Source organism: Plecotus auritus (assembly GCF_963455305.1).
Source record: "Plecotus auritus genome assembly, chromosome: 1".
NCBI lineage: Eukaryota > Metazoa > Chordata > Mammalia > Chiroptera > Vespertilionidae > Plecotus > Plecotus auritus.
The window spans coordinates 133,513,421-133,657,599 of record NC_137770.1 but is presented as its reverse complement, the minus strand read 5'-3'; positions in this window follow the sequence as shown (position 1 = coordinate 133,657,599).

Sequence of the window (144,179 nt, the reverse complement as noted above, 5' to 3'; positions counted from 1 at the left end):
TACCCCTCTTTCTTATCCCAATCTTTAAGATCAGTTAAATATTGAGTATGAAAAAAAAAGAGGTATATTAATTTCCTTGCTAGTCTGTTTAAATATGGACATAGTGTAGAGAAATATTTCAGTTGTTACTGGATTAAAAAGTGATGTGAAATAAAAACTAATTTCTAAAAAATGGACAGAAGACCTAAATAGACACTTCTCTAAAGAGGATATAAAAAAGGCCAAGAGACATGAAAAAATCCTCAACATTAGTAATTATCACAGAAATGCAAATTAAAATGACAATGAGGTACCACCTCACACCTGCCACATGGCTACCATTAGTAAATGAACAAACAACAAGTGCTGGCAAGGATGTGAGAAAAAGGAACCCTAGTGCACTGCTGGTGGGAATGCAGACTGGTGCAGCCACTGCAGAAAATAGTGTGACATTTCCTTAAAAAATTAGAAATGGAGATGCCAGTTGACCCAGTGTTCTCACTTCTAGGAATATGTCCCAAGAAGCCTGAAACACTAACCAGAAAGAATACATGCATCACTATATTCATCACAGCACAATGAACATTAGCTAAGATCTGGAAACAGCCGAAGTGCCCATCAGTACTAGTATATGAGTAGATAAAAAACTGTGGTACATTTATAAAATGGAATACTATGCCACTGTAAAAAGGAAGGATCTCTCACTCTTTGAGACAGCATGGAGGGACCTGGAGAGTGTTATGTTAAGTGAAATAAGGCAGTCAGAGAAAAACAAGTATCATATGATCTCATTTATATGTAGAATCTAATGAAAAAAATACACTGAAGAACAAAACAGATCCAGAGACAATGAAACATACAACAGACTGATATAAAAAAAGGCAGGGGGAATGGGAGGAGACTAAACAAAGAACTTATATGCATATATGCATAGCCCATGGACACACAATAGTGAGGGGGAAGTCTGTGGATGGGCAGGAGTAGGATGGAGGGGGTTAAGGGGTGAAAAAGGGGACATTTGTAATACTTTGAGCAATAGAGTGTTTTTTAAAAAAAGCTTTTGACAAGTTATAATAATAAAAATAAAGTTTGGGAAACAAAACAAAAAAATAGTCTCAAAGATTGACTATTTCTACCTTGACTTTTTCCAGCTTTGACTTCTACCATGGAGTCATCTTTAATTTTCCATTTATATGGCAAATCTTGTCTTTTAAACTGCAAATTTTTTAAAGCTGTTTTTCTTGTTCTACTCATAGAGCTAGAATATTTTAGAAACATATTCTCCTCATTTTCTTGTATATTATTTACTTCAAGACTATATTTCCACTTAGGCCTTAATTTCCCATATTTTTCAGAGAAAAAGATATAGGCCTCTATAGAAGAACTCTCATTTTCCTTTATCCATTCGTTTAAAATGCCCACTGTACTTGAATGCACTGAAACCCACAACCTGACTCTGAGGGTTATTTCCATTGTGACTCACATAACCAGGAATGCATTTCACAATGAGATAAATAAGAATATGATTTTGTCCATATGTAGTGGGAGAACCGGTATATGACAAGGCTATTAGTGGAATTTTTACCATATTTCATAAGGGAACACAGAGATGTCCATATCTTGTCCTGTCCACAACAAAACTTTATGTACGTTGGCATACTCACTGCCAATTCAAATCCTAATCTAGCTTGTCATCTAATACCACAGGGAATAAAGAGAACAGTGCATTGTTTAGAGGAGCAAATATGTATATACTAGTAGATTCTGCCAAGAGAGGCACCATGAGAGAACTTGAAGAAAAAATGTGAAACATTTGGTCGTATTGATTTTCTACCAAAAACCACAATAGAAGCACCCTAACCAATTATTTTCTTAAGAGATCTTTACTCACAAGAAAGAAGAACTACAGGAAAACAAAATTCTTCAATGACAGATACACCAGTGCTAAATGTTGAACTGAGCCAAACAACTTGGGTCCACTTTCTATGTGAGACTATACACTCCCCAATAGCCAGACCATTGATGAACAACTCTTAAGTGGGTAGATAAAGAAGATGAGGGGAATCAAAAGGAAGAAAGAATAAAGAACCTCTTAGATGAGAAACAACTGAGACATAAATATGTGAACTTTTAACATGCACACTGACCCCTCCACATGTTCAAGGGTCTATAATATTAGGATTTCTTCCTCCATTCAGGAGAGTTAGGTGGGCAGTGGAGAGAAATAAACAGATCTCTTCTTTTTGCAGTAAATGGTTTAGTTGTAATGACCTTCCTGGGGAAGTTTAGTTTAAAAAGAGGACTTGTAAAGAATAAAATGGCATTTCAAGTGACTTTAAAAATGAGAGGAGGAGCCAGGAGAGATGGTAGTTCTCAGCATAGAGCATGCACTGAAATGATCAGATGCTATCCCACCACTGAAAGGTTGGAAACTTCTGATCTGCTGGTCAGTTCAAGGTGCATACATTGTTTTTAAACTTGTATAGCTTGCATTTTGAGTTTTCAATGTAGTAATTATCATCAATTACAAAATTACTGTTTTTCAAAAGATCATACTTTAATAACAAAAGTGTACAATCTAGGTTAATTTGGAGGTATCTAAACAAGACAACTGTGAGAAGTCTTTGATTATGTAAATACTAGAGGTCCGGTGCACAAAATTCGTACACTTGCTGGGGGCCCTCAGCCTGGCCTGCGCCCTCTTGCAGTCTGGGAACCCTGATGGGATGTCCGACTGACGGCTTAGGCCCACTAAGCCGTCAGTCGGACATTCTTAGCATTGCCATGGAAGCAGGAGAGGCTCCCACCACTGTCGCTGTGTTTGCCAGCCGTGAGCCTGGCTTCTGGCTGAGCGGCACTCCCCCTGTGGGAACACACTGACCACCAGGGGGCAGCTCCTGCATTGAGTGTCTGCCCCCTGGTGGTCAGTGAGTACATAGTGACCTGTCATTCCACCATTCAGTCATTTGCATATTAGCCTTTATTATATAGGACTTAGAAACATTATGTTAGTGATAGTTTCTAGGGAATACCTAAAAATGAAATAAAGTGAGACCAATATTTCTCATAATACTGTATTATTTTTGCTAAGAAGAGCAAGTGGTTTAAATTAGTAAACATCAATAATATAAAAAAAGTTATTTAAAAAGTTTCCATTTAGTCACATTTCCTTTTTTAAAATAGCAGTAACTGTTCAAGATGTACAAGAACCTTTCCATAATGGATATTCCAGAAAACTGATTATTTAGTCAGATGTCATTTACACACTTAGGTTTCCTTTTTGAGCATTTTTCTGTGGGATATCCTGAATAGCCTAATCAGGCCTCATGTGGATAGATGGAGTATTATTATTTACCTACCCAGCAGTGAACACAATTTTTAAACTCTGAGATGCATAAATTCAGGTATAAATATGAATACTCACATATTATATTCAGAGGCAAAATTATTTTGTTAATGAACTTTTTCAAGTCAGAAAAAAAAAGCATGCTCAGTCCCCTAAGGGTCCGTTATTCATCTTCAACTATCCTAATGGTTTAGTCTTCAGATAGCATTTTTATGCTATGAAACTACCTGAACAGATTAAATAGTAATAGTCTAAATCTAGATATATTTTTGGTTACTTTGAATTAGAATAACTATTTTGAAATTAAATAATATGACCTGGAAAATATTAAGATTTTATCACTTTTGTTGGCAGTATCAAGCAACATTATCACCTTTCTTTGTACCAAAGATGTAGGGAAAAATAATTTGCAAGCTTTACGTGATAACAAACTGTTTGATTCTTTTCAGCACAATTGAAACGAGAGGTTTGAAATAACTCTAGACTCTCATCTCTGGCTCTTCCCAACCTTTAAAATGGCAAAACTAACTTATGTGGCAAAAGTGAACGCATCTCTTGTATCCTTCCGCTGGAAGCATTATAATTACCAGCTCTTAGGTAAGAAAGGGAGAGTTCAGACTTCTAGTACGTGTATGAAAAATACCATATTGAATTTTAATGTCTACAATTTTTCATCTTCCAGAAAGATTTCAGCCGCATTGATTCTGAGTAAGCATCACATTGACAGCTGTGGCTCCAAGTTAGCTTGTTGAAACCAGTCCAAGAAGCATCTTAAATTATTAGCCACCCTTTTTCTAGCCATACTGCTAAATGATTATGTAATCTAACAGAATTTGCCTACTATTATATTTTTCCCTTTGCATGTAGTAAATGACTATAATATTTTAACCAGGACAGAATGAGATGATAACTATCAAAAGACTTTTAACAGTGCCCTGCACGTGAGGATGATCCCTCAATGAATATCATTTCCTCTTCATTTCACACACAGGGTAGAGACCTACAGAATTTATTTTCTTTTGGCTGATAGATATGCTCTTTTTGAATGCCATCAGAAGCCATTAGTCTTTCCATACATAGATAATAAGTATATCATTAGTGTATCACCTAGACTGCACAGACACAATCCTGCCTTGTATTATCTGTGGTATCTTTATATTTCCAGAGATAAACTTAACAGTGCAAACTGCTAAAAGTAAAACTTCTTCCTATAAAAAAACTATTTAGAACAGAGATTTTTGAATTCTTGTACAGAAATCCAGCAAATCAGTGACAACCAAAGCTAAATATAATTAGATTCATTGCAAAAAAATAATAGTAAGCAAGAGGCATGGATATATACCAATCAGAATCTTGATAATAGAAATAGGAACTTAAATTTTGACTAAGTCTATCCTATGAGAAGACTTTAAAAATATGAGAGGGGAGGTATAACCATTCTTCACATTCTAAAAAGAAATCCCACATCATGGGTGTGTTTAGTGAAGCAGTTAACATTTAAGTGCCCTGAAGTTGGTAACAAAACCAAGGGCAAAGAAATAGGGAATCATTTGGCAATTGATTTGCAGAAGGAAAACAAGAAGAAACTTAGCATCAGCAAACACATTTTGTGTACAAAGAACGTTAGCAACTGGAATGGAGTTAGGGTAGGGTAACTGTCTTTATGAAACGAAGTTTAGCAAAGAGGATGGCCCAAGGATAGATAGAATACTAATAGCGTCTAATTAGGATCTCAGGTCTTAAAAGAAAGTACAAATTTTTCAAATTGTTTTAAAGCTATACCTGATTACTATCAAAGAGTACTTGATGATGAATCTGTACTTTTTGTGTTAAATGGATGTCAGTTGGTTCAAGTTATGGATAAAATAAAATGCAATGCAAAAATATCTTAAAGAACCTGGTATGTTCTTAGTAATTCTCCATAAACACATTGAATTTTTCTTTTGGGGGCAAGAATGTCCCTTATAATTTCATTTATTTAATATTTGTGCAGCTAATGAATATCCAAAAGACTCAATTAGAAATTTCTATTATCCATTTTACAAAATGAAATATATATTTATATAGAATTTATAATATGTATGTACATTTCAAAATAATAATAAAGAGATCACCAATGTAACAAATAATGTTTTGAAAAATAAAATTCAAAAACAGGATAACCTAATCTAAATATCAGAATTGTCACAACCATTTAAAAAATCCGAGGATACTAAGAACCCAAAATAAACAAAACTTCAGAAAATGTGGAGACGTCCCACATACAGAGTAACTCTGTACTAAGCCATCAGATTTTTCTTGAACGTGGACAGCAAATAAGTGAGTCATCAACTGAGTCAAGCAGGGTCCCTCTCAAACTCCCCAAAACCTGCAGGATGGGCCTTGAAAGGATAGGGAATAGAAAAGAACTGAACATGATATTTCAAAGTACAGAAAATGGAGGGTACAAATGAGGAGCATAGTAAACCCCCTACCATTCCCAAACTTAGTAACCAGTCTTTGAAGCAGGAAGAGACGGTCCAAGTTCCAGAAGCTACTGGTTCAGCTATGAAACTGGTCACTGGAATCAAAGAAGTGCTCCAACCCCAGGATCTATTCCATGGAAAATATAGATTCCATGCTCAAAATACAGGCTGTCCCCCAAAAATGTATTCACACTTCGAATGATTACAAAGTCAGTGTTCATTAACATATAATTCATTTCATAAATTTGAAAGAATCTATATAAATGAATAAACTTTTTGGTTAATGCCTGTTCTCAAACTGATGACCATTCTAGTCCAGGCACTGCTGATAATGCAAAGCGATGGAATCACTGGTTTTGTGCTGTGCTGTAAACGTTATCTTTTATGCATCTCCATAAAAAAAGTTTAGTGGCACTTTAGGATAAATTTTCTTTGTTCAAAGCTTAGTATGGCTTCGCCCATTATTTCAAGTTAGTTAAACCTGAAAATGAGTGAATATTGAGTTATTAGCTATTAAAATGTGTATAAACAATTTTTGGGGGAACAACCTATATTTGAATCCTGTGGTAAGCTAAATAAAACTAAAACACAAATTTATATTTAATTCATCACAGATCCTATATATTCAGCTCCCCCAATAGCAGCCTTACAGGAAAAATGCATACTATTTTTGTGGAGTTAAATATTATTCCCAACATCTCTACTGCTATTTTTATACAAAATGTCCCTCTTATAATCAAAGATTACAAGACACCTAAAATAAGGCAAGAAAATGTACACCACAGTTCAGAGAAGGGTTAATAGAGTGATACTTAGAAGTAATCCAAATTATCTGACAGGTATTTTACAACAATAGTAAAATGTAAAAAAAAAAAGCCATTAGAAAAATGGTCAAGGCTAATAAAATGAAAAGGTAGGTCACATACTTGAAATATGTACCTTTCAAAAATATAGCTTCAGATTATAGAAAGTACCACTATAAATCCATATGAAAAAATAATTGTCATGCATCTTTTATATATACTAGTACAGTTGACTGTTAAACAACGTGGGTTTGATTTGCACTGGTCTACTAATATGTGGATTTTTAAAATAAATATTGTATTTTCTCTTGTTTATAATTTTCTTAACATTTTCTTTTCTCTAGCTTACCTTATTGTAAAAATACAGTACATAATACATAATATGTGTTAATCGATTGTTTATGTTATTGGTCAGTGTTTCAGTCAAAAGTAGGTTATTAGTAGCTATTTGGGGGGAGTCAAAAGTTATATGTGGATTTTTTACTGCATGGGGATTGGTGCCCTCAAACCCTGTGCTATTCAAGGGTAAACTGTATATCCCCCAAAAGGATATCAACAATGCTGCCAATTAAGTACATATTAAAAGCAAAATGAGATATAGTTACAAACTAACAAAAAAGGCTAAAATTTTAAAAATAGCAATGCCAAGTTTTAGCAAGGATGTAGAATACCTAGACATTTCATATGTTTTTAGTGGGAATATAAGCTTGACATCCATTTTGAAAACTGCTTGATAGTTTCTAATCTTGAACCGGCAGTTGAACATCCCTCTCACAATCCGGGACCACTGGCTCCTAACTGCTCACCTGCCTGGTTGCCCCTAACTGCCCGCCCCCCCCCCCCCCCAGCTGGCCTGGTTGCCCCCAACTGCACCCCCTGCTGGCCTGGTCACCCCCAACTGCCCCTCCTGCCAGGCTGGTTGCCCATCACAGCCCCCCCTGCTGGCCTGGTTGTCCCCAACTGCCCGCCTTGCCAGCCTGGTCGCCCCTCACTGCCCCCCTCTGCTGGCATGGTCACCCCTCACTGCCCCCCTCCGCCGACCTGGTCGCCCCATGCAGCCTGCTGTTCAGTCGTTTGGTCATCCCTCACTAACCCCCCTGCTGGCCTTGTTGCCCACGCAGCTGCTGTTTGGTCATTACTGTGAGGGTGTCATGACCAATTTGCACATTACCCTTTTATTAGTATAGATACTAGAGGCCTGGTGCACAGATTCGTGCACAGGTGAGGTCCCACAGTCTGGCCTGCACCCTCTCACAATCCAGGACCCCTCAAGGGATTTTGGAGAGCTGGTTTTGAGGTTTTGGTCCAATCCCTGCCGGCCAAGCCAAGGCACCCCACCGTGCACGAATCTGTGCACCAGGCCTCTAGTATGCATATAAGATCTGTGGTTAATCTCTTCTCATCCTTCCCCTTCCCCCTTTCCTTCTGAGATTCATCAGTCTGTTCCATGGTTCCATGCCTGTGGTTCCCACTCCTGAGTTGAGCATCTTCCCCCCTGGTGGTCAGTGCGCATCATAGCTACCAGTTAGCTGGTCGACTCTTCGGACGGTCGCTTAGGCTTTTATACATATAGATAAGAAGAGGCCAAACTAATCTGTAATGATTGATCTGAGAAAGTACAGAGTCCTTGGGTTACGTCAGACTCGACATACATCATTTCGTGGTTACATCACCATCTCCCATTTATTTATAAAAAAAAAAAGTTCCGTCATTTTGACATATGTACATATGTGCTTTATGTTTTTTTATTATTTATTTACCACAAGTAAAGGTCAGGAATTGTTATCTTTCTTTAAATTTTTTTTTTACTGTTTCACTTCATTACTGCTGTGTATGTGCTCCATGTGAGTGACATAGGTGCTTATATAAGTGGGTTCCAACCTATGGCGAAAATCGAGTTATGTCGCGCCGTAGGAATGAATCTCTGACGTAACCCGAGACCTACTGCAGTTGCTAATCAGAGTAGACGTAGGAAATTGGTAGGCAAGGGAGCCAAAGTAAATTTCTGCAGTGATTAAAATATTCTATACTTTGATTGTTGTGATGATTACATTGGGTATATATGACAGTAAAAGCATATTGAACACTTAAAATCTGTGCAGCTTATTTTCTGTTATTACTTTAGTAACAATAAATTTTCTACACAAGTTAGGAAGTTATTCTTCCATAGTTTATAGTAATAATTTTTTATAACTTTCTCCTCAAATTTAAATTTTTGATATCCCTGGAATTGATCCAATTTCATTTTTTAAAGTATGGATAACTACTTGTCCAAATATCATTTATCAAAAAGCCAATCTTACCTATCATACAGAGGCACTCTTTCGTGTATGGCATTATGAGTATATTTCTGGGTTTTTTATTATGTACCACCGTTTTAATGATCTATTCTTGCATCATTTTCTACTTTTTTAATTATTAAATCTCTATAAAGGTTCTTGAAAACTTATAAAACTCTCAAAAGATGATTAGTCATTTTCCTCTAAACACCTTCTTCTCCCAACCATGCAATAGCTATTTCTATATCATGCTTAGAGAAATAAGTTAGACAGAAAAAGTGGAACAAAAAAAACAAACAAACCTTTATGACTTCACAGAGATGTGGGATATAAAACTGAAAGCAAAAAATGAACAAACAAAAAATGAACAAACTCATAGATACAGTACAGTGGTTACCAGAGGGAAGGGGAGTAGGAGTATAAAAGGATAAGAGAGGATAAAAGGGGGTTAAGTATATGGTAATGGGAGATTTGACTTGGGTGGTAAACATAATGCAATATACAGATGATGTATCATAGAACTATACACTTGAAACCTATGTAATTTTATTAACCAATCACCACTATGCTATCTAATAAAAGGGTATTATGCAAATTAACCATAGCTCTGCTACACCCACAAGCCACACCCACCAGCCAATCGGGAGTGAGTATGCAAATTAACCCAACCCAGATGGCTGTGGCCACGGAGCGAACAGGAGGTTTGGGTTTCCCTGGCAATGGAGGAAGCCAAGTCTCCTGCACACCCTGGCTGGCCCAGGTGTCCGCTCAAGGCTACAAAGTTTCAATTATAGAAGATAAATAAATACCAGATACCAGGGCCTCCGTTTGGGTTGCCAGGGGGCGTGGCTGGCCTGCAAACCACCACAGGCCCCTCTCCCAGGCCGCCCCATGCCCCAAGGGAACCCCCACCCTGATCAAGGACACCCTTCAGGGCAAACCAGCCGGCCCCCACCAGTGCAGCAGGCCTCTATCCTATCTAATAAAAGAGTAATATGCAGATTGACCATCACTCCAACACACAAGATGGCTGCCCCCATGTGGTCAAAGATCCTGCCCCCATGTGGACACAAGATGGCCGCCACAAGATGGCCAGCAGGGGAGGGCAGTTAGGGGTGACCAGGCCAGCAGAGGAGGGAAATTAGGGGTGACTGGGCCTGCAGGGAAGGGCAGTTGTGGGGGGACCCAGGCCTGCAGGGAGGGCAATTAGGGGTGACCAGGTCTGCAGGGGAGGGAAGTTAGGGGCAATCAGGCTGGCAGGGGAGTGGTTAGGGGCAATCAGGAAGGCAGGCAAGCAAGCAGTTGGGAGCCAGAAGTCCTGGATTGTGAGAGAGATGTTCGACTGCCCGTTTTATGCCCGATCCAGTTGGACATCCCTCGAGGGGTCCCAGATTGGAGAGGGTGCAGGCTGGCTGAGGGACACCCCCCCCCCCCGCATGCAATAATTTCATGCACCGGGCCTCTAGTACTTTTAATAAAAAACTAGCTATTTCTAATCATTTATTATACACTAGATGCCCGGTGCATGAAATTCATGCATGGGGAGAGGGCCCCTCAGCCTGGCCTGCACCCTCTCCAATCCGGGACCCCTCAGGGGATGTCTGACTGCCTCTGGCAACCCAGGACCTCTGGCTCCTAACTGCTTGCCTGCCTGCCTACCTGATCACCCCTAACCACTTCTGCCTGACTGATTGCCCCTAACCACCTCTGCCTGCCTGCCTGATCACCCCTAACTGCTCCCCTGATGGCCTGGTCACCCCTAATCGCCTCTGCCTCACCCCACACCCAGGACCCAGGATTCCCTCCTCTGGCCGGTAACAGGCACCCAGGACCTGGGCTTCCCTCCCTCTGGCTGGCCACAGGCACCCAGGACCCAGGCTGGCTTCACCTGAGCCAGCCGCAGCCGAAGAGGACCGTTGGCAGCTGGCTTTGCCTGGGCTGCAGCCGCAGGCGCTTGGGACTGTGGGGTGGGCAGCTTGTCCCTCTTCCAGGCTGCAGGTGCAGATGCAGCTGCTGGCGCCCGGGACTGCGGGGCAGGTGGTTTGTCCCTCTCTCGGGCTGCACTGGCTGGTCCCCATTCCTCTCTTCCCAGTGTTGAGTGTCTGAGCCATTATGATGTTATGGCATGATGGTGTGAGGGCATGACAACCATTTGCATATTAGCTCTTTATTATATAGGATTCCTCAAAGACCTTGCCCTGGTCATTTCCCCCATTACACTCAGCAGAATACCTTGAGTTCTACTTAATAACGAATATAATAGCTTCCAGGCCTTCCACATCTAAACTTATCAGCATCATCAATCATTCTTAGAGCCTTCATTCCAATTTCAGTACAGGAGATTTTATTCCTCTGGGTAGCAATAACAGCAAGTGTTGTCTAAATCCCAATTCCTCCCATTTTCTCAGCCATTTTATACCATCAATTTCACTCTCCTTTATATTATTTTCTATTGAATATATTTGCCTCACTTTTTGGTAATAAGATTAGTGTGGTTTTTTTTTCCTATTTTTAAAAGCACTATATTTTAAGATTAAAAAAATTGGAATATAATTTTAAAACAGTTTGGCATTTTCTGTATGTGAGTATAACATCTTATGAAGTTCACAATGTACTGTAAATAATATTGTGAATACACTTATCAGTATAGATCACAAACTTACCTCATGTTATCAAATATTCTTTTAATACATTAATACTTCTATAGAGAATACACCATATGGATATACCATATTATTCTCCTTGTTTTATAACATCTCAAAAATATTTTATTGGAAAATAGAGAACAAGAAAGGTAGAGGGATAGAGAGATAGAAACATTGATGAGAGAAACATTGTTGATCAGTGGCCTCCCACAAGCCCCCCACTGGGGATTGAGTCTGCAACCCTGGTATATGCCCTGACCTGGAATCTAACCTATGACCTCTTGGTTCCTGGGTTGATGCTCAACTGCTGAGCCACACTGGCCGGGCTGTAATATTTTGAAAATAATATGAGTGCTTGTGTTTTGGGTTTAAAAAGACTCTTCTTCCCACTTTACAGAGTTAAGTATATTGTGAATATATATGCATGCATGGTGATATAATCTCCTTCTTATGATCCAAAATAGGTAAGTATATTGACCTCTGTTGAACATTTTATGTTTTTATTTAAATTGTCTCTCTTGATGATTTGTCATGTAGATGTAAAAATAGCTAATGTTACCTAATGTCTGTATATTTCCAAACTATACTATACTTTATTAACTACTCTCCTGATTTTATATCCCATCGTCTACCATGACCATTCTTTACTTTACTCATTCTATTCATACTCTTCTGTTAAACTTTTAGGAAATTATAATTTTGATTTCTAATCTCAATGGATGTACATTTTCTGAAGTACCAATCACTGATTACTACAAATCTCTGTAGACAGTTCAATCAACTTTTTATATTTAAATCTTAAGTATCTGATTACTCATGAGAAGTTGTCTAATCTAATAAGAATATAAGAACCAACATTTCTAAACAAAGATGAATCAGTTTTCTCTAAACCTAAATATAATATTTCCTTTTTTACTCAAGTCTGTTCTTTTTATGGATATTATTCATGATTTGCTAAATGTTACTCTTATTGATCTATTTACCTAAACCAGAAATGAGAGTCATCCTTAAATCTATCTCTTATAGCAAATCAGGAACAAAGTACATCAAATTTTACTTCCTTAGTGCTGTTAAAACCTATCTCATCTGATATTTCTTCACCCTTATTGTCTTATTATCCTTCTCACTTATCTCTGAATGTAATAATTAAATGAGCATTTTAATTGGTCTCTCTGAATCCAGGAAGTATCCCTCACTAATATTTCTTTTTTAAGGTTTTGATTTTAATTATTATTTTATTGCATTTTTCAAGATAAACTCTTAAATATATTACATGCAATAAACATTAATATTTCAAGAATAAGAGGATTTTAAGTATAATAATATTGCTAAAACTGTACTAACATAGTATGATATCACAAAAGTTGTAGGAAATATTTAAAAATCTGCAAAAAAACAGGATTACTTCTATTATATTCTAAAATACTTTTTTTCCCCTGGCTCTATTTTTGTTCATCAGTTTACGGTGTTCATTATATTCCACAAATAAGTGAGATCATATGATATTTGGCTTTCTCCCACTGGCTTATTTCACTTAGCATGATGCTCTCCAGGTCCATCCATGCTGTTGCAAATGGTAAGAATTCCTTCTTTTGTACATCAGCTTATTATTCCATTGTGTAGATGTGCCACAGTTTTTTAATTCATTCATCTGCAGATGGGCACTTAGGCTGTTTCCAAAACTTAGCTATGGTGAATTGTGCTGCTATGAACATAGGGGTGCATATATCCTTTCTGATTGGTGTTTCTAGCTTCTTGGGATATATTCCTAGAAGTGGGATTACTGGGTCAAATGGGAGTTCCATTTTTAATTTTTTGAGGAAACTCCATACTGTTCTCCACAGTGGCTGCACCAGTCTGCATTCCCACCAGCAGTGCAAGAGGGTTCCTTTTTCTCTGCATCCTCACCAGCAGTTGTCATTTATTGATTTGTTGATGATAGCCATTCTGACAGGTGTGAGATGGTACCGCATTGTGGTTTTGATTTGCATCTCTCAGATGATTAGTGACTTTGAGTATGTTTTCACATATCTCTTGGCCTTCTTTATGTCCTATTTCAAAAAGTGTCTATTTAGGTCCTTTGCCCATTTTTTTATTAGATTGTTTATCTTCCTTTTGTTAAGTTGTTTGAGATCCCTATAAATTTTGGAGATTAAACCCTTATCGTTGATATCATTGGCAAATATGTTCTCGCATATAGTGGGCTTTCTTGTTGTATTGTTGATGGTTTCCTTTGCTGTGCAGAAGCTTTTTATTTTGATGTAGTCCCATTTGTTTTTTTTTTGTTTTTTTTTTAAAATATATTTTATTGATTTTTTTTACAGAGAGGAAGGAAGAGGGATAGATAGTCAGAAACATCGATGAGAGAGAAACATCGATCAGCTGCCTCCTGCACACCTCCTACTGGGGATGTGCCCGCAACCAGGTTACATGCCCTTGACCGGAATCGAACCTGGGACCTTTCAGTCCGCAGGCCGACGCTCTATCCACTGAGCCAAACCAGTTTTGGCCTCATTTGTTTATTTTCTCTTTAGTTTCATTGCCCTAAGAACTGTATTGGTAAAGATATTGTTATGACATGTGTCTGCTATTTTGCTACCTATGGCTTCTTTTAAAATTTTTATGGTTTCCTGTCTTACTTTTAAGTCCTTTATCCATTTTGAGTTTATTTTTGTGTGTGGTGTAAGTTGGTGGTCTAGTTCCTTTTTTTTTTGCATGTATCTGTCCAATTTTCCCAACACCATTTATTGAAGAGAGTATCTTGACTCCATTGTATGCTCTTGCCTCCTTTGTCAAATATTAATTGAGCATAATGGCTGGTCGATTTCTGGGTTCTCTGTTCTGTTCCATTGGTCTATATGTCTATTCTTGTGCAAATACAAGACAGCTTTGAGAACAGTGGCTTTGTAATATAGCTTGATATCTGGTATTGTGACCCCTCCCACTTTGTTCTTCTATCTCAGGATTGCTGCAGTTATTCGGGGTCTTGTTTTATTCATTTGAATTTTTGGAGAGTTTGTTCTAGGTCTGTGAAATACTCCGTTGGTATCTTAATGGGGATTGCATTGAATCTATAGAGTGCTTTGGACATTTTAATGATGTTGTTTCTACCAATCCATGAACATGGTATATTCTTCCATTTGTTTATGTCTTCCTCTATCTCTTTTTTCAATGTCCTGTAATTTTATGAGTATAGGTCTTTTACCTCCTCAGTTAAGATTATTCCTAGGTATCTTAATTTCTTTTGTGCAATGGTAAATGGGATTTATTTTTTTTAGTTTCTTTTTATGTGGGTTCATTATTGGTGTATAAAAAAGCCATAGATTTCTTGGTGCTAATTTTGTATCCTGCTACATTGCCAAATTCACTTAATAAGTCTAGTAGTTTTTTTATGGACTCTTTGGGGTTTTCTATGTACAATATAATGTCATCTACAAATAATGACAGTTTTACTTCTTCTTTTCCAATTTGGATGCCTTTTGTTTCTTCTTCTTGTCTGATCACTATGACTAGCACTTCCAGTACTATGTCGTACAGGAGCGGTGGAAGTGGGCATCCCTGTCTTGTTCCTGTTCTTTTGGGAAATGGTTTTAGCTTTGCCCATTGAATATGATGTTGGCTGTAGTTCTGTCATATATAGCCTTTATCATGTTGAGATATGCTCCCTCTATTCCAACTTTGCTGAGAGTTTTTATCAAAAATGGGTGTTGGATTTTGTCAAATGCTTTTTCTTAATCTATTGATTTGATCATGTGATTTTTGTCTTTCAATTTGTTTATGTGATGTATCACATTTATTCATTTGTGAATATTCTACCAGCTTTGCATCGCTGGAACAAATCTCACTTGATCATGGTGTATGATCTTTTTAATATATTGCTGGCTGCTATTTGCTAATATTTTGTTGAGGATTTTAGTATCTATGTTCATCAGGGATATTGGCCTATAATTCTCTTTCTTTGTAATGTTTTTATCTGGTTTTGGAATTAGGATAATGCTGTCCTCATAAAAAGAGTTTGGAAGTATTCCTTCCTCTTGGATTTTCTGAAATAGTTTGAGTTATAGGTGTTAGTTCTTCTTTGAATATTTAGAAAAACTCCCCTGTGAAGCCATCCAGACCTGGGTTTTTGTTTGGTGGGAGTTTTTTTTTAATTTTTTAAAATTTTTTATTACTGCTTTTATTTCATCAGTTGTTATTGGCCTATTCAGATTTTTTTATTCTTCCTGATGAAGTTTTTGGAGATTGTATTTTTTTTAGGAATTTGTCTATTTCATCCATATTGTTCAGCTTGTTGGCATATAGTTGTTCATAGTATTTTCTTACAATCCTTTGTATTTCTGTGGTGTCTGTGATTACTTCTCCACTTTCATTTCTGATTTCATTTATTTGGGTCCTCTCTCTGAGTTTCATGATGATTCTGGCTAATAGTTTATCAATTTTGTTTATCCTTTCAAAGAACCAGCTCTTAATTTCATTGATTTTTTATATATTTTTTTAGTCTGTATGTTATCTATTTATGCTCTAATCTTTATTATTTCCTTCCTTCTACTTACTCTGGGTTTTTCTTGTTGTTCTCTTTCTAGTTCTTTAAGTTGTAGGGTTAAATAGTTTATTGCTGATTTTTCTTGTTGTTTTTTTTTTTAATATATTTTATTGATTTTTTTATAGAGAGGAAGAGAGAGGGATAGAAAGTTAGAAACATCGATGAGAGAGACATCGATCAGCTGCCTCCTGCACGCCCCCCACTGGGGATGTGCCCGCAACCCAGGTACATGCCCTTGACCGGAATCGAACCTGGGACCCTTCAGTCCGCAGGCCGACGCTCTATCCATTGAGCCAAACCGGTCAGGGCTGTTTGTGTTTTTTTTGATGTATGCCTGTAGTGCAATGAACTTCCCTCTCAGGACTGCCTTTGCTGTGTCCCAGAAATTTTGGGTTGTTATGTGTTCATTTTCAATTTTTTTCCAGGAAGTTTTTAATTTTTTTCTTGATCTTGTAGGTAACCCATTCATTGTTTAATAACATGCTATTTATCCTCCATGTGTTTGAATGTTTTTACTGTAGTTGATTTCTAATTTCATTCCACTGTGATTTGAGAAGATGCTTGATATGATTTCAATCTTCTTGAACTTGTAGAGATTTGTTTTGTGTCCTAACATGTGGTCTATCTTTGTGAATGATCCAAGTGCACTTGAAAAGAATGTATATTCTGCTACTTTGGGGTAAAATGTTCTCTTAATGTCTATTAAATCCATCTGAATCAGTGTGTCCTTTAGAGTCTCTGTTTCCTTGTTATGTTTTTGTCTGGAAGATCTAGTGAAGTCAGAGGGGTATTAAAGTCCCCTACTATAAACTGTATTGTTGTCACTCTCTCTGTTAAAGTCCTCTAGAAGTTTTTTTTTGTTTGTTTTGTTTTTTTTTATATATATATATATATATATTTAGGTGCACCTGTATTGGGTGTATATATGTTTACCAGGGTTATAGCCTCTTGTTTGATTGATCCCTTTAGTATTATGTAGTAACCTTTGTTATCTCTTGTGATGGCCATCATTTTAAAGTCTGTTTTGTCAGATATGAGTATTGCTACTCCAGCTTTTTTTTTTTTTCTTTTCCATTTGCATTCCTTCACTTTCCATTTCCATCCCTTCACTTTCATCATGTGTGTGTCTTTTGTTTTGAGGTGGGTCTCGTAGACAGCATATAGTGGAATCATGTTTTTGTATACATTCAGCTACCCTACACCTTTTTGATTGGAGCATTTAATCCATTTACATTTAGGGTTATTATTGAGAGGTACTTATTTATAGCCATTTTAATTCTGTATTGCTAGGTTTCTCTTTCTGTTTCTTCTTCTCAGCAATCCTTTACAGCCATCCCTTTACCTTTAGCATTTCTTGTAATGCTGGCTTGGTGGTGATGCATTACTTTAGCATTTTTTTTTTTTTTTTTTGTCTGGGAAGCTCTTTATTTCATGGTCTATTTTGAATGATAACCTTGCTGGACATAATAATCTTGGTCTCAGATCATTGCTTTACATTACCTTGAGTAGTTCATGCCATCCCTTCTGGTCTGTAGAGTTTCTTATGAGAAATCAGGTGTCAGCCTTATGGGAACTCCTTTGTAGGTAACAGTTTTCTTTTCTCTGCTGCCTTTAAAATTCTCTCTTTGTCTTTAATTTTTGGCATTTTAATTTTGATGTGTCTGGGCATGGGTCTGTTTGGGTTCTTCTTGTTTGGGGTTCTCTGTGCCTCCTGAACTTGTATGACTTTTTCCTTTACCAGGTTAGGGAAGTTTTCTGCCATTATTTCTTCAAACACCTTCTCTAGATCTTTCTCCCTTTCTGCCTCTTCTGGCACACCTGCTATTCTAATATTGTTACGTTTCATATTGTCCCACAGCTCCCTTAAGCTGTCCTCCTTTTTAAAATTATTTTTTTCTTTTTTGTTCTCTGATTGAGTGATATTTTCAGCTGTCTTCTAATTCACTGATATGATCCTTAGTTTCCCCTAATCTTCTATGTATTCCTTCCAATGTGTTCTTAATTTGTGTTATGTCATTCTTTATCTCAGATTGTTCTTTTATCATAGTTACTATATCTTTTTCATGCTGTTGAGCATTTTTACCATCATTACTCTGAACTCTGATTAAGATAAATTTCTTATCTCTGTTTCATTTATCTCTTCTTCTGGAGAATTCTGTAGGTTTTTCATTTGGGGCTTGTTTCTTTGTTTCCTCATTTTGGTTGTCTGTTTGGGTTTGTGACTATGTTTTAGGTAGATCCTCTATACCTCTCAATCTCTAGTGCAGGATAGTATTAAAGGATGTTTCTGACTAATTGGATCAGGCAAAGACTCAAAGCCTCCAGAGATTGCCTCTGTCTACAGACTAATAGGATTCTGATTTGAATTGCCCAGGAAATTGTCCTTTGATATAGCAAGAGTTTTTTCAACAGGGTTGGGCAGTTGCTTCTGCCTGGTAGCTAATTGTTACTTTTAAGCTCTTAAGTGTCCTCAGGACAAGGTGTTTTCCAATAGGGTTTGTGGACTGTCTTCCCCCCAGACAAGGCAAATGTCTATATGGGAAAGATATCCTCAGCTGTGTGAGGGAATGACTCAGCCCAGGAAACTTGGGGTTTCTGCCTTCTGAGCTCTATCTCCTAAATCCCCAGTCCTGGTGTCTGGTCTCACAGCTCCAGTCCACTTCACCCTCCCTCTGCAAGAGCACAAGGTGGGTGGCTCCACAGAGAATTTTTGTGTGTTGGCCCTTTAAGAGGATGTCTGAACTTTCAGCTGCAACTCCCTGGCAGATAGCACCCCACTGCTTTTCACAGCTAGATATTATGTGGGTATCCTTCTCAGTTTGGTACTTTCTGCTGGGGAACCCAGCTAGGGGATTAGATCCCAGAATTCTCAGTAGCACCCCCCACAGCTGAGATATCTTTCCAGGACTTTAGTTCCTGTCTGTGGGTGCCTGGCAAGCCCTTTCATATCTCCACCCCTCCTCTATGCAGTCTCCACCTTCAGTCATCGGGTATCAGGGTTCTATCCTGTGAGTTTTCTGTTGATTATTCAGGAAGAACTTTCCATATTTCATTTGTAATTCCAGCTTGTTCCTGGGAGCATGTCCATGCAGCATCCACCTACTCTGCCACCATTTTTAATCTCTTCCCTCACTAATATTTCAAGTGTACACTGCTATATTTCTAGAGTGATCTTTCTAAAATGTTAGTTCTGTTACTCCTTTGCAAAAAAATAATTTCTAAGAATTATTTTGCTTCAAGATAAAGCTGACTTCTTTAACTTCACATGAATAAAATTGCCTTTGGTGGCAGTCAGAATTGTAAAGATATTCCCCCAAGATCATCTTCTGGCTATTCAATCAAACAGTAATCTACGCACTGCTGTTAAGGGACTTGGTTACCATTTTACCTTAAAATAAGGATATTATAATGGTGGGCTCATATGAGCTTTAAAAGGAGAGGGGGGCAGAAAGAGATACATATAAGGAGTCAGTGATAGAGATGGGGTTGAAGGTGATATCAGAGAGATTCAAAGCTTGGGAAAAACAACACCCTCCATTGCTGAAGGAATACAGGAAGTTTATAGTAATAAAGCATGACAGACAGCAAACAAATAAATGGGAACTTCAGTTTTACAGCCAAGAAAAACTGGATTCTGCCAACCAGAATAAGTTTAGAAGCAGATTTTTCCTAGAACCACTTGCTAAGAGCCCAAAATGCTAACACCTTGGTGTTGATTTAGTAAAACTCACAGCAGAGAAAGCAGTTGAACCAACCCAAACTTCTGATTTATAGAACTGAGATAATAGTGAATTTGTGTTGTTTACACTGCTATATTTGTAATATTTTTTTACTCAGAAATAGATCATTAATACACTTCATAATCTGACTCCACTCTCTCAAACTTTATCCCTGAAGCCCTTTTCTCAACTTACTTTGAGATATTCTGAAATATGTTCCCATATTACCCAGGCCTTTCCTGTCCCAATGTGCATATATCCATGATAGATATTTTCTAGCCTTTCTATTTTATCTGCCTAGTTTCCACTTACTCTTCACAACCATAGATACCATCTTTTATAAAAACCACCTAAATTAGCAAATTTCTATTAAGTGCTCCACTTATATTCTTCCATCAAAACATTTAAGGTATCTGCCAATAATTATCAACTTGTCTTACTATCTTTGAATGTAAGCTCTTTGAAGACAAAGACTGCCATTTCTTTGAATTGTCTAGCACAAAACTCAATGCAGCATTTATGCACTTTAAATATTTATTAAGTGTATGCCATAAGGATGGTTTATCAGTTTGTAAAAAATTCTTAGGAATGATTTATTAACTATCAAGTATATAAGTTGAAAGGCCAGTATTCTTTCTATAAAATTATTTTGTCAGTCATGATTAACCTAAATTTTTGTCCTGGCAATTTTTCTTTTTCTTTTTCCCCCCAGATAGCTCATTTTAAATGAATTGTCTCTAGTTGGCAATGATAATCATTTTTTTTTATTTAATCAAAAGACATATTATTTACCTGAAACTATGACCTTTTTTAAAAGGCAAATCTTGTCACTTTGTCCTTTTTCATGCTCTTGTTCCTGGTAGATAGATTCTTATGTCTATTATTTTTATTATAGAGATATGATTAATTGCACTACCCTTTAAGGAACAATATTCAAAAATTGTGATCTACCTTAATTTTTCTTCACATTCTTAACTTGGTCCTCCCCAAATATGAGAAATGTTTATAATTGAAGTGAGCCTGAAACCCACTGACCTCTTGCTTTCTGACCTTTCATTTTATTAACTAGCTCTTTCCTTCCTAAAAAAAAAAAAAAAAAAAAAAAACAACACCCTGTCTTGTTATTTTCTTTATTATTATCAATGGTACTAGCTTCCTTATACTGCTGGGAAACCTTGTATTTTCCTAATTTTTCTATTAGTAACAGTTGATGCACTAGAAGTTCCTTTACCAAAGAGTAGAGAGTAGTAAAATCTCATGCTGGCCTTAGGGGAAAGCCACAGTCACACATTTTCGTGTCAGTTTAACTTGCACAAAGATATTTGGCCTACAGGCCACTTAAAGGCTAAAAGATAGCACGGGCTTAACTTTGCAAACCCTATGCCATATAGAGCAAGGCCAAACGGATACCTTATGCTCATTCTGTGAAGATATATCATACGAATCCCTATGTTTAAACTAGCATTCTGGACTCCTTTGTCTCTTTTCATTTGGTTCAAAACCAAGAATTAGCAATTTAAAATCACATACCAGACAATAAAGCTAAGGGAAACTTAACTTAAAGACCATGTCACTATCCAAGAGATAATAATTTTATATAAAAGTAGAGGCCCGGTGCACAAAATTCATGCAGGGGGTGTGTGTGTCCTCAGCTCAGCCTGCACCCTCTCCAATCTGGGATCCCTCTCACAATCCAGGACTGCTGGCTCCCAACCGCTCACCTGCCTGCCTGCCTGCCTGATTGCCCCTAACCGCTTCTGCCTGCCAGCCTGATCACCTCCTAACCACTCCCCTGCCAGCCTGATAGATGCCTAACTGCTCCTTTGCTGGCCCGATTGCCTCTAACTGCCCTCCTCTGCAGGCCTGGTCACCCACAACTGCCCTCCCCTGCCAGCCATCTTGTGGCGGCCATCTTGTGTCCACATGGGGGCAGCCATCTTTGACCACATGGGGGTGGCCATCTTGTGTGTTGGTCAATTTGCATATTACCTCTTTATTATATAGGATAATTTTGTCATAGTCTATAGTATCTTTCCTGATGTTTAACCTCAGACATGCACATTTGCCCATACTACTGAAGGATAAAATAGTGTGTAGGATCTCTATGCTAGTCATATGTTTATGCTAAACATCCACATATAGTCATGCTCAGCTTAAGGATGTGGATACCTTCTAAGAAATGGATCATTAGGTGATTTTTGCCATTGTGTGAGCATCATAGAGTGCACTTACACAAGCCTAGATGATATGTGTACTATACACCTAGGCTATATAGTAATGCCTATTGCTCTATAGGGGAAGAAAAATAATTTTCTTTCTACTTTCTGGATTCTTGGCTGAGCATACCTATTTTAAAGAAAAGATTAATAGGGGAAAAACAAATTAAAGTTTAGTAATATGTATACCTTCTGTATACATGGGAAGACCCAGGAAAACTAAGTAATCATCAAAATTGGCAAGAGCCACCACCTTAAATACTATCTTCAGCTGAACACAAAATAAGATGTTGGTGGGAGGGAGTTAGTTGTGGAAGGTTGTTAGGACAAGCACAGCAAACTAGAGTAAGGTTGTTATGTAGATTTAAATTCCTGTGTTCTGCATTGTAAGAGTTTCTAGGGATGAGGCCATCCCCTTCTTCCTGGTATAGCTAGGGAAATATACTTTTAAGTGGACATTTTCCTTACAAATGTAAGTCTTTTACAAAGTCTACTTGATTTTCAGAACTACCCCCATGTCTGCTGTTTCTTAAAATTAACCAGCCTAAAATATTTCTTATGCCAAATAGACACACTTTAGGAAGACAGATTCTGTTTCCCTACAGCTCTGATGTTACAAACCTGTACAGCATTTAAAACAACAGTATGTGTGTAATGCATCGTGTTGTGACATTATAATGGCAATGAAGTTACTGGGTGACAGAAATTATTCAGCTCCATTTTATTTTTTTTTAATTTGACTTTTTAAATTTTTTTATTGTTGAAAGTATTACATATGCCCCTTTTTCTCCACATTGACCTATTCTAGTTGACCCCGCCCCATATCCCAGGCTATACCACCCAATTGTCTGTGTCTATGGGTTATAAATACATGCATACAAGTTCATTGATTGATCTCTTCCGACCCACACACACTACCCCGTCTTCCCTCTGAGGTTCAACAATCTGTTCCATGCTTCTATGCCTCTGGGTCTATTTTGTTCATCAGTTTATTTTGTTCATTAGAATCCACATATGAGTGAGATCATGGAATATTAATCTTTCTCTGACAGGCTTATTTTATTTAGCATAATACTCTTCAGGAGCATCCATGCTGTTGTAAATAGTAAGAGTGCTTTCTTTTTTACAAATGCACAGTACTCCCTTGTGTAAATGTACCACAGCTTTTTCATATATTCATCTGCTGATGGGCACTTGGGCTGTTTCCAAATCTTAGCTATTGTAAATTGTGCTGCTATAAACATAAGGGCGCATATATTCTTTCTAATTGGTGTTTCTTATTTCTTATACTCCCAGAAGTGAGGTCACTGAGTCAAATGGGAGTTCCAGTTTTAATTTTTTGAGGAAACTCCATACTGTTTACCACGGTGGCTGCAATAGTCTGCATTCCCACCAGCAGTGCACAAGGGTTCACTTTTATCCACATCCATGCCAAAACTTATCATTGGTTGATTTGTTGATGATAGCCATTCTGACCGTTGTGAGATGGTACCGCATTGTAGTTTTGATTTGCATCTCTCAGATAATTAGTGACTATGAGCATGTTTTCATATGTCTCTTGGCTTTCTGTATGTCCATTTTCAAAAAGTGTCTATTTAGGTCCTTTGCCCATTTTTTTCATTGGATTGTTTATTTTCCTTTTGTTAAGTTGTATGAGTTTCCTGTAAAATTTGGAGGATAACCCTTATCGGATATAACACTGGCAAATATGTTCTCCCATGCAGTGGGCTCTCTTGTTGTTTGTTGGTGGTTTCTTTTGCTGTGCAGAAGCTTTTTATTTTGATGTAGTCCCATTTGTTTATTTTTTCCTTAGTTTCAATTGTCCTAGGAGCTATATCGTTAAAGATATCGATATGGCATAAGTCTGTTATTTTGCTGCCGATGGATTCCAATAAGATTTTTATGGCTTCCGTATTACATTTAAGTATTTTATCCATTTTGAGTTTTTACATTTTCTTAATTTTTATTGTTTAAAGTATTACATATAGTATTACATATGCCTCCTTTCCCCCCCCATTGACCTCCACCCATCCACCCCTACCCTCCAGCACATGCCCTCACCCCCCTACTGTCTGTGTCTATTGGTTATGCTTATAAGTATGCATACAAGTCCTTTGGTTGGTCTCTTACTCTCCCCCTACTTTCCCATTGAAGTTTGACCGTCTGTTTGATGCTTCTCTGTCTCTATTTTTGTTCATAAGTTTATGTTGATCATTATATCCCACATATGAGTGAGATCATGTGATATTCATCTTTCTCTGACTGGCTAATTTTGCTTAGTATAATGCGCTCCAGTTCCATCCATGCTGTTGCAAATGGTAAGAATTCCTTCTTTTTTTTACAGCAGCGTAGTATTCCATTGTGTAGATTTACCACAGTTTTCTAATCCACTCATCTGCTGATGAGCACTTAGGCTGTTTCCAAATCTTAGCTATGGTGAATTGTGCTGCTATGAACATAGGGGTGCATATATCCTTTCTGATTTGTGTTTCTGGTTTCTTGGGATATATTTCTGCAAGTTGAATTAATGGGTCAAATGGCAGTTCCATTTTTAATTTTTTGAGGAAACTCCATACTGTTCTCCACAGTGGCTGCACCAGTCTGCATTCCCACCAGCAGTGAAGGAGGGTTCCTTTTCCTCTGCATCCTCGCCAGCACTTGTCGTTTGTTGATTTGTTGATGATAGTACCTCATTGTTGTTTTGATTAGTGACTTTGAGGATGTTTTCATATGTCTCTTGGGCTTCTGTGTGTCCTCTTTTGAAAAGTGTCTATTTAGGTCCTTTGCCCATTTTTTTATTGGATTGTTTATCTTCGTTTTGTTAAGTTGTATGAGTTCCCTATAAATTTTGGAGATTAAACCCTTTTTGGAGATAATATTGGCAAATATGTTCTCCCATACAGTGGGCTTTCTTGTTGTGTTGTTGATGGTTTCTTTTGCTGTGCAGAAACTTTTTATTTTGATGTAGTCCCATTTGTTTATTTTCTTTTTAGTTTCCATTGTCCTAGGAGCTGTATTGGTAAAGATGTTGCTATGACATATGTCTGCTATTTTGCTACATATGGCTTCTTTCAAAATTTTTATGGTTCCCTGTCTTATGTTTAAGTCCTTTATCCACTTTGAGTTTATTTTTGTCTATGATGTAAGTTGGTGGCCTAGTTTTATTTTTTGCATTTATCTGACCAAATTTCCCCAACACTATTTATTGAAGACAGTATGTTTACTCCATTGTATGCTCTTGTCTCCTTTGTCAAATATTAATTGAGCATAATGGCTTGGGTCAATTTCTGGGTTCTCTGTTTTTATCCATTGGTCTATATGTCTGTTCTTATGCCATTATCAGACAGTTTTGAGAACAGTGGCTTTGTAATATTGCTTGATATCTGGTATTGTGATCCCTCCGACTTTGCCTTTTTTTCCCAAGATTGCTGCAGATATTCAGGGTCTTTTTTATTCCATATAACTTTTTGGAAAGTTTTTTACATCTTTGAAATATGCCGTTGGTATTTTAATGGGGATTGCATGGAATCTATAGATTGCTTTCAGTAGAATGGACGTTTTAATGATGTTGATTCTACCAATCCATGAACATGGTATATTCTTCCGCTTGTTTATATCTTCCTCTTTCTCCTTTTTCAATGTCCTGTAGTTTTATGAGTACAGGTCTTTTACCTCATTAGTTAAGTTTATTGCTAGGTATCTTGAGTTTTTTTTTGGTACAATGGTAAATGGGATTTTTTTTTTTAAAGTTTCTCTTTCTGTGAGTTCAAAAAGCCATAGATTTCTGGGTGTTAATTTGTATCCTGCTACATTGCCAAATTTATTTATTAAATCTAGTAGTAGTTTTTTGGTGGAATCTTTAGGGCTTTCTATGTACAATATCATGTTATCTGCAAATAATGACAGTTTTACTTCTTTTCCAATTTGGATGCCTTTTATTTCTTCTTCTTGTCTGATCGCTATGACTAGGACTTGTGGTACTATGTTGAACAGGAGTGGTGAGAGTGGGCATCCTTGTCTTGTTCCTGTTCTTAGGAGAAATGGTCTCAGTTTTGGCACACTGAGTAGGACATTGGATGTAAATCTGTCATTATATGGCCTTTATAATGTTGAGGTATGATCCCTCTATTCCCATTTTGCTGAGAGTTTTTATCAAGAAAGGGTGTTGGATTTTGTTGAATGCTTTTTCTGCATCAATTGATATGATCATGTGATTTTTATCTTGCCATCAGTTCATGTGATGTATCACATTTATTGATTTGTGAATATTGTACCAGCCTTGCATACCCAGATTAAATCCCACTTGGTCATCATGTATTATCATTTTAATGTATTGCCAGATCTGACTTGCTAATACTTTGTTGAAGATTTTAATATCTATGTTCATCAGGGATATTGGCCTGTAATTCTCTTTCTTTGTAGAGTCTTTATCTGGTTTTGAGATTAGGGTAATGCTGGCCTCATAGATAGAGCTTGGAAGGGTTCCTTTTTATTAAAATGGCAAACATTAAAGATAAAGAAAGTATGTTAAAGGCTGCAAGAGAGACACAGACAATGTAGCTCCCATTAGACTGTCAGCTGACTTCTCAATAGAAAATTTCATGCCAGAAGAAAATGTAATGAAATATACAAGGTAATGAAAACCAAGGGACTGGACCCAAGACTCTCTACCTAGCAAGGCTATCACTCAAAGTTGAAGGTGAAATAAAGAGCTTCACATGCAAAAAAGGCTAAAAGAATTTATTGCCACCAAACCAGCAGTGCAAGAAATGCTAAAAGGACTGTTGTAATAAGATGAAATAGAGAGAAAGAGAACAACACATGCATAAAGAATAAGAATGGCAATAAATAATTGCAATTTATATTGATAATAACCTTAAATGTAAAATGGCTTAAATGCTCCAATCAAAAGAGATAGGGTAGCTGAATGGATAAGAAAATATGACCCATACATATGCTGCCTACAAAAGACCCACCCTCACAGAATGAAAGTGAAGCAATGGAAATTTTTTTCCAGGCAAATGACAATGAAAAAAAATAAAATAAAAAAAAGCTGGGTAGCAATCTGACAAAACAGACTCATATCTGACAAAACAGACTTCAAAGTGAAGGTCATACCAAGAGACAATGAAGGTCACTTCATAATACTAAAAGGATTGATAAAACAGGAGGATGTAACTGTAGTGAACATATATATGGTCAACACAGGAGCATGCAAATATATAAAAATACTTCTGGAGGATTTCAAAGGAGAGATCAACAGCAATACAATCATAGTAAGTTACTTTAACACCCCACTGACATCACTGAATATATCTTCTAGACAAAAAAAAAAAATCAAAAAGGAAACAATGATCATGAATGACATCCTAGATCAGAAATAATTAATTGACATTTTCAGAACATTTCACCCCAAAGCTACAAAATTCTTCTCAAGTGCACATGGGACATTTTCAAAGAAAGACCACATGTCAGGACACAAATTAGGTCTCTACAAGTTCAAGAAGACTGAAATCATATCAAGCCTCATCTTGGTTCTCAATGACATGAAATTAGAAAAAAAACTACAATAAAAACATTCAAACAAATGGAGGCTAAATAGCATGCTATTAAACAATGAATGAATTACCAAAGAGATCAAAGAAGAAATAAAAAATATCCTGGAAACAAATGAAAGTGAACACACAATAATTCAAAATATATGGGACATAGTGAAAGCAGTCCTGAGAGGGAAATTCATAGCACTACAGGCCTACCTCAGAAAACAAGAAAAACTTTTAATAAATTATCTAGTCTTACAACTTAAAGAATTAGAAAGAGAACAACAAGAAAAGCCCAGAGTAAATAGAATGAAGGAAATAATAAAGATGAGATCAGAAATAAATGACATAGTAGCAACTAAAAAACAAACAAACAAACAAAACAAAAGATCAATAAAACCAATAGCTGGTTCTTTGAAAAGATTTAAAAAAAAAAGATGACTATTTAGCCAGCCTCATCTAGAAATAAAGAGAGAGAATCCAAATAAACAAAATCAGAAATGAAAGAGGTGAAGTAACTGACCCCACAGAAATACAAGGGATTGTAAAGAAAAATACTATGAATGACTATATTCCAACAAACTGGGTCACCTGAACGATATGGACATATTCCTAGAAAAATGCAATCTTCCAAAACTCAATCAGGAAGAATAAGAAATTCTGAATAGGCCACTAAGTACTTGATAAAATTGAAGCAGTAATAAAAAAAACTTCAAGCAAACAAATGCCCTGGACCAGAAGGCTTCTCAGCTCCATTTAATTTTATGGTACCTCCATCACACACACATATATAAACAGTATATGGTCCATTGTTGAGTGAAACATTGTTATGAGGCACAAAACTGTATATTAATATGGCTAAGTAATCTTGTGTGTTCTGTTTTTAATGTTAGACAGTTCTAAAAGCAAAACTATCCTCTATTGTTTATAAATAACTATTGCCTCTTCTTACAAAGGAAATAATATCAGACTTCAAAGTGAAGGTCATACCAAGAGACAATGAAGGTCACTTCATAATATCATAAGGATTGATAAAACAGGAGGATATAACTATAGTGAACATATATACAGTCAACAGAGGAACATCCAAATATATAAAAATGATGACATACTTCTCTATTTAAAATATATTTATATATTTTCTTTTTTTAAAAAAAAATAAATAAAATAAAAAATATATATTTATATTTTTGAATGAGGAAGGGTGAAGTTTTTCAAATTAATCTGATTAAAATGATAACAAAATTTATAGTAAAATTTCATTATAATGAAATGCTCATGTTTTTAGTTACTACTTTTACCCATCATAGTCTTTGAAGTACTCAATTCACTTTGCAGAATGTTATTTTGATATGGAGAAACAGTGAGGTTGAATGCCAGATGTTTAATTAGCACCTCATCATCTAGTGCACTTCAAATGCTATGATGTTCTCAGAGGAAAGAATTTTCTGTTGGTATTTCATTTAAAATACACAGTGAATTCTTCTAAATGATTTAATGACTCTACATTGCAAGTCAGTGAATACATAAAATTAACAGGAAAAAATATGCTTATTTCCAAGTTGATTTTATGAATCATGACAGGTCAAGAAAACAGCTTGTGATATTATAGGTTAAATAAACACAATGTAATAGGACCACATTCACATACTTGTCTAACAAAATGATTATTTTATGTGGTTTTTATTTGATGTAGATGATGAAAATGTAATTTATTTGTCAATACAAAGCAAATGCACAAACATTTTTCAATTAAACTCTTCTATACTGCCATTATCCTTAACTTTTCAATTTGTCAACTATGGCAGTTTGCACAATAAATCCTCAGTTCCCTAATGTCTGAAATCCGCATAATACTAGAAATTTATCTCCCAGGGTATTGCTGGCAGTGTGTGTGTGTGTTGGGGGGGGAGGGAGGGCAGATGAATTGATATCAATACTGTAAAATGTTTAGCCTAGAATTAGGCATATTGAAAGTGACTAATACATGTAATGGGTTGGAGAGGAGGGAACTTTCTCTACCCTTCATGGTCCTTTTGGTGGGTCTAATAATTAAGTACATGAGAGAGATTAACAAGAGAAAATTTAAAAGTACATAGCCCCACCTACATGACAAGTTCATGTACAGAAAGTCAAATATATATGGCATTCCGAGCTAAGAATGAGGTAAGCCACCTTAGGGCTTCAGAGGATAGGAATGTCATTGCAGGATAATAAGAAGAGCAGATGTTCAATAACTAGTAGTTTGAACTGCCATTTAAATAGGTCAAAAAAGTTATCTCTGATAATCTCTTATTATGGGCAAAGCCTTTCATTGAAATTATTCTAGTAGTTGTCAGGGTAGGGAGTTGGGGGGCAGAAGTTTCTTTTGTGCTTATGGGTTTTGATTGCCTTTATCTCAAAATAATCCACATACCACAGAGACATATCTTGGGCTGATTCATTCTGAACCCCTACACATGATTTTAAATTACCATCCCTACTTATAGTTCAATTACATTGGTAAATTTTGATTTTATTTCATGATTTTAAAAAATATTTTTAAATAATAGTACAGGCAACTTGAAAGCTTACTCCATCCTCCCTTCTACAGTTGGCAGTGATAATGGATGCTTTTGTAAGAGAGCACAGTGAAATAAATTTTTAATTAATTTTTTTCTCCTATACTTAAAACTACTTTTTTTTAAAAGAGATGATTAAAAGCTCCTTAAATGTCTATGTTAGAATTACATGCAATTAAGTCTTAAAAAAACAGATTGTTACTTTCTTTTAGTTTTACCGTTAGTTAAGATGTTGATATTTAGTACAGGAATATTTTTGTGGCACTTTGCTTATTTCCATAGATTATTTAGCCACAACAAGAACCAAAACAAACAAATAAAAACACATTATGATTCTTGGATGTTTTAAATTTATTTAAATATCTAGTTTAATTTAAATGGGTGTAAAGCAAATAAGTACCAAAAATCATAGGCAAGTGTTAGATATACTGCCCTATCTAATGTCCATGTAAAAACAGGAGCTAAGAGGAACAACGTTATACAATACAAAAATTTTAAATAAAAGAATAGCCTAGAGAACAGCAAAATATCTGAATAAAAAGTGAACCAGTTAAGAGCATTGTCATTTTGCCCATTAAACCAATAAACTCCATATTTCATTCATTTTTTCTTATGTTTAAAATTCATAGTGTTTAATATTTTTTCTAATTTATGGTGGAAGATAAAGGGAGATAAAACACTGTTGGGCACCTAGAATGTGTCACGCACTATATCAGCATTACATGTTTTTTAAATAATTTATTTCTGTGTCAGTGTTACCCAAAGTAACAAGTGAAAAGTGTCTAGGAAGAAGCCGAGATACAAATTCATGACTCTCTGATGCCAAAGCTTGATACCTCCTTTCAGTAAAACACTTTTTTTTCTCCAGTTTAAGTTCAATACTCAAAAAGAGATTAAAAATCTACTTATTAGCTATTACAAAATTTTGAATCTTCTGTTATACATACTGATGTTTCTCGTTTTGTTTAGCCATTCTACTACTGTATGGTCATATGGTGAGGTTGGTAAAAATGTGTGTGGGGGTGAGGAGGGAATAGAGGATGCAGTCTTGAATAACAGGCTTAGTAAATGACTGCAGACAGATATCTAATGGGCAAAATTGGAACAGACAAGAAAGGTAAGTGGTTGAATTTAGAAATAATTAGCTATTAATCTTCACCATTCTTCTTTGATCAGATAATGTAAACAGCAACGTAATGTTTTTGTACTCATTTAACAATCTAATCTTTGTAATTTTCATGTGGAGATTCAGTATTTTTGCTTACAGAGTGAGTAAAAGTAGGTTTACAGCTGTAATACAAATAACTAATACAATAGTTAATGAATAATAATACAAACATAAACTCTGTTTCTAGTATTCACAACTATAAACCTACTTTTGCCATTGCTTGTCTTTCTAGTTTACTGCAATACGTTTTGTACCTTTTGTCTATGTATATCAATTTTTGTAGATTTATATGCGGTTGTAAGGAACAATACAGAGGTCCTATGTACAATTACCAAGTTCCCCACTATGTAATAACTTGCAACAATATTACACCTCGGGTTATTGATAGTGATACAGTCAAGATACTAAAACAGTTCCCATCACTGCAAGGATTCCTGGTGTTTCCCCTTTTAATTAAAAAAAAAAAGTATCCTAAGATTATTAAATGCCTACTCACCATGTTAAATATGGAGTAAGCTTTCAAATTGCCTATTATTTTAAAATATTTTTTAAACTCTTAGAAACAAAATCCTTTTACCTAAAATAATGAATCTTTGAAATTTTTAATTTTAGGCACTTTGACAGACCATTGTTTATAGAGTTGACAATGGGAATTTGATTAATATGTATGTGGATTAGCTTTCCTTTTTGTTTTTGTTTTGTTTATTATTTAGATCTTTTTTTCATAATAGCTGTTTTTGTAGTTATAAAGTTATTCCAGAAAAAGGAAATAGTATATTTGAGAACAACAGTATGTTTTAAATTATTATTTAAATGAAAAAATGCTATAAATAATTAGAGGCACATTAATGATTACTAAATTTGGCAAAAATTTTTATTCTATTACCAACATTTTTTAAAGTTTGTGAAATGGGTTTAATTGACCAAAAACGTGTTTTAAGGTAAACTATTTTTGGAAAAAGATCATATTTGAGTGAGGATAATTTACATTGGGGAAATATATCATTTGAATAATGGTGAATATTAAAGAACAAGTCAACATTTGATCAATAAAATTTGAGTGGACTTGATGCTATACCTATATACCTGATCAACTGTGCAAGCATTTGCCTAATGGTGAAAAGGGCTCTTTTAGGCCATTTAGAGGAGGTCACCTGCCAAGTTTGCAATTCTCCTCCGGTGCTTCTCTCTCTTTCCCGCTCTCTCTCTCTCAGCGATTTTTGTAGTAATAATCAGAGAAAAATGTAAACCATATAACTGGCACATGTCACCTCTCTCTTGGTATTCCCATTTTTCTAAGTCTTTAATGAAATGGTGTTACTTTCACACATAGGGATGTTGGTAGGTACCTCACCAGCATCTGCATCTCAATTATAATCATTATATTGATGTAAATAAAATATGAAACAATTTACTTTTGTCACATATACCAGAGATTCCATGTAGACCAAGAATGTTAAACCCAAAGGCTAACATAGGCCAAATAAACAAGGTTTAAGATTATGTGGGCTGCAAAATTGTGTTGGCAAAATTAAGTTGTAGAAGAGAATATTGCTTTTTAAAAGTCTGGGAACAATAAATAACATTTCTTCCTTTTCACAGTTGTTTGGCAAGAATTGCATGACCATATATAATTACTCCAAGGAAGAATATTAAATATAGTCTAGCCATGTCCTTTATTACACAACTATTACTAGAGAACAAGAGAATTAATTGTGAAGAATAGTTTCAGTGTCCGGTGCATAGTTTGTGTCATTTCTCCAATATCACATAGCTAGAATATGTCCAATTATAGATATGAATTCTATGCCACCTATGGTCTAAGAGGTCATGCCTACCCTAAATAGATCCCACAAAACTGAACTTTACAAACAGCCTGATGTCATTTCCATCTTGTGCTTAGTTCTCTTCCACAAATATACCTCCCGCAAAGCCATTATTGCTGCTGGTATGGGTACCCCTAAGCTTAAGCAGTAAGGGTGTAGGTGGAGTTTACCCATATGGGCCGGGATGACTACACACATGTATGTGATATCCCTATGGGACAAGGCATTGATGCAGTCTGGGCTGGGGTTAGAAACTGGCTCTTTGTTCACTGCTTCCATGAAAAGGGTCAATCCAATAGATAAATAAATGTAGCTAATAAACTTTAATGAAGTATCAGGTAAATTTATGAATGTATAGGAACAGGATCTATTTTACTTAACAGTTTTCTGGATTTATGTATCTGGACATATAACATGGGAATTTATTTTTGTAGTCTTACCCAAGGCCCTGCAAAGGTTAGGGCTAAGCCTGTCCCTATATTTTTCCAGAATAGAAGAAACTTCATTTATTTTGTTAGAAGAACATTTCTTGTATCTCTATCCCTCTATTAAATTATTTATTTCTCCAAATATATTTCCTTTTTGCTATCCATCACCATATTCTTCCGTCATTCCTTCAGATTTCTACCATTCCCTCAGATACCTGCCACTGATGCTGTAGCAAACATAGCTTTAAGATAAGCCTCCAACCCACCTTTGCCTCATCATCTTTCCTAAGCATAGTCCTACCACTAAGTTCTTATTATATAGAAATTCTGGAACTGCTACTGGTGTGAAGAAGACTTCTTTATTCTCTATATTTTTAAAAAAGTGTGTACTGTACTATAGCTCATATTTCAGGTATTACTCTTTGACTTCTAATTACCTGCATAGTTATTTAACCTACCCTCTTTAACATAAGCTATTTTAGGTTTTAGACTATATCACACGTATTTACGCTCCACATATACTCAATTTTTCCTATTTCTATTCCATAGTGCACACACACACTATCAGACTCTAGTGTTTATAGAATATTTCAATAAACAATCATGAATATCAGACTCTAGTGTTTATAGAATATTTCAATAAACAATCATGAATGAATGAATGTATAAATTATTTCAATGACCTTTATTATCCAAAAAATATTGTATTTCATGTTATTTTATCTTTTAGATATAAAACTTAAAGAATAAGCTCTATGTTTTTAATAAGTTCAATGGGAATAAATGAAATCTAAAAACTCTGCTTTGAATTTTTAGAAATGTTTCATATGTGTATTTGCTATCTTCTTCCTAGCACATAACAGAACCCTACATTAAATTTAACTATGGGTTTAACATGTAGTTTGCCTCTTGATGAGTCAATTAGTGTAATTGATTGTCTTGAAACAAAAGTATCTCTATTGCACCCCCCCAAATTATCAGTTGTCAAATTATTCCATGGTTAATTAAAATATTATTGGTATAAATTTTGAAGTTTATGAAGCAATTCATGAATATCTTGAAAAGGTTTTGTTTTTTAATCCTCACCCAAAGCTATGTTTATTGATTTTATTTTAGAAGGAGAGGAAGGGAAAGAGAAGAGAGAAACATCGATGTGAGAGAGAAACACCATTGGTTGCCTTCTGACCAGGGATTGAACCCACAACCAGGCCTGCACCCTGAAGGGGAATTGACTCTACAACCTTTTTGGTGCACAGAATGATGCTCCAACCAACTGAGCCACCCTATCAGGGAAACAGTTGTTTTGTTGTGTGTGTGTGTGTGTGTGTGTGTATGTGTGTGTGTGTGTGATTAATAGCATTTTTTATTGGTGAGTCACAGACATTATGATGTTTTTCAGAAATGTGAGTGTAAGACAGATTTTCTGTAAGCTCAAAGGGAAGAGTTGGACTTGTTTTCTTCCACTAAATTTGTTAGAAAGAAGACTTATGCATTTTGATTTTGTATTTGCAAGTCATTCTATAGTAAATCATGTTTTTTGTTTTAATAGGATATGTGTTATCTATATTCATCAAAAAATGCTTCAAAAATGCACAGAAACTGGGAAAATGTATCAATTATTTTACATTTACAATTAATCTCCAGTTTTTGTGTGTCTTGAAATTCTGTTGTGGGATAGTGAGATAGAAGCCTCTGGTTCTTTTCTCTGACTGGCAACAGATCGCTTTTTCTATTGCAAAATACTCTTATGGATTGCAAGGAGACCATTTTATAACCTATAGTTTTATGAATACTTTTACCAGGATAAAATTTATGAAACCCCATTGATGAGCATTTAGTCAGGAAATAACATTTAGTTTAGGTGACAGTGTTTTACTTGGTTGTGTATAAAACTTTATTATAATTTAAAACAACTGCTTTCATTTGCTTAGTATTAAAATGTTTGTGAACATGTAGGTGAGTTGATACTGCTACTTGCTTCACTTCTATCTATTAAGATAAAACATATCTTTAAATTATGTATTTATTCAATAGCTACTTTAGAAGCTCCTATAGCCAAGATGTTATGAATGATGTTTGGTATGACAAACATAAGAATATTGAATAGATCTAAAGAAAAGTGGCAGAGTTAGACATGTTACTGGAGAGGTTTCCCAACTGAGATCAGAAATGCTATTCTCTCTACATGGGAAAATTGACAAAGAGAAGAGGAAATAAATAAAGCCACCTAAGAAAGCTGACACAAATGGGATACCACATCACACAGAAAAAATCAATAAGGATTCATTTATACCAAATTATAGGAAGTGGTGTACTTTATGTGCTTTTGGAAGATGTCAAGTACAGCAAATCTCCAGTGTTACCTAGGAAACTGGCAGTGGAGTGATAGAAGCTTTGCTGAGATGGATTCTAGGGGTTTTTCAGTGCACTTTTTCTCCATGTGAGAGGAAAGAGACTGAATAATATCCAAATAAAGATGTGTCCAGAGGAGGCCTAGAAGGGGGGGGGGGAGGGCTAAATAAAATAACTTTATAGAATCACATACTTTAAGAAGGGACAATAAAAATCAAATTACATTTATCTTATAAGCTAAATATCAGGAGTATGACTTCCAAAAGAAAACATAGTTATTTAATGACATAAGTGGCCTAGTCCTAGTAGAAAGTCTGAGTCAAGAAAATTACCTTGTTACTCTAGGGAAAGTAACTTATCCTCTCTGATCCTTATTATAAAATAAAACTTAAAAATTAGATGAGAAAGTTTAAAATGCCCTCCAATTCCTAAAACATGGATTCTTTGGAGACAGAGATAAAATTGAAATTAACATTCCGGGAGTCCTCTTCAGTAAATTTCATTAAATCCCTATAAAAGTAAAATATAACCAAGTTTCATTATCGATATCAAACAACTCTAATATACTTTTTATCTCTGTAGGATTTATGGGAAAAGGTAATTATTTTTCTATGTTCACATATGAATTAATGAATCTTAATTTTTAGTGAGTGAAGTTTAGGATACAAACTAAAAATAAGCTAAAATACAAAGGACAAGTTTAAATTCATACATTCAGAAGAGATGTACCCATGATTTAAACAACAAAAACAAAATGAGTGTGGAAGGAGTCCTGGGGGGAAAAAAGAGAAGCAGGAAATATTTCAGAGTTAGAGAAGAATTATAGAATATGGCAATGGAGAGTCTGTTTGCTGATGTTCTAAGGTGGAAATGTACCTTTCACTTATCCTACCTTCTTTAGAAGCCTCAGATCGTCTGTTCTGCCTGCAACTCTAGGTTGAGGATTTTTAAATGAATGGATAATGCAGTCTGTACCAAATTATTTTAACACAGCATAATGATTAGACAAGAAAAAGTCCTTGGAACTTGAAACAATCACCTCTACTCTGACCAGCAGCTTACACAATAGTTTTGCAATTGAGTTGCGTCATAGGTGGTTACCAGCTAAGTTAATGAAATGTTTTGGTTAGAGAATTTAAATGTGAGTAGTGAAGAAAGAGTTAATTAAATCATTATGAAGTCAGAAGAAGGAGCAGATGGAGAACAGACTTAAGGATGGAAGATTTACCCACTCTTCCTTAGCACCAAGCATGTCTTACAATATAATCTCACATTCTGAAATCCTCACATCAAGAGGGTGGCTGTTCACAATCAAAGCCCTGAACTCTTGGTGAATGTTCAGAATGTCAAGGTTTCACCTAGGGCAGTGGTCGGCAAACTGCGACTCGCGAGCCTCAGTTTACCGCTCTGTTGACTAATGAGTTTGCCAACCACTGACCTAGGGTCTCATATTAAAAACAAACAAACAAACAAACAAACAAACAAACAACAACAACAAAAAGATAACATTTCTTATATTCCAAAGGAGGTTAAAAGAAAACCATGAATTGGAAAATATATGAAATAGTGAAATTCAACAGCAGAATTTATCAGTAAACATACCGAAGTGAGTCAAAACATATGGGTGAGAAAGAAGAAATAGTAAGAAGCTATAAAGAAGCCAGGATGGAGTATTCTCAAAAATAATCTTAACATATGACCTTTCTCTCCTGTATAGACATTCTTCTCCACCTCATTGTGGTTTCTGCAAGGTCTGTGCCACCCAGTCTTATCTAATGGTTTTTGACTGGGTTGTTTGAGAAAGAGTAAGGAGAACTTAAGACACTCTTGTAAAAACTTTGGTATTTTCCTTCCTCTGGAACTTTCCTTCACTAGTTTTCTTACAGAGACTCTCTTCTATCTTCTCTTTCATTATTCTAAATCCCATAGCATTCTTCAACACCAAACACCAATGGCAGGGTCAGAAGGAGTCCCATTTTCTACTTGAAATTCTTTATATTTGTCTTATTTAATTATATACAATTTGACAAGTATATTAGAAGTTACAATACTTCTGTAATCTAAATATTTTTACCTATTACAGTTGATTAGATTTTATTTGTATATATGTGATATATTCAATAATTATTAAATTTTTTATTTACACTCTTTTATCTCCATGGACAGAATATACATATCTCCATACATACTGACACCCCTTAAATTTGGGCTTAACCATATGATTTAATTTGGACAATTTCATGTTAGTAGGTTTTATGCAAATAGATGCTCAAAATCTGTTTCTGAAGTCAATATTCCCTCTTAGGTCCTGCCATTGTAGAGAACAGTTTACTCTATGTAGTTATTGCCTCTCTGAGGTGGGACCCAGAATTAAAACTTAGAGTAGATCAGAACACAAGCTGCAAACAAAAAATAAGCCAGAGCCAACTTGCAGCTGACACACAGAATCATTTTTAAAAATCTAGTTGTTCGATGTCACTGAAATTTGGTGATTGTTTATTAAGCAATCATTAATAGTTTGCAGTCCATTTGCTAAGTAAATAAAGAGCCTTGATATAATGAATTCTATAGAGAAAAATAAACTAGTGATAAGAGATTGCAATGAGGATGGTAAGGTAGAATTAAAATTTTAAGTAAGAAAATCAGTAAGGACTTCATAAAGATGGGAATATTGGAAGTTGCTGGGGAAATGAGCCAAGTACATATTTGTGGAGACATAATTCCAAGCTAGAAGATAAGTAAGTTCAGCAGTCCTGGAGCTAGAATGTGCTAACCATATCTAAGGAATAGCAAATAGGTAAGTAGGGTAGGAAGACAGACTCTAAACATTCTAGATTCTCTATCAATTACATTGGAAATCAATGGAGGATTTTAAAAGTGTATTCAAGAAATGAAATATGGAATTTATTTTTGAAATGGTATTCTGCTTTGTTGAAAATTGACTACAGGATGGAAGGCTAGAGTAACCAGACTATTTAAATAATTCAGAATACAGTTAAGAATATATTAAATATTATGCTAAGTGAAATAAGTCAGTCAGAAAAAGCTAAAAAAATCATATGATTTCACTTAGATGTGGGCTATAAAACTGAAACTCATGGACATAAATGGCAGAGTGCTGTTTGCCCAGAGGGAATGAGGTGATTGGGTGAAGGGGGTCCTAATATATGGTGATGGGGGAAGATTTGACTTGGGTGGTGGGCACACAGTGCAATATACAGATCTTGTAACATAGAAACCCACACCTGAAACCTGTATGGACATATTAACCAATGTCACCCCCAATTTTTTTTAAAGAAGAGATTAAACCAGTGCAGTAGTGGTATTCCAAATAAAAAATCTTCAGTTTGGGGGCATTTTTGAAGATACATTTGAAAATATTGGCTGATTAATTTTGATTATAGAATCCTATCTAATAAAGAGGGGATATGCTAATTGACCCTCACACCATTGCAAAGATGGTGGTGCCCACAGCCAATAAAGAGGGAATATGCTAATTGACTGCCCTGTCCTCAAAGATGGCAGTGCCCAAAGCCACAAGATGGCGGCACCTAGTCCCCTCAGCCCCGCCCAAGGCAGCAGGCGCATGGCCAGGCCAGGCCTGCCCCAGGCGGGCCCAGCCCCTCCATACACCTGCTTCCAGAGTCCCTCAGTCCCCTCAACCCCCCAGCTGCCCAGGGCCGGCCCGAGGTTCAGACAAGCCTCAGATGGCGGCTGCCCAGCTGCCCAGGGCCACCCAAGGCTTAGGTAACCAGGGTTGGCCAAGGTTTGCAGCAGAGGTGTGATGGGGCATCACCTTCCCCTGATCGCCAGGTCACCTCCCACCCCTGAGGGCCCCCAGACTGTGAGAGGGGGAAGGCTGGGCTGAGGGACCCCCCCCCACCAGTGCATGAATTTTCATGCACTGGGCCTCTAGTATCTATAATAATAAAAGTGTAATATGCTAATTAGACCAGACATCCTTCTGGATGACCTTCTGGATGAAGTCAGGGCTGTGAGGGAAGCCTGGGTCCCGGGTGCCTGCCAGCGGCCAGAGGGAAGCCCTGGTCCCGGGTGCCAGAGGGAAGCTGATGCCTGCAACCGGGGGAAGGAAGGCCTACTCTTGCACTAATTTCATGCATTGGGCCTCTAGTTAATTATTATATTTCAAGGATTGGTAATAATTTCAAGTTGGCCAGAAAAATACTGTAAAGTGAAGTTTGCTCTTACCAAGATAAGAAAGACAGTGTAGGGAGCAGTTACAATAGAAGTCACACTAAGAACATTTAACCAAGCATGCGTTGAAGGGATAAGTACATGAAAGGATATTGAGTGGAGAATTTTCCTGATACCTTTCAAAATAGCACTACAGTCCACATCATAAACAATTTAGACTGGAACTTTCTAATTTTTAAAAGTTGAATATTAAATAGAGCCGCACACTATCTTCTGGGGCTTACAAAATTGGACCCAGCCTCCCTTTCCCCTCACTCTCCTATTCCATTCCACCCCCCCACTAGGTTATATGATAAAAAATAAAAACTAGGGAGGGGGAAATCAGTGCTAGTTAGAAAATTGTTTTACTTCCCTTGCCTGTTTGGGAAAGAAGTATGATGTTTTTTTCTCACAAGCGGAGTAAGAACTTATATGTAGAGAGCCATCCCTAGAGACTGGGGTTTCTGCAAGGTAGGAAGCTGGTATTTCATTTTCCTACTGGCAGCCTGCTGAGCCACTGAATTCCAGAATTCCTCTTATATTTTTGGACAACTTGACACATTTTCCTGGGTCTGGCTTCCAGTGCAGCAAGATGACTCTGCGCCATCTGTGCCTGGGAAGAAGATGCTAAGGAGCACTCGGTGGTTCACTTGGCTCCCTGTTTAAACATGAAGGTTAGGGAATGATCTTGGGATGGCTCAAAGGTCTGCTCCACTAGTTATGGTGATGCCTCACCCAGAGGTGGTTCGTAATAGAACACTGCTGGAGCCACATTGAGATGGAGCTGCTCTTTTGTGAAGAGCGCCTCACAGAAAGAAGGAACTGAAGTAAAGCTAGAAATGTTTCCCAGAAACTCATGAACATTGGGGTCTGAGGCCACTAGTAGGAGACATAAAAAAGCAAACCAAAGTGAAGACCCAGAGATTCTTTCTTACCAAAGCAACATGAACAGATTATAAATGAAGTTACCTGCCTCTTCCATTGCTCTTCTCAGCCTCAATCCCAGAATCAGACCATGATATCTATTCACCTCCTGATGGGGAGCTGGGCTGCTTCCAACTCCCCATCAGGAGTTTGGCTATTGAAAATAATGCTGCAAGGAACATAGGGGTGCACATATTCTTTCAAATTAGTGTTTCTGGTTTCTTTGGATATATTCCTGGAAGTTGAATCACTGGTCATAAAGCAATTACATTTTTTTAGGTAACTTCATACTACTTTCCACAGTGGCTGCAATGGTCACTCCAATAAATTTAATAATTATGCCTAAATAAAGAAAAATAATTGGACCCTGATATCCTCTCTCTCCCTATAAGGTGGTAGGGTGGGAAGGGAGAATTGAAAGAGTGGTCCATGCCCTCTTCTCCACTCCAGATACTATAAAAACTAACCTGAGTAGAGCTGCGGAAGTGGGTTGCATATGATTAAATCAGCTATAAGATTGGTTTGTAAACAGAACTATTTTTAATATTGAATATGAGAGTCATCAATAACTTAATGATCACAGTTGTAAGTAATGATTGGGAAAAAAATGATACTAGGGATTTAACACCTTACTTAGGTCTGACATCAGCCAACTTGAATAATAACATTTTTTTCTTTGTAATTTTCCTCTTTCTTTGATGTAGTAGAATAAATATCAAGTCATGGCCCAGCCCTTTCAAAGTATACCTGTTGGAGTGACACCTTGAGTGCTTTTCTAAAATGTCAATGTAATATTTACATTTGCTAGTAGTGAAAATGCCCTCCACTCTGAATTTATACAAATTCTGGTTAACTCAGGGGGAAAATAGTTCATTTTTGGTTGAAAGAAAATATTTCAGATATTCCACTTAAATGGGAATGAGGAATCTATACATAAAGAAAAATGGTTTACTTCAGAGTTGTTAAAAGTATGTCAGGTGATTCTCCATACATCTATAATATTTAATTTAAGGAAGAAAGTATGCATAGATTTTAGATAATTTTTCTTTGTTGAAGCATACCCCATGGTGTCAGCTTAATATTAACTCTCAGTTAGATACAATTATTTTCCTGCCTTTTATAACCCCAACTGTTTTTCCTCTCTTCTCTCATCTCTTTTTTTTCTACATCCTTACATCTTTCGTTTGTTCTTCTTAGAATCCTTTTCAGAAAACTTTAATCATTAGATGCCATATTTCATGCTGAATTATTAGTAATGACCTAAGATGATGGAAAACAGCAATCTGTATACTGCAATCTAACAGAAATCTGAAAATGTAAAGGAAAGATGTAAAATAAAAACAAAAATTTCAAAGTTTAGGCCTTGCCTAGTTTAATCATTCCTTTATTACTGCTTGATTTGTTCTATAATAATCACAGGATTTTATAATCAATACTAGGGGCCCAGTGCACAAATTTGTGGACCTTGAAATGAACTGTGGGCTGTGAGGCTGTGGTGGGCACAGGGGTGGGTCTTGGCCCATACTCTGCACCCCCGCCTGGCCCCTCCCGCCACGGCCCCTGGTCCCCTGTCTGCCGGTAGCCCAGCTCCTGCCACCGCCACTCCCACGTGCTGATGGCGCCTGCCCTGCTCACACCTGCTGACAGGGCAGAATGATTGGGACTGGTGTCAACAGCAGGTGTGAGCAGAGAGTGGTGGCTGTACTCCAATCACCCCTCAGGAGCAGGGGGACGTGAAGAAGCCCTGAGGGGTGATCAGGGCCAGCAGCCGCTGCTCATACCCGCTGACGGCGCCAAGCGATGGGGACCAGTGTCAGGCGCCGGCAGTGGGTGTGAGCACCAGGCAGGACCGCAGTGTGGGAGCAAAGAATTTTCAGTAACCACCAGAGGCTCACCCTGATGACAGCGACTGGCGTCCCGCCTTGATCTGGCACCCCCTCTCACCTGCTCCACCATCTCGCTGCAGCCGATGCCCGCCATGTTACACACACACACCCTGGTGGTCAGCGCACAACATAGCGACTGGTTGTTCGGTTGTTCTGCCATTCAGTCTATTTGCATATTAGCCTTTTATTATATAGGATTACCTCTCAACTTTTAATATGCTAAAAAGACTTCATTTTTCATTTTTCATACACAGCACACTAGTTGCTTATCTCTTTTATCTTCTATTTCCTTGCTTGACTTTATTTAAAAAATTTTTCCCTTAAATATTTATAAAAAACTGGTATAAATACTTTGATCAACCACTGTTCAATACATCTAGCAACAGAGTTTTCAAAATGCGTTATGCTGCAAAATGATACTGAAGAGCAAAGCATTAACTCTGTGAGAGTGCCTGAGGATACATGTGCAAACATGCTCAATTCATTTGGAAATATCCAGAAGAATCCAGATGCCCAGATAATCGTTTTGTGGTTAAAGGCAACTGGCTGGATGTTTCAAAAATTCTGAACAGCAATTGAGATTGCACTTCAAATAGCCCAGAAAGAAAAAAAAAAGGAAATCAATAAAAACTTATACAAACATAATTTGTTGGGTGTAGTTAAATAATTTTTCTCCCAGCTCAGTTTCAGTGATTGCATTGTAATAGTAGTTTTATTCCAGAACTAAAAATGACCTTTCCCAAGGTATATCTTTTCATGCCAGGTTTTCAATTGACAGAGATTATTGCCAACACTGGCTGAAAAGAATCATTATATAGCAATGATGTTTTCACTCTCTGCTTTGCCTGGTTCTGTTTAGTAATAGCTACTAAATTTGTGCAACATACCACATTGGCCAAACTGATCATGAGCCATTCCTAATTATGCCCAAGAGATTTTTGTTGTTTTGGGCCACCGCCTTCCACTGGTGGTTTTTAAAATTAGTGAACATTCTTCATTCATCAATTTACTCATTCAACTAATATTAGTTGAGCTCCTATGGGTTGTGAAGCACTGGGGCAACATAATAGTTGTGTTCTAATTGAAACAGTCATTACACAATAATTTGACAAAGAAAGTTTAACATAAAGAATTGTTAACATTAACAGGGTATTGGAGAAATAATGAATTGACTAGTCAGAAATAAAGAGAAATCTGAAGACTACAGGAACAGCACATGTAACGAGCATTCACTACACTAGGGCTTAGAAGTGCCCAAGGAACAGCCCCCATTCCAGATGCCATCTAGACAGTGATGGTGAAGACACAAACATGACTCACTGAAAGGCAGGAAGCCACTGTGGTGCCACATCCGTGGAAATTCATGCAAGTTCACATTCTAGGTGGCTACAGAAAGCAGCTCAGGGAGAATCTATCCTACCAGAGGCACAGAGGCACTCTGAGAGGGTGGCTGGTGGAAGCTAATATGTGGTGGATGCTGCTGGGTGACATGTACTACAGGAGTCAGGCATTGTCCAAATCTCAGGAGCCTGGCAATGGAAATCTCACATACAGCAGGAACCTTGCACTGGTTTCTAGCTATCTCATGTTTCATGATTTTCTAAAGCAGTGTATGCCATACATTATTTTACAGCAATCCTGTGTTTGGGTATGGGCTTATAAAGGAAATTGTCATTTAAAACACTGGGCAATTATAAATCCTCAAAACAAAGTTCCATTTTTCTTTTTCATGAGTTGCAAAGCCAAATAGTGAATGGGTAAAAATATGAGTGAAGTTCTTGGGTATGAGCCTTAAATATGAAACATACGACCATCGATTTTTATTTGGATGGTTTCAAAAACTGCTTCTAAGGTTCTCAGTATATTCAGGTACTATATGCATACCAAAATGTCCACCCTGACCTCTTTCATTAACTAGTGGGATGGCCCACTGTACTATAGCTACAGGATTTGGCAACATAGAATTATACTCTCCACTCTCTGGTACATTGTATTTTAGAATCAAGAATCTTGATGTTGTTTTTATTTCCTAATATATAGGAGATTTTTCCATTCAAATTCTTTTTTAATTAATGTATTAATTTTTAAATCTTTATTATTGAAAGTATTACATATGTCTCCCTTTTCCCCTGCATTGACCCTTCTAGCCTGCCCCTGCCACCTGCCCAAGGCCTTCACCACACTATTGTCTATATCCATGGGTTATGCATATACGCCCGGATGAATAGAAAATCCCATCCTTCCATAAGGGGACCTAGTACGTGATGGGAGCTTCCTCTGTTTTTATATGGCAGAGACTTCTGACTGCATGCCAGAGTATGCCAGATTTACTGGCCAAGTTCCCCATAACATGGGACTGTGACAATAAACGCTTGTAGCTCTATATTAGCCTCTTATTACTGCTGTAACAAATCGCCACAGATTCGGTTGCTAAAATGAACAATTGTATTACCTTACAGTTTAGAAATAAAAAGGCTGAGATGTGACTACAATCAAACTGTTGGCAGAGCTGCATTGACTCAGTTGTTGAAGAGTGTGTTGATTCCCACATGTAAGTGAATTTTCCAGTTTTCCTTCTGTTATTGATGTCTAGTTGCATTCAGAAAATAAATTTGGTATTATTTCAATCCTCTTAAATTTTTTAAGACTTGTTTTGTAACCTAACATGTAATCAGTCTATCACAGGATGATCCATATGCACTTGAGAAGAATGTGGTTACTGAGTAGAGTGTTGTGCCTTTGTCTGTTAGTCGCATTTGTATTATAGTGTTGTTCAAGTCCACTGTTTCCTTATTAATTTTCTATCCAGATATACTATCTTCTGTTGAAAGTAGAGTAATAGGCTCCTACTATTTTGTTATTATTATCTATTTATTCCTTCAGATCTGTAAATGCTTGTTTTATATATTTAGGTGTTTGGATGTTGGACTTGTATATATTTATGATTTGTTACATTCCTGATGAATTGGCCCTTTAAATGATCTTCTTTATCTTTTGTAGCAATTTTTGGATTAAAGTTTATTTTGTTTAATATAAGTATAGTCACCCCTGCTCTCTTTTGGTTACCATTTCATGAAATATTAACCAGAATTTCTGTTTTGTTCTTTTTAATTATTTCTCTTTCTTCATTGATATTCTTATTTTGCTCATGGGTCATTTTCCTGATTTTATTTAGCTTTCTAGCTGTATTCTTTTGTAAATCACCAAGCTTTTTAAAGATAATTATTTTGAATTCTTTTTCAGTAATTCATAAATCTCCATTTCTTAGGGTAGATATGTAGATGTTTATTTTGTTCTTTTGATCATGTAGTATTTCTTGAATTTTCATGTTCTTTGTAGCTTTGCGCTGGTGTCTGCACATTTGAAGAAACAGTCATCTCTCCTTCTCTCCTAATATTTATGGGGAAACTAATTGTTCCTAGTTGTCCACTCTTTTTTTATTTTGGCAGGGGCGGGGGTGGGGGAAGAGGTGGGGTCAGGTCTTTTTTTCTTTTTTAAGGATCTCATAACCTCTTACTTCCTCTGGTGTTTATGACTTCTATCAGTGTGAGGTAAAACAGAAACCAGCTAACCAGGCAGTGCACTGCAAGACCTGTATGACAGAGACATGTTCCACTCATCCCTCCCTCAGCACTGCACCTTCTAGGAGTCTCACAGACATGCCAGCCACAGGGAGCTGAGAGCCCATTTTCTTTGTTTCTAACAAACCAGGTACCAGGCTATGCCGGGTCTTCAGTACTCAGTGTGAGGCAAGACAGAAGCGGTTATCTTTGGAAATGCACTGAAAGGTCAGGGACTTTTGGCATTCATCTAATTTATCTCTCCCCAAGGGGAAGGTGCAGGCTGAGAAGATCTCTACAGGCTATATTACTTTGGGATGGGGCTGATTTGGAAAAAGTGAAATTGCTCTTCTTATTCTTCACAGTGCAGCTGTTCTTAGTACTCTTATGGGTACTAGACTTTCTTAAATGAGTATAATGATCTCATTGAGTTATTGAGGTATTTTAATCCTTATATTGTTGTCAAATTGGTGTCAGAATCAGGGAACAAGATATGAGACTTCTTTTTACACCATATAGATGATATCACTCCTTCCTATTTTCTATACCCTTTTTATAAATTGAATTATTTGTTTTTTTATTGTTGAGTTGTAAGATTTCTTTATATATCCTGGATATAAGCCCACTGTTGGATCTATATTTGTAAATTTATTTTATGGATTGACTTTTTGCTTTCTTATAGTTAACTAGAGGCCCAATGCATGAAATTCATGCAAGGTAGGCCTTCCTTCCCCCAGCTGCTGGCATAAGCTTCCCTCTGGCACCTAGGACTTGGGGTTTCCCTCCAACCTCCGGCAGGCACCTGGAACCTGGGTTTCCCTCACAGCCCTGGCTTTGTCCAGAAGGTCATCTGGAAGAACGACCAGTCTAATTAGCATATTTCTCTTTTATTATTATAGCTTTGCAGCACATTTTAAATTTCAATGTAGTAAAATTCACATATTTTGTCTTTTATCTCTTATATGTTTGTTTTTATATATGAAAAATAATTTCCTAAGCCAAGGTAATAAAGATTTATTACTACATTATCTTCTAAAACATTAATAGTTTTAGCTGTTATTATTAGGTCCATAGATTCATTTTGAGATATTTTTAATACTAGAGGCCCAGTGCACAAAATTTGTGCACAGAGAGGGGAGGGTCCCCTCAGCCCAGCCTGCACTCTTTCCAATACAGGACCCCTCAGGGGATGTCCAACTGCCAGTTTAGGCCTGATCCTGGGCCTAAACCAGACATCCCTCTCACAATCCTGGACCGCTGGCTCCTAACTGCTCACCTGCCTGCCTGCCTGATCACCCCTAACTGCTCTCCCTGCCAGCCTGATCACCCTTAACCACCTCTGTCTACCAACCTGATCGCCCCCAACTGCCCCCCCTGTTGACCTGGTTGCCCCCAACTGCCCCCCCGCTAGCCTGGTCGCCCCACACAGCCTGTTCGGTTGTCCATTCAGTTGCGACAGTCGCTTAGGCTTTTATATAGATAGACTAGAGGCCTGGTGCATGAAAATTCATGCACTGGAGGAGGGGTCCCTCAGCCTGGCCTGCCCCCTCTCACAGTCCCGGAGCCCTCAGGGGTGGGAGAGGCTACCTGGCGATCAGGGGAAGGTGATGTCCCATCACACCTCTGCTGCTGCCACTGCCAGCAGCGCAAGCCTCAGTCAGCCCTGGTTATCTGAGCTTCGGGTGGCCCTAGGCGGCTGGGCAGCTGCCATCTGAGGCTTGCCTGTGCCTCAGGCCAGCCCTGACGGGCTCGGGGGCTGATGGGACTGGGGAACTCCAGAGGCAGGTGCACAGAATGGGCAGGCCTGGCCTTGCCACGTGCCTGCTGCCCTGGCAGGGCTGAGGGGACTGGGTGCCGCCACCTTTGAGGACGGGGCAGTCAATTAGCATATTACCTTCTTATTGGCTGTGGGTGCTTCCATCTTTGTGGGCGTGGCAGTCAATTAGCATATTTCCTTCTTATTGGCTGTGGGTGCTGCCATCTTTGCAACGGCATGAAGGTCAATTAGTATATTCCCTCTTTATTGGATAGGATGGTATGAGGTAGGGATCCAAATTCATCCATTTGATAAATAGACTGTTTTCTGCTGAATGAAATTATCTTGACACTTTTTTTGAAAACTAATTGATCAGTGTAAGAGTTAATGTCTCTACTATCAATTGTATTCCATTTGTTTATTTGTTTTTCTTAATCCTCACCAGAGGATAATTTTCTATTGCTTTTTAGGAAGGAAGGGGGAGAGACAGAGAGAGAAACACCTATGTGAGACACATCAATTGGTTGCCTCCCACACATGCGCCCAAACCTGGTCTGGGGAGCGAGCCTGCAACCAGGGTATTTGCACTTGACCACAATTGAACCCAAGATCCTTCAGTCCATAGGGCTGATGCTCTATCCACTGAGCCAAACCAGCCAGGGCACTATACTGTTTTTATTATTATAGCTTTATAGTAAGTTTTGAAATTCACAGCCTTCCAACTTTGTTCTTTGTTTTCATGATTACTTTGATGATTGGGCATTTTCATTGTCATTTAAATTTTGGAATCAGTTCTTAAATTTCTATAAAAAGTTAGATGGATCTTTATACAGAGAATGTATTAAATTAGTAAATCAATTTGAGGAATATTGGCATCTTAATAATATTGTTTTCTAGTCTAGGAGCATGAGATATCTTCTGTTTAGATAGATGTTTATTTTCAACAAAGTCTTATATTTTTACATATAGATCTTACACTTCTAGTGTAGCAAATGATTTTTGCACATTGATCTTGAATCCTGCATTCTTGCTGAATTTATTTATTAGTGTTAGTAGATTTTTAATGGATATCCTGGGATATTATATATTCAAGATCATGTGAATAACCATAATTTGCTTCTACTTTTCAACATAAATTTTTAAATATTTATTTTTCTTACATAATATTCCTTGCTAAAATCTCTAGTATAATCTTGAATAGAAGTGGTCAGAGTAGATATCCTTATCTGTTCTTACTATTGATTGAGGGGAAACATTTTCATTTTTCACCACTAAATATGATGTTTTTGTTGAGGATGATCTTTCTCAGTTGAGGAAATTACCTTTTATTCCTAGTGTGTTAAAAAATTTTTTATCCTGAATGGGTGTTGTATATTATATGAGAGGTTTCTATTGAAAGCAGCATGCTTTTTGTCCCTTTATTCTATTCTAAGATATATTTATTGACTTTAGAATCTTAAACAAACCTTGCTATTTTGGATAATACCTAATTAGTCTTGATGTATAATTCTTTTCAATGTTACTAGTTTGGGGTTGCATGTATATTGTTGGAAAATGTTATGACTATATTCATAAGGAATATTATCTTATAGTCTCTTTTCCTGTAATGTCTTTCTCTGGCTCTAGTGTAAAGGTGGTGAGTTTGGAAGTGTTCTTGCCTCATCTATTTTTTGGAAGAGTTTGTGAAAAGTTAGTATTAATTCTTCTGTAAGAACTTTGTAAAATTCACTATAGGTGCCCAGTAATTTTACCTCTATGTTATGTTTTTTTAGAAACTTATCAGTTTGATTATGAGTAGATGTTAAATTTTATTAAATTCTTTTGTTTTTGCAATCTCACCCGAAGATATTTTTCCCATTGATTTTTTTTAGTGAGTGGAAGGGAGGGGGAGAGAGAGAGAAAGTGATGCAGAGAAACATCTATGTGAGAGATACACATTGTTTGCCTCTGTTTCACATCTCCTGCATGTGCCCCAACTGGGTCCAGGGATTAAACCTGAAACCAAGGAATGCATCCTTGACCTGGAATGGAATTCACAACTCTTCTGTGAGCAGGCCAATATTTCAACCACTAAACCTCACTGGCTAGTGCAAATTTCATTAAATAATTTGTTTCTTTTTATTTTCTTCTTCTTCAAGTACAAGTTGCTGGCATTGAACAAGGACTAGTTTGTTTAGCTTTTCAATTTTTCATTACTTTACATTTTTATTAGTTGATATAATCCCAAAAATGTCTTGATGTAATCATTTGTTTTTTCTTCTGTATTTCATAACATGTGGTGTATTCATTAAGGGAAATTTTTTGAAAGTTAGAAATCATACAATCATGGTAAAATATTATTTTACACAATATATTGTTATTTTATATATGAATAAAATCAATATGGTAGTATTATATTAAGAATGTTTGCATTTACATTCATGAAGTGGTCAGTATTTTTCTTATTTGTTTGGTCAGTTTTAGGAATCAGGGTTATACAGTTATTATACAAAAAAATATCCGCTGTTTTTCTGAAAGGCTTTTTTTTTGGAGGGAGGGAGGTATCTATATAATTTCTTTCTCAAATGTTGAACAAAATTCATCAGCAACATAATCTCATAAGTAGTTTTTATTATGAAAATATTTTATTATGATTTTAATTTATTTCATATATATGGTACTATTTGAATTTTATATTTTTGTTTATTGTCTTATGGAGAATTATTAATCCTAATATATAAAAACCCTGGGTCATAACGGCCAGTAACCACCGAGGCTCAAACAACTGGAAGTCAGTCTTGAAGTCAGCACGCTGAGTTGCTGTGGCAACCCAGCCTACTGCTTCCACTGCAGGCGTGGTGCCCCAGCACTGATTGCTGAGGGGGGCTGTGAATCAGGGCCAGAGAGAGGCCTGAAGAGAGAAGCAGGGACTGATCCATTGCCTCTGTGGCAGCTGTTGATCTGCACTTGCCTCTCTCTTTCTCTCTAGTCTGGCCAGCAGTTGTTCCTCCATTTCTCTCCAGGCCTACACCTTTCTGATCAGGCCCCATTGATAGGCTCAGAGATGCTGACTGGCAAAGGAACCAACCAATCAAAACCAAATGTGGGTGCTATGAAGAACCAATGGTTGCCTAGGAGGTGGAGCTTCTGATACTGACTTGCATAGACACCGACCAATCAAAACCAAATCTGGGTGCTATGGGGAGCCAATTGCTGCCTAGGAGGCGGAGCTTTTGATGCTTACTGGCATATAATCTGACCAATCAGAACCAAATTGACCAGCAGAGGAGGGCAGTTGGGGTGTGATCAGGCCTGCAGGGGAGGGCAGTTAGGGGCAATCAGGCAGTCAGGCAGAGGCAGTTAGGGGCAACCAGGCTGGCAGGGCAGGGCAGTTAGGGGTGATCAGGTTGGCAGGCAGAGGCAGTTAGGGGCAATCAGGCAAGCAGGTAGGTGAGCAGTTAGGAGCCAGCAGTCCTAGATTGCAAAAGGAATGTCCGACTGCCAATTTAGGCCCAATCCCTGGGATCCGGCCTAAACTGGCAGTCGGACATCCCCCAAGGGGTCCCCAATTGGAGAGGGTGCAGGCTGGGCTGAGGGAACCCCCACTCCATGCACAAATTTCATGCACCTGGCCTCTAGATTTATATAATTTAATAAACTTATTGGTATACATTTTATTATAATATGCTTTTATATTCTTTTTATTACATAGAATCTGTACAGACTTTATTTATGATATTGGAAATGTTTTGACTATCTTTTTTTTTTTAAATTGAGCAGTCATTCAAGAGATTTATTATAGTTAAAAATAAAATGTTTACTTTATTGAATATTTATAATTAACTATTTCTTATTTTACTGATTTCTGCCCTTATATTATTTTTATCATCTAATTACATTCAGTTATATTTACTCTGCTATTTTTGGCTTTGTAGAAATTTTAGGTTATTAATTTTTTAAGTTTCTTCTTTTTAATATCAGAATTTAAAGTTTTATCCCCTTTATTTATTTTCATTTTTTAAGCTTTATTTTTGAAAGTATTATATGTGTCCTTTTTTTTACCATTGACATCTCCAAGCCCTCCAGTCCAGGCCTTCACCCCCCTATTGTCTGTGTCTGTTGGCTATGCTGATAGGTATATAAGTCCTTTGGTTGATCTCTACTCTCCTATCCCCTGCCCACCATTCCCTACCTTCCCTCTGAGCTGTGACACTCTATTTCAGGGGTCCTCAAACTTTTTAAACAGGGGGCCAGTTCACTGTCCCTCAGACCGTTGGAGAGCCGGACTATAGTTTAAAAAAAAAAACTATGAACAAATTCCTATGCACACTGCGGGTCCGGGATTAGTTGGCTGCTAAGCAGGACAGGCAACGGCACCTGGCGGGCCAGATAAATGTCCTCGGTGGGCCGCGTGTGGCCTGCGGGCTGTAGTTTGAGGACTCCTGGTCTATTTGATGCTTCTCTGTCTCTGGATCTATATTTGTTTATCAGTTTATGTTGTTCATTATATTCCACAAATGAGTAAGATCATGTAATACTTATCTTTCTCTGATTGACTTGTTTCGCTTATCATAATGCTCTCCAGGTCTATCCATGCAGTTGCAAATGGTAAGAATTCCTTCTTTTTTACCGCATCATAGTATTCCATTGTAGATGTACCCCAGTTTTTTAATTCACTCATCTGCTGATGGATGCTTACGCTGTTTCCAAATATTACCTGTTGTAAATAGATATGCTGTTATGAAAATAGGGGTGAATATATCCTTTCTGATTGGTGTTTCTAATTTCTTGGGATATATTCCTAGAAGTGGGATTACTGTGTCAAATGGAAGTTCTATTTTTAACTTTTTGAGGAAACTCCATACTGCTTTCCACAGAGGCTGAACCATTCTGCATTCCCACCAGCAGTGCACAAGGGTTCCTTTTTCTCTGCATCCTCACCAGCACTTCCCGTTTGTTGATTTGTTGATGATAACCATTCTGACAGGTGTGAGATGGTTCCTCATTGTCATTTTGATTTGCATCTCTAGGATGATTAGTGACTTTGAGCATTTTTTCAAATGCCTCCTGACCTCCTCTATGTCTACTTTGGAGAAGTGTCTATTTAGGTCCTTTGCCCATTTTTTGATTGAATTGTTTGTCTTCCTTTTGTCAAGTTTTATGAGTTCCCTATACATTTTGGAGATTAGACCCTTATAGAATGTAACATTGACAAATATTCTCCCATGCAGTGGGCTGTCTTGTTATTTTGTTGATGGTTTCCTTTGCTGTGCAGAAACTTTTTATTTTGATGTAGTCCCATTGGTTTTTTTCTCCTTAGTTTCTATTATCCCAGGAGATGTATCAATAAAAATATTGCTATGAGTTATGTCTGATATTTTGCTGTCTATGGATTCTTCTAAGATTTTTATGGCTTCCAGTCTTCCATTTAAGTGTTTTTATCCATTTTGAGTTTATTTTTGTGTATGGTGTATGTCTGTGGTCTAGTTTCATCTTTTTTGCATGTATCTGTCCAATTTTCCCAACACCAGTTATTGAAAAAACTGTCTTGACTCCATTGTAGGCTCTTGCCACCACGGTCAAATATTAATTGAGCATAGTCATTTGGGTTGATTTCTGGCTTCTCTGTTCTGTTCTATTATGTTTGTTCTTCTTCCAGTAACAGTCTGTTTTGACACGAGTGGCTTCGTAATATAACTTACTATCTGGTATTTTGATCCCTCCAACTTTGTGCTTCTTTCTCAGGATTGCTGTGGCTATTCAGGGTCTTCTTTTATTCCATGTAAATTTTTGGAGAGTTTGTTCTAGGTCTGTGAAGTATGCTGTTGGTATTTAAATTGGAATTGCATTGAATTCATAGAATGCTTTGGGTAGTACGGACATTTTAATGATGTTGATTGATGAAAAAAAGTATATTATTCCACTTTTTTATATCTTTCTCTATTCCTTTTTTCAACATCCTGTAGTTTTCTGAGTAGAGATCTTTTACCTCTTTAGTTAAGTTTATTCCTAGGTCTCTTAATTTATTTTATTTTATTTTTTTGCAGTGGTAAATGGAATTTTATTTATTTAATTTATTTTTTAGTTTCTTTCTGGAGTTCATTATCCTATCCAATAAAGAGGTAATATGCAAATTCACCATCATTCCAACACACAAGATGGACACCCCCATGTGGACACAAGATGACTGTCACAAGATGACCAGCAGGGGAGGGCAGTTGTGGGTGATCAGGCCAGCAGGGGAGGGCAGTTGGGGGGGAACCAGGCCGCAGGGAGGGCAGTTGGGGCAACCAGGCTTGCAGGGAAGGGCAGTTGGGGGTGACCAGGCCAACAGGGGAGGGCAGTTGGGGCAACCAGGCTTGCAGGGAAGGGCAGTTGGGGGTGACCAGGCCAACAGGGGAGGGCAGTTAGGGGTGACCAGGCCAACAATGGAGGGCAGTTAGGGGTGACCAGGCCAACAGGGGAGGGCAGTTTGGACAAACAGGCCTGCAGGGGAGGGCAGTTGGGGCAACCAGTCTTGCAAGGGAGGGCCATTGGGGGTGACCAGGCCTGCAGGGGAGGGCAGTTGGGGGTGACCAGGCCTGCAAGGGAGGGCTGTTGGGGACGACCAGGCCAACAGGGGAGGGCAGTTAGGGGTGACCAGGCTTGCAGGGGAGGGCAGTTGGGGCAACCAGGCTTGCAAGGGAGGGCTGTTGGGGACGACCGGGCCCACAGGGGAGGGCAGTTAGGGGTGACCAGGCTTGCAGGGGAGGGTAGTTGGGGCAACCAGGCCTGCAGGGGAGCAGTTGGGTGGAAACCAGGCCTGCAGGGGAGGGTAGTTAGAGGCAATCAGGCCAGCAGGGGAGCAGTTAGGCATCAATTAGGCTGGCAGAGAAGTGTTTAGGGGGTGATCAGGCTGGCAGGCAGAAGTGGTTAAGGGCAATCAGGCAGGCAGGCAGGCAGGTGAGCAGTTGGGAGCCAGCAGTCCTGGATTGGGATCAGGCCTAAACGAGCAGTCAGACATCCCTAGAGGGGTCCTAGATTGTAGAGGATGCAGGCTGGGTTGAGGGATACCAAACCCCCCCACCCAGTGCATGAATATTGTGCACTGGGCCTCTGGTTGGTGTATAAAAATGTTATTGATTTCTGGGTGTTAATTTTGTATCCTGTTATGTTGCCAAATTCATTTATTAAATCTAGTGGTTTTTTGATGGTGTCTTTAGGGTTTTCTAGGTACAATATTATGTCATCTGTAAATAATGACAGTTTTACTTTTACAGTTTTGATGCCTTTTATTTCTTCTTCTTTCTGATTGCTGTGGCTAGAACTTGCAGTATTATGTCAAACAGGAGTGGTGAAAGTGGGCATCCCTGTCTTTTTTCTGTTTTAGAAGAAATTGTTTTAGTTTTTGCCAATTGGGTTTTATGTTGGCTATAGGTTTGTCATGTAAGGCTTTTATTTGTTGAGCTTTGATTATTCTATTCCCATCTTGCTGAGAGTGTTTATCAAAAAATATCTTGGATTTTGTCAAATATTTTTCTGAATCAATTGATATGACAATGTGATTTTTGTCTTGCAATCTGTTAATGTGCAGTATCACATTTATTTATTTGTGGATATTGTACCAACCTTGCATCCCCGGAATAAATCCCACTTGGTCATGGTGTATGATCTTTTTAATATATTGCTTAATATGATTTGCTAATATTTTGTTGAGGATTTTAGCATCTATGTTAAGTAGGGATATTGGCCTGTAATTCTCTTTCTTTGTAGAGTTTTTATCTGGGTTTGAAATTTGGGTAATGCTGGATTCATAGAAAGAGCTGGAAAGTGTTTCTTCTCATTGAATTTTTTGCAATAGTCTGAGGATGATAGGTGTTAGTTCTTTACAATTTTTTTTTTTTAATTCCCCTCTCATGCTGTCCAGACCAGGGCTTTTGTTTGCTGGAAGTTTTTTTTTTTTTTTTTTTTTTTTTTTTTTTTTTTTTTTTTTTTTTTTTATCCTTGCTTCAGTTTCATCAGTCATTATCAGTCTAGTCAAGTTTTCTGATTCTTCCTGATTAATTTTTGAAAGATTGTATTTTTCTAGGAATATGTCCATTTTGTCCAGTTTGTTAGAATAGAATTGTTCATAGTATTTTTTAATGATCCTTTCTATTTCTGTGGTGTCCGTTGTTACTTTGCCTCTTTTTTTTATGATAGATTGATTTTTTTTTATTGTTTAAGGTATTAAAAATAGTAGTACATATGTCTCTTCCACCTCCCCCATTGAACTCCCCCCGGCCTCTCCTACCCCCTGGCTCTTGCCCTCACCCACCCCCCCCCAGTGTCTTGCGTCTTTGGTTGTGCTTATATGCATGCATACAAGTCCTTCGGTTGCTCTCTTACCCCCCCCACAGCCCTCCCCTACCTTTCTGTTGTAGTTTGACCATCTGTTCGATGCTTCTTTGCCCCTGTCTATGTTTGTTCAACAGTTTATAATGTTCTTTATTATCCATAAATGAGTGAGATCATGTGGTATTTATCTTTCACTGACTGGCCTATTTCACTTAGCATACTTCACCTCTTTCATTTCCTATTTTGTTTATTTGAATCCTCCCTCTTTGCTTCTTGGTGAACCTGGCTTGAGGTTCATCAATCTTGTCTATCCTTTCAAAGAACCAGCTCTTGATTGTATTGATCATTTGTATTTTTTTTTGTCTCTATTTCATTTATTTCTGCTCTGATCTTTATTATTTCCTTCCTTCTACTTAGCCTGGGATTTTCTTGTTACTCTTTTTCTGGTTCTTTGTGTTGTAGGGTTAGCTATTTTATTACACATTTTTCTTATTTTTTTTATGTAGGCCTATAGTGCTATGAAATTCCCTGTCAGGATTGCTTTCACTGTGTCCCATAGATTTTAGATTGTTGTGTTTTCATTTTTATTTGTTATCCAGACATTTGAGTAACCTTATAACCATTACTCTGAATTCTTTCTCTGATAAATTGCTTGCCTCCATTTCATTTAGTTCCTTTTCTGGTGACTCCTCCTTTCCTTTGGGGATTGTTTCTTTGTCTCCCCATATTTGCTGTCCCTTTGTATTTGTTTCTATGTAATGTGTGTTGTTGTCTCTTTGTGGCCCTGGACAACCTAATTGAGGTCTGAGAGGTTCAAGCCCCAAGTGGTCTAGTGGACAGGTATTTCTGAGCCCAAAGGCTGGGTCTGCTTGGATTCTTACTCCTTTATTTTCTCTGCTCTTTGTTGTACTCACTTCCCCCATAGGTCTGGTCCCTCAGGTGTCCACTGCAAATTCTCGGGTTCAGTGGGGGCACATGCACAGTTCCTCTGGTGTGTGACTCCCTGTGAGTTCCCAGAGCCTTCTGGCATGCAATTCACTGTGAGGTCCTGGTACCCACAGAAGGGTGGCACATGAGGTCCCTCTGGTGTGCACTCACTGTGCATTGTCTGGGGGCTGGGTGGGGTTGCATGCTAGGTCCTTCTGGTGTGCATTCACTACAGGGTGACAGGGTGGCACGTGAGGTGCCTCGCGAGTTGTGACTGGGAATGGCTCACTGTGCAGGTTTAGGGTGGTGTCTGAGGCCTATCTAAGTGCAGGTGTGGCTGCACTCCAAGCCGCCACTGCCTTCCCACTTCAGGTTGGCATGGTCTCTGTGCCAGAGCTACTGGCCTGGTCTGGGAGTGCCTGTGGAGGTAGCAGGGGCTCCCTGTCCAGGAGAGTCTGATCCACCAGTCCCCGAGACTCCTGCAAGACTTAACTGTCCCTTACTCACCTCCACACACACCACACACATCGAAACACACCCCTCTCACTCCTTTTCTCACTCACATGCTCTCCCTCATTGCCACCCTGCTGGCTGCAGGTTGGGATCTCCCGCTTTATCCCTTTTATGAGCAGCTTACTAATTCTGAAGTTTCCTTGATATTCTTGTTGTCCCAGGAATTGTTCAGAAATGTTTTTTTGTTTTGTTTGTTTCCAAAGATTTGTGTACATAAATTATCTTATATTTTACTTGTACAAAATGTCCCCAAAGAAATGTTTCATTTTATTGTACATATATATTTAATTTAAATAGTATATATTATTACTCTTCCTTTTTAATTTTTAAATATTTGTAAAATAATATCTCTAAGCATCATATAAAACAAAATATCTAATTACAAATGCTATAAAGCTGACATTTTAGTTACTCCGAGTGAAACACTGTAATGAATGGAAGTAACTTTCTACTTGCTCATATCAAAGCCTCCTGATTGTTCTTTAAATGTGATGAACTTTTCATGTAGGCATGTTGGTGGCCAGTAAATGAATTAAAGTTTATCTCTAAATTCATAAATTTTAGTGACTGTTCCATTAAATCAAATAAAGAAGCTTTTGAGAGAGTAAACAATACCTGAATGTGGATAAAATAGAATAGAATGTTCCTTTAAACTTAAAAATTAAAATATTTATCATCAGATAACTTTTTCTTTAGAATATTTCAGATAGGATATAATAGTTGTAGCCCCCTTTATGTTTGCAAAATCTGTGTGTCTCCCTAGGAGAGTTGTTGTGTTGTTATTAGTACTACCAAGGGAAAGAGATTTAATGCTGGTAAATAAATTGGCAATCTGAATCACTGAGTTAATTTTACAAAGTTACATTAAATGGACAAGCTATATAATAATACATAGTCTGTCTCTGTAACTAATGGTCTCCTTTACAAAACTGCAGATGATAAATAAATACACTTAAACACCATCAGTGATAAATTATTATGTTTATAAAATTAAACTCTAATATACATAATAAATAATGCAGTTTCCAAAAACACTCAATTTTTACCTTGTCTTACAGGCTCTATCACCACACATGAATAGGTTTAACACATTAGCCAACTGTTTTATTTAGCCCCTTTCTTTCCCTTCTCCTCCTCCTTTTTCTTCTTCCTCCTCTGCCTTTTCCTCTTCCTCTTCCTCTTCCTCTTCCTCCACCTGCTAGCCATTTGTATAAGTTATCTTTTTGCTGTAGCAATGCTGCATAGCAAGCAACATGGGAAATGAATGGCTTAGACACAACCAATTTTATGCTCCTGGGTATCACGATCAGCTGCTTCTCTACTTGACTCTTCTGGCCCTACTGGGTTCAATAAGTTTTGCCTCCAATATGTGATTTGGCTATAATAATGTCTGGATCCAAGCTTAAAGAGCATATCCTATCTGAGATATAAAATGTTCATATCTGTAGACAGGGACACAAGAGAGAATAAACCAATGCAAGCAAGTACAGACAAAGCCTCTGTTTGGATATGTTCTTGTGCCATATCCCTTATCATTTTTTAGGTCAAAGTGAGTCATGTAGCCAAATTCTATATACCCACAGAGGGGAAATAAAATACTTCTATATAGAAGGGACTAAGGAAGATTAATATTTTCTCAATCATAACACAATATACTGTATTATTAAGTATAGCTCTATAGTTGGCTACATTTTTCTTGTGATAAATGTCTGCAATGTTCAGACATGACAGGTGTAAGGATCATGATATTCATTAAAAATTAAGGAAATGTTGTATTTCAGAAACATTTGTTTATGTTTTTCCTAAACTTAAGCTCTTTTGATTTCAGAATTTTAATGAGATTTTAGACAGATCTTTATAACTTCTTTCCATTGCTTTAGTTTGTGTCAAAGAATATTAAACAAGTTGTTAGAGATTTCAACACATACCGTGATTTGGTGTACTAATTAGCATTACAGAATCAGAAGTGCTGAAGTCCCATTGAAGTGTTATTTATAGAGAATCTAAATTTCTTCAGAGTAAACTTGTTTTCTATTAACTGTCTTTTGCAGGAAAAAATTGCTATAGCTATATTTAATGAGAAGCATAAATCACACCCAATGGACCATAATTCAGATTACTATCAATTTATGATGCTAAGATATGGACTTAGGACTCTATTTTTCTATGACTAGTTTAGTTTGCATTAAAATATTTATATATGTGGAAAAAAGCTTTAATTTTTAAAGACAGTAGCAATGGGAGATTATATGTCTTTTTGTTCTATGTGGTTCATAAATGTTAAAGTAATAAATACTATGATTATAAATAGGAAATAAAATATACACATAGGCAAGCGTGGTAACCTAGAAAATCTGACTAAACAAAAATATCAATTTTAGGGATGAAGAAGATGAGGAGAGAAAATTTAAAAATTGCATATCAATGTTTTAGTAATAATATCAGTCCCCTATTTGCAGTGACTTGTGACACTGTGTCTTTGGGTCATATTCTGAAGGCTAGACCAAGCTGGCTCTTAGATTGTTAGATCATTGATGTGTGCAATCTTGAAAGCTAAACTGTGGATGTTTTCAGTTTAATGGAAATAAGTGCTTTTCAAAACATAACTAATATTAGAACACCTTTAGACATTTCAATAGTTTACAATAGTCTCCTGAGTTTAGAACCTTTCTATCACCAGAATAATTAGAGGTATGATCAGCTACTTCAACACTTCACCCAAAAGCTAAGGTGTATAATGAAAGGCATCTCCTACTTCTTTCTCCTCACTTTTCCACACATGACCATATGATTAGTTAATTTCCTATAGATAGTTACTTAGATGTGTTTGTAACTTTTTAAAACTCAATAATTGGTACACAGCTAACTATCTTACAAATGCATTTCAGCATTGATTGAGAGTGTGGCAGGCACTATCGAGGGAATGCAGAAAGCCAGATATATTATTTTCTATCATCTCTTATATTTAGAATGATTTATTTGTAAACATGTAGAATTAATATAAAATCTGTGAGTAGCTTCTCAGAAAGATAACTTACTCTCGGATAGAAGTGTGTGAAAAGACAGTGCATTGTAGCTGTCCCTTTCTCCTTCTTCCTTTCTGGAATGTAGACTTGATACCTGGAGATGAATTTGACATATTGAAGCCATAATGATACAAGTATAGGGAGAAAAGCAAGAGATCCTTAGGACATCAGGAAAGAATGATAGAGTCTGAGAACTAGTTACTTTGTCAAACTACTTTACTAACATCAAACCTTTTCCATGTCCAATTATATGTGGAAAACATAAGATTTTATATTTTTAAGGCCTGATTTATCAAGTTTTCATTTCTTTGGTGTCAAAAGCACTCTTACCTAGTGTAGAATATTTATATAAAATAAAATCTGTTAAAAGAGAATTTCCTGGTTAGTTTACACACATTTTTTGTTATTATTATTAACTAGAGGCCCGGTGCCTGAAATTTGTGCATGGGGCGTGTGTCCCTCAGCCCAGCCTGAGCCCTCTCCAATCTGGGACCTCTCGAGGGATGTCCGACTGCCTGTTTAGACCCCATCCTAAGGAATCGGGTCTAAATGGGCAGTTGGACATCTCTCTCACAATACAGGACTGCTGGCTCCCAACCATACGCTTGCCTGATTGCCCCTAACCGCTTCTGTCTGCCAGCCTGATCACCACCTAACCACTCCCCTGCCAACCTGATTGATGCCTAATAGCTCCCCTGCAGGCCCGGTCACCCCCAACTTCCCTCCTCTGCCATCCTGGTCACCCCTAACTGTCCTCCCCTGTAGGCCTGGTCCCCGCCAACTGCCCTCCCATGCCAGCCTCGTCCCCCACAACTGCCTGACCTGCAGGCCTTGTCCCCCCCAACTGCCCTCCCCTGATGGCCCGGTCACCCCTAATTTCCCTCCTCTGCCAGCTTGGTTGCCCCTAACTGCTCTCCCCTGCTAGCCTGGTCCCACCCAACTGCACTCCCCTGCAGGCCTGTTTGCTCCCAAATGCCCTCCCCTGCAGGCCTACCCCCCCAATTGTCCTCCCCTGCAGGCCTGTTCCCTCCACCTGCCCTCCCCTGCAGGCCTGATCACCCCAACTGCCTACTCTTTCAGGACTGGTCCCTCCCAATTGCCCTCCACTGCTGGCCTGATCGCCCACAACTGCCCTCCCTGCCATCTTGTGTCCACATGGGGGCAGCCATCTTTGACCACATGGGGGCAGTCATCTTGTGTGTTGGAGTGATGGTCAATTTGCATATTACTCTTTTATTAAATAGGATCCTTGCCTGATGATATTTTTTTCCATTGATTTTTTTTTTTTTTTTTTTTTTAAGAGAGAGAGTAGAAGGGAAGGATGGAGAAAGAGAGAGAGAAACATTGATGTGAAAGGGACACATTGATTGGTTGCCTCCAACATGTGCCCTGCAGGGCCGGGATCGGACCTGCAACCGAGGTACATGCCCTTAACTGGGAATTGAACCCATCACCCTTAGGTGGACAAACCAACACTCAAACCACTTAGCTGCACTGGCTATGGCTACATATTTAATTATAAACATTAATATCAAATTTTCCTTTAAATAGCTATACAAATTTACACCCCATCAACACCAAATGGGAATTCCTATTTTCCTATGTATCTACAACATTAAATGTTATTAGCTTGTATATTCATGAAGATTTATTAAATGCTTAATAAATGTACCCATCACTGAGCCATTTGTCAGGATAAAAAAATTAACAAAAATAATATGGTTTCTGTGTGGTATGCTTCCAGTTAGGCTTTTATAACAATTTACTGTTTTTTCTTCATGAATCTTGGTATTTAATATTTTGTATTGCTTCTGAGATTGAGATCAAGGGACAGGATAAGAAGTTCAGAGACTACATTTTAGAAGCAATCTGCTTGGAAAAGGAATCTTGTTCTGCCATCAATAGCTATGTGGTGATGGCCCACGTAACTTCCCTGAGCCTCAACTTCCTCACCTATAATTTCAGGATAATAAGAATAGCTATTTTAAGACCTTTGGGTTATATAAAACACCTAGAACAGGGTCTGTCTACTGTCACCTAGTATTATGAGATTTTCAATATATTTTAAAATATATTTATATATAGTAATTGTATATATAAATGTTATATACATTTTGTTATATAATAATTTGTATGTGATTGCCTTATTGAAATTTGTACTGTTTGCAGTAGTTTATTGACTCTCTAATTTTTTTCTCTGTCTCTAACATTTTTAAAGATTTAATCATATAATCAGAAAATTACGTTTTCTATTTCTTTCCAATATTTTCAAGAACACAATATATGGATTATGTCAGAATACTTTCTAATTGAAATACTACAAGGATTTTAATATTTCTTGTTATTAATCCCAATGTTAAAGGCACCATAAAATATTGTACTTCTTTGTAAAACTGTTGTTATCATCTAACAAGCTCATCTTTGATGACATTTTTCATAAATTGTCAATTTTAAAATATAAATTTTTCTGTTTTCTAACTACTATAAAATATTTTCAGAAAATTTTCTTCCCCAGTATATATAGTTCATCCATCTTTTCCATCTTGGCATCTGCATCAGTTTCTCTCTCTCTCTCTCCCTTTCTCTCTTTTGATTTTGCATAGTTTCCATACAATTAAAAAACTTAACTATTATATTAAATTAATTCATTATTCATCATAATGCTGTTTACAAGAGCCAAGATTTGGAAGCAACCCAAGTGCCCATCAGTAGATGAGGGGATATAAAAGCTGTGGTACATTTACACAGTGAAATACTACTCTGTCATATAAAAAGAAGGAAATCTTACCCGTTACAACAGCATGGATGGACCTGGAGATTATTAAGCTAAGTAAAATAAACCAGTCAGAGAAAGACAAGTACCATGTGATCTCACTTATTTGTGGACTAGAATGAACAAAATAAAATAACAAATAAAATTGAAACAGAGGCATGGATACATGGATCATACTGACAGCTGTCAGAGGGGAGGGTTAAGGGGGCACTGGATGAAAGAAGATGAAGGGATTAGCCAAAGAACATTAGGCATAACCTGTAGACACAGACAACAGTGCTGTGATGGCAATAAGGCAGAGGGGCAGGGGAGGGGTGGAGGCCAGCAAAGGTGTGGAAGGTGACAACATCTGTAATGTGTCAATAAGAAAAATAAAGAAAAAAAGAAACAATAAAATAAAGGAAAATTATACCATTCTTCTCAACCATAACAACAAAAAATTCCTTTTAACTATCATCTTCAACTACCTTCTTCTATACCCAACCAAATACCCATTTCTCTCTATTAGGTTTTTAAAAGATGATCAGCAGCAACAATATTGATTAGGATTTTATTTATATTCTAAAAAGTTGAAATTGTCTCTTGAAGGCATATAAATTTAGCTAAAAAATAACCCATGTTTCATCTTGCTACTAAGTATAAAATAAAATCATTCTCAAACACAAGAAGAATTTTAATTTTAATGTATCTATTTACAAATTTGAATTGAAACTGTACCTAAAGACAATTCCAGGAATTAAGAAAAGCAGATATGAGCAATAAATTCCTGGAAAGATGCCATATTTATAAAAATGTGCATCCTGGAAAAGTAATGGCTGATTATAAAACTCATAGAAATAAATGGCAAACCTGCCACATGTCAAAGAAAAAGTGTTCTGAATTACAGTATAAAATATATTTCTGATGGAAAAAATGGTGGCAGAGTAGGAGGATGCTGCACGGACATGTCCCAGGAGCAAGCTGGAATTACAACTGAAATATGGAAAGGCTTCCTGAATAATCAATGGAAAACTCACAGGAGAGAAGCCTTATACCCAAGGACCGAAGGTGGAGACCACACAGAGACTGATAGGAGGGGCAGAGGTGTGAAAGGGCTGGCTGGGACCCACTGATGGCAACTGAAGTCCCGGAGAGCTATCTTAGCTGTGTGTGTGTGGCTGGGGGGCGACTGTCCAATTCTTGTGTTCCTGTGTGAATTGGAGACACTTTATCTTGGAAACTGAAGACAGCAAAGGTGTTCGAACAAGCCTTCGGCTTCCATATTCCATACGATGCTGTGTGCAGCGAACAGTGCTTTCAGAGATCATTTGAGAGGATCCCTGATTAAGATCTGCAGTAATTTGATGCACTGTTGCCCTTCTATGTCTTGTACCAGTCTTGCCACTCTCCGTTCTGCCCTAACATTGACTAGTCACTGACGGCCACATTTCGCAAGTTCAGATTCAGATTTAAGGCTGACAGTCCAGTCTTTAAACACTTTAACAACAGCTGCTCTTGAACATTTAATGAATTCAGCTGTTTTGCTGATACTTACTCCATGGCTCCGAGTGCCAACAATCATCCCACGTTCAAAGGCTGTTAAATCGCGTTGTTTACCCATATCTTCAGAAAAAATCACTTCTACTATCGTGGCAAACAACCTGCTTCTCTATTTATAATGGTCTGGCCCTCTAGCAAATTCAGTGTGAAATTATAGCTAATTTGCCTACAAACGTCAGGTGGTCATAATAATCTGGCCACTCAGTATGTGTGTGTGTGTGTGAGTGTGTGTGTGTGTGTGTGTATACTAGAGGCCCAGCGCACGAAATTCGTGCGTGGCTATCGTCCCTAGGCCTGGCCTGTAATCAGGAACATCTTCCCCAGCTGGCTACAGCTGGCCCTGCCCCCCTGCCACCACCCACCCCCAGTTCCATGTTCATCATCAGGTAATCAGTGCCTGACAGCTGTGGAAGAGACAGAGAGGTTGGCTGTTTCCACCTGCTTGCCAACCCCGCCCCCGCCCCCACCATAGGTGGCCATCCATTAGGCATGGGGAAAGGGACCAAGAGGTGGTCAGTGCACCTCATAGTGACTGGTCCAGAGGTCGTTCTGGTCGCTCTGCTGTTAGGGTCAATTTGCATATTACCCTTTTATTATATAGGAGATATATATATATATTTATGTAAAAGCTTAAGCAACCGTTACCACTGAATGACCAGTTGACTGGTCACTATGATGCACACTGACCACCAGGAGGCAGATGCTCAACTCAGGAGCTGCCCCCTGGTGGTCAGTATGCTCCCACAGCAGGAGCGCAGCTCAGTCAGAAGCCAGGCTAATGGCTGATGAGAGCACCTGTGGCAGCAGGAGCCTCTCCCACACCCATGGCAGTGCTACTGAGCAGTAGCAGCAGCAGGCGAAGCAGGGCCGGGATGAGCCGCAGCGGAGCTCTGCCCGGTCCCAGCTGGGGCTCCTTCCCGACCACTTGCCACTTCGGCACTGCTATATCCCCCCGAGGGGTCCTGAATTGTGAGAGGGCGCAGGCCAGGTTGAGGGACCCAGGCAGTGCATGAATCCATGCACTGGGCCTCTAGTTATTACAATAATTGCCAAAGTCAAAAAAATAAAGAGATTAGACTTATGAGCATAACAATATAAATATATAAAATGTTAATATATATGCACTCCTTGTTCATTTAGTGCCTATATGTCCCTTGCCCCAAAATGAGAAATTACTCAGAATTGTCCAGGTTCCTTTAAAATCAAGACATTGGTTCTAAGTATGCTTATTATCAGAAGGACATTTTTGCTTCTAACACTTTTCAGTGGCAGAGTTAAGAAATAGAATACATATATACATAACAGCTATATTTCAATTAAAACTTTCCAAAGAAAATCACTGTGTGTCCTTAACAGCAAATTAGGTAAACTGGAAGAAGAGTGTTACCAACAATGAAAGCAATTGGGATGTCATTAAAGGAGCGATTTTAAACAGTGTGCCACAGGAATTTTTAGAACATGCAAAACCTGACTATTTAACCAGGGGCACTGACCTCTTTTCCCTTAGGTTGTCAAATTTTAAAAAATGACAACAGCCAACACAACAATAGCCAGCTAGTGTGAATGCCCTTTCTTGAAACATAAATATGCAGGTCATATAATAGAGTTGCATGTTATTGATCACGTCGCATAATAAGGTTGCATCTGATTGCTTAATTCTTGGTACCAGAAATCCTTACATACAAGTATAGGTACCTGATTTTGTAAAGAGTTACTTTGAAGTAAAAAGGGTAGGTAATTACTATTATTAATTTTTATATAAATCAATCAAAATTATACCTTATTTTTGTCCAATCAAAAAAAGTATATTTTAAAAAGTATAGCTTTTGGTGTGCCACAGAATTTTACTAATTAGTTTATGTGTGACTAGAGATGAAAAAGGTTGAAAATCGCTGAACTAAGATGTAGCATATAGCAAATGTGTGTTTCCAAAGAAAACAAGGAGGTAGTGGTGAGTGGGCAGATGTACAGGGGCCTATGGTTAGAGATGAGGCCAGAGAGGGCTATTTCAGGAGGTCGCAATATATAGGGATTTAAGAAAAAGACATTTCTGATTATAAACTTTTTCAGAGTTTAGAAACATATCAATGTCAATTCCAAAGTCAGCATACATAAGCCTGATTTAACTTTCAATTATAGATGTAGTGACTCAAACTTCTGTGACTGACGACAGACCAGAGTATAAAGAATACTCAGAAAACTAAAATTACGTGATGTGTGGAAGAGTTTGTTAAAATTTTGTACTTAGAAAAGCTCTGTGCCTATCTTATTGGAGGGAGTTCTAATTTGAAGGCATACATCATTATTTTTTTTAAGTAAAGGCATTTAATATACTCTAAGCCTTGTGTTGTATATAGCTGTGAGGTTGCAACATTGTGCTCCACATGGACTGCAGAAGATGTGGCTGTTAGAGGAATTCAACACCTTTGGTTCCAGGGAAATTTCCAGTAGTAACCATTTCCAAGCAGTAATTGGGTGTAAGTATGTTGCTCAAAAGGAGTATGTACCAAAAGTTTCTAAAATAAATCATACTAAAGGAATGTTCTAACTCTTCTTTCATGCATTATTTTAAAAATATAGATAAAACCATCTTGATTTAGTTAACAGAATTAATTTCTTTTAAAATATTATTGCTTAGGATCAAGATTCAAATACTTTTTTTTTAAATTATAGAAAGTTGGAAGGATATTTGGGATATTCTAGTCTGGCTATTCCACATTGCATATTGGGCTGAGAGGGATTAAATAATATTCCCAAGGTAACATTAATTGCACAAAAGTTCAAACTAAAACCATATTTCTATAGTTTATGCTCCCTCGTTTAAGTGGCAGTTCTAAAAGATATTTAGTCTAAGCAGAGTATATCCCTCTGAAAGTGATCCTTCAGTATTTATCCAGAATTGATAGTTGGGTGGCAAAAGAGTAGCTGCCATAAAAACGAAAGGACTCAGTGTGAATTCACAGAGCAGTGTATTACCATAAAGTTCACAAAGTGAAAACAATACAAAGGATCAGAATTCATGTAGAGGGCAGAGACAGTGGCTTGTCTGTTAAAGTGGTATTCTCAGATATTTTAAAGACATATTTGAATCATTTTTTGGGCAAAAAAATGAATTATTTTTCAATGAGCTATTTGTAACTGGGACAATAGAATTATTTTTTCATAATACAACAATAAAATATTTTAAGGTAAATGATTGTCAAATGAAATATTGTTAGGAATCACCAGAAAGTTAAAAGACAGAGTTCAGGGATCCCACACCCAAAGACTGTGTAGAAATGACTTTCTTGCCACCTTCTAAATTCTTCTAGTTGTACTAATACAATCAAATTAACAAGAGAAACATTAACATGAGAAACTGTCCAGAATTTACTATGGATGTTCATGGTGGGGTGTATGAGACCCAAGGAGGCACTGGGCCGTTAAGGTCTATCTTGAGCTAAGGAGAAGGGGAGCAGGGGTTGTGATTGGGACTTAAAAAGGCAGGAAAGCAATTCACATGGAGATGGAAAAGCAAATACTGGTAAGTAAGCATTTGCTGGACCATCTTTAACAATGGGACACAGAAAGGACTCTGAACACATAGGCCTTGTTGGTTCCTCCCTATCACACCTATCTTATATTAAACTATACATATCTATGGTGATATCTCCCTTTCCAGATCAAGTCGTCTACGTAAATTCCTACAGGCAGTTAGGGGGAAGGTCAAAGTTTTTCCTGAGTCTACTGTTTCTTAAAAACAATCAGATTAAAATCAATATCCCAAAATGTTACAATTGGGGTTACTGGCTGGGACCATGGTTCTAATCATTGATGTAAAAAATATTTTAAAAATATATATATATATTTTATTGATTTTTTACAGAGAGGAAGGGAGAGGGTAGAAACAACGATGAGAGAGAAACGTTGATCAACTGCCTCCTGTACACCCCCTACTGGGGATGTGCCCGCAGCCAAGGTGCATGCCCTTGACCGGAATCAAACCTGGGACCCTTCAGTCTGCAGGCTGACGCTCTATCCACTGAGCCAAACCAGTTAGGGCAATGCAGAAAAGATTTTAAGGTCAACAAAAATGAAAGTAAAGCAAAGTGGGATTTATTGAAGATACACTACAAATGAGGAGCAGGCCAGTCCAGAGAGACAATGGCCCTGAACTTCTGGGTTATATGATTTAAATGAGGGACTTTCTGGGTAGGTGATTGACAGAAAAGGGTTATCTACCCTATCTAATAAAAGAGTAATATTCAAATTAACCATCACTCGGCTACACTCACAAGCCACGCCCACCAGCCAATCAGGAGCGAGTATACAAATTAACCCAACCAAGATGGCTGCAGCCACAGAGTGAGCAGGAGGCTTGGGTTTCCCCAGCAATGGAGGAAGCCAAGCTTTCCGCACACCCTGGCCAGCTCAGGCCTCTGTTCAAGTCTACAAAGTTTCAATTATAGAAGATAAATAAATCCCAACAAAAGTGGCTGCAGCCACGGAGCTGGAGAGAGCAGGAGGCTTGAGTTTCCCCTGGCAATGGAGAAAGCCAAGCTTCCACAGCCCTGGCCTGCCTTGGCCTCCGCTCAAGGCTACAAAGTTTCAATTGTAGAAGATAAATAAATCCCAGATACCAGGGCCTTTGCTTGGGTCACTGGGGGGTGTGGCCAGCCTGCAAACCACCACAGGCCCCTCGCCCAGGCCACTCCATGCCCCAAGGGAACCCTCACCCTGATCCTGGACACCCTTCAGGGCAAACCAGCCGGGCTCTATCATATCTAATAAAAGAGTGATATGCAAATTGACCATCACTCCAACACACAAGATGGCTGCCCCCATGTGGACACAAGATTGCCACCACAAGATGGCCAGCAGGGGAGGGCAGTTGGGAGGGACCAAGCCTGCAAGGGAGGGCAGTTGTGGGCAATTAGGCCAGCAGGGGAGGGCAGTTAGGGGTGACCAGGCCTGCAGGGGAGGGCAGTTAGGGGCAAGCAGGCTGTCAGGGGAGTAGTTAGGCATCAATCAGGCTGGCAGGGGAGTGGTTAGGGGGTGATCAGGCTGGCAGGCAGAAGCAGTTAGGGGCAATCAGGAAGGCAGGCAGGCGAGCAGTTGGGAGCCAGCCGTCCTGGATTGTGAGAGGGATGTCCGACTGCTCGTTTAGGCCCGATCCTATCATGATCAGGCCTAAACAGGCAGCCGGACATCCCTCGAGGCATCCCAGATTGGAGAGAGTGCAGGCTGGGCTGAGTGACACCCCCCCCCCGCCCCCTGTGCACAAATTTCGTGCACTGGGCCTTCTAGTATATATATAAAAAGCCAGTGACCGGAACGCCATAACAACCAGAACGACTGCTCACTATGACACCCACTGTGGCCAACAAACTGGCCCCATCGGGAGGTAGGGAAGGCTAGCCAACCTCCCGAGGCCCCTCCCCATAGCTGGCCCCATCCCCAATCAGCCCCCACCCCCCAATCAGCCCACAGCCCCTCCCCCCAGCCAGCTCCACCCCTGGTCACCCAGCCCCCCACACCAATTGGGGCTGGGGATGGCCAGCCAACCTCCTGTGGCCTCTCCCCCCAGCCAGCCTGGCCCTGATAGGCCCTGATTGGGGCTGGGCCAGCCGGACCCCTCTCATGCACAAATTCGTGCACTGGGCCTCTAGTGTAACTATATTTCTTCTGTGCATGCCCTTACCCATAACGCATACAGAAAAACCCACAGGGGTAGGGAGGAGGATAGTGTCAAAACCTCACCAAAATGCAAATTTTATTATAATTAGTCCAGGACCCTAGTTAGGTTTCATTGAGGTGATGTAGTTTTATTCTGAGCTTGTGCTAAGAACCTGCGGGCACCTGCCCACTGGTGGTCTGCTGGCAATGTTGGTCCAACCCCTGTTCCGAACCCCAAGGCAGGCCCCACCTCAGCTGCTCATGTCTAACTTCCTAACAACAAAAAAGGCATATTTTGGGGTGGCAAACCTGCTTCTTTTCAACTATGTTAGGCTTCTGGTGGAGCACAAATCTTAGCATTTAATACATGTGACTAAGGTGATTCTGATGCATTGGTCCCAGACCACCTTAGGGGAAAACTATGCTAAGGCCTCTAGAACATCTTTAGGAGCATTTTATTACCTTTGCTCCAAACTGTTAATTACATTTATTAGCCCTTGAAAAATGGTTATATCTATGTCTTTGTCTATGTCTATGTCTATGGCTATATCTATATATCTATATCTATACCTATATATCTATATCTATATCTATATCTATCTAATCTATGTCTATGTCTATATCTACCTTTCTATCATCTATCTACATAAATATATACCTACTGGTTTGACTTTCATCAGTGTATTATTTTTTTCTGTCAGTCAAAACACATTGCTTAGAAGGACCATATTTTTATCCTTGAAATATGTGTTATAAACTGAATATGCAGTTTACAAAAAATTAAACAGAAAGTTGATAATCAGAACATCAGTTAAAGAAATTGATGTTATGTAGATTTGGCTTTGATTATAGATTCAAAAACAGATTCATTTCAAAATTACTGAAAAAATATCTTGCTAACTAGTTGTGCTATGTTAGTTTCAGCTAAACTGTTTATCAAATTATGTATCTTAGAATGTGTTTGGTGTGTTTTTTCCAAAGCAGTGTGTCTCTCTAAAAGATTTAACAATAGAATCTCCTGTGACTGTGCATTAATAAAATGCAAATTCTGACTCTGTAGGTTTGAATTGTGCCATAAGAATCTGTAATGCTGCCCTAACCAGTTTGGCTCAGTGGATAGAGCGTCGGCCTGTGGAGTGAAGGGTCCCAGGTTTGAGTCCAGTCAAGGGCATGTACCTTGGTTGTGGGCACATCCCCAGTAGGGGGTGTGCAGGAGGCAGCTGATCGATGTTTCTCTCTCATCGATGTTTCTAACTCTCTATCCCTCTCCCTTCCTCTCTGTAAAAAATCAATTAAAAAAAAATCTGTAATGCCAATACTACTGGTCTGTGAACCACATTTTGAACAACAATGATTTAGAGGATATTTCTTTCACCAAGATGTGACAGGTCTATAGTGTGAATTTATCATATTATTCTAATAGTAGTGTTCCAGTAAAGTTTTGTTCAATCTACCTATGGAGTTCATTAAGGGTATATGTTGGAGATTTCTTTTGTCAGTTCCTAAAAAGTGAAAAATAAAATGTTTTTCACTGTCTCAGGTAATTTTTTCTTAATTATCCACTTGTACATGGAATGCCTATGCAATTGTACTATCTGCAAGCTAATGGATGTAAGATAAGAATCACTTGACTCCTAGCTTGTACGGGCAAAGGTTGAACTTGCCAGGCTTAACCCAACAAATCCTTGGTGAGAAATAAGGCAAGATCAAAATATTTTTATAAAACCAAATGCCTCATTAGGTATAGGTAAATAACAATATCCATGCTTCCAATTGAAAAGACAAAAGAAAATACTATTGGGGATTGTTGTTTTTTTTTCAGGAAATCTTGAAATAAGCTATCACAAACCATTCACATGTTTAAAATAGTCTTTATTTAGACCAGGTCTTGAGAATTTAATAGGTAGCACAATTTTGAGGCAGTTAGAATATTATGCTATTTTCCTAATTGAACATCTTGCCTCTATCTTGATTATTCTGCCTCCTGCTATTCCCCGAGAACTAAAACACAAAGTGAGGCCTATCTTCTGTTCAGTTATGCTCACTGCCATGTGATAAATCTCAGCAGAGATAAACCACATTATTATCCACCTTTAAGGATAAAAACATGCTGCTGAAATCTATATCTTACCTTTTGTGGGTTCCTAGCACATGGAGCTTGGCTCCACAATTTCAACCTCACTGAAAATTAAGAAGTAGCTGCCATGTTTTTCAATTAGAAGTCTACATCCTTTTGTTCATTCTGAAAACAATCAGAATGATAATGATATTTGTACTGTGTAGGTGGTTTTCAGGTAACTTCCCATCATGGACTGTCATGAGAAATATATTGATTCTTCCCTAAATAAAGTTGGTAAGCATATAAATGTTCTGTTGTGTGTAGTAATGTACTTCAGAAGAATGAAGAAAATACAGGATTCCTGATCTATAAACAACATAAATGTATGAAAATCATAATGATAAAAGCATTAGAGAAAATATTGATAGAACACTCTCATATTGTAAATGAACAGAAACCAGTGTATCTCTCCAGTTTCATTATTCTCTTCAGGAAAATGAGGCCGTTTGTACCTGCCTTCTTATTTCTCCTGGAATGCTATAAGGATGTCATTTGACAATATATGTAAAGTAGATCAATAAACTGAAAAATTAGACAACTATTTTTTATTTCTTACACAACATTATGTTATACGGTTTGAAAAACAGGTCCAGAAAGTAGTCTTTATGCTTCTTAATCCTCTCTCTTAGTCTACCAAGATATCTCAATCAATCCTAGACTTGAACACAAAAACAAAGAACAAACCTATAATCGGTTCTGTTTTTCTACAGAAGCTTAGAATAAATGAGTAAAGAAGTCACATAGAATAAAAGATGCAACTGTATATAAGCAAAAGTTGAAAAGAAAAATGTTGTTTAAAACTACTTGAAAAGATTTTATAGATAATTATCTTGTCATACCTATGAATTTGTCAAAACTCTGTGAAGGGAACTATTTTCCGGGGGGAAATAAGTGTCATCCACTAAAGGCTACAATACACAGGCAAATTAGTTAAAATATTATAATAGTTATCATTTTATGAGAAAAGTTTCCTTGACACTGGGAAATGTTTAGATTTCATATCATCAATACAGTGTAACATATTAAATATTTTCTATGTTTTAAAATTTATTTCTTCCACTTCTCAAAATATACTATTATCAATGCCATAGTTTGCTAGTAATTTTTAGGGAAAATATTTTTACTTGCTATTTTACCTACATTAAATTATGTTAACTCCTTACGAGTTTACCATTTTTTTCTAACACTTTTCAATTATTTCCTACACTGTTCTGGTGTCTATATAAGTTAAAATAGTAGGGATAATATGAATGTAATTCTAGAGAGATCATAAAATTTACTGAGATTAAAGGTTTCAGTATCCTTTAAAATATGCTAAAATTTATTAGAAAAACAGAAAACCCTTGTTTCTTAAATTTTAGTCCATTAATCTCTATTAGACCTATTTAAGCTGCCATTTAGGTAGAACGGGCACCTATTCTCTCCCCTAGTCTCACTGCAACAGTTCCCTTTGAACAGCATTCTTGACTCTCTTTTTAACAAGTGTTGTCACAGTGAGTCTTTATACACTAAGAAAATTCTGAAAATTCCTTCCCAGCATTCCTCCAAATAACTTAATTCTTCACAAGAAAGAGTGCTTTTTGGAAAATATAAAGCAAAGTTTAAAATATGGTGAGAAAGATTATTAATAAAATTTGAAAGGTATGCAAGAGAGAAAAAAGACAAGTACAATGTCTTATTTCTTTCTCAGGTCTTTCTCTTAGTCTAGTTCTGACACATGAAGCCAAGGCAATGTTTTCTTTAAAATCTCTTAGAATTCTGTCAGAATGTATTACATTTTGGGAGAATGGTAAATCAGATTTTCAAGTGGAGAAACTGACTAGTTTTCTCAGACGTCACTAGTATAGCCTACACCTGAGAAAAACAAACAATATCTTACATTTGGAGTTCAGAGAACAGCACGTGGGGAGACCAGAGCCTAATGGAAAGCACAATTTCAGCAAAACTGTCACAGCCATCCTCTCCCTTCTATTCAGGAGAGCTATAGTTGAAATATAGGGACAAAGGTGGTATTTTGAAAGAGGGCAGATCATGAGATAAGTTATTCTTAAGGAACAGATATTGACTAGTTCTCTACCATTGTGGCATGTAGTAGTTATTGGAGAGTTGCTTGTCTGTAAGGCAGGACCAATTAGTTATTTTCCACATAGGATATCTGCTTGACCATTGGTCTTAATAACTTGCACATGTGACACCAAATTGGCATGGGTTCAGGGGAGCAATAGAAGGATTGAAAATAAATGCTGCAGCCAGGCTATGATTAGGTAAGGAAAACCCTTCAATGAATGTTTCCCAAGAGGTGCAGAAAATAGATATTACCATTGCCTAAAAGGACAGGCCCAAAATCTGTTTTAGAGGACACATAACACATTTACTTGGCAATTACATGTCTTATGGGGCTGCCAAAGTGTTTTTCAGAGTTTCAGGCAAATTAGGAATGTGCCAATAGGCCTTCTTTCCAGATGTCAAATTGAAGATGTTGACTCTTCTCAGTGTTCATTGATGTACTGATGTGGGAGGCAGGTGTTTGAGCCTGAATCAGCAAGGCCTGCTGTGGCTGTAAGACTAAAGCAATGACTTCGATCAGTTATCATTACTGAAATGAAGAATGGAATAAGCAGCAACATAATGTCTCTTCATTTTGTTTAATTTGTATTATAACTAACCAAAAAGATGATGGTCTTCAGAGACACACTCAATTACTCATGCAAAGAAATATCTTTTATTTAATACTTCACCCTTCTTAGCTTTTTTCACCAAGGAAATAAGTTGGTGGGCAAGAGAAGTGAGTGTAAAAGAGCTTCACATGCCCTTGACCCTTCCTTCTCTAAGACTACAGGAGACATACATCCGGCCAATACTAGTGAGAAATGAGCTTTGAATCTAATATGAAATTTTGCTTTATATTGAATTAAATTACATTTTGAAAGCCAGAACAAGAGAATTTAACAAACAAAGTCAACTGAAAATTTGAAAATGTCTACTGAGATATCATTAAGGAAGTTAATGATGCAGGTGGAACAGTGCAGGTGGAAGTAAACTGAAAGGCATAGAAATAATAAATCAATCAATCCTATATAATAAAGAGGTAATATGCAAATTGACCATCACTCCAACTCACAAGATGCCTGCTACCATGTGGTCAAAGATGGCCGCCCCCATGTGGACACAAGATGGCCAGCAGAGGAGGGCAGTTCTGGGAGATCAGGCCATCAGGGGATGGAAATTGGGAGGGACCAGGCCCACAAGGGAGGGCAGTTGGGGGTGATCAGGCCTGCAGGGGAGGGCAGTTGGGGATGACCAGGCCTGCAGGGGAGGGCAGTTGGGGGCAACCAGGCCAGCAGGGGAGAGCAGTTAGGGGTAACCAGGCCTGCAGGCGAGGGAAATTTGGGGGGACCAGGCCTGCAGGGTAAGAGAAGTTGGGAGGGACAAGGCCTGCAGGGGAGGGCAGTTAGGTGCAATTGGTCTGGCAGGGGAGGGCAGTTTGGGGCGACCAGGATCACAAGGGAGGGAAGTTAAGGGTGACTGGGCCAACAAGGGAAGGAAGTTGGGGTGACCAGGCCTGCAGGGGAGGGCAGTTAGGGACAATCAGGCTGGCAGGGGAGTAGTTAGGCATCTATCAGGCTGGCAGAGGAGTGGTTAGGGGGTGATCAGGCTGGCAGGCAGAAGTGGTTAGGGGCAATCAGGCAAGCAGGTAGGCAAGCAGTTGGGAGCCAGCAGTCCTGGATTGTGAGAGGGATGTCCCAGATTGGAGAGGGTGCAGGTTTGGCTGAGGGATACCCCCCACCCCCTGTGTATGAATTTCATGCACCGGGCCTCTAGTTAATAAATTAAATTGTTAATGTTTGTGCTTTAAAGAGCTAAATGAAATTAAGCTATTCACTCTGCCCTAATTTTTATTAACTATCTCTTGGATTTGCTCTTTAACTTCTTTAAGTGAGAACATATAGCCCTCTGTAGAAGCAACATACTAAAGAATGTAAATGAGTTGCATATGTGACATACCTCTAAATATTATTTTCTTCATATATATATATATATATATATATATATATATATATATATATATATATCATAGCAGGGGAATGGGAGGAGTGTGACATTGCTTCTGTCCTAAAGGGGCTTACAATATTGCTAATATTAAAGAGAAACTACAAATACAAAGGTGTGCAGGTTATCAATGTATTGCTGCTGAGCTCCAATTCACCAATTCACCTTTCTTTAAATTAAAAATATTATCTAACCAGGCATGTTAATCACCTTTTAAAACAATTTGAATGTAAGAACAAGCAATTATGGATATTGTTTTGCAAGAATATTGCATCAACCCAAATCATTTAAATTCAATTTAATGTAATTTATTTTATAGAGTAAATGGATAAGTTAACTGTACTTATTTATTGCACCAATTTTTAATTATTGTGTTTATAATGTCCATCAATGATAAATCAGTAAGCATCAGTGAGCTTCTATAACATACCAGGCATCAGATTATATATTACATGCCATACAGAGTGAAGAACAATATCCACTTCCTTTAAAAATGTCATGAGCTAAGATTTAAATAGTTTATCTTTAAGATTCTTTATTTGATTGAAGTAAACCAAATGCATTTATATTCCCTATTAAATATGAAATGTAATTTCTTATCCTATTTAGTAAATTTTCTGTTGATTACTTTTTATCTAATTAGATTACTTTGGCAACAAGAATAAAAATTACAATTTTCATATGCCTTAGCATGAGTAGTCTGCTGGTGAATTTTTAAAAAATCTACATAAATAAATAATAAATATTAAATTAAAAAAGAAAAGTTATAGCAAAAGCATAGTGGCTTAGCAGTCTTAATTTAGTTGTTTGTTTCTCAGACTCAATATAGACAAAAAATTAAATTATATGAAAAAATCACTGAAAATGCTCCTAATGATTAATTTTAAACTGCACATTTTTGTACTGTTTTCATATTATTTCTAGGGTCATCATATATTTATATGTGTGTGTGTGTATATATATATATATATATATATATATATATATATATAATTATTTTGAGCTAAGCACAAATCCATTTTGATCACCTTTTATTTCTGTTTCATTTCTACTTTAAAATTCTCATTGGTACTCCACTTTTACATCATTCCAAGGATTAGGTGACTATTTATTAAATTTACTAAACCCTTGCTATAAGATAAAAGGTGAAATTGTTTTAGCTTTGCATTGTGTGTTAAACATAAATATAAAACATGCAAATGATCATTATGATGACAAAATGCTTGGCTTCTACATCAATCTCATATTTTAATGGATATGAGAATTTAGTAGATGTGGTAGACATATGTATTTTCAACTGGCACTAAAGAAAAAAATACAAAAAAGTTATAGTTAGTTGAAATTGCTTCGCAGAAATATTCACTTATATGATCCAAAGATAGAATGTGTAATATTATGCTGTCTAGAATTTGGAAACAAACGTACTTAAATAGGCATTTATGTGCAATATTTCAGATAATACTGCAGATGAACCCTTTATTAATGATAATCTGTTTAGAATAAAGTGCAGACAGATTCTTGCCTAATTGAACCCTGCTCTTCATTTCTGTATTTGGTTACAAATGTAAAACACAACGTCACTAGCATACCCAAGAAAGCAATTGAAAAGAATAGAAGCACTTATGAAAATTACCTGGAAAAAAACATTTTATTGTGTTGGTTTTTTTTACAACTGGACACTTAAAGTGCACATTATAAATAAGGAAATAAAAGCAATATTAGTCAATTTTGATATTTTTCCTATGTGCTAAAGGGCCAGGATGGAGCAAGTTCATTTAATAATTTTTTAAAATGAATTAATAACTTAAAAAAACTTCAAGTTCTTATGTTCATATAACAGATAACATGATTTTGGGGGTCATATAGTCTTTATATAAAAGTAGTGTTTGCATAGTATGTATTTCAGGGTACCATTTGTTCTTATACCCCCACCCTGGGAAGGCAAGGTGTTTTCCTGCCATTATAATTAATGTGATCTACACAGGCTTATTTGAAATTCTGGTAAGCTAATATCACTCATTTTTAACACATTATAAGCCTCAAATATATCTTCTTGAAGCTACTTGGTAGTTTGCATAATAAAGCTCTCATTTAACCAGCTATAGACAGCACTTTAAAATAAAATAGCTTTACTAGAGGCCCGATGCACAAAATTCGTGCAAGAGTAGGCCTTCCTTCCCCCAGCTGCTAGCACCAGCTTCCCTCTGGCACCCGGGACCCAGGCTTCCCTAGCAGCCCTGGCTTCATCTGTAAGGTCATCCAGAAGAACATCTGGTCTAATTAGCATATTATACTTTTATTATTATAGATTATTATTATAGATTGTTGAAAGTACTATATATGTCCCCCATTTTCCCCATTGACCCCCTTCTAGCTTGCCCCCCCTCCCCACCCCGGGCTTTCACCACCCTATTGTCTGTGCCCATAGATTATGCATATATGTATACAAGTTGCCATCCACCCTCCCCCACCTTCACTCTGAGATTCTATAGTCTGTTCCATGCTTCTATGTCTCTGGATCCATTTTGTTTTTTAGTTATTTTATTCATTTGACTCTACGTATGAGTGATATCATGTGACTGGGAATCAAATCCACAACCTTTCAGTGTACAGGAGGCTGCTCCTAAGCATCTAGGCCCCTTCTTTTGCCTCTGAAACTTGTTTTCTGACTCTTTTTTTTTTTATAAACTCACTTCTTCTACTCCTGTGAATTTTTAAATTTTTATAGTTTGAATTTCATCTCTGAATTCTTTCTTAGCCAGAACTCAAGTACCAAGTTTGCTGAACCAAGGTCTAGTCTGACTCCAGCAGTCTAACCTGGTGCCCTTTTTGCCACTGTCAACAGTATAAGTACTAGTAAGTTAGAACCACAGGTATTAGAAGAACTGTTTAATTCAATGTAAAACTGTAAAAGCATCACTAGGGTAGAGCAATGATAAATTATTGGAACTAAAGAAGAAAATATACAAATGACCAATAATAAATGAGAATGAGAGATTTTTCACACACATCTCTTAGGAAATGTGAGGACAGAATGACAAATAAAATACATTCTTAGGAGACCATTTTCCATTGATAGCTTGCATCTCTGAGCAAAGGAATAGACTATTTGCTTTTTGGACTATCTTTTCAAGATGTCTGTAAAGCAAACAGCTTGGAAGAATATAGTAAACTCTCCAGAGGAAAGGGAAAGTTTGCTTACAGCTTAGAAGATGAAATAATGTTTCTCTGTGGAACAATGTTCTGACAATCATATTGGTCACTATAAATATTTTGATTCCATAAGCTCATTGGTTCTCTTATAACACAATTTACCGTGTGGCCAGGTGTCACTTGACCTTCATTCCATTTGACTTTGGTAATTGGAGCTAAGAGAACTGTCTAGTTTGTTCAGGCTCCATAACAGAATACCACAGACTGGGTGGCTTATAAACAACAGAAATTTATTTCCCACAGTTGTGAAGACTATGAAGTCCAAGATGAGATCAAGGTGCAGATTCAGTGACTGGTGAGGCCCCACTTCCTGGTTCGTAGATAAGTCTTCTTGCCACTGGGTCTCACATGGTGAACAGGGGGAGAAAACTCTTTGTGGTCTCTTTTATAAAGGAATGAATCCCATGCAAGAGGCCTTTACTGTCATGACCTAACTACCTCCCAAAAGTCCCACCTCCAAATACTCTCACACTGGGGATTTGGTTTCCGTATATTTATTTTGAGGGAACACAAACATTCAGTATATAGCAAAAACTTGATGCCAAAATTATGATACTGTGGCTACTGCAATTACTGAGAGTAAAAACCTGTCCTTTGACTCAGGAGTTTTGTGTCTTTTCTCATCGTCCATGATACTGTGATAGGCTAATTTTTAGCTTTCATGTTAGTTAAAATCTAATATCCTTCACAGTTTTTTTACTCTTTTCATTATGAGGATAAGCTAAGAAAGAAACATGACTTTCCATAAATGAAGGGTAAAGCCTCACAATAGATTAACAGGATATGTGGAAAGTCCATGCAATTCAGTAGTCAACATGTTCACTACTGAATATCAGTGAGCAGGAAAGGAGAGATACTTAAAACTATTATGGATATGCATGAGGTAAACAGAGTTTGACTGGTCTACTTAGGAGATAAGATAGGAGGACATGTAACGATTTTCTGTCTTATGGCCCTACTCATGCTGCACTTTTCATGCCAAACTTAGATCAAATTGAAAATGCCAATGCAAGGTCTCAACCTAGTTGGAATAAGGGAGATTTGGCTTTCGGAGGGAGACAGATATACTTAAACAGGAAAACATGAAGACAGATTGAGGAGAGTTCAGGATCTTACTGCTTTACATTGGGTTCACAATGCTAGTATAGGTGACTCACTGGAGAATGAGAAAGTAATATAAAGAAATCTAAGTAAATTCGTTTGGTCAACCCACTACTTTGAAAAACTCCATTGCCTATTATTGAAAATGGGTGAAAGATGAGGAGAAATGATCTTTGGACTGGAACAACAGATGGTCTTCCTTTCCAATATTAAGGAAGATTTCTTAAAAATTAGTGCCACTCTGTGAGTCAAGAAGCTAGCCAAGTGGTGCAAATCCTGTGGCCCTAGCCTGAAAGATGATGGCTGTGGCTGCTTCTTAAAGGGGTTCCCAAATCTAAATAAATAGTGTCATAGTGACAACCTACCACATGATACAGAGCTTTGGGTTGCAAAAACAAAGCAAAACAAACAACAAAACATTTATTTAGTTGCATTACAAACAGTTGCAGCAATATTGGAAATGAAAGTTAAATTCATCTTGTTTACTGGAAGTGAGCCAATCTCTCCTATGTCCCCTAATCTATCAGTCCTTTCAAAAGACCTTAACTGTTTGAGGTGGTGGGTGAGGGAGAGAGAGAGAGAGGGAGAGAGAGAGAGAGAGAGAGAGAGAGGTGGGACAGAGGTTTTACTGTTTCCAAGAGGGATCAAAAGCTACATTAACTCATCTGAGTATGTGGGGAAACTTCAGAAAGGAGAGGAACTCAAACTTTTATGAATCTATTAGAGGCCCATTAAATGGATTCATGCACCAGTGGGGTCCCTCAGCCTGGCCTGTGCCCTCTTGCAATCCGGGACCCTTCAGGGGATGTCGAACTGCCACTTTCGGCCTGCAGGGATCAGGCCGAAACTGGAAGTCCGACATTCCCCAAGGGATGTAGTTGTGCATGAAGTGGCAGGAGGCCGGGGAGGGGTCCGAGCCTGGGCCAGGCGCCGCTCCCGCTCATTCTGGCCCCACTGCGCCTGCCATGGCCGCCACTTAGTAGCACTACTGCAGAGGTGGGAGAAGCTTGCACCGCTGCAGCTGCACTCGCCAGCTGTGAGCCCGACGTCTGGTGCCATTGGTCAGCTGAGCGGCGCTCCCACTGTGGGAGTGCATTGACCACCAGGGAGTATCTCCTGCATTGAGTATGTGCCCCCTGGTGGTCAGTTTGTGTCACAGCAACCAGTCGACTGGTTGTTTGGTCATTTGGTCGCTTAGGCTTTTATATATATATATTGGATGTAGATGTTTAAGTCACCAACCTAGTCAGTTTTGTAGAGGGAAGGGAGTCCAGATTTAATTGTTGAAGTGTGGATAGGTTCACAGTATAAAGGTAAGCTAACAAGATTTTGTGAGTGGTATCCTTTGGGCCAATTCAATTTATGATTTATCTGCTTCAGTTGCTAAATTGATAATGGTATTGATATTTTACTTGTTTGCTCTCTGAAATTACTAAAATATAGAAAGAATTCTCTTAAACAGAAGTCATGCATAAAAGTGCAGATACACATTATAGTTCCACAATTCTTCTCCTAATTCACTTTCAGACAGTTCAACAAAAACAATGTAGAACCCCAGGATGGGAAAGGACAATCACAGCCTTGCACTCTACAGATGTATCAATAGTAAAGTGCTTTATGGCCAATGAAAAAGACAAATGTATGTGGGCTATAAAGGACTAGAGGCCTGGTGCACAAAATTCATGCATGGGAGGGAGGTTCCCTCAGCTTGGTCTGCACCCTCTCCAATCTGGGACCCCTTGGGGGATGTCCAACTGCCAGTTTAGATATCTGGCAATCAGATATCCCTCTCGTAATCAGGGACCTCTGGCTCCTAACTGCTCACCTACCTGCCTGCCTGCCTGATCGCGCCTAACCACTCTGCCTGCCTGATACCCCTAACTGCTCTCCTCTGCCAGCCTGATCCCCCTAACTGCTCTCCCCTGTCAGCCTGATCCCCCTAATTGCTCTCCCTGCTGGCCTGATCCTCTTAACTGCTCTCCCCTGTCAGCCTGATTCCCCTAACTGCTCTCCCCTGCCAGCCTGATCCCCCTAACTGCTCTCCTCTGCCAGCCTGATCGCCCCAACTGCCTCTGCCTCGGCCCCGCCATTGTGGCTTTGTCCAGGATGTATGGAAGGTTGTCTGGAAAATGTTTGGTCTAATTAGCATATTACCCTTTTATTAGTATAGATTAGTACCAACTAACTTCAATTTTGATCTGTTAGTCCTGGTTGTTCCAGATATTATTATTTAATAATTATTATTACATAAAGCATATTAATACTTTCTATTCATTCCTAAAACTGAATCCACTGCACATTTCATGGCACATGATATGCTGTATTTGATATTTCCAACTCCTTTTTTCCTGCATAGTACCTAAAAAAGGTGCTCAATTTACATTTGTTTGGCAAGGCCTCCAACATAATTTGCAGTACTCTCCCAGGAATCTTAAACTCCCCTGACATTTGTCTCAAATCTCTAGGTCAGGATTTAGGCCAAGCACTTTTTACCACAGGTGTCCAAAACTTCACTAAAGAAATGATGACCTATTAGGCCAGTCAATGTTTCTCTCTCACATTGATGTCTCTCTCTCTCTCTCTCTCTCTCTCTCTCACCTCCTCCCCCATCCAAAAACAAACAAACAAACAAAAAAAACAACACCAAACAAACATATCATTGTGTGAGGGTTAAAATAAAATACAGTAAATGATAGCCTATTGATTAATAAGTTAGAGCATCCATATCAATAGCCCTGACTGCACTATGTCACTTCCACCAGGAGAAATAGATGAAATACTTGACAAAATTCAGGGGATTGCTCACCAAATAAATTTATTGGAACTATGTAGGTAGATCACATGCCAATCCCTTTGGCTGCTTCTTTAGATCCCGTTACCTAAAAAGTACATTGTTGGATACCTGAGTCTGTGCCTCACTTGGACTTTCTATCAACCTCCTTTATATCAGTGAAACCACAAATCAGCATCAGTTGAATGGAGCCCAGACCAACGGGCTGTGCTATAATCTGTTCAGCAAGCTGTGGCACACCCTATTTGGGGGCCCCAGGACTACAATAGAATCCCATACATGTAAAATGCAAAAACAGTCAACATTTAATTATAGTGTTAGAGAAGTATACATAGTTGTTAAAATTATAAGAGTAAGGAAATATTTTATAAAAGCAACTGTTATTGTAGATAATATATTTGCTATATTTTAATTGTTTGAATAATGCCTACATTTATTATCTGAAGTGAAGGTTATTTGTTGACAGGAGTGGAAAGGAGCTTAGTCAGGACCTGTCATGCCAGGTTCTTCCTTCTGCCATTTGCTCTTGATTACATTCCATTTTAATCTGCTGGCCTTCTAAATTGATGGGAAAATGTTTTGGTGTCTGGAAAATCTGAGAATGAAAAAAGCTTTTGGCATAGTCAAAACTGCTGCTACTATCACATTGTTTTATTCCAGGCAAACCTGCAATACCAGTTACCTAGTTATAGTTGAGATAATGGTGCTTATCACTGTGGAAGTATTAAATTTTGAAGGAACTAATATATGCATTAAGACCAATACTTAGTGTTGATAATCTCAGCTATATTTTTAGTCCTGGATCCCCAAATGAGTACTTTAAAAGTGCTAGCTGGCAGAAGGGAAAAAAAAATCCATGGTGTTTTCTGACCTACTTTCTCTATGAGATAAATAACTGAAAAAGAGCAAGAGATGCCTGCTGTGTGATTATCAAGTGGAAGGGGCTGGAAAAGAAGTCTTAAAAATAAAGTTATAATATATATTTTTAAACATGTAATTGATGTATTGCATACATCTTTAGAAGGCTATTTGCAGATATCCTTCTATGTTTACTATATTCAATAGACTATCTTCCTGATGAAATAGAGCCAATAGGATTGAGAAAATAACACTTGAGTAGAAGAAACAACTTGGCCCATTACGAAGTGTTTGAGGAGAGACAAATAAATGGACTAGGTTAGAGGTCAGATTATTTTCCAGTTTCTTAAGCTATTTGTATTTTGCAAAAAATGAGTTGTTTTTCTTTGCATATGTAAATTGAAAAAAGATCAGATATACTTAGAATACGCACCAAAATACTCATTCTTCTGAATGAAATTCTGCTTCTTCAAAAAAGTCTACCCTTAAGATATGGAAGTCTTTAGCCCTGGCCCATGTGGCTCATTAGTTAAAGTGCTACTGTCTCTAATGGAAAAAAAAATATCCTCAGGTGAGGATTAAGAATATAATCATTACATATATATAAATTTGCTGAATTAGGAAACTAAATATGTATAATACCATCAAGTTTTCAAAATAAATGTTTGTTTAATATCAGGATTTCACAAATTTCCAAACTCTACCAAAATATTAACATCCTATATACATAAATCTGCTATCTACTTTGTTATTTGAGGAACAAAAGAACACTTATGGTAAGGAGCATATTGCATTGTCATTGAAAGCAGCCACTGCTCTCAATTGAATTAGGTAAAAATATGAGCTAATAGAGAGCATGGAATCATATAGTCCAGTGTTTTTTAAACATTACCATGTATATGCCTCATCTAGGAACCATAAGAAAATTGAGATTCTAATTTAGTAGGTCTGGTATTTTGCATTACTAACAACCTGCTAAGTAATGTCAGTACTGCAGGTCCACATCCCAAACTTTATTATTTTCTAGAAAACAAACAAACAAAAAACAGCTGGAAAAAAATATTGAGGGACTTTTTCAAATTTAAGACACACCAGGCAAGAGAACACTTTAGGGCCACTGGAGTTCACTGCATCAACCCTCTCCAGAGGAGCTAATTACTTCAGAAGCCAGACAGGAAAAGCCCTGAGACGTAAGACCTCAGGGTCTCCAAGGGGTAATTCTCATCTCAAACTCAGATCTATTTTGAATTTTAAAGCAGTGTTATCTTTTAAAGCAGTGTCTTCTTCAGGGAACTGCTTTTACTCAAAACCACAACTACTTTAGTTTCAGTGTGGTTTTTCATGTCTGTCAGTAGTAGACTTGTTAAACATTTTATGGTTTAAAAGAAGGGGGACAAATATATAAAGAAATAAGGAATTAAAATTGTAGAGAAGATGAGATGTTTCAGTGGTTTGCATTTTCTAAAATGAACTCTGGAATTAATTATCATTTAACCCTTTAACCATGTCTTCCTCAATGCTTCCTTAGATGGTGCTCATCTATCCAATTATCAAAGAAATGGATTTTGTTGGGCTGAGATTTGACTTCTAGAAAGGTAGCATACTTAGTTATTTTATGAAAATTATTTTCTTGAAGAGTTCAAATACTGAAATAATGAAAGCTATTTAAAAATGGTGTGCCATTCATGAATTTTTGCTGTTTAAAAATTGCAAAGCTCCAATTCATGTGTTCATACTTCCACTACTGATGTATGCCGTATATGAACGATCTCATATTTTCAAACACATGCTTTCTGCCTCGAAGTATAGGAATTTAAATCATCCTCTTTGGTTGTTTATTTTCTCTGATGGCAGGTACTATATGTTATAGACATTGTGGGTGCTCAATAAATGGATATGGACACACTGAGAGTTTAAGTCCAAACTTCATGACTGATCTAATATAAATCTGAAATTTTGCTGTGCGGCTTTCACATGATTCTAATGCTTAAGGGAGTATGAAAAGGAACAGCTGCTTCTCTATTCTGACACAACCAGTTGCTGAAATGATTGGACAGGTGGTTGATGGACCCAGGGCAATTCTGTAACAAGTGTTAAGGCTTAAATTATGTTAGGTCATTTTTCCAAGTTTGATATTCCCTATTTGGTACAAGCATCTGAGAATGTTATTTGGTTATAAAGTAGAGCATGTGCTAAAGGCATTCTCTATAGATAGATTTGATTTTAATATATTTTAGTTGAACAGATAACTCAATGAGCATTCTGCATCCATTTTTTCATTTCTCTGTTGTTTCATTATTTCTTACCTCCAACTTGTTATGCTCTTATCACATTCAACTTTATATATATACTAATATATATATATATACTGTATATATTATACCTAGTAGATATTCTATATGTTCTCATTATATATACTGTAAATAATTTTGAAACATTTTATTTTCAGTCCTAGGTTATGCCTAGTCATTACATAAATTTATTTCCTGTCATTAATTGAGAAGTTGAAAATATGGCATATTAAATACTATATAAATTGTAGCATATAGTCAAAATTACTTCTTTTTGGTCAAAATTTCTTTTAATAAATTTTCATAATAATCTTTCTAGGATAATGTAGATGTAATTTTATTTTTATTATAAAAATAATATATGTTTATAATGGAAAATTTTTTAAATGTTGAAAAAATTGTGAGGGAAAACAAAAATTGTATTTCAACTGTCATCTGATAGGTTTTGTTAGAATTTTATTTTCTTTAACACATTAAAAATTCACTTGTGTTTTGAGGTTCACATTCTATATAAATTATTGAATCATTATATTCATTTACCATAATAATATGGCATGATAATTTTTATAAGAATATCCACATTATATTTTCTCATGTAAATGAAGCATAAGTTATATAAGTATTATCTGTATTTCAACATTTAAATTATTCATATGTAACTACCAGTTTATCCTATATATTAGAATAGTGGCCCAGTGCACAAAATTCGTGCATGGAGGGGGGGGGGTTCCCTCAACCCAGGCTGCACCCTCTCAAATTGGGGACCCCTTTGGGGGATGTCCCACTGCCGGTTTAGGCCAGATCCCTCTCACAATCCAGGACTGCTGGTTCCCAACTGTTCACCTGCCTGCCTTCCTGATTGGAAGGATTGTGAGAGGGATGTCCGACTCCTGGATGGGTGGTGCTACCCCTGTGGGAGTGCACTGACCACCAGGGGGCAGCTCCTGCATTGAGTGTCTGCCCCTGGTGGCCAGTGTACTTCATAGCAACCGGTCATTCTGCCATTCGGTCTATTTGCATATTAGCCTTTTTATTATATTAATCATTTTCACAGCATTAGTACTCCCTAGCATGTGATTTTCTACGAACTTTATTATGAAAAAGATTACATTTGTATTAACTTTCTGGAATATTAAAATATCTTGAATAATCCATATCAAAACTTTGCTTACATTTTAGTATTGTCATGGCATGTATATTTTAAAAATATGAGGTATAGCAGTTTTAAATGCTTACTGCTCAAATATAGTGAACTTTGTGTTTTGCTTTTTTTTTTTATTTACATGCTTAGAAGACATTCCCCATAGAGATCAGAAAAATATTTACTACTGGTTATTTCAGTTTTCTTTTTACATTCAGTGAATTACTTTAGCTAGAATTTAGAAGAGGTGAGGATCTATCATATTTTTTTTAGATAGCCACAATTATTGCATTTATTACATAATCCATTAATCATTCATTGTCCAAATTTATTTTCCTTTTTTTAAAATTTCTTTACGTACTTTACCAATAATGATAGAATAGCTCAATATAGTAAACAGACTTAAAAGAAAAAGAATTATATGCAAAGACTTTTTTGAGACAGTCCAAACTAATGTCATTCTACCATCTTGAAAGAAGAATAAGCACAGATGTTTAATGCAACATTCAACTCAGCTCACTCCTGCAGGGCCTTGTCAAAATCTTAAAGAGGGGAAATGGAGTCCAAACAAAAAATGATAGGACTTGGAAAGGAAGAAGCAGAGATCAAAAACTAGTGTTGACAAGAGTATTTGAGACAGTAGGTTAACAGAATGGGGACATAAAACAGCAGTTTCAAAGATATGCATGGAACTTCCTTTGGTTTCTGGCCAATTCCAAAGCTTTGCATGCTTAGAGTATGACCCAAGAGTCCCAACAGAAATTGCTGCCTAGAATTCTCCACAGAGATATGCAATGCTTTCTGTCAGTTCAGCTGCAGTTATCTACTGTCAGTAACAACCAAAACTCCATCCAAACCTATGTCATATATTTCTCCTAAGTGACAATATCCTTAATATATGTAGTCAAGGACCATAGAATTATAGTCTGAACTAATGTTGAAAACCCACTGCAGTGAGAAGGGAACAAGAAACAATATCTCTAACAATATCTCATGGAAGGGCAGGAATAGGTGTTAGTTTCAGCCTTGAGTCTGGAGGAAGAGCAGCATGGTAGGCTGAAAAATGGCCTCCAAAAATTTTTCACATCCTAATCCAAGAGCCTAGGAGATGTTAGCTTACATGGTCTACATGTTATGCATGGGTGGGGAACACCCAGCCTGTGGGCTGTATAAGGCCCACGAAATCATTTGGTCTGGCCCTGCCAAGGCATTAGGGGTGAGTTAATTAAATGTTTGACTCAATATAGCAGGCTAATTTTTCAGTTGATAATTTTGTATGGTTCATGAATGATATTATACATATCCAAATGGCCTTTGGAAGAAAAAAGGTTCCCCACCACTGTAGAGAATAGATCAGTGGATGACAGGGGCTGGGCATAGTGAGGAGCCAGGTGCTTGGGGGAAACTACAACTGAGTAGCCTGAGAGAGATCATGGTGGTAATTGAATTGCAGTGGTGGGTTACACAAATCTCTACACATCATGAAATGACTAAGTTATACAGTGTGATGGGCAATGTCAAATTTTGAGTTTTGATATTGTATTATAACACATGTAACCATTAGTAACACAGGGTGAAGGTTATATGAGTACTCTACTTATCGTTTTATTATTGTTGATAATCCTCACTGGAGGATATTTTTCCATTGATCTTTAGAGAGAATGGAAGGGAAGGGGAGAGACAGAGAGAGAGAAACATCAATGTGAGAGAGACAAATCAATTGGTTACCTCACGTGCCCGACGAGGGCTGGGGACTAAGCCTGCAACTGAAGTAGCAGAATCGAACCCAGGACCCTTAAATCTGCGGGCCGACACTCAATCTACTGAGCTAAACTGGCTAGGGCTCTCCATAATATTTTTAAGGTTTCCTGTGTACCACTAACTATTTCAAAATAAAGTTAAACATATTTTTAAAATAGGCAAAAGATCTGAGCACACCTTTCACCAAAGAAGAAAAATGGATGAGAAATAAGCACATGAAATATAGATAATGTCATTAGTCATTAGAAAATGCAAATAATACCATGAGATACTAGTCCACACTCACCAGAAGGACTGTTATGAAATAGGCAGACAATAATAAGTTTAGGTTAGAATGTGGAGTAACTGAACATGCACACGTTGCTTTTGGGAATGTGAAATAGCACAAGCACTTTTCTTTTAAAATGTTTGATAGCTTTTATAAAGTTAAAAATATACTTACCATATGCCTCACAATCCTTCTTCTAGCTATTCTCCCAAGTGCACTGCAAACTTATGTTCACATAAAACTGTGGCTGAATGTTTATAACAGCTTTTATCACTATCACCAAAAGGTGGAAATAAGTAATACTTCAACAGGTAAATGGATAAACAAACTGTGGTACATACATACAATGAAATATTGCTCAACAATTTTTAAAAATCAGCTACAGGTTCTTTAAAAATATGAATCACTCATATGTTTTTTGCTAAGCAAAAGAAGCCAGATTCAGCCCATCCAGCAAGGCTCAGTGGTTGAGCGTCGACTTATGAACTAGGAGGTCACGGTTTGATTCCGGGTCAGAGCACATGCCCAGGTTGTGGGCTCTATCCCCAGCGTGGGTGTGCAGGAGGCAGTTGATCAATTATTCTCTCTCATCATTGATGTTTCTGTTTCTACCTTCCTATCTGAAATCAATAAAAATATATATTTTTTAAAAAAGAAGTCAGATTCAAAGTCTACATATTACATGGTTTAATTTATATGACACTTTGGAATGCAAAATTACAGGGACAAAAAACAGAAGTGTACTCACCTTTGTAAGGCTTTCTCTCAAATTCACAACCCCAGTCTAAGCATGAGAAAAATTCAGTCAATCTCAAAATGGATGACATTCAAATACTACCTGACCTGTAGTTTTCAAGTATAAAGATCATGGAAAATAAAGAAGGACTGAAAAATTGTTATTGTGATTGGATCATAGAACAGAAAAAAAATATTAATAGAAAGAAAACTGGCTAAACTCAAATAGAATCTATAGTTTACCTATACAGTGTTGTACCTATATTAAAATACTAGTTTTGATAAGTGTACCATGGTTATATAAGGTGTTGATATTAGAGGAAGCTTTTTGAAGAATATAGAGGAACTGCTGGATCTTTATAACTTTCCTATAAGTCTAAAATTATTTCAAAGTAGTATGTTTTAAAAGCAGTAAATATCATGTCTCTGTTAACTTTGCTTTCCATTTAATATGTTGCTAATAACTTGTGTGTGTTTTTTTTTTTCCCCTTAGAATTAAGGTATTAACTCAACTTTTTTTTTTTTTTTTTTGCTTTATTACCATCATTTTTCCCCTTAAATTACAGAAAATTTTGAACCAGATGAAACAGTGGTCTGTGTTGGAAGTCAACATATTTAATCAGAGCTTTGCCTCAAGGTTAACATATTTAATCAGAGCTTTGCCTCCATTTAGAGGGAACAGGTAATCGTTCTTTCCTCATAACCTTTTGGATCCTATTTCCTGTTGTTTAGAGCCAGAAGTTGTTCACATCTCTCACTCTGAAAGATCTTACATTTACAGAAATAACTTGCTTTCAGCTCTGCTTGGAGACTGGCTAATTCTTGCCGGAGTTGATCTTTTTTTTTAATAATATCTTGCTAAACACATCCATCAACAGTCCATATTCAATAATATACCAATATTTTTCAATTTTTTCTTAGAGCTACAGACCAAGTAATCACTTGGTTTGCTCTCATTATTGTAGACAGTACAGTTACTAAATATTTTATTCCTGATAAACATGATCTGCTTTTTAGCCTCTAAAATCAGTTTATGTGCCATCTATAAATAGTATTTTTGTAAAATATAGTTATTAAAATTTTATGATTTTTCTTATTTTGATTTGTTGTTCTGATAACACTCATATTTCAGTGTCAATTTATATATTAACTAGAGGCCCAGTGCACTAAATCTGTGCATAGGTACAGTCCCTAGGCCTGGCCTGTAATCAGGGTCATCTTCCCCAGCTGCCTGCAGCTGCCCCCCCCCCACTCACCTCCAGTTCCCCATTCGCCATTGGGTGATCAGTGCCTGATGGCTGGGGGAAGGGACTGAGAGGTCAGCTGTTCCTGCCCACTCACTGGCCCCGCCCCCACCTTGGGTGGCCATCAGGCGATCAGAGCCTGCCGGCCAAGGAAAAGGACCAAGAGGTGGTCAGTGTGCCTCATAGTGACTGGTCCAGTGGTTGTTCTGGTTGTTCTGCCGTTAGGGTCAATTTGCATATTACCCTTTTATTATATAGGATCTTTGTAGGCTACATTGTACTACCAAATATATTCAGATTATTAGGTACCTTAAAGGAAATAAAATTTGTTTTGCTCACATAACTATTTAAGGTGGGACTTCCTGGTTGGCAGAAACCAGAAATGAAGTAACAGTTACGTCAAGAAAATAAAAATGGGTTTATGTCTGTATGTGAGTACTATTTGTGACCACTCTGAGTAACAGAATCTAGAATCTCGATTTAAAGAATTATTTAGGCTCTTTTATCTGAGAAAATGTGTTTAGTAACAAGCAAAAGTATTTAAACGGTGGGTAGCATAAATATACACCATGAAAAATAGACTGACAGTCTGCCCCCGTGCCATGGTGTAAAGAGAACTTTTGGAGTGAAGTGAATCTCTTACCTGTGGAGCTCACAATCCATCCTTTTCTTTTTAAATCATTAGCAACTACTAATGTATAAATTGTACACCTAGAAAGATGCTAAAGCAATGGGAATTAAATAATTTTTATTTGAATGTGTTTAGGTGTATAAAAAATAATTTATGAATAGGGTAAGCAGGAAATCTTCCATGAAGAAAATGACATTTGAATTTGGAAAGGAAAGTGCCAATATTTTAAAAAAGTGTAAGTAGATGTCTGGTTGATGTACTAGCATTTAGGAAAAGCAGGTTGATGTAAAAGTGGAAGATGCAGCCAGAAGACTAAACTGTGAGAAAACTTCAATGCATTTTAATGTCTACTTAAGAAATTAAGAGATTATTTGGTAGCAATAGGAAGCCAGTGTAGGTCACTTAGTGAGTTAGGAACATGATAAAATGGCAATTAGAAAGATTAAATTCATGGAGTGTTTAGGATAAATTAAATTAAAAGAGGTACAGTGCAGCTCAAAGATTATCACTGAGCCTGGCTGGTGTGCCTCAGTGGTGGAATGTCAAACAGGGGACCAAGAGGTCACTGGTTCGATTCCCGGTCAGGCAGGGCACATGCTGGGGTTGCCAGTTCGATCTCCAATAGGGGCATGCAAGAGGCAGTGGATCAATGATGTTTCTCTCTCACTGATTTTTCTGTCTATCACTGTCCCTTCCTCTCTCTATAAAAATCAATAAAAACATATTTAAAAATAAAATTAAATAAAAGTGATTTCGTTTTCTAATTGAGGTATAAAATACAAGACATAGATTGAAAAAGAACACCCAGGACTTACTGTAAGTTTGCAGTTTCCAATTTACTTTAGGGCTGTTTTCCTCTTCTATAGCAAATTTGTGTAAATTTGTGGGTGTAGTGGAGGTATGGTCAATTTTCAAGTACTTTGAAAACTCCATAAACCTTGGGTAGGGCATTTTTGAAAGCATGTTACTTGCTATCATTTTACTCCCACATTTCTCCCCAAGTCTCTGAGCTTTTATATAATTAAAGCTAGTCTGTCCTAACTTTTTTTAACTTTCAAGGAATTATTGTCTGGAATGGAGGGTCTCATCTTCAACCTACAAGCCAAATCCAATCACCTGCTGTTTTTGTAAATAAAGTTTTATTGGAAAACACCTGCATCCATAAATTTAGGTACTATATAGCTGCTCTGACTGTATAAAAACACATTCAATAATTGAGACCTTAGGACCTGCAAAATCTAAGTATATATTATCTGGATCTTGTCAGAAAAACAGTTTTTAGATCCTTGGTCTAAGGCAGGTCTAATAAATCTGAAATTATCTAATGAAAGTAGACTTTGAGCAAGATGCTCTCTCTGTCGTGAGAACAGTCCTAGAAGGTGGAATATATTTTGCCTTGTGCTTTTCCATAGCAGTGTATGTTAATTTGTATTTTACGCTACACTATATCTTCTTGCTTTAACATAAGAGTCAATTCATACTTTCATGAGGTTGTGCTGTAACTAATTTGTAGCTTGATATATTCTCTAGAACATCACTGTGTAGCCAAGGAACATCTGTGCCAATTTGCCAAACTAGAAGTAGGAAAAAGAATGGCCTTTGAATTAACTAGAAAAATACTGCAATGTCTGATGCAATGTTAGCAGTGCAAATGGAAAGTACGTTGCACAGTTTGCCAGAGTAAAAATAATCTAATTGAAGATGAATTGAATGAGGAAGTAGTTTGAATCAAAGAAACATCCTAGGTTTCAAGTCTGACAGGAATAGCAATGCCATGAACAAAAGAAAGAAACATGAAGAAAAACCTGGTTAAAGGGACAGACAGTCCTTCCTTTTCATTCTCTCGAAACAGACTGTTCAGAACAACATGATATTGAGAAAGTTCTATCTTCTTTTCATAACCTTCACCTCATATTCTATAACTGATATATATTTTTCAGATATGTAATATACATAGCAAATAACTCATATTAAGCAATAGTTAAAATTATGAATCAATAAACTAACAAAGTTACATTTTCTGCTCTGCCCTTGTAAGTCTAGCTTCCATCCTTTTTTTAAGGACAGAACACCACCTAGAACTGTCTGTTTCTCTTCCCTGACTAGCTTTCTCTGTTTTTGCCACTGAAACACATGTTTGGAAGTTTTCTTTTAAATGAATTTCAGTAAAATTGAATTAATCATGTTCAAAGTTATTTTTATTACTAAACAAAAACATTATTATAACTAAGTAATAATAAAATATAATATTTAGTATTTAAAATATTTCAGATAATATCCTAAGTGCTTTAAGTATATTAAATCATTTTTGCATTACACATCTTTGTAAGGTTGGGAATCTTACTCAGTACATTTGACAGATGAGAAAACTGAGAGGTGGTTTTCATAACACAAGCCATGGCAGACGTTTAGATCTCGGGACAAGAATTTGGATACTCCTAGCCACAATAAAAGACTCAAATCGCAAGATCTGTAAAAACTAAATAGCAGTTATGTTTTTATTTTACTTTCCAGTGTTCATTTTAATTTGCAGTATGTTTTTTTACAGTTCACAATTATAAGCATTTGTGCAATTCTATGTAAGAGTCATATTTATTTTCCAATGGGGAAATTATATCTAATCAAGTAAACATTTCAAAAGCAACTTTGTCATAAGGAAGTGGGCCATAATGCTGAAACAAATATGTTGAATGGCATTGCCATTATGACTTTTGGATGATTTTCATTACCACAGATTCATAAAAGAAGAAATATTGTGTTGGGTTTCAATATCTGGTGTCATTTTTTTATTTCCCATATATCTCCATTTCCTCTCTCTTCCTTTCAGCATAGATATGAATATGACCATAGATGTGGATATGGATACACATATAGATAGATATATATGTATATTTTGTAAATTCACAAATGTGAAGCTATTAAAATTGTTAAAGTTGATAAAATATATATTTAAAATGCCAAGCACAATACCATATTATTATAACTTTTTTCCATGTCATATAAACTATTTAAAATATGTCTTTTATAAGTACCAACATAATTACCTTTTCTAATATTTTTAAAAATATATTTTTTATTGATTTTTTACAGAGAGGAAGGGAGAGGGATAGAGAGTTAGAAACATCAATGAGAGAGAAACATCGATCAGCTGCCTTCTGCACACTCCCTACTGGGTATGTGCCCTCAACCAAGGTACATGCCCTTGATCGGAATTGAACTTGGGACCCTTGAGTCCGCAGGCCGACGTTCTATCCACTGAGCCAAACCGGTTAGGGCTCTAATATATTTTTAGCAGGTTCAATATATTATCTGGTATCACTTCCTTTCAGTCTGAAGCAGTTTTTAGTATATCTTTCAAAATGGGTCTGTTACTCCCTGGCTGGGTGGCTTGGTTAGTTGGAGTGTCATCCTGTACCAAAAGGCTGTGGTTTTGATTTAACATCAGGGCTCATACCTAGGTTGCAGGTTTAATCCCTGTTCAAGGTGTGTATGGGAGGCAACCAATAGATGTTTTTCACATCAATGTTTCTCTCTCTCTCTTTCTTCCTCTCTATCTCTCTAAAAAAATAAATAAATAAAACCATCCTTGGGAAAAGATTAAAAAATAATAAATAAATAAGTAGATAGATGATAGATAGATAGATGATCCTATCTAATAAAAGATTAATATGCAAATTGACCATACCTCCGCTACGCCCACAAGCCACACCCACCAGCCAATCAGGAGCAAGTATGCAAATTAACCCAACAAAGATGGCTGCAGCCACGGAGCGAGCAGGAGGCTTGGGTTTCCCTGGCAATGGAGGAAGCCAAGCTTCCTGCACCCCCTGGCTGGCCCAGGCTTCCGCTCAAGGCTACAAAGTTTCAATTATAGAAGATAAATAAATCCCAACAAAAATGGTGGCGGCCACGGAGCAAGAAGGAGGCTTGGGTTTCCCCGGCGATGGAGGAAGCCAAGTTCCTGGCCTGCCCTGGCCTCTGCTGAAGTCTACAAAGTTTCAATTATAGAAGATAAATAAATCTTAGATACCAGGGCCTCTGCTTGGGTCTCCAGGGGGCATGGCTGGCCTGCAAACCACCACAGGCCCCTCGCCCAGGACACCCCATGCCCCCAGGGAACCACCACCTTGATCTGGGACATCCTTTAGGGCAAACCAGTTGGCCCCTACCTGTGCACCAGCCCTCTATCCTATCTAATAAAAGAGTAATATGCAAATTGACCATCACTCCAACACACAAGATGGCTGCCACCATGTGGTCAAAGATCCTGCCCCCATGTGGACACAAGATGCTGCCACAAGATGGCCAGCAGGGGAGCACAGTTGGGAGGGATCAGGTCAGCAGGGGAGGGCAGTAAGGAGTGACCAGGCCGGCAGAGGAGGGAAGTTAGGGGTGACTGGGCCTGCAGGGAAGGGCAGTTGGGGCGCACCCAGGCCTACAGGGGAGAGCAGTTAGAAAGGGGCAGGCCTGCAGGGGAGGGCAGTTAGGGGCAATCAGGCTGGCAGGGGAGCAGTTAGGCATCAATCAGGCTGACAGGGGAGTGGTTAGGGCAGCCGTGGGAAAACTATGGCCCACGGGCCGGATCCGGCCCGTTCGGCTGTTCTATCCGGCCCACGGAGCCGAAAGAGTGGAGGGTTCTCTTGCTCTCCCCTCCGCTCCTTTACTTTGAATTTATATTAGTTCACACAAACACTCCATCCATGCTTTTGTTCCGGCCCTCTGGTCCAGTTTAAGAACCCATTGTGGCCCTCGAGTCAAAAAGTTTGCCCACCCCTGGGTTAGGGGGTAATCAGGCTGGCAGGCAGAAGAAGTTAGGGGCAATTAGGAAGGCAGGCAGGTGGGCAGTTGGGAGCCAGCAGTCCTGGATTGTGGGATGTCCGACTGCCCGTTTATGCCCGATCCTACTGGAATCGGGCCTAAATGGGCAGTCAGACATCCCTCTAGGGGTCCCAGATTAGAGAGGATGCAGGCTGGGCTGAGGTACACAGCCCCCTGTGCACGAATTTTGTGCACCAGGCCTCTAGTAGATAGATAGATAATAGATAGAGAGATAGATAGATGATAGATAGATAGATAGATAGATAGATAGATAGATAGATAGACAGACTGATAAAATAGGTCTGTTACCAAAATTCAGTCTTTGCTAAACTAGGACTATCTATATTCAGGTTTCATTTGTAAAGTGTGTTTTTTGAGTATATAATTCTTGGTTCATGGTTTAATTTGTCATTTATCCAGATCCTTATGGTGGAAAATTGGTTTATTGATTTTATATGTTTCCTTTCTTATAGTATAGGCCTTTTAAGTTTGTTTTAGCTGAGTCCCTTCAAATTTGCTGTTGTGCTTTCATTTTGATTTATTACAAGATATTTACTAGTTTTCCTTTTTGATTTATGTGTTATTTAGGAGTGTATTTTTAAAGTGCAATATATTTTTTTAATTTTCCAAATTTCCTTATGCTGTTGGTTTGGAATTTAATTCCATTGTTTTAGAAGACATAGCTTTTAAATTATGGAGGCTTGTTCTAACATATAGACTATTATAATGAATGTTTATGTGCATTTGAGAAGAATATGTATTCTGCTGTTTTTGGATGGAGAGTTCTATAATTTTTGTTATATCTAGTTAATTGATAGGTTATTCAAGTCTCCTATGCAATTGCTGATTTCCTGCCTAGTTTCCTATACATTATTGATTAGAGTATTGAAGTCTCCAACTATTATTTTTAAGTTACCTACTTTTCTCTTTAATTTTGTTAGTGTTTACTTTTTATGTGTAGTGACTTTTTTTCAGCATATTCCTATCATGTTACTAGCATTGCTTTTGTTCATAGTAATGTGTATTAAATGCATCTATTTTATTAAAGGAAGCAAAATATGCCAGATATAAAGAACTTTAAAAATAATATTAAATAAAAATTAGAAATATAAGTCTTGATTTATAAAAAAAAGAATTCTAATGATAGAAGTCATATATCATTTGATGTTGAAAAATATTATTTATTTTTTATCATTCCCTTAAAGTTAAAACTTTAACTTTATTATATAGATATCCTATATAATAAAAGCCTAATATGCAAATTGTTCAACTGGGAGTTCAAATGCTCACTATGATGTGTGCTGACCACCAGGGGGTGGCGTGGAACATGGCAGGTGTTAGCAAGGAGGCACTGTCAGTGGGCAGCAGTGGAGGCACTGCCGGCCCCGATGGGCCCTGAGGGGAGCGGTACCACGGCGGGATGACGGAGCAAGTGAGCGGGTGGTGCCATGCCAAGGTGGGTGCGAGTGGGGGCCCAATCGCCCCACCAATCACCCCGCACATGGTGACCAGTGGCGGCACCAGAATGCAGGGCCACTGCCTGACTCCCAGGCACTGAGGGAGCTGGGCTGAGGGGCCTGGTCCCTTCCGATCACCCTGCAGATGGCAACCAGTGGCCAGCAGGCCCTGATCACCTGATTGGGCCATGCCCCAGGCTAGGATGGGGAACTGGGGGTGGGTGGTGGCAAACAATCTCCCACAGCGCCCTGGCTGGGGGCTGCGGACTCTCAATGGCTACCTGGGGGCGGAGGTGACAAGGACGGAGGTACAGTGAGAATGCAGGGTGTCTGCTGAGCTCTCTCTCACTCCCCCTGCTACCCTCCCCCAGGGCGCCAGGGATTGCACACCAGGGAAACCCCACACTCAGGTGTCAGGCACCCTTGAGGAGTCCACCCAGCACCCACGCGGCCTCTTCCAGGTGATCTGGGACACAGCCTTTGGGACTACAGGGGCCAGTTGGGCTCCCAGTGGGTTCACCCAGGAGCGGGTCTGCAAGGCCGACCATGAGAGAGCATGCTGCCTGCCCAGCTTCCACATGGTGCCACAGCCCACAGCGTCCGGTCACGCTCGCAGCATCTCCACATGGGCACTCGGGCGTTGTGACTCAGGCGGAGGGGAGCATATGGGGGTCCAGGGCCCTGGAGGCCCAGGTGCTGCCCAGGGCCCAGAGCTCAGCTGAGACCTGCCCTTCCACATCAGACATTTGCTCTTTGATCACCAGCCAGGCCTACGGACCACACCCATGCACCAATTTTGTGCACTGGGCTTCTAGTTTCATATAGAATGCTAACATCTAGAAATATTAGTGGCTCAATCAGTGCCTACTGCTTATACTGCAAGTAGTATAATTATTATCAGTTATATTACTGTAATAAGCTCAGTGAGCTTAGGTAAGTTATAAACTTTTAAATTCTCAATTTATTCAATTTATAACACTTTTCTGGCCAGCCTCCATGATTCTGATTAACTGAAAAGAAGCTCACGGTGTAGATATAGGAACAGCATTTCAGACATGCCAAAACCAAACTGTTAGAGGGATATTACACTAAAAAAATTAACCTTGTGAATTTGACCTTTGATTCATCCAGATGTAGGTAAACAATTCTTGATGGGTAATATTTTTATCAATCACTGGAACCTGATAAAAAGTAGACAGTTCAGAGTGCCTAGAAGAAATAAAACCTTCATAAGAGTAATAAAAATAAGTTCCTGAAGGACTTTATTAGAATCAGGCCTTGACTAAGCTGTGCTGCTGACTCAAGAGGCCTTAATTGGAGTTTGAAGATCAGATGGTTTATTCTCTGAAGTGTGGGTTACTGCAAGCTCTGCAATGTGTAAATTACATATGTGTATTGAATTGAATCTTTTAAATGCATTAATTTATGCATTTGATTTACATTTTAATGTTTTTAAGGTATTTTGTATTTGTTCAATTCTAATAACTGCACACAGCATTTACTTTCTAAACAATAAACATATAAAATTAATGAATAATTTTTATGAAAAATAACAGTAATTTTTATATTTGTTCAGGTAAATAAAAGCAGAAATCAGTAAGAACAGAATGTCCATGTTTTTAAGTAAACTGTTTTCCCTCATGCTCATCGTTCTGAGCTACACAGTGAAAGGCATCTGTTTGTTATTTTTGTCTCCAAGACTATATTTTTTCTTTTAATTATTTTCAATATAGCATGTCATTGGGAGCCTAAGAATAGCTGCATCCATTATCAGCATATAAGTGAATTGTTGAATGAATGTTATGTTATTCTCATGCATTTTAACCATAGGACTAATATAACTTGTGAGTCTTAGCTCTCTTTCAACCTTGGCGGCACTGCACTTCTATGAATTTCTTATTTTTTAAAGTCCTGTGATGATTTTTTAGATTTTATTAAACTTATTGGGGTGACATTGGTTAATAAAATTATACAGTTTCAAGTGTATAATTCTATAAAGCATCATCTGTATGTTGCATTGTGTGTTCACGACGCAAAGTCCAGTGTCCTTCTATTACCATTTGATTCCCTTTACTCTTTACAACCCTCCCAACCCTCTTTTCCTCTAGTAACCACCATACTGTTGTCTGGTGTATGAGTTTTTGTTTGTTTGTCATTTGTTCATTTGCTGCTTTTAGTCATATATATGAGTGAAATCATATAGTTCTTGGCTTTTTCTGTCTAATTTCTTTCATTTAGCATGATACTCTCAAGATGCATCCATGTTGCTGTAAATGGCAGTATTTCATCTTTCCTTAGAACTGAGTAATATTTTATTATATACTAGAGGCCAAGTGCATGAAATTTGTGCACGGGGGGTGTGTGTCCCACAGCCCAGCCTGCACCCTCTCCAATCTGGGATCCCTCAAGGGATGTCCGACTGCCCGTTTAGGCTTGATACCAGTAGAATCGAGCCTAAACGAGCAGTTGGACATCCCTCTCACAATCCAGGACTGCTGGCTCCCAACTGCTCGCCTGCCTGCCTTCCTGATTGCCCCTAACTGCTTCTGCCTGCCAGCCTGATCACCCCCTAACCACTCCCCTGCCAGCCTGATTGATGCCTAACTGCTCCCCTACCAGCCTGTTTGCCCCTAACTGCCTTCCCCTGCAGGCCTAGTCACCCCCAACTGCCCTTCCCTGCAGGCCCAGTAGCCCCCAACTTCCCTCCTCGGCAGGCCTGGTCACCCCCAACTGCCCTCCCTTACAGGCCTGGTCCCTCCCAACTGCCCTCCCCTGCTGGCCATCTTGTGGAGTCCATCTTGTGTCCACATGGGGGCAGGATCTTTGACCACATGGGGGCAGCCATCTTGTGTGTTGGAATGATGGTCAATTTGCATATCACTCTTTTATTAGATAGTATAGAGGCCTGGTGCACAGGTGGGGGCAGGCTGGTTTGCCCTGAAGGTGTCCCGGATAAGGGTGGGGGTTCCCTTGGGGCTTGGGGTGGCCTGGGTGAGGGTCCTGTGGTGGTTTGTGGGCCGGCCATGCCCCCAGGTGACCCAAGCAGAGGTACTGGTATCTGGGACTTATTTATCTTCTATAATTGAAACTTTGTAGCCTTGAGCGGAGGCCAGGGCAGGCCAGGGCAGGCAGAAAGCTTGGCTTCCTCCATTGCTGGGGAAATCCAAGCCTCCTGCTTGCTCCATGGCCACAGCCATCTTGGTTGGGTTAATTTGCATACTCGCTCCTGATTGGATGGTGGGCATGGCTTGTGGATGTAGCGGGGGTACAGTCAATTTGCATATTACTCTTATATTAGATAGGATATCAACCACTTCTTTGTCCAATCATCTAGTGAAGGACACTTTATTCATGGTGGCCAAGATGTGAATCTTTCTTCTTACTTGCAAGATGTTTTAAAGGTGACTTTAATCAGTAGCAAACTCTTCCATTAAAATGTATCCAAAATGAACTAACAAGCAAAATAGAAATAGACTCATAGATATAGAACAAAGACTTATAGCTGTCACAGGGGAGAAATGTTTTGGACTGGGTGCAAAGGTCAAGGGATTAAGCAAAGAAAAAAAAAAAACATAGACAATAGTATGGTGATTACTAGTGGAAAGGGGGGTGCGGGGTGGTGAAGGGTAGTAGAAGATGGGAAGGAGACTAGAATTTGAGTGGTGAATGCACAATACAATATATAGATAAAGTATTATAGAATTGTACACTTGAAATCTATATAAATTTATTAACCAATGTCACCTCAATAAATTCAATAATTTTTTTAAATGCATCCAGATAAAAAGATCACTTGTTGCCAAAACACTCTGAAAAATACTCATAGGTATCTTTAAAGTCATGACAATGAGCTGATGAGACTGGGAGGTAATTAAAAACACTGTAATATTCATGTTAGAATATAAAGTAAAAAGAATATGTTCACATTTTAAGAATATAAATAGTATTTTAGAAAATGTTTTTAATTATATACATCGTGTGGTATTGAAAATATCTAAACATCACTTTTTAAATAAAGTTTATATTTCTAATTTGATCACAAGCTTTTGAAGATCATGGACCATACTTCCCATAATGTTTTCCCTTTCTTAGCAAAAAGCCATAAAAAGAGTAAGAACATTAAAAATAAATATTTAATAAGCATGTATTATATCCATGACACTGTGCTATAATCTGTAACAATTCCTAGGAACCGCCACTGATCACTGTCTGTGGGGCAATCAGTGGGGTGATCTGTCATGACTCGCACCTGCCTTGGCCTGGCACCACCTGCTCACCTGCTCCACCATCCCGCCGTGGTACTCTCTTTGGGGCCCATCAGGGCTGGCAGCACCTCCACTGCTGCCCACTGCCAGCACTCAGCACCAGGTTGCTGAGGCCCACCATGTTCTGTGCTGCCTCCTGTGGTCAGCGCATGTCATAGCGAGCGGTGGAACTTCCAAGTTGAGTGGACTATTTGCATATTAGGCTTTTATTAAATAGACTAGATGCCCGGTGAATGAAATTCGTGCATGGAGGGGGGTTCCTCAGCCTGGCCTGCACCCTCTTCCACCTGGGACCCCTTGGGAGATGTCTGACTGCCTGCTGGCCAGATCACCCCTACCTTGGCCCCCTGCCTACCTGATCACCCCTAACCTCTCTGCCTGCCTGCCTGATCACCCCTAACTGCCCTCCCCTGCCGGCCTAATCTTGCACTCAACTGCCCTTCCCTGACAGCCTGATCTCGCCCCCAACTGCCCTCCCCTGCCTGCCTGATCACCCCTAACTGCCTCTTCATTGTCCCCCACCACCATGGCTTTGTCCGGAAGGAGGTCGGACTACTGGAAGATGTCCGGTTGACCCAGTCTAATTAGCATATTATCCTTTTATTAATATAGATAGATTATATAGGATAGGATTGCTTAAATCAGTGGTTCTCAACCTTTCTAATTCCGCGACCCTTTAATACAGTTCCTCATGTTGTGGTGACCCCCAACCATAAAATTATTTTCGTTGCTACTTCATAACTGTAATTTTGCTACTGTTAATGAATCGTAATGTAAATATCTGTGTTTTCTGATGGTCTTAGGCTCTACAGTAGCGGTTCTTAACCTGTGGGTTGCGACCGCTGCTGTAGAGCCTACGACCATCAGAAAACACGAATATTTACATTACGATTCATTAACAGTAGCAAAATTACAGTTATGAAGTAGCAACGAAAATAATTTTATGGTTGGGGGTCACCACAACATGAGGAACTGTATTAAAGGGTCGCGGCATTAGAAAGGTTGAGAACCACTGGCTTAAATGAAGCAGGGGGAAGCCTTTTTCAGCTGGAGGAGATGCTCTTGGCAGACAAAAACACATAATCCCTATATCCGGACTGATAGCCAGCCATATGAACTATACTGCCAAACCGGTCATTAAAAAATTGAATCACTTTCTTACATCTTACACCAAACAGCTTTTGCCCTTAAAACCCCTCCTTAGCCCCAACCTTAGGTTCTGCCTTCACAGTTCACCCAGATTAGGTTCTGATTATTCAGTTTCTATGCCAGTCAGCGTCAAAAGCTCTGCCTCCTAGGCAGCCATTGGCTCTTCACAATTCATCCAGATTTGGTTCTGATTGGTTGGTTTCTATGCCAGTCAGCATCTCCGGGCCTTTCTCAAGGCCTGATCATAGAAGTGGGGCTGATCAGCAGCCGCCTCAGGCTGCTGTTGAGCAGGCTGAACTGCTGACCTCTGGGAGAGAGAGAGGCTTGGCTGCTGGCGAGGCCTGGACAGCGAAGCAGCCACTGCCTGCTTCTCTCTCTGGGCCTCGCCAGCAGCCACTGCCACTGCTGATCAGCCCTGCCTCTCTCTCTCTCCTAGAGGTCAGCAGTTCAGCCCTCTCACCTGCTGCACGTGCAGCCTGGTGTTCGGTCGAGCCTTCAGTAGTTTTGGATGTTACTATCCTGGCTCTTTATATATATAGATGGTCTCTCATCTCCCTGCCCATCCCTGTGTAATTCACTTTGTGATGCTGGGAAGGTTCTCTACAAACTGCATTCTTTTGTCAGCTGGTTTCCTGTTAGGCTCTGCCAAGAAGGAGCTAGTTCCTTCTTTTTTTCCTTCTGTTCTTACCAGAGTAACCCAACAATGTTCATGCCATTTACAACATTTTTTTTTTTCTAAAAGTAACACTAATTGTCACTTTATAGTTTTCCAATAACTTCAAAATAAGCATTATCTTGTCCACTCAGAAATAGCAGTATGTACTGGGTAGAGTTTACTTTCCAAATTCCTGGACCTCAGCTCCACAGACTCCTTCCTCTAAGAGCCTGAAAATCAGTATTTGCTGAGCAGGGTCCTTAATATCAGTTCATTGTAGCTTACACTAATATACTAAGTTTTAATATTTCCAACCTTTCCCCTTGTTTTCTTACCCTCGAATTGGTTTCTGCTTCCTGCAATTATCACCTGCACAATATGTGATACTTTATTAACTTCTTTCCTTCCTCCCTAGTTAACATTTTTTTAAAAATCCTTTCCTGAGGATATTTCTTCCATTAATTTTTTTTTTTTTTTAATAGGGAGTAGAGGGGAGAGAGGAGTGGGAAAGAGAAAGAGAAACATCAATCACCTGTCTCCTGTCCACACCCAGACTGGGCCAAATCCAGCCCACAACAGAGGTGCCTGCCCTTGACGTGGAATCAACCCACGACTCTTTGGTCCCATGACCTTTCAGTCCTCTGCCTTAGCTCCAACCACTGAGCCAAACCCCCAACAATTCTTCTATAATTTATTTATTTTTATTGTGGCAAAAGTACATATCATAAAATACAACATTTTAATCATTTTAAATGTACAATTTAGTGGCATTAAGTATGTTCATATTATGCAACCTTGACCACTATCCAGCTCCATAATTTTTCATCCCAAAGTGAAATTCTATATCCCTTAAAGCCATAATTCCACATTCTACCATCCCTCCTATGCCTAAAGACTACTATTCTATTTTCTGTCCCTATGAATTTGACAATGCTAGATACCTCATATAAGTGGAATTATCTAATATTTGTTCTTTTTTATCTGATTTTTTTTCACTTAACATAATGTCTTCAAGGTTCATCCATGTTGTAACATTTATATTAACAAACTCTCTCTGTTAAAATAACTGGTATAGTTTCTGTCTCCTAATTTGATCCTGACAAATACATGACTACAATAACCCCCCTCCCCCCATTCACTGGCCTTCAATTCTGGGTAAAATGTTAAGAGAATTGTTTTCAGATGACAAATACATCCATAGGGTCAGTTATGTGAACTATCAGTGATACAATACTTCTGGGTGAAGTTCACTTTATCTGACCCACTACATTTTGAAGGAAGCTTTCAATTTTTCAGGAAAGGGAATGGGTCTTCTCATGACATTTTACCTCAGTCTGATTTATTTAACATTTTAAAAAGAAAACATGAACTAATTCTCATGTTTTTTATATAATTGAGATTGAGATGCTTCTATTTTAATAGAGTAGGTAGATAAGAGGCAAATGATGAAAAAAGTGACATAGATGGGTCAGAAGGGAAGATTTCATTATTTGTAGCTTGGATTCACCTTCTGAGTGGGTAGGTGATAACTAACCTTCTTATGTTTTCTTTTATGTCCTCTGGAGTTTTGTAGTTCATTGATTGTAATGTCCTAAGTTATTTACATAACACTCTTTCTTTGGAAACACTTATAAGGAAATTTAGGGGCAGAAAGTGAAAACAGAAATGCTTTCATTAAGTCTCATTAGTTGGCCTTATGTACAGGCTTCAGGGCCACCTGTACACTCTAAGGTTTAAGAAAGCCTGTGAGTAGTTCTCTCTATTGGAGCCACTAAGCCATATTCAGTTCTATAGTATTGTTATATAGAAACAGCAGACCAAAAATGGAGTCACTTGTACTAGTACTGAGCCCCTCCAAGACTTCATACCTAACCTAATTGCAGTTTCAGTATCTCCCAGGAGTGTATTTTAAACTAATTAGTCTTGATTTTCCACATCAACACTAGTAAAATAATCTTCCAGATTAGGTCCCTATCTTTCCCTAAGGGAAGGTGACCTTGTCTGAAATAATCCACTCTTCTAACTTCCTTGTGCTGACTTCCTTCTGCCTATAAATCTTTCCATTTTGTAGAACTCATTGGAGACCTTTTCTATTGCTCGATGGGACTCTGCTCAATTCAAGAATTGTTCAATAAAGCCAATTAGATGTTGTCAGCATAAGAAATGTCCAAACCTGTGGAGAATTTTTTATAATACTTTATTTGAGCCAAAACTGATGGCAATTGCCAGTTAGCAAGATCTAAAATGCTCAGAAGAATAACAGTTTTGCAGTTTCTTTTATGCATTTGAAACTAAGGAGGAAACATAAGATTACATTAAGGTGAGAGAAATCAAGGTGGTGATTGGATTACAGGATGGTTAAATAATCTGGTCTCTTGAGGGTTGTTATGTTTTTGAAAGGTATTACTTCTGGTGTTTCAAAGGTGTGCTAACTTAGGTGCACAGAACAATGGACAGGGCTTGCTTAAAAACCTTTCATGAAAGAAGTTACAGGCTTGGAGCATGTAACTTCTAATCTTAGAAGTTATAATCTCAGAAGTTAGCATTGACTACCCCCCATGATCTGTCTAGTTAGGAATTAATGATTTATTGTAGTACCCTTTTTCATCCACAATCTTTAATTTTACTCTGTTGCATTTTTGTTTCTTAACAGTTATAACCTGTGCCTCTGAGCTTCATCTACTATCTGTTAAGCATATGCTCTTGGTCCCAAGGGAACTCTTGATTATTAAAGATAAAGTAACACATATAAAAAATAAGGCCTATAAGAGTTTAATGCTAATGGTGCTCTCTTTTCCTGAAGAGACTCATAATCTCAAGAGTTCATTATTCACAGGAGGCCTTTCTATGGTCATCAATGAGACCCTGAAATGAAAAATTTACTCAAAATTTTGTTAATTATTTTCTTTTATAATTTTTTCGCCTTAAAAGTTAAGTGTTGTTTTTTTTTGTTATCAACAGTCATAATTAAATGATTTGAAAAACATCACAGTACTACACATAATTAAAGATAATGTATTTACGTATAGAAACCCAGAATTTATAATATCAATGTATTTTTATTACTCCATTACCCTCCATCCTTCCTCACAATATCTAACTGATTTTATTGCCTAGAAATTTAGGAAATATCTGGGCTTTAAGCCAAAATTTGGTGCTATTTGAAAGCAGTTGAAAATTTTAACATCATATATGAATGAAATATTAATTATTTTATCTAGTAGCACAGACACTATTGCTGACTAAATTTATTTAGCAACCCCCCAAAAAAAAAAATCTAAAAAAAAAACAACCCAGGACTTAACCTCTCTCACCTGATTTGTATTTATTATAGAAAATTATAGTTAAGAGTTAAGTAAATTTTAATAGAAATATAGTCAGTTTTCTCAGTCAAAATATATGAAAAAATACTAATTGAAGAATATATTTGCTTTATAATTGAGAACTGATGAATGATGTGTATTGCATTTATTAATATTAGTAGAGGCCCAGAGCATGAATTCATGCATAGGTGTGGTCCCACTGGGTGGCCTGCAGGGATTGGGCCAAAACCCGCAGTCCAGCGCTGCCTGCAGCTCCTACCTGCCGCTCCTGCTCATCCCAGCCCCACTGTGCCTGCTGTGGGCTCGCATCCAATCAGTCCTGATCAGGAGAGGCTCGCACTGCCGCAACAGTGCTCGCTAGCCATGAGCCCTGCCTCTGGCACCCTCCAAAGGGAGTGGTCTGTGGGATTGGGCTGAAACTGGCTCTCCAACATCCCCCAAGGGGTCCCAGATAGCCAGAGGGCACAGGTAAAGCTGAGGGACAAACACCACCCACCCCTCCCACCCCCCCCACCCCGTGGTCAGTGCACATCATAGCGACTGGTCAAACAGTTGACTGTCTGCCCCCTGGTGGTCAGGGCATGTCATAGTGAGTGGTTTAGCAACCTTAGCATATCATTAGCATACTAGAGGCCCGGTGCACAAAATTGGTGCATGGGGGAGAGAGGTGTCCCTCAGCCCAGCCTGCACCCTCTCCAATCTGGGACCCCTTGAGGGATGTCCGACTGCCTGTTTAAGCCCGATACCACTGGGATTGGGCCTAAACGGGCAGTCGGACATCCCTCTCACAATCCAGGACTGCTGGCTCCCAACTGCTCACCTGCCTGCCTTCCTGATTGCCCCTAACTGCTTCTGCCTGCCAGCCTGATCACCCACTAACCACTCCCCTGCCAGCCTGATTGATGCCAAACTGCTCCCCTGCCAGCCTGTTTGCCCCTAACTACCCTCCCCTGCAGTACTGGTCCCCCCCAACTGCTCTCCCCTGCAGGCCTGGGTCCCCCCAACTGCCCTCCCTTGCAGGCCTGGTTGCCCCCAACTTCCCTCCTCTGCCAGCTTGGTCACCCCCAACTGCCTTTTCCTGCAGGCCTGGTTGCCCCCAACTTCCCTCCTCTGCCGGCTTGGTCACCCCAACTGCCCTCCCTTGCAGGCCTGGTCCCTCCCAACTGCCCTCCCCTGCTGGCCATCTTGTGGTGGCCATCTTGTGTCCACATGGGGCCAGGATCTTTGACCACATGGGGACAGCCATCTTGTGTGTTGGAGTGATGGTCAATCTGCATATTACTCTTTTATTAGATAGGATAGAGGCCTGGTGCACGGGTGGGGGCCAGCTGGTTTGCCCTGAAGGGTGTCCCAGGTGGGGGCCAGCTGGTTTGCCCTGAAGGGTGTCCCGGATCAGGGTGGGGGTTCCCTTGAGGTATGGGGTGGCCTAGGCGAGGGGCCTGTGGTGGTTTGCAGGCTGGCCATGACCCCTGGCAACCCAAGTTGAGGCCCTGGTATCTGGGGTTTATTTATCTTCTACAATTGAAACTTTGTAGCCTGGAGTGGAGCCAAGCCTTCTGCTTGCTCCGTGGCAGCAGCCATTTTTTTCTGGATTTATGTATTTTCTATAATTGAAACTTTGTAGCCTTAAGCGGAGGCCTGGGCTGGCCAGGGTGTGGGGAAAGCTTGGCTTCCTCCATCGCTGGGGGCAACCCTAGCCTCCTGCTCTTTCCAGCTCCGTGGCTGCCGCCATTTCTGTTTGGGTTTATGTAACTTCTATAATTGAAACTTTGTAGCCTTGAGTGGAGGCCTAGGCCGGCAAGGGCAGGCGGAAAGCTTGGCTTCCTCCATTGCTGGGGAAACCCAAGCCTCCCTCCTGCTCTCTGTGTCCGTAGCCATCTTTGTTGGGTTTATTTGCATATTCACTCCTGATTGGCTGGTGGGCGTGGCTTGTGGGCATGGCTTGTGGGTGTAGCAGAGTGATGGTTAATTTGCATATTACTCTTTTATTATATAGGATTACACTTGGATTGGTTGTTCGGTTGTCCTGCAGTTCGGTCTATTTGTATATTACCCTTTTATTATATAGGATATTCCATTAAGGAACTTTAAGGGAATTGTGTTGGGTACTTTAAAATATAATGTCTGAGAATATTCGATTGCTGCAAAGGTCAGCCTCAGTTTTGTAATCTTAGATTTCACTAAAGATTATAATATTTAAAATTAAAGCTCCAAAGCAATTATAAGTTGTATGTTAGCTATTCTATTGTATTTCTGTTGCAGACATAGTATATTGACTAACCTGTAGTTATCCTTCTCCCTACCCCCAACAACCCCAGACACTATCTTTTTTACTAATAAAACTCAAATATCTTCATGTAAAAATGTGTTGGATTTCCAAAATGACCCTTATCAGTTTAAGTCAGTCATATTTTATGCCAGCTATGTGACTCAGAACTAGTCAAAGACAGGGAAAGAATGTCTGAGTCTTCTGAGAAAGTCCCACTGGAAAAAAAGAATAAAGGACAAAAAAATTTGACTTCTGCTTCTTCATACTTGAGATATAAATGTTAATAGATTACATCTAAAGATGTGCTAAGCATTCAGACATTCTTTCCCTGTCTTCGACTAGTTCTGAGTCACATAGTAGGCCCCTGTTTGGGAATGCTGACAGCAAAGACATAGCTGGCAAACGTGCTTGCAATTAATATGACTGACATAGACTGATAAGGGTTATCTTGGAAAGCCAGCACATTTTTTATTAAAAGATATTTGGATTTTATTAGTGTGCAGGTTTGATGGGGGTAGAGAGAATAGATTACATCTGAAGATGTACTAACATTATATCACTTTCCAAATAAATAATAGTAGAAAAATATCACATTTTTATAAACATTCATTGAAAACCTTGTTTTTTGTCTTTACCCCACAGAATATGGGGGTAAAATTCTCTTTTGAGAGAATTCATACAGCATATATATTTCAAGGGTATTTTGCAATAGTTATATATTCATATACTTATTGCCAATATAATTGATTTTCAAACATTGAGTAGAATTAAAAATATTTGAAAGTATATTAGACAGTGGTCTCTATTATGGGTATGTATTAATTAAAACACCAAAATAAAGAATAAAATGTAAATCTTTGAATTAATTATAATTAACCTCTACTTAGAAATGGAGCAGAATTAAATACTGAAAAAGGTAAATATCTCAAAGTCCTCTATCTTATTTTTAAGACATGCATTTAGGTAGTTTATGTAGAAGCTGAATTATCTATCTACACTAATAAAAGAGAAACATGCAAATTAAGCATCACTCTGCTACACCCACAAGCCATACCCACCAGCCAATCAAGAGCAAGTATGCAAATTAACCCAACCAAGATGGCTGTGGCCACAGAGCTGCAGCAAGAAGGAGGCTTGGGTTTCCCCGGCAATGGGAAGCTTCCTCCATTGCCGGGGAAACCCAAGCTTCCCTGCCGCCCTGGCAGGCCCTGACCTATGCTCAAGGCTACAAAGTTTCAACTATAGAAGATAAATAAATGCCAACAAAATGGCTGCAGCCACGGAATTGGAGCTGAGCAGGAGGCTTGAGTTTCCCCAAGTGATGGAGAAAGCCAAGCTTCTCACAGCCCTGGCCAGCCCTGGCCTACACTCAAGGTTACAAAGTTTCAATTATAGAAGATAAATAAATCTCAACAGAAATGGCAGCAGCCATGAGCTGGAGAGAACAGGAGGCTTGAGTTGCCCCCAGTGATGGAGGAAGCCAAGCTCTCGCAGCCCTGGCCTGCGCTCAAGGCTACAAAGTTTCAATTATAGAAGATAAATAAATCCCAGATACCAGGGCCTCCACTTGGGTCGCCAGGGGGCGTGGCCAGCCTGCAAACCACCACAGACCCCTCACCCAGGCTGTCCCATGGCCCAAGGGAACCCCCACCCTGATCCAGGATACCCTTCAGGGCAAACCAGCTGGCCCCCACCCGTGCACCAGGCCTCTGTCCTCCCTAATAAAAGAGTAATATGCAGATTGACCATCACTCCAACACACAAGATGGCTGCCCCCATGTGGTCAAAGATCCTACCCCCATGTGGATCCAAGATGGCCACCACAAGATGGCCAGCAGGGGAGGGCAGTTGGGAGGGACCAGGCCTGTAAGGGAGGGCAGTTGGGGGTGACCAGGCCTGCAGAGGAGGGAAGTTGGGGGCTACTGGGCCTGCAGGGAAGGGCAGTTGGGGGTGACTAGGCCTGCAGGGGAGGTCAGTTAGGGGCAATCAGGCTGGCAGGGGAGTAGTTAGGTATCAATCAGGCTGGCAGGGGAGTTGTTAGGGGGTGATCAGGCTGGCAGGCAGAAGCAGTTAGGGGCAATCAGGAAGGCAGGCAGGCGAGCAGTGATCAAGGCCTGATCAAGGCCTATTGGCGGTCTCACCGGCAGGGGGTAGAGGCTGCAAGAGGTTGGCTGTGGGAGTGCACTGACCACCAGGGGGAAGCTCCTGTGTTGAGTATCTGCCCTCTGGTGGTCAGTGCACATCATAGTGACTGGTCGACTGGTCATTCCAGTTGTTCTGGGTGTTCAGTCATAATGGTCACTTAGGCTTTTATATATATATAGATAGAATGAAAAAAATGCCCAGGTGTTCTAGTTTCTGGATAATAAATTACTCCAATAAAACCACAATATTGTATTTTCTCTTACCATTTTCGAGGGTACATAATCCAGGAGTAGCTAAGCTACTCTGGATCAAGCAGGGTATATGTGTCTATGAATATGCAGTGGATCTGGGGCCACAATACTTTTAATTTGAGGTCACATAAAATATTTTATTTTAAAATTAGAAGAAAACATGAACTGTTATTTCAGAGTAAAAATGTAAAATATATTAATATATTCACTTTTATTACAATGTGGTGAATATATGTGGTTTAAAATATTGTTTGGAACAAATGTAATCACACTTTTGTGCAGGGATCCCTCAGTCTTCCCTCTGTGCCCCATCCAGATGAGAGCTATAGTTATACATATAGATATATCTTTATAGAGCAAGGAGCCAACAAAGGCAAAGTTCAAAGTGAATGAAAAGTGGGTAGGGCCCAGGAAAGTCACAGTGAAGCAGTGTGGCCCTGGATTCAGTCTCTCACAAGGTTCAGTCAAGTGTAGTCAGGAGTTGCAGTTCCTGAGGCCTTGACTGAGGCTGCAGGATCTACTCCCAACCAAGCTCTTTGTGTCTGATCACCAGAGACTTAGGTTCCTCTCCATATCGGTTGCTGCACAAGATTAGCTTCCTCAGAACTAGTGATCTCAAAGAAAAAGTGCGTGAGAGAACAAGCAAAATAGTGACACCGTCTTTTATAAACTCATCTTGAAAACGGAACACCATCATTTCTGCCATATTCTACTATCCACAGAGTTCAACCATAGTGATGTTAGAGGGACTAAGCAAAACTGTCAATAGCAGGAGGCAAGGATTGTCTGAGGCCATCTTGGCTACCACAACAGGGGAGTCAGGATTGCCAAGTGACATCACTATCTGGGGAACCATGTGAGTAGAAGTGATAACAATGAACCTGACAGTGTTGAACTCACTCAATGCAAAACTTCAAGCCCAAATTTTATTATGAAAAATTACTTGTAAGTAATCCAATAAATCAGAAATTTTGATATTTTACATTCCTTTTTAAATTTTTTTAGCTTGGTGCTTCTTTTATTAAATTTTTTTGGGGGTGACATTGGTCAACATGATCATATAGGTTTCAGGTATTGGGTTCATATGTTATAAGATCTGTATATTGAACCATGTGCCCACCACCCAAAGTCAAATCTTATGCTGTCACTATATATTAGGATCCCTATCTCCCCCATCCTCTTCCCTCTGGCAACCAACACACTGCTATTTGTGTTCACAAGTTTCAGTTTTATTTTATTTTATTTTTTTAATATATTTTATTGATATTTTACAGAGAGGAAGGGAGAGGGATAGAGAGTCAGAAACATCGATGAGAGAGAAACATCGATCAGCTGCCTCCTGCACACCTCCTACTGGGGATGTGCCTGCAACCAAGGTATGTGCTCTTGACCGGATTCAAACCCGGGACCCTTCAGTCCGCAGGCCGACGCTCTATCCACTGAGCCAAACCGGTTTTGGCACAAGTTTCAGTTTTATATCTCACACTAGAGGCCCAGTACACGAAATTCATGCATGTGGGAGTCCCTCAGCCTGGCCTGTACCATCTCGCAATCCGGGACCCCTTAAGGGTTGTCTGGCTGCCAGTTTAGGCCCGACAGTCGGACATCCCTCTCACAATCCATGACCATTGGCTCCCAACCGCTCACCTGTCTGCCTGTCTGATGCCCCTAACCACTCGCCAGCCTGCCTGATCACCCCTAACTGCTTGCCTGCCTGCCTGATCACCCCTAACCACCTCTGCCTTAGCCCCTGCCACCATGGCTTCGTACAGAAGGACGTCCAGAATGATGTCCAGAAGGTCGTCTGGCTGTCCGGTCTAATTAGCATATAACACTTTTATTATTATAGTATGAATGAAGTCATATGGTTCTTAGCTTTTTCTGATTGACATTTTACTTAACATAATATTCTCAAGGTCCATCTATGTTGTTGCATATGGCAGGCAGTATTTCATCCTTTCTTATGGCTGAGTAGTAAGTACTGCATTGTATAGATGTACCACATCTTCTTTACAACCTCCATCGCATGGTTGTTTCCATGCCTTGGCCACTGTGAATAATGCTGCAATGAACATAAGGGTGAATATAATCTTTGCAAATACATGTTGATGAGTTGATCGTGTATATACCCAAGAGAGGGATTGCTGGGTCATATGGTAGCTCTATTCTTAATTTTTTGAGGAATTGCCAAACTGCTTTCCATAGATCAATGTAATAGAACAGAGAGCCCAGCTATAAAACCATTTATAAAACAGATAATTTATGACAAAGGAACCAGAAACACACAATTAAGTAAAGACATTCTCTTCAATAAATGGTTCTGGGAAAACTGGAAAGCCCCATACAAACGAATGAAACTGCATTGCAGTTTGTCCCCATGTACAAAAATTAATTCAAAATGGATCAAATACCTAAATATAAGACCTGAAACAATAAGTTACATAGAAGAAAATATAGGTACCAAGCTTATGGTCCTGGGTCATAGAGAACATTTTATAAACTTGACCCCAAAGACAAGGGAAGGGAAGTAAAGGCAAAAACAAATGAATGGGACTATATGAAACTAAAAAGCTTCTGCACAGCAAAAGAAACTGATAACAAAACAAAGAGGCAGCCAACCCGATGAGAGGTGATATTTGCAAACAGTACCTCTGAACAAAGGTTTAATTTCCAAAATATATAAAGAATTTATAAAACTCAACACCAAACAAACAACGCAATCAGAATATGGGCAGAGGACCTGAAAATACACCTCTCCCAAGAAGACATACAAGCAGCCAATAGATATATGAAAAGATGTTCAACCTCACTAGCAATTAGGGAAAATGCAAATCAAAACTACAATGAGATGCCACCTCATACCTGTTAGAGTGGCCATTACCAACAAGACAAGCAACAACAAGTGTTGGAAAGGTTGTGGAGAAAGAGAATCCTCATTCACTGCTGGAGGAATGTAGACTGGTACAATCACTATGGAAAGCAGTCTGGCGATTCCTCAAATATTTTACATATTTTAGTATAAATAAAATAATGTTACAGGATAATTAAAAACTATCACTGCTTACTCTACATATGTAAAAATGATAAAGTTGTGATAAAATCCAATTTATTGGGGATAGCCATGCCACATTATTTTTTAAGCCAGACATTCTATAGATTGAAAAAAAATATATGTATCAAGTGTTTGTATCTTTTATTTGTTTTTGTATATTGCTAACTCAAATATTCTGGAGATCAAAAAATTCATACATAGGAACAAAACTTAACCTGGATAAGATACAATTCTGTGATAACTTCATTTCTTTTAAAAGAATTTTGTGAAATTAAAACTGATCTAACATCAACAACTAGTTAATACTTAGGTCTTTATTTCATTTCTGATCATCCTGAGTCTCTAGTTCTGACTGTCGTGATGGTTTGTCTCATCTGCCGGATTTATCTTTCCCCTGGAGAGACTGCTTATAAAGAGTGTACTTCACCTGTCTCTTTTCATGAAAAAAAGAACACAAGTTGCATGCTTCTTAGTGAAACTGGAGCAAGCTTCTTGGTTGTTTTTTTTTTTTTTTTTTTTTTTTTTTTTCTATAATTGCTCTTGCTGCTGAGCCCAGATACTGAGAAAACCATGACTGCTTTTCCACCTAATAAAAAATGTGTATCCCTCAGTGGCTCCAAGGGGAGAAGATAAACACAAAAAGGATTAAAAAAATTATCAGTCAGAACTGAAAGATGCGGACTCAGGTTTCACCTACAGTACAATAGCCACTGCTTCTTGAAATGTAGTTCTATGTAGACACCAGAAGTAATCCTTCCCAGCATGAGCTTTCAGGAATAATTTAGAATTGCAAACAGTTGATTAGAAACATTGTACATGCACTTCTTGCCCCTTGTATCCTGAAAGTTTTCATTTAATATAAAATCAATGGCAATTTAAAATGATAAAGTCATTTACATAAAAAAATAGTTTATGCCACAAGCATATTTAAAAATTATTTTTGTTGCCTGTGCCTACATTCCCCGCCCTCCGCTCTTTACTTACATGACCCTTCTGATAGCATCAAATTTAATGGTTTCCTTTCCACAAGATTTTTGTCTCTCATTATTTTACCACTCTTCCATTTCTATACTTTATAAGTTAAATGATTTATTCATCAATTTATTCAACAATTCAACAGTAGTCAAATGCCAATAAAATGAATTTAAACTACAGAAAATACAGATAGAAATAAGCCTTTTTGGTAAATTGTTTCAGAGCTGATGTTTATCTGTAGGATGATACACTTTTGACTTAAGTGATCATGGATCACCTAGCTAAAATATGGTTTTAAGCAATTATGTATGTTGATAAGAATAAAGTAATACCTTTGTGCAGATATGGCTCACTCATCTATATTTTTTTTGCTTAATCCATGTGTACATTGAAATTATGAAAAAGCTGTAAGTAATACTCTTCCAATGCACAAAAACTAAGAGAATAAGGATTAGTACATTGCACAAGTGAGAAGTATGTCATTGTTGATGGTGATGTTGTTAATTGTAATGCAGAGGGGTCTAGACCGATTAGAGGCAATACATTCAACACACAATTCTACTTATTAAGAAAACAGCAAAAGAAGAGACACTAGCAGGAACTAATGAACAGCTCCTAATTGGAGAAGCAAGAGCAAGCATGGGGCAGATGGAGAACAAACCACTTGAATCAATTTTTATACTAAAAATCAACAGCTTTGAGAAGCAGCTGTGCTGGAAGCCTCAGGATTTTTTTATTTTGTTCTGTTTTGTTTTCAGTGCCTAAACCAAGTAGAAAGCTGGTTCTCATATGACTCATCCCTCATAAGACACCAAGCAGCATTGGGAAGACCAGAAAGAGTGACTTTTACTATCTGATATTTAATTAAATTGAATCCAATTTTAAATCTAATATTTTAATATAGGCTTTTTATAGATGTCTGGAAAAAGAAGGGAGTGGCATCAAACGACAATGTCCATATTATCTCTAATCTTGGACCCAGGAAAAGTTACCATCACAGGCCAGGTGGCCTTCATCTCAGTTTCCTGAAACATACGGCTCATGTAGTTCTGATAGCTCTCATGGAACCTGGCTGAGCTGTCCGGCTCCTAATATTTACTATCCAATTAAAACAAGAAGATTCAGATGAAGTGTCATGATTTTTCCAATCAAGATGAATGGAATGTCATGAGTAGCACCAAGAAATATTAAATGTGGTCAAAATTTTTTATGTCACATTTAAAATTATTTTTTAACTCTGATATTTTTAGGTGATAGATCCTATATAATAAAGAGCAAATATGCTAATTAGACAGAACAGCAGAATGACTGTCCAGACAACCATCCGGATAAAGACAGGGCTGCGCGAGCCGAGGCAAGCCACGGCTGGGCTGCGAGGGCTGAGCCCCTTGCACGAATTTTGTGCATCAGGCCTCTAGTTGCTATATAAAAATATTAAACTCCTTTTGTAGGTGAAATTTATCTCAAAACTTATCAGTCAGAAGATAATACATAAAAAAAACTGTATTACATTTTTAATCAAATTGAATAATGACTTAGAACTTACGTGCTGACAGCCTGTTAGAAAAAACACTGTCATTATTGAGTGATTTATTGCAAAAAAATCAAGGAGTCTCAAGCAATGTTTAGAACCTGAAGAAAATGTCTTTATTCTTTAGCTCATCATAGTTGTATGCATTCTGATTTTCCAGATTATAAGGACACCTACATTTTTAATTCTTATTTCTGGGGCAAACTTGGGCCTAGAAATCTTTGCTAATATGGGAGCCATGGAGTCCAAGCTGCAGGTTCCTTAAGGGCAACAGTCAGACATTGCCGTAGGCATTTACTCACTCACTTTCACATTGGCATCTATTTGGGGTCTTAGGGAATCTTCCCTCCATCTCTCACAAATGTAAAAGTCATCCACCTGTTTCTCTGCTGTACTAGCAAAATACCCTCAGGAATATCAAACATCTGGATGTCAAAAACCAGGAACACAATTATACACATGCTACTCATATTTAACCTAGCAACACTAATCTCTCCTGGGGTCAGGACACCAGCAATCTGAAAAGGGAAAAGAGATAACAGGGAGAATAAAACACAAATTAATATCTCATTAAGTTATCCTGCCCCACTTGCATCCTTAAAATAGAAAAGGGAAAATCCCATTGTGGTACATTTTAATTTTAGATGGATATTAGACCTGATTTATTAGTATTTATTTCTACAATAAAAGATAACTTAATTGTTTGTGGCAGTGAAATATATGTTCTTTGAAAGATTTTTAACAGCTCACCTATTAAATGTTGAGTCTGATGCTCTTATTACAAGTGATTCATTGGGAAATTATGTTTATAATAATTACAACCTTAATACTATCTATCACTTAATAAATTTTGTCTATTATGTGCCAAAAATATGTCAAGAAATTTACATAGATTATCTCATTAACTCTCAAGGATGTTGAAGCAGGTATTATTGTTTCAGTATTTCATATTAGGCTCAATTAAATGCGCATAGATAGTAAGTAGAGGAACCTTGAGTCAGCAGTTTTGCTGGTGATCCAAATTGGTCTGTTTTTTACTCTTGCATTGAAACAAGAAAAAAATGTAAATTTTATGCCACTTTGTTCTCTCTTTTTGTGTTAAATTCAACAAAGTAACAACTTGTTTAAATGTCTTTTTCAAAGTCCTTGGTGTTGCCTTCATAAGGGGGCGAAGTCTTTTGTCCAAGTTCTTCGTTAGCCAATGATCGGTCTCTTTATCAAATTTGTTTTCCTAGCTACATGTTGTGTGGATGAGAAGAGACCCTTGGAGGTGAAATCTAAGCTAAGACATGGAGTGAACTCATAGCTAAGCTATCAGGTACACAAACCTGTGTCCTCATACAGAGCAGGAAATTCATTACCAGCTACAGAAGTTGCACCCTTAACCTTCTTGACATGCAAAGGCACTAATGAAGGGAATCACCATCTAAAAGATCATTAGCTCCCTCTTCCCCGGAGTCAGATTGAGGCAGGGAGGGATAAAGAAGTGTAGGAGAAGCTGGGGGAGCAGGGACAACAGGAAAAGGAGGAGCAGGTTCTGTGAAAGGAACAGTTCCTTTAACTTGAATTTCATTTTCTCTTTCTCTCAACCTTTTCTTCTGGCTATCCAGAAATTTTATTTTTTCCTTAGGATGATACTCATTTCATGAATAGCAGTATTTATTTGGTTGGAATGAGGCCTGTAAAAGAACCCCAAAGATAAGGGGAGGGGGGAATGTTTATTCATCAAAATACAAAAACAACCACTGCAAGACTGAATTCTCATATATTCATTCCAAATATGATAGACAGATACTAGCTTATTAAGATAAACACCTGTAGGCGATATTCCTGGCTTCTCATTATTTTCCAACTATAGGATGATCCTAATGGGACTTTAGATCCTTTATTACCCATGCTTATTCAATAGTAAAATCTTGTATTTGGAAAGGATAGTTCTGATATATTAGAGAGTTAGGCAGACATGAGCAGAGTAGGAAGAATAGGCCAGGTACAGAAGGTACCCAGGGCAGAAGACCTCAGGTACCTAGCAATGGGCAAAACTAGGCTGGAACCTCACCCCAGGGCACCCTTTCCTCCACTAGCATATTGCTGGGCATGTGGTTTAGACCCCCTGACCTTTACTATTGATGGTCTTACTGTTTGGACTCTCCCCTGAACTTTACTCCCCTGGCATGTCCCTAGTCAGTCGTAGAGTACCTGGTATTGCCATGGCTGATATCAGGATTAGGTGTAATGACTAATGACTCCTGCCTTGGCTCCAATCAATCAGTAGAAACCACAACCTAGAAAGGACACACCTGAGATGCTGATGAATATTCTATTGAGATCCTCCACTGAGACCTCAAATAAAAACTTGCAAGATAAAGGACTCAGTGCTCTCACTTTCTCTAGAACACTCCAGCACCTTCCCACTCCTTTCTTTCCTTAAGGCATATACCTTTGTTTTTTTTTTTCTGCTAAGCTCCAAAAGCCTCTCTTTTACCTCTGTAACTTTTTTCCTGAGCCCATGCAGTCCAGCTGGCTCACTAGGACTGCAGAGGCTGATGGATTAGGTCTCAGAAACACAGGGATGACACACACCCTATCATCACTTGACCAGTTTCAGAATGCTGACCATCCTGTTCCATGGACTAGTAATGGACATTCATTAAGACCCAAGACCCCCACAGGGACTCAAATTCCAGGATAACAAATCACCACAAACACCTTGTACTATTACCCATATTTTCTTCCCCTGATTTCCCTATGTAAGCTTTCTCTTAAGGACCTTAAGGGGAAGGTGAATGTTAGGGTTTTTACCCATCACCTTCCCAGATTTCCACCTTCTGATATTATTAAATGCACTCTTATAATCCAATCTTTGTCTCTGCTTTTTGACTGGGTAGTGAGGAGCAGTAGAAATCCCAGACTTGGTTGGTCTCCAGTTTCAACTATACTTAAAAACAAGCAAACAAAAAACCCGCAAAATTTTGTTATTGTAAGAGTTTGCATGTAAGCTTCTAATATATCTTGAATTGATTTTAGTATATGTTGAAATCTATATTTTTTAAATATGGCTGACTAACAACCAGCTAAGTTTTCAGGAGTTCCGCCTTTCCCTTGTATCTGCCATTCTACCTCTAATTTACATCGTTTTAATATACCAGTGACTTTTTCTCAATATGTTAATGACTTTGAGGTGTTTATGTATTTTTATTTGTTTACCATTGTATCTGTACTAAATTGTTTTTATTATTATATCTTTATTTTAGGTACAATGTATTCTGTTTCCTTACAATTACTTATACTAATTGTATGTGAGTGTACTAGTTATTTATGGCCCTTTGCTCTATAAAAAATATTCTAGAATTAACATGGGAGATTGTAAAAACAATTCAGATGGGATTTAAGTACAATTACTATAATCTATAACAAATTTTAAAGAAATTAAGATTTTTATAATATGTTTTGTTCTTAACAATGAACACAGCTATCTCAGAGTTTGTTCAGGACATTTTAATGCCTTTCAGTAAAATTTTATAATTTTATATACAGTTCTTACAATTATTTTCTTTAATTTTATATACTGTATAGATTTTCTTTGCCATAATAAAATGTGACCTTATTTTAAAATGTAACTTTACTTTTGAAAGTATTACAGACATCCCATTTTTCCTCCATTGTCCCCCTCCAGCCTGCAACCACACTCCCCCTCCCCCAAGGCCTACCCTACTATTGTCTGTGTCCATGGGTTATGTATATATGCATAAAGTTCTTTGGTTAATATCTTCACTCCTCTACCCCTACCCCCACCCATGCCCTCTGAGATTCATGTTTGTTCCATGCTTCCATGTCTCTGGATCTATTTTTTGTTGTTGTTAATTTTGTTCATTATATTCCACATATGAGATCATGTGATACTTGTCTTTCTCTGACTGGCTTAGTTCACTTAGCATAATACTCTCCAGGTCCCTCCATGCTATCTCAAAGGGTAAGAGATCCTTCTTTTTTACAGCTGCATAGTGTTCCATTGTATAAATGTACCACAGCTTTTTTATCCACTCATCTACTGATAAGGACTTGGGCTGTTTCTAAATCTTAGCTAATGTAAATAACACTGCTCTAAACATGGGGGTGAATATATTTTTTCTGAATGGTGTTTTAGAATTCATAGGATATATTACTAGAAGTAGGATCACGAGATGAATGGCAGTTCTATTTTTAATTTTTTGAGGAAGCTCCAACTATTTTCCATAATGGCTGTACTAGTCGGCATTCCCTATAGGATTCCCTTTTCTCCACATCTTCACCAGCACTTGTCATTTGTTGATTTTTTTATGATAGCCATTCTGACGTCTGAGTTGATACCTCACAGTCGTTTTAATTTGCATCTCTCTGATGATTAGTGACTGAGCATTTTTTCATGTGTCTCTTGGTCATCTGTATGTCCTCCTTGGAAAAGTGACTATGTCCTTAGGACATTTTTAAAAATTTTATTGACTTCAGAGGGGAAGGGAGAGGGAGATAGAACCATCCTACCTAATAAAAGAGTAATATGCAAATTGACTGTCATTCCAACACACAAGATGGCTGCCCCCATGTGGCCAAAGATGGTTGCCCCCATGTGGACACAAGATGGCCAGCAGGGGAGGGCAGTTGGGAGGGACCAGGCCTGCAAGGGAGGGCAGTTGGGGGTGATCAAGCCTACAGGGGAGGGCAGTTAGGGGTGACTAGGCTGGCAGAAGAGGGAAGTTGGGGGAGACCGGGCCTGCAGGGAAGGGCAGTTGGGGGGGACCCAGGCCTGCAGGGGAGGGCAGTTAGGGGCAATCAGGCTGGCAGGGGAGCAGTTAGGCATCAATCAGGCTGGCAGGGGAGTGGTTAGGGGGAAATCAGGAAGGCAGGCAGGTGAGCAGTTGGGAGCCAGCAGTCTTGGATTGTGAGAGGGATGTCCGACTGACCGTTTAGGCCCGATCCTATCGGGATCGGGCCTAAACGGTCAGTTGGACATCCCTTGAGGGGTCCCAGATTGGAGAGGGTGCAGGCTGGGCTGAGGGACACCCCCCCATGCACAAATTTTGTGCACTGGGCCTTTAGTCCTAATATATAAAAACCCTGGGTCCATCACGACTCGAGGCTTGACCAACTGGAAGTCAGTCCTACAGTCAATGCTAGGTTGCCATGGTGACCCAGCACTGACTGCTGCGGCTGCAGGCACAGTGACCCAGCACTGATTGCTGAGGGGGCTGCGAATCAGGCCCAGAGAGAGGCCTGAAGAGAGAAGCAGGGTCTGATCCAGAGCCTGTGTGGCCGCTGTTGATCAGCACTTGCCTCTCTCTTTCTGTCCAGGCTTCCATGGGGGCTGCTGATCAGCCCCACCTTTCTTATCAGGCCCCATTGATAGGCCCAGAGACGCTGACTGGCATAGAAACCAACCAGTCAGAACCAAATCTGGGTGAAGTGTGAGGAGCCAATGGCTGCTTAAGAGGTGGAGCTTTGGAGGCTGACTGGCATAGAAACCAACCAATCAGAACCAAATTGACCAGCAGAAGGGGGCAGTTGGGGGCAAGATCAGACCAGCAGGGGAGGGCAGTTAGGGGTGATCAGGCAGGCAGAGGCATTTGGGGGCGAGATCAGGCCAGCAGGGGGCCAGTTGGGGGCGAGATCAGGCCTGCAGGGGAGGGCAGTTAGGGGCAATCAGGTAGGCAGGCAAGCTAGGAGCCAGCAGTCCCAGATTGCGAGAGGGATGTCAGACATCCCCAAAGGGGTTCCCCGATTGGAGAAGGTGCAGGCTGGGCTGAGGGAATCCCCCCCCCCCATGCATGAATTTCATGCACTGGGCCACTAGTCAATGATAAGAGACAAACATTGATAGGCTGCCTCCTGCACGCCCCACACTGGGGATCACGCCCACAACCAAGGTACATGGCCTAACTGGGAATCTAACTGTGACCTCCTGGTTCATAGGTAGATGCTCAACCACTGAGCCATGCCAGCAGGACCTTCGCCCATTTTTAAATGAGTTGCTTGTCTTCCTTTTGTTAAGTTGTATGAGTTCTTTATATATTTTGGAAATTAACCCCTTATCAGATGTGTCACTGGAAAATGTGTTCTCCCATACAGTGGGACATGAGAAAAAAAAAAAAAAAAAAAAAAAAAAAAAAAAAAAAAAAAAACTAGACCACTCACTTATACCACACACAATAATAAACTCAAAGTGGATAAAAGATTTAAATGTGAGCATTGAAACCATAATAATCCTAGAAGAAACCATAGGCAGCAAAATCTCAGACATCTCTTATAGCAATATATTTGCTGATATATTTCCTAGGGCAAGGGAAACAAAGGAAAAAATAAACAAATGGGACTACATCAAAATAAAAAGCTTCTGCACAGCAAAAGAAACCATCAACAAAATGAAAAGGGATCTCACTATATGAGAGACCATATTTGCCAATGATACATCTGATAAAATGTAACTTTAAAAAATTATGTAGTCTAATTATTTGCGGGCTAACAATTGCATCATATAGAATGCAATTAATTCCATATATTGAGATATATGTTAAGCTCACTGATTAATTGTAGTTTTGACTGTAAACATTGTTTTTGCTAATATGTTTTTATTAATAGTAATATGTAATTATTTTGCTAATATTTTTTTTATTATCTGCATAGAGAATCATGATTTGCAAATAATAACAGTTTTATTTTCATCTTTATTTTTAAGTTTTTATGTTTTTGGTTAATAAAATTTTATTAACCAAATTAACATAATTTTATTGGTTAATAAGCTTCTATAGATTTCAAGTGCTTAATTCTATGATGCCTCATCTGTATATCGAATTGTGTGCCCACCACCCAAAGTCAAATCTTCTCCATCCTCTCCATCTTCATACTTTTAATCTGTTTCTTTTTCTGATATACTGGTCAACATCTTCAAGAAAATGCCAAATAAACTTAGTGGTAAAATTTTATTATTTTCTTCCTGATTTTAAATGGAATACTGTCTGGGTCTCCTAAATTAATCTGATTGAAGATATGATAATACATGAGATAAGAATTCCCTTCTATCTTAATTATCCAAACACATTTTGTTTGTTTGACTGTTTTGTAATCATGGTGAGATTTTTAAAAAATCATAGCTTATAACAATTTTGATTGTTTTAAAAGAACAAATCTTTAGTTTAATTGATTTTCTCCCTTGTTTCCTTGTTTTCCTATTTTATCTGCTGTATTACTAAAGGATTTTTTAAAACTAACTTTCTGTTTAATCTTTGGTTATTTATCTAACTTATTTTGTTAGAAACTTTACCTGTTAAATAGAAAATATTTAAATTTTCTTCCTTTTAAAATACCATTAATTGCAATAAATGTTATGTGAAACCTTACTTTCATAAAATACAATAATTTTGATAAATAGACATATAGGTATATTTGAGTTTATATATTTTAAAATGAAAATTCTAATTCATATTTGATAAAATATTCATTTACTGACTCATTACATAATTCAATAAAATATCTTTATTTTAACCTAAAAATATTTTGAGTTTTATATTTATCATTTGGAAGTTTACCTCCAATTAAATGCATTGTGCTAAGCAAAATAAGCCAGTCAGAGAAAGACAAGTATCACAGGATCTTACTCATATGTGGAATCTAATGAACAAAATAAACTGATGAACAAAATAGATCCAGAGACACAGAAGCATGGTACAGACTGTTGAATCTCAAAAGGAAGGCTTGGGTGGCTGGGTGTGTGTGTGGGTGGGAAGAGATCACCCAAAGAACTTGTATGTATATATCCATAGCCCACAGACATAGACAATGTGTGTTGAAGGCCTGGGGTGGAGGTTGGGGGGTGGGCTAGGAGGGATAAATGGGGGGAGGGGTGAAGGGGACTTATGTAATTCTTTCATCAATAAAGATTTAAAATAAACTTTATATCATTCTTGTAAAAATAGAAAATGCATTGTGGTTAGAGAATATAGTATGTATAATAAATTATCAATGAAATTTGCTGAAACTTGCTTTATAATAAATACATGTATATATCTCATATGTACTTGTAAATAAGGAGCACTTAAAATTATTGAAAACATAATTCTTCACATATTGACAATATAAAACGTGTTACTTATGTTGTTCAACACTATTTTGTTAATCATTATCTTTTTGTCAGTTAATGAGGAGTACCTTTAAATCTTCCATATACTGATGGATTTCTCTAATTATCTCTGCATTTCTACTAATGTTTACTTTTTATATATTTCAGCTTTAAGTACAGCATATCTAAAATGCATGTATCATAAATTAAATTAAAATCTTATTTTATAGTGCCCTGGCTGGGGTGGCTCAGTTGGTTGAGCATCATCCCATGCACTGTGAGGTCGGTGATTCGAATTCTGGTCAGGGCACATGCCTGGCTTGCGGGCTGAATCCCTAGTAGGGGATGTGCAGGAGGAAGCCGTTGATATTTCTCTCTCTTGCTCTCTCTAAAATGAATAAAAACATACATTTTTTAAAAATCTTATTTTATAGTAACCTTTTTTATTCAGAAAAATATTTTAATGCAAAATTTTTTACTGAAATTAATAAGGAGATATGTGTACATAATAGTTTTGCTTTAAACTATATCTTGTATGTTTTAGCATGTATGGAGATGGTAGAGACAGTACTCAAATATTTCCTTTTTATGAGACAAAGAGTGCCCTTGAGAATGTATTGTGGAGTAGAAGGCTAACTCCAAATTTTTAATGGCTCAATATGAAACTTTCTAAAAACTACCAAATGCTTGGCCTCTGTTTACCTATAGAATCATATTGGGGTTGTATCTTTTACTTATCTCTTTTAAAACTGGAACATTCTGAAGAATAAAACTTTGTTTTTGACCTTAATAACTATATTCAGCCCAGTCCTTTACTGACATGCCAATGATACATTTCTTGAATTTGTGGAGTGCATATTTTTTTTAAATCAAATGATGTTATGTTTTCTCTACTTTGGGGGTATCATCTACATCAAATAATGGAATAGAGCAATATAAGATATTGCCATAATTGGCATATTGCTAAGTTTTGAAAAGTGAATTCATTTAAGACTGTGATTTTATGTACTTTTTTAAAAAAATGTTCAATTAACGTCAATATATGTTTCCTATACATGCAGTTTAAATTCACACATTTTCGACTTCCGGTCTTTGTGTCTCGCTGCTGGGTCGTTGGCCCCCTTGCTGGCTGCTGCTGGCTTTGAGGAAAAAAGAGATTATTCAAAGGATTTCTGAAGTAGAGAACCCAGTTGTGAGTTTTTTTATCAGCTGTTTCAGGCCGGAATGGCTGTGGAATGCAGAGCCATTTCAACCCTGCTACCTCCAGATCCTCAGGAACAAGAACTAATACTAGTGAAAGTAGAAGAAAGCCTTTCCTGGGGGATGAAATTAAAGCAGAATGGGAGTACCCGATCTTGCCAAGAATTTTTTCGCCAACAGTTCAGAAAGTTTTGCTACCAGGAGACACCTGGGCCCCAGGACCTTGGCCGACTCCAGGAGCTGTGCTACTAGTGGCTCATGCCAGAGTTGCACACGAAGGAGCAGATTCTGGAGCTGCTGGTGCTGGAGCAGTTCCTGAGCATCCTGCCTGAGGAGCTGCGGGTCTGGGTTCAGCAACGTGGTCCAAAAAGTGGTGAGGAAGCTGTGACTCTGTTGAAGGATTTAGAGAGGGAATTTGATGATCCTGGACAGCAGATTCCGGCTAGTCCACAAGAACAAGCATTACCATGGAAGGATTTGACATGTCTTGGAGCATCCCAAGAGTTAAACACCCAACTCCAGCCTTCAAAGGCACAGTTGAAACCTTGGGAACCTTGCCTTTACCCCCAAAGTGATCATGAGAACAATGAATCAGCGACAAAGAAGGATATTTCAGGAGGAAAAGCAGGACTTCCCCAGGAACTTTCATTCAGAGGAATTAGTGAACACAAAAGCAGCTTTGAGTGGCAGCAAGGAAGTGCTTCAAGGAAGAAATTAGGAAGCTCCCCTTCCCCAGCAGGCAGTTTTAGTCAAGCCATCACACACAGATCTCTAGGAAAGAGATTCCATCATGAGCCACAAAGAAGCCTGATTCTAAGTACAAACTCTATAACATTTCAGAAAGTTCCTACAGAAGAGAGACCTCATAGATGTGAAGTATGTGGGCACAGGTTTAAACAGCATTCCTCTCTAACACAACATCAGAGAATCCATACCGGAGAAAAGCCCTACAAATGCAGCCAGTGTGGGAAGGCCTTCAGCTTGAGGTATTATCTGATTATTCATCAGAGAATCCACGGTGGTGAGAAAGCATATGAATGTAGTGAGTGTGGAAAAGCCTTCAATCAGAGCTCGGCCCTCATTAGACATCAGAAAATTCACACAGGTGAGAAAGCTTGTAAGTGTAATGAATGTGGCAAAGCATTTAGTCAAAGTTCATATCTCATCATCCATCAAAGAATTCATACTGGTGAGAAATCCTATGAGTGTAATGAGTGTGGGAAAACTTTTAGCCAAAGCTCAAAGCTTATAAGATACCAGCAAATCCACACAGGAGAGAGACCTTATGAATGTAATGAATGTGGGAAAGCGTTCAGGCAGAGCTCAGAGCTGATAACCCATCAGAGAATACATAGTGGAGAGAAGCCCTATGAATGCAATGAGTGTGGAAGAGCCTTCAGTTTGAGCTCAAACCTCATTAGACATCAGAGAATTCATAGTGGAGAGGAACCTTATCAGTGTATTGAATGTGGCAAAACATTCAAAAGGAGCTCAGCCCTTGTTCAGCATCAGAGAATCCACTCTGGGGATGAAGCTTATATATGTAATGAATGTGGGAAGGCTTTCAGGCACAGATCAGTCCTCATGCACCAACAGAGAGTCCACACTGTAAAGTAACTGGTGAATACAATGAATATTATAAATTAGAGGCCCGGTGCATGAAATTTGGGGTAGGGGGAGTGTGCCTCAGCCCAGCCTGCACCCTCTCCAATCTGGGATCCCTCTCACAATTCGGGACTGCTGGCTCCCAACCGCTCACCTGCCTGCCAGCCTGTCAACACCTAACTGCTCCCCTGCTGGCCCGGTCACCCCTAACTGCCCTTCCCTGCTGGCTGGTTCCCCCCAACTGCCCTCCCCTGCTGGCCATCTTGTGGAGGCCATCTTTGACCACATGGGGGTGGCCATCTTGTGTGAGGGTCAGTTTGCATATTACCTCTTTATTATATAGGATACTTCTGTCAAATGTTTATCTTTGTTAGTCAAAGACTCCATGAAGGTTGTAAACTCCTAGGTCTCGAGTCAGTATGACTTTATGCAGCACTCCTGAGTGCACATGCACATTATCGCAAAAGCTTTTCTTATGACTAGTCAGAACAGCAGATGCAAGAATCGTTGCTTCCTCCTTTTCTCTTACCATTAGGAATACTCAGGAAATAGGAAAAATAGATTAGTGCATTGAAACCTCATTTTCCAGGAGAATGTCATGAAGAGGGTAAGCAGTCCATGCTCTGTCACTGCGTCTGATTGCTGGTGTGCCAGGTTTGGGTGACAGTGTAGACAATATAAGGGACATTTTGTCTCAGGGATGCAAAAGTTTACTGATCAATTAAGAACAGTGACAGGACAGCAAGACAGATGGGGAAACAGTTTCATAAGGGATTTAATGAGCCCAGGGCCGGCCAGAAATGAGACAATAATACAGATTAATTTATCCAGCCGGTTTTTTTTGTTTGTTTGTTTGTTTGTTTTTTTTGAGTGCTTGCATTGTGCCAGGAACTAGGTATCATGGAAAATAAAGACATTTTGTACAGTTTAATGGACAGGGAAAACCAGCAATGGCACTGGTATGATCAGTGACATTAAGAAGTCCCTGCCGAAACCGGTTTGGCTCAGTGGATAGACCGTCGGCCTGCGGACTGAAGGGTCCTGGGTTTGATTCCGGTCAAGGGCATGTACCTTGGTTGCGGGCACATCCCCAGTGGGAGGTGTGCAGAGGCAGCTGATCGATGTTTCTCTCTCATTGATGTTTCCAGCTCTCTATCCCTCTCCCTTCCTCTCTGTAAAATATCAATAAAATATATTTTTAAAAAAAAAAGAAGTCCCTAACCCAACCTTGGTCAAGGAAAAGTGATCTGAAGTATGAGGGGGAACATGGACACAGGTCCGGAAGAAAGTCTGAGAAATTAAAAGTCCCCTTTGTGTGGAGCATGCCTGGTGAGTTCCTGGTGAAGTGGAGTCAGGTTTGTAAGAAGTGTGGATGCAGCCTGTCTCTTAAGTAGTCAGTGCCAACAGTAAAATAGGAGCCAGTGGAGAAGTTTTTTAATAGAAAAACCCTGGGTCCTTGGACCACCCGGCAGTGAATTTTGTCTTCGTCTGGTGTGACCCATTAAAGGGTTAATAAATAGTTTCCTTGCCCTACCTGTAGGCTAGACCTTTCATGAGGGTGGGGGTGGGGCCAGAAAGACCCCAGCCTGGAGGTTGAGAGTCTGTCTAAATGTCCCTCCCAGACAGAAGGACATCTTTGGTTCTTACCAGTAAAACTGACAAAGCTGCTATCAATTTTCTCCCACCTTCCAGTGCACTGGATCAGAAGCTGCTATGGCTACCATATCATTGGTGGCTACACTCTCACAGTTCCTAGTGCACTGCCTTGGGCTCAGATGCTAAAAAATATTTGTCAGTTGCTGGGTCTGTGACTTATTCTCCAAGTACTCACACACTATCAGTTTTGTCATATCAACAGCATTCAGTATTTCATGAATTCTGTTAAAAACAAAGCTAAAGGGAAGTGACAACAGAAAGTAATAGTCATGGTCCATCCAGAGATTCCCATCTTCTGAGGGACCCAGCAGGAAAAGTACATCTAGACTGGTACTTCTCTAGAATGTGGAAAGGGGTATAGGCTAGCCAGCAACAGAAAAACATGTTATTCAAATACCTAACAGTTATAACTCACTAAAAATAGAAATCTATGGGCATCTAGAATCTTGTGCAGAGTATAAATAGAGAGGTAGTACTCCAGTTGGGGCATACGCAGATGAGCATGTATTAACCAGCAGTAATGGCAGGAGGGCCAACTGCCCAAGCTTAGAATGAAAAAAGAAAGGGAGAGAATCATTTGGAAAAGATTGTAAAATGTAACAAGAGCTATTCAACTCCTGTTTTCTTCCACACACTGAAAAGATTCAAACTGAAAGGGTAGGACAAACTAGGAATGATACACCATCTATTACAGAAGGAGGATATTCTTTACACAGAAAGTTCTTACACAGATCAATAAGTACTTGTTCAGGCTTTGTGTATATGACCCAGCAACTGCAAACACCCATGTTTGCAGACGAGGAAATGAAGGCTTAGGGTCACGGCTTACTCTGTCATGTAGCTACACAGTGGTGAGGTTAGACTGAACCAGGCAGTAGGAATCCAGAACCCTTCTATTTCTCTACACTGTCTCCCCATTAAAAAGTCACAACAGAAAAAAAAAAAATGTTCTCTTAAGTAGGCAAATCACAAAAGAATAAATTCAATGGACACTAAGTGTTCAGCCTTGCTAGAATTAAATAGGCTATATTGAAGCAAGAGGTGAGATGTCCCTCACAAAACTAACAAAAATTCAGGGAAATTGGGACTCTAATGTTGCAAGTGAGATGAGAGTAGATACTGTCTCTGGCAATCAAACCAGAAGCCTTAAGCATTGCCTTTTGACTTTAAAATTCTACCTATAAATGTATGCTTCAGGAACCATCATGAATGTATACAGTCTTAAAAGTGATGTTGATATTAAAGGAAAAAGCATTAATATGTAAAAATATAACAATTATGTACAGTATGATTCCACATAAAAGTATATTTATGCATTAAATACTGGAAATAAATAATCTTAAAGTGCAAAAAAAAAAAAAAAAAAATTCACACATTTTAAGAGACATTTTTTTCCTGAATGGCTCTTAATATAAATCATGCATTTGGGTATTGATTCTTGAGTCTAGATGTTTATGGACCAATGATTTTTAAAGTTTTAATTAAACAAAACTGCCTTTTAGATCCAAAAGACTGGTTTATACTCGGTGCCATGTAATTTATTATAAGCTTCTACAATTGCCTTTTTTTTTAGTACAATTGACTTATAAATAATAATTTAAGGCACAAGATTCATTTACTTATTTTCAACAAAAGATAATATTTCAAGAGTACAGTAGGATAAACTTTTTCCCCTACATGACCAATACTAGTAAATATATAAATCTTTATTTAAATAGTGACAGCATGGTATATAAGTGCCATATAATAATTTCATTTACAAAGTGAAACATATCTTGAAGATATGTCTCCTTAATTTCAATATCAAAAGCTGTCAATAGGATACATGATATTGTGGATATCTTCAAGTAGAAAAAATATATGTGAATTTTCTATCTCATTTCATTAAAGTCTAATACTTCACAAGAGGAGCTGCATGAAGTGTCCTGTAGTTCTATCTACTATTTATAACACAAAGGAAGATTTGAAGAAATTGAGAAGTAGTGACAAATATATGATCCTTTGCATTTCTTCATTTCTTTTATAAGGCCTATGTAAATTATTTATTCCTGTTAGTTACCCCTGACTCCTGGTATTTTGCCAAATGAGTTAATATGCAAGTACTAGACCTATATGATTACCAGAAAGACTTGCAAATTACAAACATACCTTGTTTTATTGCACTTTGCATTATTGTGCTTTGCAGACATTTTTTTTTTTTTTACAAATTTAAGATTTGTGGCAATTTGCATTGAGCAAGTCTATTGATGTCATTTTTTTTTTTCAATAGCATTTGCTTACTTCATGCCTCTGTCACATTTTGGGAATTTTTCTAATATGTCAAATTTTATTATTATTATTATTATTATTATTATTATTATTATTATATTTTTATGGTGATCTATAATCAGTGATCTTTGATGTTACTATTGTAATTATTTTGGGATACCACAAACCATGCCCAGATAAGAAGGTGAACTTAATCCATAAATTTTGCGTGTGTCCTGACTGCTCTATAGACTGTCCATTCCTCCTGTCTCTCTCCCACTATTCCAGTCTCCCTATGCCCTAAGACACAACCTGTAATGGCCTCTAAGTGTTCAAGTAAAAGAAAGTCATTTATTTCTTTATTTTTATTTTTTTTATTGTAAATCAAAAGCTTGTAACATGAAGCTCAGTGAGTAAGACATATTGAAAGCTGAGCAAGGCCAAAAGCAAGACCTCTTGCACCAGACACTTAGCCCAGTTGTGAATACAAAGGAAAATTTCTTGAAGGAAATTAAAAGTGCTATTCCATTGAACACACCAATGATAAGAAAGAAAAACTACTTTATTGCTGCTGTGGATGAAGTTTTAGTGGTCTGGATAGAAGATCAAATCAGCCCCAACATTCCCTTAAACCAAAGCCTAATTCAGAGTGAGGCCCTAATTCTCTTCAGTGCTATGAAGGCTGAGAAAGGTGAGGATGCTGTAGAAGAAAATTTTGGAAGTTAGCAGAGGTTGGTTCATGAGGTGTAAGGAAATAAATCACTTTTATAATATAAAAACTCAAGGGGAAGTAGCAAGTGTTGATGTAAAAGTTGCAACAAGTTATGCAGAAGATCTGGCTAAGATAATGAAGGTCGCTACACTACACAACAGATTTTTAATGTAAACAAAACAGCCTTATGTTGGCAGGAAATCCCTTCTAGGACTTTCATAGCTGGAGAAGAGAAGTCAAGGACTGGCTTCAAAGCCTCAAAGGATTGGCCAACTCTTGATAGGGACTAATGGAGCCTGTGGCTTTAAGTTGAAGCCAATGCTCATTTACCATTCCAAAAATAGTAATTATGGGCTTTAAGAATTATGTTGAATACTAGAGGCCCGGTGCACAAAATCCGTGCACAGGGTGGGGGGGGGATGTCCCTCAGCCCAGCCTGCACCCTCTCCAATCTGGGACCCCTTGAAGGATGACCAACTGCCTGTTTAGGACAACTGCCTATCAGGATCGGGCCTAAACGGGCAGTCGGACATCCCTCTCACAATCCAGGACTGTTGGCTCCCAACTGCTCGCCTGCCTGCCTTCCTGATTGCCCCTAACCGCTTCTGCCTGCCAGCCTGATCACCCCCTAACTACTCACCTGCCAGCCTGATTGATGCCTAACTGCTCCCCTGTCAGCCTGGTCACCCCTAACTGCCCTCCCCTGCAGGCCTGGTTCCCCCCAACTGCTCTCCCCTGCAGGCCTGAGTGCCCCCAACTGCCCTTTCCTGCAGGCCCAGTTGCCCCCATCTTCCCTCCTCTGCCAGCCTGGTCACCCCTAACTGACCTCCCTTGCAGGCCTGGTCCCTCGCAACTGCCCTCCCTTGCTGGCCATCTTGTGGCAGCCATCTTGTGTCCACATGGGGGCAGCCATCTTGTGTGTTGAAGTGACAGTCAATTTGCATATTACTTTTTTATTAGACAGGATAGAGCCTTGGTGCACGGGTAGGGGCCAGCTGGTTTGCCCTGAAGGGTGTCCCAGATCAGGGTGGGGGTTCCCTTGGAGCGTGGGGCAGCCTGGGTGAGGGGCCTGTGGTGGTTTGCAGGCCGGCCACGCCCCCTGGTGACCCAAGCAGAGGCTCTGGTATCTGGGATTTATTTATCTCCTACAATTGAAACTTTGTAGCCTTAAGTGGAGCCAAGCCTCCTGCTTGCTCCGTGGCTGCCTCCATTTTTGTTGGGATTTATGTATCTTCTATAATTGAAACTTTGTAGCCTTGAGTGGAGGCCTGGGCCGGCCAGGGTGTGTGGAAAGCTTGGCTTCCTCCATTGCCGGGGAAACCCAAGCCTCCTGTTTGCTCCGTGGCTGCAGCCATCTTGCTTGGGGTTAATTTTCATACTCACTCCTAATTGGCTGGTGGGTGTGGCCTGTGGCTGTAGCAGAGTGATGGTTAATTTGCATATTACTCTTTTATTAGATAGGATACTCTGCCTGCATTTGGAACAACAAAGCCTGGATGACAGTACATCTGTTTACAACATTATTTACTGACTATTTTAAGCCCATTGTTGAGACATACTGCTCAGAAAAAAAGGATCCCTTTCAATATAGGACTGCTCATTGATAATGTACCCTGGTCACCCAAGAGATCTGAGGAAGATATATAACACAATTAATGTTGTTTTTATGCCTGCTAATACAACATCCATTCTGCAGCACATGGATCAAGATGTAATTTTGACTTTAAATCTTATTAATTAAGAAATAAATTTTGTAAGGTTATAGCTGCCATTGATTAGGATTCTTCTGATGGACCTGAACAAAGTAAATTGAAAACCTTCTGGAAAGGATTTACCATTTTAGATGCCATTAAGAACATTCATGATTCATGAAAAGAGGTCAAAATATCAACAATAGTAGGAGTTTGGATGAAGAATTGATTCCAACCCTCTTGGACGACTTTGAGGGGTTCACAACTTCAGAAGTAGTGGAAATAGTAAGATAAGTAGAATTAGAAGTGGAGCCTGAAGATGTGACTTGAATAGCTTTAATATCATGATGAAATTTTAACTGTTGAGGAGTTGCTTGCTATGGGTGAACAAATAAAGTAGTTTCCAGACATGGGATCTACTCTTGATGAAGATGTTGTAAACATTATTAAAATGACAACAAAGGACCAAGCATTACATAAACTTAACTGAATAAAAAGTGGCAGAATTTGATAGGATCGACTTCAATTTTGAAAATAGTTCTACTGTGGGTGAAATACTACCAAATAGCATTGCATGCCATAGAAAAATTGTTAGTGAAAGAGTCAGTCAATGTGGCAAAACATGTTGAACAGTCAGCAGCCATCAAGGTCAAGGCATGATCCTGCACCAGCACAAAGATCACAACTCATTTTAAAGTCAGATAATGGTTATCGTTTTTTAGCAATAAACTAGTTTTAAACTAAGGTATGCACATTTTTATACATATTGCTATTGCACAGTTAACAGACTACATTGTAGTGTAAACATAACTTTTATATGAGTTGAAAAACTAAAATATTCATGCACTTGCTTTAGTGTAGTCTAGAACTGAACCTTCAATATCTCTGAGGTATGCCTGTATAGGTTATGTTGAATTATTTTAAAAAGTGAAATACATAGTAGAATTTTCAAGATTGTGTTTATTGTTTTTTAAAGAAGTACTTACGTTTATGTTGATATTGTCTATTGCTGCACCCAAAAGGTCCATTTTTTAAATAACATAAGAATAATTTGGTGCTTTATAGATAAACATTTAACTTTGATGTTTATAAACATATTTAGACTTTTATAGCATACTATTTCTGAAAATAGAATCCTATTTTGCTATTTTTAATATGAAGTTAGCTAGCACATAAAGCTTGTTTGTAGGTCTTTAGAATAGTTTTCTTAGGACTTCTTATTATTTAAAGAATACTTGTGCATAAAGCTTAAATGGATATGGTTTGATGCTTTGAAAATTGAAAATTTTTCATCTTCTGATTTTGAAATTGATTTATCTAAAGCTCAACAAGAAAACTTCAGGTCAAATCTCTGCTTTGAAACAACCATAGTTTCTCATAGTTCTATTACAAGTGTCTGTTTAAGAAGCTATCACCTCTGACAATTTAAGTGACATTAGGTCAAGCACTATAACAATTGCCACTCCTCATATAAAATACTTTAAGACCTTATGGGACAACTGAATACTAATAAAAGAGCAGATGATCAAATTTGAATTTTGTTATTGCTAATGTTCTCATGGTTATTTTTATTCAGCATAAAACACTTTTAAAAGAACAAATATTGCTGTGTGTTAAAGGAGCAAAATTTTAAGCTAGGCTTCAGAATTTTGGTAGGAATAATCTATCACTTATACTGTATTCTAAAGATTTATACTGAGCTAAATTTCTTGATTTAAAATTTTGTTTTTTAAAGTATATTTAGAGAAAACATAGATTTATCAGTCAAGTTAATCAATGTAATCTTATTAGCTAAAAATAGTTCATACTTATTGTTAAAAATAAACATTTCTATTAAGTGCATTACTTTTTTTGACAGAAGACCATAAAAGTAAATTATTCTTTATAATATCTTTTTTGCCATACATAATACAGAATACAGGAATTTTGTCAGGAAAAACAATCAGATATACACTGAGTGGCCAGATTATTATTATCTCTGGATGCATAATAATCTGGCCACTCAGTGTATATCTTATATAATAAAAGGCTAATATGCAAATTGTCCCCTCGACCAGGAGTTCGACCAGCAGGCAGGCCGGCCAACCGCCCATGTCCCCTCCCCCTGGCCAGGATGGCCAGACCCTACCCATGCATGAATTCATGCCCCGGGCCTCTAATCTTATCTAATAAAAGAGTAATATACAAATTAACCATCACTCCGTTACACCCACAAGCCACGCTAACCAGCCAATCAGGACCAAGTATGTAAATTAACCTAACCAAGATGGCTGCTGCCACAGAGAGAGCAGGAGGGAGGCTTGGGTTTCCCCGGTGATGGAGGAAGCCAAGCTTTCTGCACACCCTGGCCAGCTCAGGCCTCCACTCCAGGCTACAAAGTTTCAATTGTAGAAGATAAAAAAATCCCAGATACCAGGACCTCCGCTTGGGTTGCTGGGGTGCGTGGCCGGACTGCAAACCACCACAGGCCCCTTGCCCAGGCCACTCCATGCCCCAAGGGAACCCCCACCCTGATCCAGGACACTCTTCAGGGCAAACCAGCTGGCCCCCACCTGTGCACAAGGCCTCTATCCTATCTAATAAAAGAGTAATATGCAGATTGACCATCACTCCAACACACAAGATGGCTGCCCCCATGTGGTCAAAGAACCTGCCCCCATGTGGACACAAGATAGCCATCACAAGATGGCCAGCAGGGGAGGGCAGTTGGGAGGGACCAGGCCTGCAAGGAAGTGCAGTTGTGGGTGATCAGGCCAACAGGGAGGACAGTTTGGAGGCACCAGGCCTGCAGGGGAGGGGAGTTAGGGGCAATAAAGCCTGCAGGGAAGGGCAATTGGGGGGACCAAGCCTGCAAGTGAGTGCAGTTGGGGGTGGCCAGGCCTGCAGAGGAGGACAGTTGGGGGTGACCAGGCTGGCAAGGGAGGGCAGTTAGGGGTGACCGGGCCAGCAGGGGATGGCAGTTGAATGGGACAAGGCCTGCAGGGGATGACAGTTGGGGGTGACCAAGCCTGAAGGGGAGGACAGTTAGGGGCAACCAGGCCTGGAGAGGAGGGCAGTTGGGGGCGATCAGGCCTGACGGGGAGGACAGTTAGGGGCAAGTAGGCCTGCAGGGGAGGAAAGTTGGGGGCGACCAGGCCAGCAGGGGAGGGCAGTTAGGGGCGACCAGGCAGGCAGAGGAGAGCAGTTGGGAGGGACAAGGCCTGCAGGGGAGGGCAGTTGCAGGTGACGAGGCCTAGAGGCAACCAGGCTGGCAGGGGAGGGCAGCTAGGGGCAATCGGGCTGGTAGGAGAGTAGTTAGGCATCAATCAGGCTGATAGGGGAGTGGTTAGGAGGTGATCAGGCTGGCAGGCAGAAGAGGTTAAGGGCAATCAGGCAGGCAGGCAGGCAAGTGGCTGGAGCCAGGAGTCCTGGATTGTGAGAGGGATGTCCAGTGGGAAGTCAGACATCCCTTAAGGGGTCCAAGATTGGAGAGGGTGCATGCAGGCTGAGGGACACCCCGCTGCCCCATCACGAATTTTGTGCACCAGGTCTCTAGTATCTATGTCTATATCTGTATCTATCTATCTATCTATCTATCTATCTATCTATCTATCTATATACTGAGTGGCCAGATTATTATGCATTCAGATATCATAATAATCTGGCCACTCAGTGTATATATATACACAAAAGTAGAATATAAAAAGTGGTCATAACCAAAAAAAAAAAAAAAAAAAGAAATCCCCTACCAGTTTTATAATTTTGTCATTTTATAAAATAATGAAATAAGAACTTAAAAAAAGACTATAAACATATATCCTTTTTAACATATGTAGCCACAAATAATTATTTATAATCTTCACTTAATATTTCACCCTATGGTTTTTTCAATTTTATTAAAGCAATTCCTTCCTGTTAATCATTAATATTAATTGTGCTGTTTTCTGTTTTTAACAATACAGTGTAATATAAATATAAGTGTCTTATCAAAGACAGTATCAAAATGGAAATAATGAAACTAAAGACATATTATGTCAGAAGAATATTTCTAATTTGATGAATGATAAACATACTTTAACCAATGTTTATTGTTTTACTTAACATTTGAATCAATAGTTCTCAAATATTGACTTTAGCAGATTTATCACATTCCAAATTCATTGAGAATTTTGTTTAAATGAATTACATCTATTAACATATGCTATAACATAAAACTCTAAGTTTTAATATACTCATTTAATTGATATATGAAAAATAAATTAAATATACATTAATACAAAGAACATATTTTTTTGAATATAGGATGTGGCAAAAGTAGATTTACAGTTGTTCACATGGAAAATAATACAATAATTAATGAATAATAACACAAGAATAGACTCTGTTTTGTGTACTCACAACTGTTTGCCCACGATGTATATTACTTTCAAAACAAAAACACTCAAGGATGTCATTGTTTTGAATTTCTGAAATGTTTAAATTATCTATCTTATTGGAAGACAGCTGGATTATTATATTCATGTTTGCCTCTCAATTGTTATAATGTGCTGTTTTGGTTGAAATATGAATAAATCCTGTCCTCACAAAGATAGGGGGCAATGTTTAATAGCTTTTTCAGATAATTGTGGAAATTGTAATTTAATATTACAAAAAGTTCAACAAGTGATAGCATCTTTAAGGGTTAATTAAAAGTGGAATCAGAACCTATATCTAAAAGCATTTTGTTCCCCATATATTCATGAAGAAATGAAGGTTAAAAAGAAGTAAATTATTCCTAAGTATTATTAAGTATTAAAATAGTTTTGACATTACAGATCACTGAAAAGGATCTTAGGGATCCCCAGTTACCCCCAGGCTTATTGTTTAGAATCACTGTTATAACCATTTAAATTCAGTTTTAATGGCACCTCATTAAAGGGTGTTTTTATATTTATTTTTTAAGGATTACAAATAAGATTGTATGTTTTAAGGCATCACTTAGAAATTTTCCAATATCACAATATTTAAAATAAAAAAATGTTCCTTAACAAAAACAAAATACTACTACACATAGTTGACATATTTACATTAATCATTTTGGTGTTTGGGAAACCAATAGAAAGTTTTTAATGTACACCTAGTTCTTTCTCATGTGCTTACATAATGATATAATATACACTGTATATTTATACATGATTCAAGCAATAAAAATGATGATTAAATTAAAAAGGTCAAATAGTTTTATAAGAAAAATGTTTCTAAATAGCAGGTATTGTAAAGCCTGTGCCATTCTCAATCTTATTATATCTTCTTCACCTTATTAGAAGTGATTTCACAACTCTGCATTTGAGAGTATTGGTAATTCTTAATCAATATAACCTTTGACCTCAAAATTGAGCCCACTGATAGACTTCCTGTTTGTGCCAGAGGGAAGTGGTACAATAAAATGCACCATGCACAAAGTGACAGCTAGATTGAGACCTGGCTAACCAGCCTCCAGGCATGATTTTCCATCTTTACTGCCCCAACTGTTTCTCTCTGATTTCTACAGTAAAAAGCACCTGGTGAAATTACCTGTGGATTGGGGCTGGTGCTTTGTTTTTATGCCTGTTGACAGCTATTAGGTTTTGAGGGAGTCAGATTTCAACCCTTAAGAAATTAAATGACTGAAAATTCCACCAAGAAAGAGTGATATTTAAATTCTTAATTTATTTATAATGTACTTGAGTGACTCTACTAGATTAATTATGTGAAAAAGAGTAAATGAGAAAAGGTAAATAATTGCAGTGAGGCAAAATCACTTGGTTATAGGATAAGAGAAAATAATTAGGATTTTAATATATATGCTAGAGGCCTGGTGCACAAAATTCATGCACAGGCAGGTGGTGTGTCCCTCAGCCCAGCCTGCACCCTCTCCATTCTGGGACCCCCTCAAAGGATGTCCAATTGCCCATTTAGGCCTGATCTCAGGACTGCTGGCTCCCAACCGGTTGCCTGCCTGCCAGCCTGATCACCCCCTAACCACTTCCCTGCCAACCTGATCGATGCCTACTCCCCTGACAGCCTGGTGACCTCTAACTGCCCTCCCCTGCAGGCCTGGCCCCCCCCCAACTACCCTCCCTTGCAGGCCTGGTCCCCCGCAACTGCCCTCCCCTGCTGGCCTGGTCACCCCTAACTGCCCTCCCTTGCCAACCTGGTTGCCCCCAACTGCCCTCCCCCGGAGGTCTGGTGTCCCCCAACTTCCCTCCTCTGCCAGTCTGGTCCCCCCCAACTGCCCTCCCCTGCCGGTCATCTTGTGGTGGCCATCTTGTGTCCACATGGGGGCGGCCATCTTTTGTGTTGGAGTGATGGTCAATTTGCATATTACCTCTTTATTATATAGGATCATCATGTACCTATCTAAATAGATAGAATAAATATTGTTATATTCATAAAATATATTATAAAATTAATTTTTATACATAAATATTTATTAAATTTTGTTTTAAATCTAGAAATGTTGGTAGAATCCCTTTTACATGTTTCTAAAAAATCTATAATTCATATTTTGAATTGGTGTGTGTTATCTATAATAATAAAAGCGTAATATGTTAATTAGACTAGACATCCTTCTGGATGACCTTCCAGAGGAAGCCGTGGTGGCAGGGACTGAGGCAGAGGTGGACAACGTGATGGCAGGGGCCAAGCTCCTTGCAGGAATTTCATGCATCGAGCCTCTGGTTTATCAAATATTGCATAACAAATAATCTACAACACTTTGTTGCTTAAAAGAAAGACTATTATCATTTCTTAGGATTTTGTGGATTAGAATTTGAGCTTGGCTAAACTGAGCCATTTTTCTGCCACTCTAAAACTTGGTAGACTAAGATAGCCTCAATCACTTGCCTGTCCACTAAGGCTGGATCATAAGTTGGTTTTTGTTCTTTTGCCCTCTTATCATTGTCATAAAAAGGACATTGGTGGACTAGCCCGAGGATCTCATGTGGAGGTTGAGAAATAGGCATGATTGTCTATAGAAACTTCCAAGGAATCTATAAGAAAATCCTACAAGAACTCAGAAGAGTTTAGTAATGTTGAAAGATCCCTTGCCAATATACAAAATTGTATTATGTATATGCATATGTATATATTAATGTCTGATCTTAAAAAGTTCCCTACCATATATCCCATTTCCCTTCTACTTTTTTCCAAAAGAAATGAATGGATACATCCATACAAACATTTCTAAAAAAAAAATAAAAATAAAAACCAACAATTTAAAACTTGACACTATGCAAATGTGCATTACGAAGAGAATTGATAAATCAAAATTTTCTCTTCATTTTGAGCTATTTATAATAATAAAAGTGTTCAGATATATTCTATAAAGCTGTATCTCTGACATTCCATGTATCAACTATTAAATACTTTGTAGCATGTTATTTTCATTTATTCAACAAAGTATTGCCTAATGATCTCAGACTATTCTAAAAAATTCAAGAGGAAGGCACACTTCCAAGCTCCTTCTATGAAGCCAGCATTACCCTAATCCCAAAACCAAAAGAATACACTACAAAGAAAGAGAATTGCAGGCCAATATCCCTGATGAGCATAGATGCTAAAATCCTCAACAAAATTCTAGCAAATCAAATCCAGCATTACATTAGAAAGATCATACACCATGACCAAGTGGGATTTATTCTGGGGATGCAAGGCTGGTCCAATATCTGCAAATCAATAAACATTATACATCACATAAATGAAGAGACAAAAATCACATAGTCATATCAATTGATGCAGAAAAAGCATTTGACAAAATCCAACACCCTTTCCTTATAAAAACTCTCAGCAATGTGGGAATAGAGGGATCATACCTCAACATATTAAAAGCATTATATGACAAAACATCATACTCAATGGGCAAAAAATAAAACCATTTCCCCTAAGAATAGGAATAAGACAGGGATGTCCACTTTCACCACTCCTGTTTGACATACTATTGGAAGTGCTAGCTATAGCGATCTGGCAAGA